Source organism: Oncorhynchus kisutch, linkage group LG14, assembly GCF_002021735.2.
Source record: "Oncorhynchus kisutch isolate 150728-3 linkage group LG14, Okis_V2, whole genome shotgun sequence".
In the NCBI taxonomy this organism is placed as follows: Eukaryota; Metazoa; Chordata; class Actinopteri; order Salmoniformes; family Salmonidae; genus Oncorhynchus; species Oncorhynchus kisutch.
In genome coordinates this window covers 30,615,343-30,752,126 of record NC_034187.2, presented here as the reverse complement: position 1 = coordinate 30,752,126, position 136,784 = coordinate 30,615,343, and the positions used below count along the sequence as shown (strand labels likewise).

The 136,784-nt window shown below is 42.4% G+C and overlaps 5 protein-coding genes across 11 annotated transcripts; 3 read left to right on the top strand and 2 right to left on the bottom strand.

Annotated features, from left to right (window-relative positions):
- The first annotated feature begins 6,633 nt into the window (after positions 1-6,633).
- Positions 6,634-17,717, top strand: LOC109903985 (kelch-like protein 28). 3 transcript variants are annotated; one of them, XM_020501032.2, is made up of 7 exons: positions 6,634-7,131; positions 7,962-8,045; positions 9,526-9,786; positions 9,905-10,542; positions 10,689-11,132; positions 12,827-13,035; positions 13,570-17,717. In XM_020501032.2, the coding sequence occupies exons 3-7, from the start codon at positions 9,526-9,528 to the stop codon at positions 13,731-13,733; spliced, it is 1,716 nt and encodes a 571-aa protein (XP_020356621.1). In that variant the 5' UTR covers positions 6,634-7,131; positions 7,962-8,045; the 3' UTR covers positions 13,734-17,717. The 3 variants fall into 3 exon arrangements, with proteins under 3 accessions (XP_020356621.1, XP_031644097.1, XP_020356622.1); XM_031788237.1 differs by lacking the exon at positions 6,634-7,131 and having other exon boundaries at positions 7,895-8,045; XM_020501033.2 differs by lacking the exons at positions 6,634-7,131; positions 7,962-8,045 and adding an exon at positions 8,056-9,351.
- LOC109903986 (uncharacterized protein C14orf28 homolog) lies at positions 17,278-23,799 on the bottom strand. Its single transcript, XM_020501034.2, has 6 exons — positions 23,582-23,799; positions 22,193-22,717; positions 20,203-20,292; positions 19,977-20,111; positions 19,542-19,736; positions 17,278-19,444 (listed from the first exon to the last, which is right to left on the bottom strand). Exons 1-5 carry the CDS (start codon positions 23,665-23,667, stop codon positions 19,553-19,555), a joined length of 1,020 nt encoding a protein of 339 aa, XP_020356623.1. The 5' UTR covers positions 23,668-23,799; the 3' UTR covers positions 17,278-19,444; positions 19,542-19,552.
- Positions 23,800-51,933: 28,134 nt separating this feature from the next.
- Positions 51,934-79,524, top strand: ccdc9b (coiled-coil domain containing 9B). Of its 5 annotated transcripts, XM_020499815.2 has the most exons (15): positions 51,934-52,185; positions 52,498-52,604; positions 61,109-61,213; positions 61,493-61,597; positions 62,280-62,435; positions 62,646-62,816; positions 68,316-68,387; positions 72,866-73,050; positions 76,258-76,307; positions 76,421-76,471; positions 76,599-76,695; positions 77,371-77,404; positions 78,093-78,606; positions 78,707-78,789; positions 79,170-79,403. In XM_020499815.2, the coding sequence occupies exons 1-15, from the start codon at positions 52,167-52,169 to the stop codon at positions 79,194-79,196; spliced, it is 1,776 nt and encodes a 591-aa protein (XP_020355404.2). In that variant the 5' UTR covers positions 51,934-52,166; the 3' UTR covers positions 79,197-79,403. The 5 variants fall into 5 exon arrangements, with proteins under 5 accessions (XP_020355404.2, XP_020355403.2, XP_020355405.2 ...); XM_020499814.2 differs by lacking the exon at positions 51,934-52,185 and having other exon boundaries at positions 52,450-52,604; positions 79,170-79,405; XM_020499816.2 differs by lacking the exons at positions 51,934-52,185; positions 52,498-52,604 and adding an exon at positions 57,104-57,467 and having other exon boundaries at positions 79,170-79,524.
- A 9,927-nt stretch (positions 79,525-89,451) lies between these two features.
- LOC109903172 (uncharacterized) lies at positions 89,452-91,349 on the bottom strand. Its single transcript, XM_020499817.2, has one exon. It carries the CDS (start codon positions 90,848-90,850, stop codon positions 90,188-90,190), a length of 663 nt encoding a protein of 220 aa, XP_020355406.1. The 5' UTR covers positions 90,851-91,349; the 3' UTR covers positions 89,452-90,187.
- A 10,356-nt stretch (positions 91,350-101,705) lies between these two features.
- plcb2 (phospholipase C, beta 2) lies at positions 101,706-125,809 on the top strand. The gene is made up of 32 exons (XM_031788233.1): positions 101,706-101,844; positions 102,136-102,213; positions 103,279-103,347; positions 104,161-104,301; positions 104,837-104,916; positions 105,001-105,054; positions 105,332-105,407; positions 105,543-105,643; positions 105,841-106,007; positions 106,215-106,361; positions 106,663-106,820; positions 107,575-107,657; positions 107,849-107,933; positions 110,616-110,817; positions 110,941-111,068; positions 111,154-111,250; positions 111,462-111,546; positions 111,646-111,770; positions 112,099-112,250; positions 113,064-113,228; positions 113,330-113,429; positions 113,697-113,801; positions 114,008-114,069; positions 114,265-114,352; positions 114,478-114,984; positions 116,304-116,487; positions 117,702-117,843; positions 119,971-120,035; positions 121,879-121,938; positions 123,309-123,374; positions 124,285-124,363; positions 125,293-125,809. Exons 1-32 carry the CDS (start codon positions 101,761-101,763, stop codon positions 125,461-125,463), a joined length of 3,906 nt encoding a protein of 1,301 aa, XP_031644093.1. The 5' UTR covers positions 101,706-101,760; the 3' UTR covers positions 125,464-125,809.
- The last annotated feature ends 10,975 nt before the right edge of the window (positions 125,810-136,784 follow it).

The window sequence follows — 136,784 nt, the reverse complement described above, 5'->3', positions numbered from 1 at the left end:
GAATGATAGATGACTCATTGTATCTATCCCATTTGTCCATACACAGAAGTGACGTTTTCAACAAAAATCACATAAGCGGGGTATGGAAGCAACTTTTCACCTTTGAAAGCAGTTAATCCATGCCTGATTTCAAGCAATAACGAAACACACACACATATAGTAAAATGTTTGGACACAGCTACTCATTCAAGGGTTTCTTTATTTTCTACATTGTAGAATAATAGAGAAGACATCAAAACGATGAAATAACATGTAAAATCATGTAGTTAGCAAATGTTAAACAAATCAAAATATATTTGATATACTTCAAAGTAGCCAAAAATTGCCTTGATGACAGCTTTGCACACTCTTGGCATTCTCTCAGCCAGCTTCACCTGGAATGCTTTTCCAAAAGTCTTGAAGGAGTTCCCACATATGCTGAGCACTTGTCTGCTTTTCCTTCACTCTGTGGTCCAACTCATCCCAAACCATCTCAATTGTGGAGGCCAGGTCATCTGATGCAGCTCTCCATCACTCTCCTTCTTGGTCAAGCAGCCCTTACATGGCCTGGAGGTGTGTTGGGTCATTGTCCTGTTGAAAAACAAATGAGAGTCCAACCAGATGGGATGGCGTATTACTGAAGAATGCTGTGGTAGCCATACTGGTTAAGTGTACCTTGAATTCTAAATAAATCACTGACAGTGTCACCAGCAAAGCACCCCCACACCATCACACCTCCTCCTCCATGCTTCACAGTGGGAACCACACATGCGGAGAACATCCTTTCACCCACTCGGCGTCTCACAAAGACACTATGGTTGAAACCAAAAAGCTCATATTTTGACTCTTCAGACAAAATTACAGATTTCCACCGGTCTAATGTCCTTAGCTTGTATTTCTTGGCCCAAGCAAGTCTCTTCTTATTGGTGTCCTTTAGTAGTGGCTTCTTTGCAGCAATTTGACCATGAAGGCCTGATTCACACTGATTCTGAACAGTTGATGTTGAGATGTGTCTGTTACTTGAACTTTGAAGCATTTATTTGGGATGCAATTTCTGAGGCTGGTAACTCTAATGAACTTATCCTCTGCAGCAGAGGTAACTCTGGGTCTTCCTTCCCTGTGGTGGTCCTCATGAGAGCCAGTTTCATCATAGCGCTTGATGGTTTTTGCAACTGCACTTGAAGAAACTATCAAAGTTCTTGAAATGTTCCGGATTGACTGACCTTCATGTCTTAAAGTAATGCTAGACTGCCGTTTCTCTTTGCTTATTTGCACCATTCTTGCCATCTTCTGTATACCAACCCTTTCCTTGGCTTAAGAAGAAAAGAAATTCCACAAATTAACTTAACAAGGCACACCTGTTAATTGAAATGTATTCCAGGTGACGACCTCATGAGGCTGATTGAGAGAATGCTAAGAGTGTGCAAAGCTGTCATCAAGAGAAAGGTTGGCTACTTTGAAGAATCTAAAATCTTAAATATTGTTTAACACTTTATTTTGATCGTTTTTTATAGTTTTGGTGTCTTCATATGGCTTTCGTCCAAATGTCTAAATTATATATTATATATATAATAGTCATCAGTCAACAATATTACACTCAGAAGTTACTTCAACTTCAACCAGTAAAGGCTAGTGATGGCTAGCTATGCTACTAGCTATGCTACTTGTTATCCTAGTCTGTCTTAATGAGTGTTAGCATGCTAATAGTACACCCTGAACAACTTTATTAAACCATTTTAGGGGTACGCAAGTTGATAACCATATCAAGTATGTTGTATTGTACATTTCAAACAACAGCTAATGAGAGAACAGTCATCAACTTAAAAGAATGAACAAAATTTAACATGGTTACCTTGGGGCTAATTAAATGGGTGTCAACAAAACAAACTTGTGTTAGAAATTGAAAATCAATTAATCCAATATCATTAACACAATGGAAAAATCAAATGATTTATTATTTAATTATTGAAATAGCATGGGTGACAGAGAAAAACGAATTGGTACAATTTAAGGCCATGTGGCAAACAATAATGCAGGCACTAGGAATGAACAGTTGAAGTCGGAAGTTTACATACACTTAGGTTGGAGTCATAAACTAGTTTTTCAACCACTATAGCAAACTATAGTTTTGGGAAGTCGGTTAGGACATCTACTTTGTGCATGACAAGTAATTTTTCCAACAATTGTTTACAGACAGATTATTTCACTTATAATTCACTATATCACAATTCCACTGGATCAGAATGGGAAATCAAAAGAAATTAGCCAAGACCTCAGGAAAAAAATGGTAGACCTCCACAAGTCTGGTTCATCCTTGGGAGCAATTTCCAAATGCCTGAAGCTACCACGTTCATTAGTACACATGTATTAAAACCTCTTGGGGTTAGGGGGCAGAATTTTCACTTTTGGATAAATAGCATGCCCAATTTCAACTTCCTGCTACTCATGCCAAGAATATAAGATATGCATATCATTCATAGATTTGGATAGAAGACACTCTGAAGTTTCTAAAACTGTTTGAATCATGTCTGTGAGTACAACAGAACTTATGTAGCAGGCAAAACCCGAGGACTAACTGTTCAGAATTTTTTGTTTTCCCTCTCTGTTCCCTGATTTGTCATTGCCAAGGGATATTTCTTAAGAACCTGTTTTCAGTTCCTACCGCTTCCACTGGATGTCACCAGTCTTTGGAATTTGGTTGAGGTTATTCCTTTGTGCAATAAAGAAGTAGGCCAACTAGGAACTGGGTAACACTTTTGTGAGTAGCGCAAGACATGAAAAGTAACGCTGGTTGGTTTTCTTCCTGTATTGAAAACAGATTGCCCCGTCTACAATTTGATCGATTATTAACGTTTAAAAATACATAAAGTTGTATTACAAAAGTAGTTTGAAATATTTTGGCAAAGTTTATACGCAACTATTGAAATATTTTGTAGTGATGTTGCGTTTTTGTAAGCTGTTTTTTTCTGGATCAAATGCGCTTTATAAATGGACATTTTGGATATATATGGACGGAATTAATCGAACAAAATGACCAATTGTGATGTTTATGGGACATATTGGAGTGCCAACAAAAGAAGCTCATCAAAGGTAATGCATGTTTTATATTTTATTTCTGCGTTTTGTGTAGCGCCTGCAGGGTTGAAATATGCTAACCCCTTTGTTTACTGCTGGTACTATCATCAGATAATAGCTTCTTATGCTTTCGCTGAAAAGCTTTTTTTAAATCTGACATGTTGGCTGGATTCACAATGAGTGTAGCTTTAATTGAGTATCTTACATGTGGGGTTTAATGAAAGTTAGAATTTTATAGTATTTTATTTGAATCTGGCGCTCTGCATTTTCCCTGACAATTGGCCAGTTGAGACATTTGCGTCCCGCCTATCCCAAAGAGGCACCATGGGACCACACAGCCGTCATACAGCTCAGGAAGGAGAGGCGTTCTGTCTCCTAGAGATGAATGTACTTTGGTGCGAAAAAAGGAAATAAATCCCAGAACAACATCAAAGGACCTTGTGAAGATGCTGGAGGAAACAGGTACAACATCATCAATATCCACAGTAAAACGAGTCCTATATCGACATAATCTGAAAGGCCACTCGGCAAGGAAGAAGCCACTGCTCCAAAACTGCCATAAAAAAGCCAGACTAAGGTTTGGAACTGCACATGGGGACAAAGATCATACTTTTTTGGAGAAATGTCCTCTGGTCTGATGAAACACAAAGAGAACTGTTTGGCCATAATGACCATTGTTATGTTTGGAGGAAAAATGGGGATGCTTGAAAGCCGAAGAATACCATCCCAACCGTGAAGCACGGGGGTGGCAGCATCATGATGTGGGCGTCCTTTGCTGCAGGAGGGACTGGTGTACTTCACAAAATAGATGACATCATGATGAAGGGAAATTATGCACCTATATTGAAGCGACATCTCAAGACCTCAGGAAGTTAAAGCTTGGTCGGAAATGGGTCTTCCAAATGGACAATGACCCCAAGCATACTTCCAAAGTTGTGGCAAAATGGCTTAAGGACAACAAAGTAAAGGTATTGGAGTGGCCATCACAAAGCCCTGATCTCAATCCCATAGAAAATGTGTGGGCAGAACTGAAAAAGCATGTGCGAGCAAGGAGGCCTACAAACCTGACTCAGTTACACCAGTTCTGTCAGGCGGAATGGGTCAAAATTCACCCAGCTTATTGTGGGAAGCTTGTGGAAGGCTACCCGAACAGTTTGACCCAAGTTAAACAATTTAAATGCAATGCTACCAAATACATTGAGTGTATGTAAACTTCTGACCCACTGGGAATGTGTTGAAAGAAATAAAAGCTGAAATAAATCATTCTCTCTATTATTCTGACATTTCCCATTCTTAAAATAAAGTGGTGATCCTAACACAGGGAATTTTTACTTGGATTAAATGTCAGGAATTGTGAAAAACTAAGTTTAAATGTATTTGGCTAAGGTGTATGTAAACATCCGACTTCAACTGTAGCTGTGAGCATGGAGTACTTTTATATTATGGAGTACTTTTATATTATGGGATATTGTGTGTAGATTGGTGAGAAAAAAAACTTTAACATTTATTTTGAGTTCAGGCTGTAACACAACAAAGTGTGGAATAAGTCAAGGGGTATACATACTTTCTGTTGGCACTGTATGTAGTTGTTGTTTGTGTGCGTTTGCACGTTGTAAATGTATGTTTGTTTTTGGTGTAAAAAATACAATATTATAAATGGTGCCAATGAAAAATTTACCGTAGGAAGCTAGGCTAGTGTAGGCTACGGATTAGCCTTGAATATTTTGGTTAGTAGATATTGTCAAACCGCTCAATCCACTAGTTTATTAGTGACTCATCACACTGACATTTCAGCTGTATCTAATGTTGGCTTGTTTTGGTCAGCCATCAACTGGATGAGTCTCCATTCAGTTTGGTGGAAAATATCCAACCATTATGTAGGGTGGTGGAAATCCCCATCGACTGAGGATGAGAGGTCTCCATTATGTAGATGTGTAAAAATGACATTGAATAATAAACTAAATTTATCAATCTGACTCCAGCATTATGTGAACGCTATAGACCCATAATCGTAATCAGTGGGTATAGCCAAGGTTGCGAGCCTTGCGTCACCACTCGGAATACTATAAAATGCTAGAGTCTATGTTTACCGTTATGCAATTATTAAGTGGCTGAGGAACAAGGAGTTAATATCTTGCAATCTATGTCTTAGCATTAAATTATTGACTTAACCTTAACTCAGAGATGCACAATTAGAGACCGAGTATATATGCTATGTATATTGTCAATAATATTAACCATTAGACATATCAAATAATCAGAAATGTGAGGACTACGGTTCATATCCATTTAAAAGTAATCAATGTATTACAGTTACGCAATAAGAATACAATTAACAAATGGTACATACCAAAAATCTTCACAATAAATATAATACAAAATATCCTAATTCTTAACAGCATATCAAATTAATCACTATGACATACAAAATTACGTCAGGAGATCGGTTTACCAATGACTCCATGATCTAGGTTTAAGCCCAGCTTTTTTTCTTCCAAGAGCGCCAAATATCTCCTATCGTCTAATTAATATAACCTTGCATGGCCCAAAACATTAAAACAAAATGCGTAAAACTTCACCAGCATTCTCTACGGGTATTCCCAAACTGCCATCGGGGGTACGCCAAATAAAAATGTGAAACACATTTTTTTTAAAGCCTTCACATTTTCAAACTGTTTATTTAAATTCTCCAACGGGGCTATATATTTTGGTGAGGTAGGCTCGTTTCACTGCCAAAAATAATGTTAAACTAGTGTTCAGAAAAATAACAACATAATGTTCAATACAGGTAGCCTAGTCAAATAATTAACATCCAATCACATTAACTGTTACTTTCTGGCAGGAGTTCCACTAACGGTCCACATGAGGGAGACATAGTGGAGTGGTAACGCGCTTGCAAGCAGTTGCTCCCGACTCCACTTGGGTACACTGCAGCATCCACCGAGGCTCTTGATGCCTAGAGAATGCCTGCAGAGCTTGAAAGACATTTTGGACACTACAGTGAAAACTGAAAACTTTGTTGATGGGCAGCGACCATGTAACGCTTATTCTTATGTTTAATAAATGTATCGTATAGCTTGTGTGTGGCAATTTGAGAGTGCGTTGACCCTGGTCTAGAGGGGGTACGCAGCTGGAGGTTGAATGTTTGAAGGAGTACGGGACTATAAAAAGTTTGGGAACCACTGCCATAATCTAATAATCACACCTCAATCAAATCAAATCAAATCTAATCTAATAATCACACCTCAACACTGTATGATAAGAGCACACCCATGTCGCTCTTTGAACTATCCGCCATCCGACAAAAATAATAATAGTTTCCCTGTAACAATAAATCCATAGCACTTACAGTTCAATGAAACATATCAGAATTCATAGCTCTTTATAAACTATTAAAACAATCCAAATATGATATTTTAATTCACACTAAGGTTCATTTCATCAATTCAAGTTTCATTAGTCGTCACACCTCTCCTGGCGTGACTTCCATGAGACTGCCAGTTGCTAGTTGCTAGTTGCGATTATCACCTTCTCTCATTCTTCCACTACAAGAGGGTTGACTCCAACAACTCTGATGGCAGGAGTTGGAGTCGTTCACCACTAGATTTACCGCCACCTGCAGTTATGGAACGTTTGCTCATGATTATAACTCATTGGCTGATCCCTCCTGATGACCTGGATGGAAATATGTGATCAAGCCTTAATCCATAGGAAGTCCTACGCAATGGTGCTGCCCATGCATTTTTTAAAACTATCAGTGTACAGTGAGGCCCTTCTCCCCCGATTGCTCAGTTTGGCCTGGAAGCGAGCTCTAGGAATAGACTTGGTGGTTCCAAACTTCTTCCATTTAAGCATGATGGAAGCCACTGTGTTCTTGGGGACCTTCAATGCTGCAGAAATGTTTGGTAACCTTCTCCAGATCTGTGCCTCGACACAATCCTGTCTCGGAGCTCTACGGACCATTCCTTCGATATCGTGGCTTGTTTTTTGCTCTGACATGCACAGTCAACTGTGGGACATTATATAGACAGGTGTATGCCTTTACAAATCCTGTTCAATCAAATTTGTTTACCACAGGTAAATTTGCTAATATTTCTAAAAACCTTTTTTTGCTTTGTCATTAAGGGGGATTGTGTGTAGATTGATGAGGATATTTTATTTATTTAATCCATAGAATAAGGCTCTAACGTGGGTTCCCGAGTGGTGTGGTGGTCTAAGGCACTGCATCTCAGTGCTAGAGGTGTCACTACAGACCCTGGTTTGATTCCACGTATCACAACCGGCCGTGATTGTGAGTCCCATAGGTTGGCGCACAATTGGCTCAGCGTCGTCTGGGTTAGGGTTTGGCCGGGGTAGACCATCTTTGTAAATAAGAATTTAACTGACTTGCCTGGTTAAGGGAGAAAAAAAATATATATGGAAAATGTCAAGGGGTCTGAATACTTTCCGATGGCACTGTATATCATAACTGTTCTTGTTCAAATAAGTTTATAAATGACAAATTGTGATATTGTAGCCCTTCTAATGACTATGTTGATACCAGCAGAGCCTCATATATTGATTTGCTGGGCACCTCTGCTGGGAAACAGAGGGAGTGCAACTTCTACCATAAAGCTACTGTACATTTGTCAATTTAGCGAATTGACAAAGTATTACACTATTTCATCATACCAAATTAAAATTGGGATTTTTTTATGTTGATATTTGTATTTTATTTTCATGACTCCTAGTTGGTTGTTGCCTTCTTTCCGTTCTAACTTGTATGATGTACTATGGTTGTGTATAAAAAAATATTATCAATGGCAATGTGTGCAAAATAGCTACAAATATACCATTCCTTTAGAAGTACCCTGCTTGCTCCTAAATGTTACGCAGCATAAAGTGTTTGGTTTTTGTTTTCCTGACAGACGCTGGGGTTCCTGCGGTTTCTGGATTATACTCCGCTGCTGCAATAAAACAGATCTTGTCGGCTCATCTGACGCTCAACACAGGTTTGTCTAGCTTGCATAGTGTTGAACATTTTTTGAAGATATTTAGCTAGTAGCTATCACACGTTACAATAGATAGCACTCAACAAGCTGGAGATCAATGTTTAGCTTGATTAGTACTGTTTTTATTTTAGCAGCAACACTGGCTTCGTGGTAATGCATTGGAAATAACACCCTTGTTGCTAGCTAAATTAATTTCTCACACGATGCCTCAAACCCCTCGTACATCCGATAGCCCGGTTATTGCAGGCTACGCATTATTACAAGCTATATTATAAAATGCAAGCAATATTCAGCAGCTAGTCTGAAAAATCAGAACAGTAATTTTGTGGCTTGCAAGGCTGTTGCTATTTATGCTAAATGGGCCGACGTCGCGAAGGCAGCTACTGATACTATCCAGATTAGCTAACTAAACGAGTAGGGTTCATTATACACCTTTGCTAGTCGCTAAACAGATGACGTTACCCTTGAGAAATGTAATGTTAATATTTTACATTGGTATTCATTACAGGTCCTCGACAAGTTTTGAAAGGATTGGAGCACCGATATTTGGCAAATAGATGCTGTTGTTGTGCTAAACTGTTAGCAAGCTTGCTCGCTCAGTTTAGTTATAGCTAAGCAATGGTAGACTAGCTAGTTTGCTGACAACATTTGACAGCTAGCTAACGGAGCCTTGCGGTTTGAGGCGTCGCTCAAGCTTTGTCGAAATATGCTTTGAAGATGCAAAGCTACTAGCATAGCCAAATATACTAACGTAGCTAGATGGCAATGTTTGACAGGTTTAAGAACTCTGCCATTGCTACATCTTACATTTGAATATTATTTAGTAACTGGGGTTGTTATTATTAGCTAGTTGGCCAGATAACTAGCTAGCTAGATGAAACTTGCTCAACTCTTGCGCTTTAAGGAAGCTAAACTGTACGCATTCAACTGTGAAAGAACACGTCTTTACTAAAGGATTATCAAGGCAAACTGAATTCTTGTTGATATACATATTTTTCACCGTTGTGTAAAAATAAATAAAAGGCTGCTTAGATTTTCAGTTGCAGTCATCTTTCATCAGGCCATTTTTTTATGCCATTCCCTACTAATCAGAATTCGCAAATTCGCATCCCTGATATGATACGATGAAACTTTTAGACACACACTCAGATATATTGTATGCTGTGCACTGCATATTGTATGTTGTACTTAACTATAGCATAAATCATATTGGCATGACTTAGGTGGCTCACGTGTTTACCTTGCTAGATACTGCAAGTCAATTCAGCCCTTCCCTTAGATTTGACCTGGAGAGGGAATTGTTGTCGTGAGTTTCCTCCTCCACTTGTCTATAGTTCTGTATTTTGGTTTCATGAAATTGATGCTGTTATCAGGCTGTTCTGCAACTTTACATGGAGATTATGCTGCAACAATGTCTTTTTAAACTGTACGTGTCCCTTACATTTGACAGCATGGTAATGTTGTGCGGTTTTTTTCAAAGATGGACCAGCAGGCCCAGTCCTATATGCTTGCCAGTCTGACGCGGCCCCACTCTGAGCAGCTGTTGCAAGGCCTCCAGCTGTTGCGGCAGGACCATGAGCTGTGTGACATTGTGCTGCGCGTGGGTGAATGCAAGATCCATGCCCACAAAGTGGTGCTGGCGAGCATCAGCCCCTACTTCAAGGCCATGTTCACGGGCAACCTGTCAGAGAAGGAGACCTCCGAGGTAGAGTTCCAGTGCATTGACGAGGCTGCGCTACAGGTAATCGTCATTTAAGCTCACTGTCATCATTTGGAAGATTTCACTGTGTTTCCTAAAAGCACACTTTGTCTGGCTCTTTAATAGCATGATTGTGTGTTTTTTATTTCTCCTCCTGTAGGCAATCGTTGAGTATGCCTACACTGGCACGGTATTCATCTCACAGGAAAGAGTGGAGTCCCTATTGCCAGCTGCTAACCTGCTCCAGGTCAAGCTGGTGCTGAAGGAGTGCTGCTCCTTCTTAGAGAGTCAGCTAGATGCTGGGAACTGTATAGGCATCTCACGCTTCGCTGAGACCTATGGCTGCCATGATCTCTGCCTGGCTGCCACTAAATTTATCTGTCAGAATTTTGAAGAGGTGTGCCTGACAGAGGAGTTCTTTGAGCTGACACGGGCTGAATTGGATGAAATAGTGTCAAATGACTGTCTGAAGGTGGTAACGGAAGAGACTGTGTTCTACGCCCTGGAGTCGTGGATCAAGTACGATGTGACTGAGCGGCAGCAGCACCTAGCTCAGCTACTGCACTGCGTCCGTTTGCCTTTCCTCAGCGTTAAGTTCCTCACCCGCCTCTACGAGGCCAACCACCTTATCCGGGATGACCACGCCTGCAAGCACCTCCTCAATGAGGCCCTCAAATACCATTTCATGCCTGAGCACCGGCTCTCCTACCAGACGGTGTTGTCCACAAGGCCACGCTGTGCTGCCAAAGTTCTTCTTGCTGTGGGAGGCAAGGCTGGACTCTTTGCCACCCTCGAGAGGTAATGCTGAGCCCCAAACAGAATCATTCAAAACTGTTTGTCAACCCCCCCACCCCTTTTTATTTTTTAAATATGTAGATTCTTAATTTGTTTCATGTGAATTAGAAAGAAATTGAACAAATGTAACTTATTTCTTTCTCTCATAGCATGGAAATGTACTTCCCTCAAACTGATTCATGGATTGGGCTTGCCCCTCTTAGTGTGCCCCGCTATGAGTTTGGAGTGGCAGTGTTGGACCAGAAGGTGTATGTGGTGGGTGGTATCGCCACACACATGCGACAGGGCATTAGCTACCGGAGACATGAGAGCACAGTGGAGAGCTGGGACCCTGACAGCAACACGTGGTCCACAGTGGAGCGCATGGCAGAGTGTCGCAGCACCCTGGGGGTGGTGGTCTTGGCTGGGGAGCTCTATGCCCTGGGGGGCTATGATGGCCAGTACTACCTACAGTCTGTAGAAAAATATGTCCCCAAGGTGAAGGAGTGGCAGCCTGTGGCACCTATGACCAAGTCACGCAGCTGCTTTGCCACGGCTGTGCTGGATGGCATGGTCTATGCCATTGGTGGCTATGGCCCCGCCCATATGAACAGGTACGTTTTCACTTCATCTAGTCAATCTGCGGTGGTATTATGGATTTTCACAGGCTTTGCTCATGAGGGTTCCAATAAGCTTTTGAAATACTAGGTCTACTTCAAAACCTGCCATCAACCTTTTTGTTCGTTGACCGTTTTCACATCAGAAAGGTTATTTATGGTCGACCCCACAACCTTTGAATGCTTTGATCCATCCATTCAAAGAGTTTCAGCCCCCTGCTCTGTTACTAGCCTGCGGTGCAACCCATATTCTGTAAAAACAGGATTTGTTTTCTTCTACTCAGATGGTTATACAGTGCCCTCTGTAATTATTGGAACAGTGAAGCATTTTTTCTTCTTTTGGCCGTATACTTTAAAAGATGGGATTTGAAATCAAGCAATGACTGATGTTGAAGTGCAGACCGTCAGCTTTTTTATTTGTGGGGATTTTCACCTTTTAGAAATTACAGCACTTTGTGTAGATAGCCCCCCTCCCATTTTAGGGGAGCAAAAGTATTGGGACAAATTCACTTGTGTATTAAAAAGGTTAGTATTTGGTCCTATATTTATAACACGCAATGACTATGTCAAGTCTGTGATGCTGCATTTGTTTATTTTGGTTGTTTCAGATTATTTTGTGCCCAATAGAAATGAATGGTAAATAATGTACTGTCATTTTGTAGTCACTTTTATTGTTTCTAAACACTTCTATATGAATGTGGATGCTACCATGACTACAGATAATTCTGAATGAATCCTGAATAATGATGAGTGACAAAGTTAGATGCAGAAATATCATACTACCATATTCTATTCTTATTTACAATAAAAGTGACTCCAAAATGACACACTATATTATTTACCATTAATTTCTATTGGGCACGAAATCTGAAACACAACCAAAAAAACAGCAAATGCATCCAACAAATTTGTAGAGTCACACGCTTGATGTAGTCATTGTGTGCTATGAATATGGGATCAAATACTTAACTTTTTACTACTTTAATACACAAGTGTCCCAATACTTTTGCTCCCCTAATATAGGGGGACTGCTGTAATTTCTAAATGGTTCACCTGATATGGATGAAAATACCCTCAAATGAAAGCTGACAGTCTGCACTTTAACCTCATAGTCATTGTTTGATTTCAAATCCCAACTTTTAAAGTATAGAACCAGAAGAAGGAATTGATCCAATAATTACAGCGGGCACTGGAGTTGCTTTCATAGAATAAGTGTTGGCTTGCTGGTTAGACCTCTGTTGTCGACTAGAGGGATGTGTTACAGTTTCCTTGACTCCCCAAACCCCTCAGGAGAATGTGTTTGGACAGGGAAGCTGTGGGGACTTATTTGTTCCAAGGTAATTCCCAAATTGACAGTTTTCCGACAACGTTGTTGAGGTTTTCATCGCTTTGATATTGCCAGAAAAATATAGGACTGAAATAGATGGCCTCGTTAAATGGGGCTGCATTGGTTTGAGATGACAATGGCACAGCTATATAATGTCTAAGAACAAAAAAAATATCAATAGTGAATTGTATTGGCTTTGATACAGGAAAAAGTGAGTCAGTCATTTTATGATGGCTATAATTCCTGCTACTGTACTAACCTGTTTAAAAAGACAGCAGTGATATTGTCAATGTACAATATGACTATAACTGTGCCACTTGAAGGACAGTGTTTAATTTATTAACTCTGTCTTTCTACTGTGTAGTGTGGAGCGGTACGACCCCAGCAAGGATGCCTGGGAAATGGTAGCCCCCATGGCAGACAAACGGATCAATTTTGCCGTGGGTGTCATGCTAGGGTTCATATTTGTGGTTGGGGGACACAATGGGGTATCTCATCTGTCCAGCATTGAGAGGTATGACCCACACCAGAACCAGTGGACAGCCTGTCGGCCCATGAATGAACCACGCACAGGTGAGTTGGGAAATTACTTTTATTTTTAAATTTTTTATTTCACCTTTATTTAACCAGGTAGGCGAGTTGAGAACAAGTTCTCATTTACAACTGCGACCTGCTCAAGATAAATCATAGCAGTGTGAACAGACAACAACACAGTTACACATGGAGTAAACAATAAACAAGTCAATAACACAGTAGAGAAAAAAAGGAGTCTATATACATTGTGTACAAAAGGCATGAGGAGGTAGGCGAATAATTACAATTTAGCAGATTAACACTGGAGTGATAAATGATCAGATGGTCATGTGCAGGTAGAGATACTGGTGTGCAAAAGAGCAGAAAAGTAAATAAATAAAAACAGTATGGGGATGAGGTAGGTAAATTGGGTGGGCTATTTACAGATGGACTATGTACAGCTGCAGTGATCGGTTAGCTGCTCAGATAGCAGATGTTTAAAGTTGGTGAGGGAGAGGTTTATGTTGATGCTGGGAAGTTGACCATTCATATTGCATGGCCAGGAATAACCATTTATAATATTTATCTTCCCAGGGGTTGGCTCCGCGATCGTGGACAACTATCTCTATGTGGTGGGGGGTCACTCGGGGTCATCCTACCTGAACACTGTCCAGCGATACGACCCCATCACAGACAGCTGGCTGGACTCAAGCGGCATGATGTACTGCCGCTGTAACTTTGGCATGACTGCTCTTTGACCCATGGCACCCCTGGGTAGGACTCCTTAAGAAGACTTAGACAAAAGGCTCTTTTTTTTTTTTCTTCTTCCCTCCATTCATAGCCAACAGGCTGAGGAGGCCTCCACACTGCTGTGGATCCCAGAGAGAGAGAGAGAGCTTGTTGCTGGATGAATGAGCCCGGCTGGCACCAGGAAACCACAGATGGCCAGAGTGAAAGGGTCTGGGTGGAGGAGAGGAGCAGATCACCATGGATCTTGTCACAGAGAAGAGATGACTGCTGCTGAACCACAATGACATTTCACAGGACTGTGGGTGAAAACTGTCACTTTTTTTAATTGTAGACTTTTTATTTTGTTCATTTAAAAAAAAAAAAATTCTGCTATGAGCAGAACATGTTCCAGTTGTTTTTTCCCCCCCCTAGATCTTTAAAGTATGTGTGTGGCGCAGAGTGTCTGTATGCTTGTGAGTAGACGCATGATTGTTCTTCTGTGTCTGTGTGCAGGACTAAAGCTCAGGCAAGGTGATCGGCTCACAGTTTGAAATGTCTGCATCTAAATCAGTGCTTCACAAAGAGAGATCTGAATATTTATATTCACTTAAAGGGCTGCCTTTTTTTCTCTGTAAATAGTTTAAATTAAAAGAAATGTATAGATATTAATATATCCTCTAGTGCATTGCCTGTAAATGTTTTTTTTGCACTGGGTTACTAGTTATGGTATGTGTGTGTATACATGTACTTGATTGAAGGGTTGAGGTTGTGAAGGATTAACAAACCCCACTGAATTCTCTTGAGTACTTGCCACCTGTCTTTCATCCTCGGAGCAATTGATAAATCCCCATCTCTAGGCTTCTGTTACATCTTCCTGAGGTAGGGTCACACTTCATCCCTCTTCATAAGTATTGAAGATATCCTGTCCTGCTTTTCACTGCTGGGTTTGTACACAATACTAACTGGTGCTATTAGGATTCAGCTGTTGTCTGTGTTGCCTCAATGTATCAGGTTTCTTTTATTTGTTCTTCTGTGTTGTTGTAGATGTTGGTTGTGCATCAAAATGCCCCCATGCTATAAAGCAGTGTCTTGCTAGAAGGCAAGCTTGTGACTGGAATACCTCAACCACCAGTCTTTACTTTGAGCCCTGTTTTTAAATTGGACTCGTTAGGTACCATCTATGGATCCATTTATGATCTGATGCTTTCCCTCTTGAGCCCCACTGCTGTCATTCGTTTAGCGATAGTTTGTCTGAAATATTGTCCCTGCATTATGAAGTAGTGGATCTGGCTGTAAAGCTCACTGCCAATTTCCTCACAAAGAAAGTCTGAGATTGTTGGTCTCTAATGGGTTAGGAAGAAGCCTAGCGGTTAAGAGTGTTGGGCCAGTAACCAAAAGGTCACTGGTTTGAATCCTTGAGCCGACTAGGGAAAAAATCTCTGTGCCCTTGAGTAAGGCACTTAACCCTAATTGCTCCTACAAGTCGTTCTGGATAAGAGTGTCTGCAAAATGCTTAAAATGTAATGACCCCTACACCCCCGCTCTCTGCTTGCTCTGATAAAGCATGTGTGAGAAGCCACATGTGGCCAAGGTCTTCCTGAGGAGCTCAGGCAAGAGTGCATATACATACACAGCCTTGTGAAGTGCCAAAAGATGACCTGCTTTCACAAGTCTGGTGTAACTTTCTCCTGTGTGCCAGAATCAAAAGGGTTATTTTCACTGCTAATGCATAGTACGTGTGACATTGTGTCATATGGATGGGGTGGATATGGAGCAGTAAGGGCTGTGTTCTATGTCAAGCAAAATTGTCACTGTCACAAACTATTTGGACCTTGGAGAGAGACATGGCAGACAGACAAGGGCATGGAGACATGACTGAGCTCAAAGTGCTCGCCTGGGTTAATGGCTGCAGGCTGAGTCTGGGTGTTGTAGCCTTGGGGCCACGCTGAAGGACAGGTAACATGAGACTATAGATCAAGAAACTCAGTCCCTGTTGTTGGTCCAGAGTGTAAGAGCAGTTTCCTTGTATTGTACATTTTATAGATGTTTGCACATGAGGAAAACTTAAAGGGAGCTCTGCATTGCACTTACCGGACTTATTGATGAGTAGTGCAATTTCAATTTGTACATAGGTCTCAATTTAGGTTCATGGAATTTAAACAATGCAATACATTTGTGGATACAATTATTTTTGCTTTGAATTTTGCCTCAAAAGTCAAGGCGTATCATATTGCTGTGACGTTATCACACGTTTTATATTGTCTGAAAGACCACCACCGTTCAAACCTTTTGTCTCTGTTTTCCCCATCCCACTTTGCATTGTTTGCTCTCATCTTTGAAGAGCCATTAACAATGTTGTGCAAGTCAATTCACATGTACTGAGGAAAGTTTGCAGACAATCAAATGGATTGTATTCCAGTAAAAATTCCAGTTTGCATGTAATGTAAGATTGGCACAAGACTGACTGTATGGGTCTTGCTCTAAGCCATCTGATCTAGTTTCTCACCAGAGAGCAGCCTTGCAGTTACAGTGCTGCAGTGTTGTGTTCCATTTACACACTTGTCAATTGTGATTACCTATACTCTTTAGCTCTTACCCTCTAAACGTTACCTTAGACGTAATAAATTAAGATCAAGGGAAGCCCCCCCCCCACCCAAACAAACATCTTAAGACTGTTTTTTTAACCTTTATTTTACTAGGCAAGTCAGTTAAGAACAAATTCTTATTTACAATGACGGCCTAGGAACAGTGGGTTAACTGCCTGTTCAGGGGCAGAACGACGTTTATTCTTGCTCTAGCAATAAGAGACCATTGTCAGCATCTCAGCAGTATGAGGGCTTGTCTGAACAAGCATGCAAGTTCTTCACTTGACTTCTCTTCTTTAAATGCTGATGGTTGAATCTTAGGTGATGTTAAATTTATTTCTAAAACAAGTTGTTTCATGGTTAGACCTGCTGCTGTTTTTTCCCCATCTTGGAATGGTGGGCTTTAACATTTCACAGTGGAAACATCTAAATGAATCTACGATTGCAAAAAAAGTTTACGCTGCCATGGGATGGAAGTAAATATGCCATTTCAACCTGCATGAATGTACAGCTCCTATTCACATAACCATGAATTGTTTTTCATTTTCTTCAATGTCCTTCGTATGAATAATCAATGCAAATCCAACATATTGCAATAGGTGAAATATGACATCCTTGGAACATCCTAAGATAACTTAGTGCACATAGTATAAAATGAACTAATACTGTATTACATTAACCATTTTAATTGAATAGTCTTTTCCCTTTTAGATTTTCTTGCAATTGGGTTTTTCTGCTTTAATTCTTGATGTTAGGCAAATTAGGCATTTGTCCATCCACAACATCTTTGGAGGCTGAACCAGAACATAGTGAAAATCACACAGGCATGATTGTCTGCAGCTGCCATCCATTGTCAAGCATTTGATACTACTACTACTACTACTACATTTTGAAAGATGTTATCCTTGGGGATATTGAAGACAACATACATTTTAGGGATGAATGTATACAGACAGTCTTTACTTTACTGTGGAGGGACATTTTTTGACCATACGTGGAATCTGAAAACGCGAAACTGCAAAATGAAGGGATGTATAGCAAAATGTGATTTTTTTTAAAGAAGATGTGTACTTTTATCATGCCCTAACCATGTCTTGTTTTGCCACCACTCACCAAAGTGCTTGTTTTACTTATGAATGCAGAGGGAATACTAAAATCAAGTCATTTGAAACTGATGTCAATGTTAGCCAAATTATCTCTGCTTCTTTTACATTTCCAATGAGTGTCTGAACTGGCTTAAGGTGAAAATGTTGAATTCTATATCCTGTGGATTATTACTGGAACTACAAGAACCTTGAAGTAGAAGCAGTATTTTTGTTTCTAAAATGTTATCATGCTTTGATTGAACATGCATTTTAGCCAGTTTGTGTGTGCCGTCGTACCGAGTTAAAATCAATAAATGCCTGCCTTAAAGGCACGCTGTTCTTTGGCTCTTGTTTCTTAGTTATGGTGCAAACAAGCAACGAAAACAGACACGTTCCATAAAAATAAAATAAAATATTGGTAAAAAAAAAAAAGACTTAACAATGAAAGCATAGATACAAGTATTTTTGCTCTAAGAGTTTCATTATGTAGTTCTGTCAAGAATGAAATTGTACACTGATAAATTGGCAAGAGGCACAATGTGATGGTTCAATGCTCTGGTAATTTCTAAATTATCAAATGAATTACAAAATCACATTTGTATACTAATATTTACTACAGGTTTGACATCTTTAGATTGGGATGTAGTAATTTACCTTATTGAATTGTGCAGGATATCATATGCTACTATGAAAGGCAAACAAGCGAGCACTCAAGAAGCACTTCTGTAATGTCACTGTGCTGGGGTACTTGTAAGTAATTACTGACATTACGACAGAACTGATGTTATACAATTATTGGAGCATGTATTCTAACAATCACTGACATCAAGTAGTCAGCAGCATACCACCACTGCTGGCTTGCTTCTGAAGCTAAGCAGGGTTGGTCCTGGTCAGTCCCTGGATGGAAGACCAGATGCTGCTGGAAGTGGTGTTGGAGGGCCAATAGGAGGCACTCTTTCCTCTGGTCTAAAAAATATCCCAATGCCCCAGGGCAGTGATTGGGGACACTGCCCTGTGTAGCGTGCCCTCTTTCGGATGGGACAATAAATGGGTGTCCTGACTGAGGTCATTAAAGACCCCATGGCACTAATTGTAAGAGTAGGGATGTTAACCCCGGTGTCCTGGCTAAAATTCCCAATCTGGCCTTCAAACCATCAGTCACCTAATAATCCCCAGTTTACAATTGGCTCATTCATCCCCCTCCTCTCCCCTGTAACTATTCCCCAGGTTGTTGCTGTAAATGAGAACGTGTTCTCAGTCAACTTACCTGGTAAAATAATGGATAAATAAAAAAGCTTAATGGACAATTTAAAACAAGCAAGTAAATCAAGGATAATGATTGAGTTTCCACAAAATACAAAGCAATACTTAAACAGTTTCTAATGTTTTCAAACTACAGTGGAAATAGTATTTTAAAAAGCACCAGTTTAATCTAAAGTCAGGGCTGGTATGCACAAATAGATTGTAGTATTGTACCAACTCTCACAGAAGCTTTGCTGGTCTAGCTTATATACCCTGTTGACAAGTCTACATCAAAGTTGAATTAGCTGAATTTGCTTCTCTGAATGCCATCCCACCCAAGAAAACACACTGCGAGCAAACTTTTCAACAAACATTTACGCAGTAAAACTATTTAAGTTTGAGTTCATTCTTCAATATGCATACCTGCCCAGAACTACTATAGTTCATACATAAATTCTTGGATTCCAAGCATGCCCAAAGAGAAGACGCACTTATCACTTTGCACACAGAGTTTCAGAGGCAACAGTAAGGCAAAATAGAGCACATCATTTCGAAAATAATCTTAAAAGTATAAAACAGAACAAGGAAGTTGTTGACATGTCATTAAAATATGATTTGGTGCTAAAAAAAAGTGATGGTATGTTCTCACTGAGGAATGGAAGACAAAACCATGATTAACTAAATGTAAGGTAAAGGGTAATTTTTCTGTGAATTAAGGGCAACAAAAAGACAGGAAGGTGTAAGTGTAGGGTGAGCAATTTTCTAAAGATTCCTTTCTATTAGTGCTGTCGAGTGTCTCCCTCCTTCCTTCAGTGTCCCGTCAGGACCCTGGTGACAAAGTTGGGGTTAATTCAATTCTATTCAGGAGAATTTTAATTCAAGTAAGTAATGAAAAATGGATCTGACCCCATCCCTGTTTGGTTACCTTTGTGCACCTCATTTGTCTGAGGCACGGATGTAGACGAGGGAAGAGAGCAGCAGGAGTTCAGGGGGCTTGTTTAACAGGATCAGATTGTCGCTCCTCAGCCCGTCATAGTGCATCCAGTAGCCGTCTATCTGGAAGGCTGCAGAGTAGTGATGCTCCTCCTTGTTGAAGAGTGTGGCGCCTTCCAGTGAGTATCTATTGAAAAGCAGAGACGGTTGTATTTTTTAGCATGTTAAAAACCAGCCTCGGTTACTAGAAAAAGCTTAATGAAATCAATGAAAATAGCAAGGTACAGGCAAGGAGGTTACTGTTCCAACAAAAACAAAAAAAACAGACGGGCGATATTGACATTAAATGAACAACCAGGGAGAAAAATAACAGCATCAGACAATGAGGCTGGGATCGGAGTCCTCCTGCTCTACATGGTTTCCTTACCTGTGTTGGGACAGAGCCAGATGGTAAGGAACGTAGGACAGCTCCTCAGACTTCCATAGCTGCATGTTGAGAATGACAAAAGGAGGTGGGCCATGGCAGAAGACCCTCTGAGAGAACTCCCTCAACCCATTACACCTGCAGAACAGACAGGAAATCAGTCAGCATCATAGAAAAGACCAGGAGAGATTATAGGATATGATGGTTCAACATTCACGTTATGTCTCACCCCAGTTCTTTGCAGAGAATGATTTTGGGACAGAAGAACTCCTCCACCGCTGACTGAATGGGATCTCTATGGGGCAGCTCATGAGGAGGACTGGGAAAGATGAACAAGGTTAAGAAGTTGAACTCTGAACACCATGTAGTTAGGGTTAACTCTAACCATCACCAGTATCAGGCTATATAGATGCATTTACACAAACCTAATGAATCATTTTAATCTCCACCAGAAAGAAAAACACCTATGAAAACAACTGAAATAGTTGGGATTTGGTAATAGGTATAGTCCACTGTCTAAATACAGCCAACTGTGGGTAAACATACCTTTATAAGGCTCTGGCAGAGATTGAACCAGAGCTGTTTAGAAACCAACTGCTCTCTTCATTATTTTCTACTATGAGCCAGGATTATGCTCAATTCTTTCCAATTCAATTCAAGTAGTAAACAGGATACAGAATTGCAATATAATTGAATTTCTTGAAATTCAAATGCCTCTTCTATTCAACACTGAGTGTATAAAACATTAGGAACACCTTCCTAATATAGAGTTGTACACCCTTTTGCCGCCAGAACAGAATTAATTTGTTGGGGCATGGACTCCACAAAGGTGTTGAAAACGTTCCACAGGGATGCTGGCCCATATTGACCCCAATGCTTCCCACAGTTGTGTCAAGTTGGCTGGATGTCCTTTAGGTGGTGGACCATTCTTTATACACACGGGAAACTGTTGAGTGAAAAACCCTTTGGAATTTTGGCAGATGTCGTTTATTTAATTCCCCAGAGTCAGACGAACTCGTGGATACCATTTTTGTGTCTCTGTGTCCAGTATGAAAGAAGTTAAGAGGTAGTTTTGCGAGCCAATGCTAACTAGCCTTAGCACAATGACTGGAAGTCTATGGGTATCTACTAGCCTAAAGGCATCTGCCAAAATCACGAAGAATACCTTTAACCTGTCTCCTTCCCTTCATTGAAGTGGATACAACAAGTGACATCAATAAGGGTTCATAGCTTTCACCTGGATTCACCTGGTCAGTCTAATGGAAAGAACAGGTGTTTCTAATGTTTTGTACACTCAGAGTATATGATGTGTAGTCTATACAAATATACATCTTGTATATAAAACATCAAGCTTGTCATTATATACATTCATATAAAATATTGATGAAACAATTGATTAAAAAAAATATTTAAAAAAATATTCCAAGGTCGCAGCTTCATACAACTCTTCAAACAGAGAACGGATACTGTAAACTGGCCTTTGACCAATTACTTGGATTCCTCACATTGTAATCATTGTTAAGAAGAGGTATTTGTGCAAATCGAACGTTAGGTACTATATTTATTGAATACTGTATAAATCCTATAAATTGAAATGGCCAATTTGGGTGCAATCAACAAAATGTTGCAGAAATGCTTATCTTATCTGTTTCTAACTACAAACAATTTCAGAACAATCGGAGATGGTAGGTGTCAAAATCTTTTATGTGCTTTTTGAAGTGGAACAACCCACCAGCCAGATTAAATTAAACTCTTATGTTCTATGACTGTGTGGAATTTCTTTGAACTGCACAGAATAAAAAAATTCTACTTCCTGCCACTCAAACTCAATTTCAACTCATGAGTTGAATGGGAGTCAATTCTGAATTGAGCACAACCCTGCTGTGAGCATTATAGACAGCTGGGCCTTATTTTAGTCAAGCAGCGAGTCAAGGGGGAGAAATAAAAGCTTCTTTAAGACAGAGGTGTAGACCAGCTGTCCAGAAGAATTAGCAAAGCCAGCAATAGAAACAGGGAAGGCCCTCCCATTTGGACATAGTCCAGTTCACCCCACTGAACTAATTGAGTTCATACTTTATTTGTAGTAACTAACTATTCATTTATATACTAACGGAGGATCACTGTTCTCTGATCAGAAACTCTGGGAGATACGGAACAAATAAAATCCTCCCACACTGACCAGCTATCAGACTTTGACTTACAGCCTCTGCCTCTCTTACTTGATGTTGATGGTTCTCTGTAAGAACTCCTGGAAGCGAGCAGGACAGCTCCAGTTGGTGCATAGGCTCTCCTGCATAGTGGACAGCATTGTCTCTAAGTTCTTGGTGAAGTTCTCATGTTCGTTACCAAACAGGTCGATCTCCAACGCTGCATGGTGGATCACTGAGCGGTACTGCCTTTTGGACATCCTGTCCCAGATCCACAGCATCTTAACGGTGGTGTAGTCATACGAGTCCATCAGGTAGAGGAAATGCTCTACAAACTGCCTGCCCAGAAAGATGCCCACCTCTCGGGGAAAGCTATGGTTGTCTCTCAGTATTATATAGAGGATCATGAGGAACCCGTCAATTGTGCAGGTGTTCTTTAGGCTTATCTTAACATACAGAGGCGTGCATGAGATGGCCCTCCTCCCCGCCCTGATGGTGTAGACACCCCCCCATGGGAGCACAGGCCTCCAAAAGGAACGGTCCTCTTCTTCATTGTTGTTGATGGATGCACGGATCTCCTCAAACAAAGTCTTTGTCCTAAGGAGACAACATGAAGGTATAAGTTATCATTCTCCTAGGCTAAGGGGTGAGTGAAGTTGATTTTAAACAGAGCTAGGCTCAGCTTATATCCTCGATCCTAAATCTTCCTTATGACTAATAAGGGTTTTCCTCTATGGTCTTGATGAAGGAATGTATTCATCATTTACTAAATGCCTAATTCATTAAAGTACAAATGAGTGTACTGCAAAACATCCCTCAAGCCAGAGCCCAGGGATCACCTTGTAAACGTTAGCAAGCAAACGGTCTGATGCACATTTGCAATGCAATCCCAGGTAAATTACATAAAATCTAATGCTACATGCTTCGTAAACAACAGGTGTAGACTAACAGTGAAATGCTTACAGTGCAGAGAATAAAAAAGACAAATAGAAAAATAACGAGGAATAAATACAGCCAGTTACATTAAAAAATATATATTATCAGTTTTTAGTCAGCATTGTTATTGTAGTCAACATAATTTGATAAATTGAATAGAAGATGAACATGGCAGCTAACGTTAGTTAGCTATAATTAATGCTCTTGCACGCAAACTGCAACACACACCATGGTATACGCCAGCTGACGTTAGTTTGCAGACCATTAAACTTGTTAATTAAGTACCTCCATTGTAACTAGCTGGTATTAACGCTAGCTAGCTATGAAAATAGCTAGTTAGATAGTTAGCTACCTAGCTAAGTGCAACCTTCTAAAACCTAGTGTTGATGCGTTTAGTTGTCGATGCAATATTGAATACTGTTGATATCGGTTAATCTACTGTTTGGCAAGATATTTAGTTATTGGTTTGCTAGCCTAGCAAGCTAGCCCCGCCAATGAGATTTAGCTAGCTAGCTAACGCGTTACCTTTCAATTTGCTGATTATTTTCGGTACTTGAAATTAGGGTTCTGAGGTCTTCTGTGTCGGTCAAAATGCAGAATTTGCTCTCCATCGTTCTCTGTATTTCTTCATGTCTTAATTCAGGCCAACAGCCACAAATCCTTATATGACCACTACTAGTATTTTCTGTAACCCTCGAGAAAGCTTCAAAACATCCTGAGCAAAGTCAAGTTACGCCCATTGCACCACATAGCCACGCCCACATTCATTGTTTTGATACACCCTTCAGCCCTTTTTTCAGAAGTGCAATGCTGCCACCTGCTGTCTAAAAGATCTTTGCTTTTCAATGAGATTTTCCACACATCTGCCTCCTCCTCAAGAGGAGGCGCGCAGTGGTGTACATTTTATTGCGTCCTCTGTGGTAGGGTTTTAGTATGATTTTAAGACGCATGTGATTGGCCAACAGTTCCTGCCCTCAACTCAGACTGTTCTCTGGTAGGTTGACCGCATTGACAGCAACACAAATGACTCCACCCACTAGTATCTTTGTCTTTAGTTACTTATGCCAATATTCTTAGACGTTTTTATGGCCATATCGAAAAATTGTACGAGCATTATTGATGTGGGCTACGCTAGCATCGTAGCTCATTAACAACATTACCACCATCAGTAATCAGAATCAAAAACCAGTCAGACTGAAGAGACAAGCTGAGAGAGAGACAGAGTTCATGACCAGATGAGCTCCTGCATTTTTCAGCATGTTCTTAAAAAGAGATCGATTTACTTAGGTAAACTTTTATTTTTTTGTCAGGAACATATACAGGATACTACCCTCTACAACATAACCTTCACTCCAAATCAAATCCTACAACCTGATTTTGGACGTAATAACGAAATCACCTGGAAGGTTTACAACTACCAAAGCTTATTATTCCAACACTGCAGCAAATGCTCTGGGAAAACAACAGAAACCTGAAAACACCATCCAACCTGGAACTGTGAGTGAGTAATGTTTAGTCTGAAGCTATATTTTATTTCCAAAAGCCAAGATGAAAAATACTTTACATTAACTTTATAAGGACTGCATGCAAATTAAGGCTGCCAAGCTTGATACAACTTCAAATCAAATCCAATTTAATTTGTCACATACACATGGTTAGCAGATGTTAATGCGAGTGTAGCGAAATGCTTGTGCTTCTAGTTCCGACAATGCAGTAATAACCAACAAGTAATCTAGCTAACAATTCCAAAACTACTACCTTATAGACACAAGTGTAAGGGGATAAAGAATATGTACATAAAGATATATGAATGAGTGATGGTACCGTGCGGCATAGGCAAGATACAGTAGATGGTATTGAGTGCAGTATATACACATGAGATGAGTATGTAAACAAAGTGGCATAGTTAAAGTGGCTAGTGATACATGTATTACATAAGGATGCAGTAGATTATATAGAGTACAGTATATACGTATACATATGAGATGAATAATGTAGGGTATGTAAACATTATATTAGGTAGCATTGTTTAAAGTGGCTAGTGATATATTTTACATCATTTCCCATCAATTCCCATTATTAAAGTGGCTGGAGTTGAGTCAGTGTGTTGGCAGCAGCCACTCAATGTTAGTGGTGGCTGTTTAACAGTCTGATGGCCTTGAGATAGAAGCTGTTTTTCAGTCTCTCGGTCCCAACTTTGATGCACCTGTACTGACCTCGCCTTCTGGATGATAGCGGGGTGAACAGGCAGTGGCTCGGGTGGTTGTTGTCCTTGATGATCTTTATGGCCTTCCTGTGACATCGGGTGGTGTAGGTGTCCTGGAGGGCAGGTAGTTTGCCCCCGGTGATGCGTTGTGCAGACCTCACTACCCTCTGGAGAGCCTTACGGTTGTGGGCGGAGCAGTTGCCGTACCTGGCGGTGATACAGCCCGACAGGATGCTCTCGATTGTGCATCTGTAGAAGTTTGTGAGTGCTTTTGGTGACAAGCCGAATTTCTTCAGCCTACTTCAATTAGTCCTGACGTGTCAAGTGAGAATGTCAAAGCCCTTTAGCCCAACAATGGCAGGAGAGTTGAACAGTCTACTCCAAACAAATGGAGAGGCCTTAGAAGCTGCCTCCTGCTGTTCAGAAGGAATTCAAATACAATAAAGAATGATAAGGCAAGAAAAGATCACAAAATGAAGCTCCTTATGGAAAATCAAGAGACACTTTTTGCTGACCATTATAAACATGGGAACATCAGCAACCTTCCACACCAACCATCCCCTGGCATGGCCCAGTGCTATATTAGCACACTACCCCTTTGTTAAGAGAGGGGTTGTTAACGAGGGGTACTAGACAACGAGGACTCCTGAGTCAGCTAATATAAATCTCTATAAGTCTGGAACAGTAATGGTACAGGGCAACCCCAAACAGTTTTAGCTGGACTTTCACCTAATCAAATACTTGGCCATGCAGGAGAAGCTCTCCCTTGAGAAAGATACCACCACCCCGAGCGGGTCAGACCAGACCTCTTCATTATATAACCCCACAGACGAGCAACCCCAAGTGGAAAGTCAACCTCCCAGCACAGAGTACTACTCACTCAATGAAATTAAGGATATATTTACCCAGCTGGAGGTAAGGCAGGTGGAGCTGGAACAGCAGGTGATTACATTCCAGTCAGCACAGACCCAGACAACAGTCCAGCACAACAACAACCCCTTAACCAGACCCAGAGAGCTGTAGGTGGAAAGAGATATCTGCACTCTGGACTGTGGTGAAACAACTTCAAAAATATAAAAAGCAAGAGCAGGAGAAGAACAGAGCACGAGAGGTGAGGATCAGACTGCTAGAGGAAAGATTGAGGGGGATGGCGTGTGACTGAGAACAACCCACTAGATTTGGCCACCCCTGCAGAGAAGCCAGCAGAACAGCCCACCTCAGCTCCCGACAAAAGTCTTGTCAGCAGAACAGTCCAAACCAGACCCTGACCATAGCGTCAACATCACAGCAGAACAGACAAATGAAGAACCCCAAGCCACCCTGATACCCCTCCTGACAAGCCCCCCACACCCACTGAGGGCATACACAAGACACAGAATGTACTCCTTATGGACTCAAATGGGAAATATATTCAAGAAAAAAACACTTTTCCCCAAACAAAGTGTGTCTAAACTCTGGTGTCCTCAAAACCAAATGTTTTCCTGGCCCACCACTCCACCCTGGTCTTGAACAGCCTCTATGACCAGGTCCACCTATACAAGGCAGCAGTTCCCACCTTCGCCCGGACTCTAAAGGACATCACTCTCAAATGTAGCCCCAGCACTTCACACAGGAGCAACAGATCAATAGACCCCCCCCCCCCCCCCCCCCACCCCCGGACCTACACATAGAGGACCCACGCCAAGAGGACCTATATCCAGGACACAACACCACCAGCCACAAACACACCCCCATCCCAACCAATCACCCCCCCCCCCCCCAAGTCAACCATGCCCACACCCCATTTAGGCCCCCTCAGATCAGACCTATGCCCCTCCTGCCCACCCCATACACCCCACCCCCGCAAAGAGGGCCTCAACATGGAAGTCACAGATACGCCCAGGCCATGAGCGGACAAACAGGCCCAACCCCCACTCTTACACTAGCCCAAGCCAATGGTATGTACCAGATGCTCAGTAGGCTCTGCTCACACTTACTGGCCTGAGGCCAAACCACACGACCAACAACATTGGACACTTTATGGGACACAAAGCCTTCACTATCTCATCCTGGAATATCCAAGACCTGAGGTCATCTGCCTTTGACCTAAAGAGCAGGAACCTGGACTTCATCAAAGAAATCAGAAATACAGGCATTGTCATCCTACAAGAAACCTGGTATAGAGGAGATGGACCCACTGATTGCCCTCTAGGTTACAGAGCGCTGGTAGTCCCATCTACCAAACTACCAGTGTGAAACAGGGAAGGGACTCAAGGGGTATGCTAATTTGGTATAGAGCAGACCTAACTCACTCCATTAAATTAACGAAAACAGGAACATTTTACATTTGGTTAGAAAATCAAAAGGAAATTATCTTAACAGAGAAAAATGTCCTCCTGTGTGCTACCTATAACCCCCACTAGAATTCCCATACTTTAATGAAGACAGCTTCTCCATCCTGGAGGGTGACATCAATCATTTCCAGGCCCAGGGACATGTACTAGTCTGTGGCGACCTAAATGCCAGAACCGGACAAGAACCTGACACCCTGAGCAAACAGGGGGACAAACACCTGCCTGGAGGTGACAGCATTCCTTCCCCCATATGCCCCCCTAGGCACAACTTTGACAACATAACCAACAAAAACGGGTCACAACTCCTGCAACTCTGTCGCATGCTGGGTATGTGCATAGTCAATGGTAGGCTTCAAGGGGACTCATATGGTAGGTACACCTACAGCTCATCTCTTGGCAGTAGTACTGTAGACTACTTTATCACTGACCTCAACCCAGAGTCTCTCAGAGTATATGTTCACAGTCAGCCCACTGACACCCCTATCAGACCACAGCAAAATCACAGTCTACTTGAACAGAGCAATACTCAAATCATGAGGCATCAAAGCCAAAGGAACTGAGTAATATTATGAAATGCTATAGATCGAAGGAATGTAGTTTGGAAACCTAACAAAAAACTATTAGGCAACAACAAATTCAATCCCTTTTAGACAACTTCCTGGATAAAACGTTCCACTGTAATAGTGAAGGTGTAAACTTGGCAGTAGAAAATCTTAACAGTATATTTGACCTCTCAGCTTCCCTATCAAATCTAAAAATCTCAACTAGAAAACCGAAGAAAATGAACAACAATGACAAATGGTTGATGAAGAATGCAAAAATCTAAGAAAGAAATTGAGAAACCTGTCCAACCAAAAACATAGATACCCGGAAAACCGGGAAGTCTACGCCTTCACTATGGTGAATCACTAAAACAATACAGAAATACACTATGGAAAAAGAATGAAGTCAGAACTTCTTATTTTCCACCATAATTTGCAAATAAATTCATAAAAAATCCTACAATGTGATTTTCTAGATTTTTTTTCTCATTTTGTCTGTCATAGTTGAAGTGTACCTATGATGAAAATTACAGGCCTCACATCTTAAGTGGGAGAACTTGCACAATTGGTGGCTGACTAAATACTTTTTTGCCCCACTGTAATGTTTCATTCTATTGTTAATGTCGGCGTGTTCCCAACCTTGATACAGTATTTTTTTAATTGAATGACATTTTTGTTAAATTTAACTAGGCAAGTCAGTTAAGAACAAATTGTTATTTACAATGACGGCCAAATCCGTCGACGCTGGGCCAATTGTGTGCCACCCTATGGGACTCCCAATCACAGGCGGATGTGATACAGCATGGATTTGAACCAGGGACTGTAGTGACTTCTCTTGCAATGAGATGCAGTGCCTTAGACCACCGCGTCACTCGAGAGCCAATTATTATGTAATAGAATGTGCCATTGATCCATTCCTTTTTCATGTGAGTACCGCCAAGCCAGGATGAGATGCTGACGACCCTAACATCTCTCGCTCTCTCTCTCTCTCTCTCTAATAACTGTTTAGTTGATAGAAAAGGGCCTAAGATAAGACATTTCTGAGATGCCCCTCTCTTAAGAGGCCTTCATTTGGCTGGGCTGGTGAATTTACATGGACATCACTTAGTGTAACAGTCTAATTCCTTAGCAAGACTTTCTCTGTCACATATCATATATTGCTGTCCTCTCCCATGCCAAAATAACCAGCTATTACACCCAAGGTTGCCTGTGGTCTGAGTCTCTTAGCGCTATAAGGGCTCCTTCCTAGCATTGCACTCCAGGGGTTGCTCTTTGCCATACTCCTGGAGTTGTCCCTCAGCTGGTAATCATGCTGCACCTCCTCCTCCAAAGATCTGAGTTGTGCTGTGGACAGTTGGAGGATGGAAGTCCATGGCTTCAGTGGTGTCTGGGAACACCACATCCCTGTAAGACCATCCAGGTTCTACCCCCGAGTAATGGTCCCCCTGCTTTCTCTTTGTGAGACTGTAGCTTGTCTTATGTCCACAGCCAGGTGAGGGAGAGGCTGAAGAAGAATGTGGAGCAGATGAAGTCTCAGGACCCTAACTTTCGACCAGGTCTGGTTGTGTTACAGGTAAGAGCAAGAGTTTGTGTATAGGGCTGCAGTTCAAATCTTGATTCTGTCCATGTAGCCTATTTTCCCATGGCCTGTTTCCTTAGATTGTCTATGGGTAGTATTTGTATCATTTGAGTGTACTTGAGATGGTAACGAATTTGTGTTGTGTGCTAAAAGGGATACAGAATAAAGCTTGGGGGTCATATCTTTCCTCAGGCAGATTCAGAACCACTCGCTCAGAGTGGAGAGGAGAATTTATTCCATTCTTATACTTATATAGTTGAATTATAAAACGTAATGTACATAATAACTGACATTGGTTATTCAATCATTATTGTAACAAATGAAGACTACCTATTTGCTCCAATGTGCTGTGTACTTTTCAGGTGGGGGACTGAGATGATTCAAGCCTCTACATCAGCATGAAGCTGAAGGTAGCAGCCGAGGTAAATAACAGTTTGACGTGATTATTTATGTTTGATACATGTTCCACGTTGTTCCCTGTTCACTTCATAAACTCTCTTTCTTGTGCCTATTGTAGATTGGAATAAATGCCATACACCTAAGGCTCCCGAGGACTGCCACAGAGGATGAGGTGAGGAGGGATCCTGAGGGGGTTGACTTCACAGCTTGCATAGCGTTTCTTCCTAGTGGTCCCTGCAGGCCACTTTCTGTCGCTCTCTTTGTCTCAGTCATTCCCTTTCTTTTGATTTCTTTCCCTTCCTCTCTCTTTTACACACCCCACATCTCTGTAGGTTCTGCACAGCATTACGGAGGTGAATGAGAACTCTGCTATCCATGTCCTCATCGTTCAGCTGCCTCTAGACTCCATCTACAAAATAGATACCGAGAAGGTGACTAACGCTGCGGCCCCAGAGAAGGATGTGGATGGGAAAGCACTAAGATGTTTCAACACGTTTGTCATGTTCTGTGTGACCAGTTTACTGTCAATCAAACTGTGATAACTCTCAAAAAAGGTTTTCATTTTATTTTGTGACACTCCGGCAAATCATGGAGATTTCACATTCACATCGAAGCGTTCCAGTTGAATTTGTGAAGTATAATGACGCCACAAGCTTGGCACACCTGTATTTGGGGAGTTTCTCCCATTATTCTCTGCAGATCGTCTCAAGCTCTGTCAGGTTGAATGGGGAGCGTCGCTGCACAGCTATTTTCAGGTCTCTCCAGAGATGTTCGATCGGGTTCAAGTCCGGGCTCTGGCTGGGCTGCTCAAGGACATTCAGAGACTTGTCCCGAAGCCACTCCTGCGTTGTCTTGGCTGTGTGCTAAGGGTCCTTGTCCTGTTGGAAGGTGAACCTTCACCCCAGTCTGAGAATCTGCTCCATGGCGCTCAGGATTTCATCAAGAATCTCTCTGTACTTTGCTCCATTCATCTTTCATTCAGTCCTGACTAGTCTCCCAGTCCCTTCCGCTGAAAAACATCCTCACAGCATGTTGCTGCCACCACCATGCTTCACTGAAGGGATGGTGCAAGGTTTCCTCCAGATGTGACACTTGGCATTCAGGCCAAAGAGTTCCATCTTGGTTTCATCAGATCAGAGAATCTTGTTTCTCATGTTCTGAGTCCTTTAGGTGCCTTTTGGTAAACAAGCGGGCTGTCCTGTGACTTTTACTGAGGAGTGGCTTCCGTCGGCTACTCTAGCATAAAGGCCTGATTGGTGGAGTGCTGCAGAGATGGTTGTCCTTCTGGAAGGATCTCCCATCTCCACAGAGGAACTCTGGAGCTCTGTCAGAGTGACCATCGGGTTCTTTGTCACCTCACTGACCAAGGCCCTTCTCCCCCGATTGCTCAGTCTTCCCAGCCTGTGGGCCAGCTCTAGGAAGGGTCTTGGTGGTTCCAAACTTCTTCCATTTAAGAATGACGGAGGCCACTGTGTTCTTGGGGACCTTCAATGCTGCAGAACATTTTTGGTACCCTTTCCCAGATTTATGCCCTCGACACAATCCTGTCTCGGAGCTCTATGGACAATTCCTTCAACCTCATGGCTTGGTTTTTGCTCTGACATGCACTGTCAACTTTGGGACCTTATATAGACAGGTGTGTGCCTTTCCAAATCATGTCCAATCAATTGAATTTACCACAGGTGGACTCCCAAGTTGTAGAAACATCTCAAGGATGATCAATGGAAACAGGATGCACCTGAGCTCAATTTCGAGTCTCATAGCAAAGGGTCTGAATACTTATGTAAATAAGGTATTTCTGTTTAATAAATTAGCTAAAATATCAACAACAAAAAAACAGCTGTTTTTGCTTTGTCATTATGGGGTATTGTGTGTAGATTGAGGAACTAAATAAATGTAATCAATTTCAGAATAAGGCTGTAACGTAATAAAATGTGGAAAGAGTTAAGGGCTCTAAATACTTTCCTAATGCACTGTAATAGAGAGAGATATTGTATGTCTGACCGTATACAAATGTAAGCTAGATTTAGTCAAATATTACTAAACCTTGAGCATCCGCTCAAGAACTAATCGGCGCGCGGCTGAATCTATACTGAACAAAAATATAAATGCAACATGTGTGTTGGTCCCATGTTTCATGAGCTGGTATAAAAGATCCCAGAAATGTTCCATACGCATGAAAAGCTTCTCTCAAAGTTTGTGCACAAATTTGTTTACATCTCTGTAAGTGAGCATTTCTCTTTTGCCAAGAAAGTCCATCCACCCGACAGATGTGGCATGATTAAACAGCATGATAATTACACAGGTGCATCTTGTGCTGGGGACAATAAGACCAATCTACAATCTCCGGTTTTGTCACACAACACAATGCCACAGATGACTCAAGTTTTGAGGGAGCATGCAATTGGCATGCTGACTGCAGGAATGTCACCAAAACTGTTGCCAGTGAATTTAATGTTAATTTCTCTACCATAAGCCGCCTCATGTTTTAGAGAATTTGGCAGTACATCCAACCGGCCTCACAACCGCAGACTACATGTAACCACACCAACCCAGGACCTCCACATCCAGGTTCTTTTCCTGTGGGATCATCTGAGACGAGGCACCTAGACAGCTGATGAAACAGAGTAATAAAGCCTTTTTGTGGGGAAAAACTCATTCTGATTTGCTGGCCCTGGCTCCCCAGTAGGTGGGCCTGGCGCCCAAGCGGGTGGGCCTATGTCCCCCCCAGACCCACCGATGGCTGAGCCCCTGCCCATTCATGTGAAATGAAGTCACTACAGTCCCTGGTTCAAATCCAGGCTGTATCACATCCGCCCGTGATCGGGAGTCCCATAGGGCGGCACACAATTGGCCCAGCGTCGTCCGGGTTTGGCCGTCATTGTAAATAACAATTTGTTCTTAACTGACTTGCCTAGTTAAATTTAACAAAAATTTCATTAAATTAAAAAAATACTGTATCAAGGTTGGGAATACGCCGACATTAACAATAGAATGAAACATTATTGTTCTGTAGTAGCAGCTTCACCCAGGATGTTTTCTCAATATTCCCTTAAAGCTGCAAAAAAATGGGGGAATTATATAATTTTATACTAACACAATTGCTCAGAGAAAGATTTTGTTTAATGTGAATAATGATGAGTACCCCCAAGATATGCTAACCTCTCACCATTACCAATAACGGGGGTATGATCTTTGACCTCTAACTTTCTCACTCATCATTATTCACGACTCATTCAGGATTATCCATGATCATGATAGGATCCACATTAATATAGTAGTGTTTAGAACCACTAGGCTACCCTGGGGTAGCAGGGGAGCCTAGTGGTTAGAGCGTTGGGCTAGTAACCGGAAGGTTGCAAGTTCAAATTCCCAAGCTGACAAGGTACAAATCTGTCATTCTGCCACTGAACAGGCAGTTAACCCACTGTTCCTAGGCCGTCATTGAAAATAAAAATTTGTTCTTAATTAACTGACTTGCCTAGTTAAATAAAGGTAAAATAAAAACATATTCTATTCTTATTTAGAATAAAAACGACTCCAAATGCATCCAACAAGTTTGTAGCATCAGAAGCATGTTGTGAATATGGGGCCAAATACTAAACTTTTGACTTTTTATTTCTAAGAATCTTTAAGGGTGTCAATAATTTCGAACCCCTACTTTGTTTTAGAAAAAATATGACTTATTAAACAAAAGCTCTTTCTCTGAGCAATTGTATTAGTATACAATTATATAATTTCCAGAATGTTTTTGAGCATATAATATAGCTTAGTATTTGAATAAACTATTAAAAAAAATATATATATTGCTCATCTTTATCAAAGGTGTCAATAATTTCGGACCCCACTGTATGTGTAAGTATGACTAACTCTTAGTGGTTAGAATTGTTGATCAGAAACCAGATGCTGATAATGAGTGTACTGTTTGTGTGTTCCCAGTCTGACTAGTATAAATGCAGGGAAATTGTCCCGTGGGGACCTGGGTGACTGTTTCATCCCCTGTACTCCTAACGGCTGCATGGAGCTCATCAGACAGACTGGTGGGTACAGTGGAGAAAATAGGACTAAATGCCAGTCAGCTGAATCACTTGACTTGAATGATAATGCAAAATATAGATTTCCGCCTAAATAGACAGCCAAAAGTTATAATTTTTCATGATGCCCATAAACAAAAACTAGTAATGCTGCCTAGTTCTAGAAAGGACGGGAACTCACCTTTCTGGTAGAAATAATTATAAATTGCTGAGTTGAACTCACTTTTGAGGTGAGCTCAAGTACAAGCTGAAGTACATCTTACAAATATTGTGAAAATATAACAAAAATCTTCAACAAAAGTGTGGAAATAGGACTTGAAATGACTGAAAAGCTTTTAAAATATAGTAACAATCAAATTATGAACGACTAAGATTTTACTTTTCTTAGAACGGGAAAATAAATATGATCATATTTAGTTAGTGTACAAATGTGGCCCCATTTCATATAACTGATGACAGAGCATTTTCTGTAAAGTCTCCTCTGAGTGATGCAGAGACACCATTCAAATTGCTGCAGACTAGTTAGAACTTCAGATTTATGCACAAAGTGACCAAGTGAAAGTGGTTATAATGAGATGAAACCACAACTGCTGGAATCGCTAGACTGTCCTCTTTCATATGCAGTCTCCAAGGTTGGGCTCCGGTCGTTTAGAGGGAGAGCAAATCTATTATTTGTCTGGATAGGCCAGAAAATGTGACACGTCATTCCCTATGCAAATGTAGAGTGTGAAACCTGACACTTCAAGTCTGCTCCGCTGACAGAGTGGTTGTGGAGAGCGGACAGCTGGGGCTTTCTGGTACTATAAGGCACTGGACCCTACGACTTTCAGATCGCTTTGTACACCAAAATGTCAGTCAGAACCAGTCCAGAACCGCTCAAAGTTCATAAGAGGTATGTAAAAGTGCTCAATTTAATGATTGTGTGTCGGTGGCTGGGAAGAAAACTGTAGTGATTGGCCGCAGTAAGATTGTGGGTGCGCCCATGCATGACCTGCTGCTGCGGAACCACGCTACCGTGACAACCTGCCATTCAAAAACTGCTGACCTCGCTGCTGAGGTAAACCCAAGCCCAGAACATGTCACACGCTCACTCAGAACATGAACACACTCACAACCTGTCATATACAGGCCATTACTACAATATGTCACATACAGATCCCATATACAGCAGCACTAATGTACATTAGATTGACAGACTCATTCCACGAAAGACACTAATATAGTATTTTGAGGAGATCCATCCAATCCCCTCTTTGCAGGTGGGCAGAGCTGACATCTTGGTGGTTGGGATCGGGAAAGTAGAGATGGTGAAGGGAGATTGGGTAAAGAAAGGAGCAGTGGTCATCGACTGTGGCATTAATCACATCCTAGGTTAGTATGGTCCCCTCCATTGGTTTCCCTTTTGACAAGTATTCTTTCTTTTTAGAGCAAATATGTGAGCTAACCATTAGTGTGTCATCAGTTCTCCATGGAGCTGGCAACTTTTATTTATGGGTAAAGTTTAGGGGCGCTTGTTTTGACCTTCTAAGATGGGACGAGGCCCAGTGGGAAGCGTGAGGTGGGGGATGTGCAATACTCCTCTGCTAAGGAGCAGGCTGGCTTCATCACTCTCGTACCACCAGGAGGAGTGGAGCCCATGACTGAACACGGGTTGTCTGTATGCCTCAAGAATACGGTAGCCCACCAAGCTAAAGCCTTGGAATACAAGTCCTCAGATCTCAGCCAAAGTTACTCATGACGTGAGTGTAGCTTACCGATCCACCTCTGCTTCGAAGGTAGTGTCACCCCTACTAGTAATTACACAAAACACTTCACCTCCAAAATTCATCCTGTGAGAATTCACATTTCAGGGGAAAAGTTGGTGGTCATTTTGTTTGTGATGGAGCAACTCCCTGTCCTGTGGCCTTATCAATGTTATTCACCTGTTTCCACAGCATGACATTATGGAAAAAAGACTGGAGCATTTTGTAGTAGATAAGGTGTTCCTTCAGAAGCTAATTTCCCTCTGTCTGGTAATCCTCTGAGCTGAGGCAATTGCATTCTAACGAAATGAATGAATGGAAGGCAATTTTTCTTTTTATTCACTTTTATGGCACTGTGCAGTCCACGGTTGCTCAGAGCACATTCCCTTAGAATTAATAGCTTTTGTCCATAAGGCAGAACCATAGCAAATTGCCTTCGAGTTATGTACAAATTCCAAGCTGAACGTGTAGTCAGAGCTTTTTATTGGCTGTGTGGTTTGCGACTTTTCTTCATCTCCAGAACACAGTGCCAAGCGATTCCTGGAGTCTCACCAGCCAGGCAAGTGGAGCATCACCTACATCAAGCACAACTTGCCTGTGCCAAGGTTGGTCCCCTCATCCTCTGCCTACCTTCTCTGATGTGGAATCACTCTATTTCGTAGTCACTTAGTCATACTTTTAATACTCCTCCATACTGTTGCTGAATAATTCAAGCATCCACTAACTGAGGAGGCTCTAGTCTTGAGTCTCTACCTTCATGGTGGAAAGCCCTAAACTTGGTCCTCGGAGACTTGCGGAACATTTTCTGTCTGCTGTTACTGCTGACTAAATGAGTGTGACCCCACTGTGGCCCTTAGTGACATCGTGAGCTCACGTTCCTGCGCACTCAAGCCCATCGACCGGATGGCCAGGGAGGTGGGGCTGCTGTTGGAAGAGGTGGAGCTCTATGGGAAGACCAAGGCCAAGGTGCAGCTGGACATCCTCAAACGCCTGCGGGCACAGCCTGATGGGAAATACGTGGTGGTTGCTGGGTACGCTCGGTCTGTCTGTCTCGCTAGTTATTTTGTACTGGGTACAATAACCTTTTGTTCTTGACTTGAATCTGTTATTTTTCTATCATGCTGTAGGTGTAATGTACAAATGTGCTCCTTGTCACTACAGTGGCCTGGTACAGAACTCTTGATTTATCAAGATTGATGATCTGTTATGCTCTCTGAAACTTTTCACACCAGTGTTAATGTTATCTGTATCTCTAGAATTAACCCCACCCCTCTTGGGGAGGGAAAAAGCACCACCACCATAGGACTGGTCCAGGCTCTGGGGGCACACATGAAGCTCACCGTCTTCGCCTGTGTCTGACCATATAGCTTAATTCTGATTCCAGTTCAACCTCCACCTCACTAGCGATATCCATGCCATCACAGCTGCCAACAACCTGGTGGCGGCAGCCATTGACGCCCGCGTGTTCCACGAATCCACCCAAATAGACAAGGTGAACTCTCTCTCTCGACCTCTGTTGTTGAGAAAGATTGCACTGCACAAGGTGGTATTTCATGTTTGATGAATGTGTGTCAGTCCATTTCTTATCTTTCTCTTTTATTACCTCTCCCACAGGCTTTATATAACCGTCTGGTCCCCCTTAGTGGAGGTCAGCGGATGTTCTTCCCCATCCAGATAAACAGACTGAAGGTAAAAACATCAGAACAAAGAACGGCTCATTGGATGACAATTGGATAATGCCGTTATCATCTTGGCTGTGCTAGTGAGATAATTTCTCTGCAAGTGTCTGTGTGTATGACTCCTATAGAGTGTGCATTGAAAAGACTGACCCCACCACTCTCACTGAGGAGATCAACCGCGTCGCCCACCTGGACATGGACCCAGACTCTCTTACCTGGCATGGAGGTGTCTGGCACTGTGTCTGGGAGACACAAGCAGCTGTTATTGTGCATACTGCATATTATCAAAAATCATGAGAAATAAAATGTTTTATGGGTCTTTGTCATTTTCAGTGTTGGACACCAATGATCGTTTCCTGAGGAAGATCACCGTTGGCCAATCACCGACTGAGAAGGGACACACTAGTTGACCATTAGTTAGTCACCCAATACTGACATGTTGACTCCTGTTCTGTCCCTCTCCCCCAGGCCCAGTTCAGCATCTCGGTGGCCAGTGCTGGCTCTCACCAGCAGCCTGGAGGACATGCGCCAGCGCCTGGCCAAGGTGGTGGCCACCAGCCGCAGCGGGCAGCCCATCACCACAGAGAATCTGGTCAGTGGCCCTAGTCTTTTTCCTTCACTGTTAACCAATACATAGGCCGTCAACACATTCAATTGCTCTGTTTTTGACAACATTTTACTGTGGTTGTGCAATGATCAGTGTTTGGATTGAGGTTTGTGATGAGTGCTTGTTGATTCTGGGCTTGAAAGTTTCTTCCTATGCTTTCACTCTGTACAGGGTGTGAGCGGAGCCCTGACTGTGCTGAAGATGGATGCCATCAAGCCCAACCTGATGCAGACTTTGGAGGTGGGTGGGGGCCACAGAGCCGGGGGGGCTGAACTGTACTGGCCCGGCGACTGGAGGAGAGGGAAGCAAAGCAGCGTGGGAAAATGGGTTTTAGATTATTTAATTGGTTAGGGTAGTGTGGATGTGAGGCTTCCTACATTATCCCGGAGCAGTGATAACGCAGTCTGGAATAGACAGAAGGCATCTGCTTGTGGCTGTTTTTTAGTTTAGTTACTAATCCCCTATATCTCTTTTGAGAAGTACAGAGGCAGGATTTGGTCTAATCAACAGATATTTCAAAGCCTAGAACTTGCTTAGCTAAACTTATGTTGACTGCAGATAAGGGATTCTGAGTCGGTATGGCTTTTGATGTGGTAGACTGACTGCTGTGAGTCTGAGTGGTGACATTGCCACAGTCTGTGTATGTTCTGCTGCTGTGTGACTGAGGCATTTCTCTCAACAGAAAACACCCGTGTTCGTCCATGCCGGACACTTCGCCAACATCGCCCATGGCAACTCCTCCATCTTGGCTGATAAGATAGCCTTGAAGCTGGTCGGCCAGGAGGGCTTTGTGGGTAAGTGGAGCTTAAACACACAGCCTTGGCAAGAAACAAAGCTATGAACGAGTCATGCAATGTGAGTGTTGGTTGTCTCTCTCATGGGATAGCGGGTGGCTGGGTTCGGTGCTTACATCGGCATGGAGACATTCTTCAACATCAAATGCCGCTACTCCGGCCACTGTCCGAACCCTGAAGATGTTTTATAAATTGTTTTTATTTTACCTTTATTTAACTAGGCAAGTCAGTTAAGAACAAATTCTTATTTTCAATGACGGCCTAGGAACGAACAGTGGGTTAACTGCCTTGTTCAGGGGCAGAACCACAGATTTTTTTACCTTGTCAGCTCGGGGATACGATCTTGCAACCTTTCGGTTACTAGTCCAATGCTCTAACCACTAGGCTACCTGCCGCCCCATGCACGGAGATGCATGGAGATGGGCCAATGGTGAGTGACTGCACAGTTTACCGGGGGTCTCCGAATATCTTTCCATCTCTGTCCTAACGGTGGTGCCAACGGGCAGCTTTCAGAAAGACTGCTTCAGAAAAAACTATCGAAGGACAGGTTTTTACCCTCAAAGGAAAAATAATGGTTGCTCACTGCAGTGAATTATAATCATCAGATCAGCCTAGAGAATGTTCACACGTTATTGTCACATATCTTCTCGTATGGAATGTTCTATCCCGCGTCAATGAATGCAGGTGCACTGCTGAGAATGTAATTACATTTCCTGCTGTTTGGCGGTCACACAGGAAGACCTCATTCATATTCACTCTGCTGCTGCTTTAGCTCTACCCCCACAAACACTACTAAGTTTCATGTCATTGGGTAGGGATTGATCCCATAATTGCTTATGCTAGTTTGGTGGCTTTTTGACTGGACTTCTCCCTTGCTGCAGGTTACTGCTGGCCTGCCCCTGCCCAAAGAATATGTGGAAGAGTTAAGACACTACTCCGCCCCTCACCCCCACTGTCTTAACTTCAGCCCCTCCCCCTTCACACCTCATCACATCAATGAAAGGGCATCCATCCTAAATGTGTCACTTCCCCTTTATGAAAATGTTTTGTTAATGACATATTACCCATCATCTGCACTAAAGACTCAATCATTCATTAGAAGGCATCAAGGGCATGAGCGTGGTATTTGCTCTGTCTTGTGACCTGGTTTAATTCTCATCTGATGCTATTAGTTGATCTGAATTACCCAGGCCCATCCATTATGGAGTGCAATTAGGTCCAGGTCACAAGCTCCCTTCATTTACATGGACCAGTGCATACTGATTACATGTGATCATTGATGCAAGTAGAAAATGGCTGCACTTAACTTGCTCATCAAGGTCACTGGGGTGTCCTACAAAGGCAGAGTATACACAATATGTTATGTAATGGCTATATATCAACAAGACCCATTGTGTGTTCTTGCGTAGAACCTTGAGCTTCTCGGGAAGGGCTGCAGTAACATGAGGAAACAGGTGGAAAATGCCACACACTTTGGAGTGCCAGTGGTGGTGGCCGTCAACGCTTTCAAGTAAGTCCTAGTCACGGTGAGCATCTGAAACTATTTTACCCCTATTGTCCTGTGTATTAGTGCTTTGACCTCTGACCTTTGTGACCCTGACTGCAGGACAGACACTGAAATCAGAGCTGGACCTGATCTGTAGCCTGGCCAAGGCAGTGGGAGCCTTTGATGCGGTGCGCTGCTCTCAATGGGCTGATGGGGTGCTGGTGCTGTGGCCCTGGGACAGGCTGTGCAGAGGGCTTCTGAGGCCCCCAGCGACTTCAAGTTTCTCTGATGTAGAGGTAAAGCGAGCGTTGGACCTTACTGAAAGACCTTGGTTTTCACTTTATGACATAGGTGCATTGATTTCCTCCTGCTCAGGTCGTAAATGTTTTTCTCATCTTGACTGTTCACTGGCTGGACTTCCATTCATACCATCTCACTATCAGTCTTGTGTCATGTCCGTAGATTAAATCACTGATTCACATCTTATGCTCCGATGACTGTTTGCATCACAGAGTATCCATACATCAACCCCATGTCACTCCATCAGTCAATGTGCGACTGACAGGTGAGGAGAGATGTGCCTGTGACCCCAGAGTCGAGGTTAGTCGAAATGTGAAATGGCTCTATTCTCCACTACAGTGGATCTGTCAGAGACAGGAGCAGGACTGCTGCTGTACGCCCCTCTGGTGACTGCCCATGCGACTGACTGAGAGCACAAGGGGAATCAGAGGAGCAGTGGAATATTGGTTGATTCCTGATATAGGCTATGCAATGGCTTCCCACTGGGCACAAATTGGTTGAATCAACGTTATTTCAACATAATTTGTCAATGTACTGTAAAGTGGAATCTATGTGGAAAATACATTGAATTTGAAAAAAGTAATCGACGTAAACTGTTGAGGGTGAAATTTAAACCAAAGGATTATGTCATGGTAACCAAATTTCAACATAAGAAAAACCTTGTATAAAATATGTTGAATTTGTACCTTTAAAACGTCAGATCTTCAACGTTATATCCACTATCAGAAAAAAAAGAGAACTATCCAAGCAAAAGATGCTGCCCTGCCTATCTGTGCCACTGCCTTAGTCTGGCTTTAATTCCAGTTTGTTTGCAAATGAATAATTGATATGTTGGATTTACGTCTCCATCTCAACTAAAAATCTAAGTTAAACAATAGGACTACATCAAATCAAACTTTAAATGCACTTTAAATAAAGTTTTATTTGCTTTAGTCCTATTCTTTAACTTAGAATTTTGGTTGAGATGGAAATGTGAATCCAACATATAAATGATTACTTTGTAGACAAACTGAAATTGAAGACTAGTCAGTGGCACAGATGGAATTAGCCAAGCACAATATAAAACTCCTTCAAATGTTGATATTTAGTTGCATTGACAACCAAACACTTCAATATCACTTTTGAAATACACTATATATACAAAAGTATGTGGACACCCCTTCAAATGAGAGGATTTGGCTATTTCAGCCATACCCAATGCTGACAGGTGTATCAAATTGAGCACACAGCCACGCAACCTCCATAGACAAACATTGGCAGTAGAATGGCCCGTACTGAAGAGCTCAGTATCTTTTAATTTGGCACCGTCATAGGATGCGATCTTTCCAACAAGTCAGTTTGTAAAATGTCTGCTTGTAAGTGCTGTTATTGTGAAGTCGAAACATCTAGGAGAATTTGCCGACTCAGCCTCGAAGTGGTGAGCCACACAAGCTCACAGAACGGGACCGCCGAGAGCTGAGGCGCGTAGCACGTGAAAGTCCTCGGTTGCAACACTCAATCCCAAGTTCCAAACTGCCCCTGGAAGCAATGTCAGCACAAGAACTGTTCGCTGGGAGCTTCATGAAATGGGTTTCCATGGCCGAGCAGCCGCACACAAGCCTAGGATAACCATGCGCAATGACAACCGTTGCGGCTGGGGTGATGTAAAGCTCGCCGCCATTGGACTCTGGAGCAATGCCTTCTCTGGAGTGATGAATCCCGCTTGACCATCTGGCAGTCCGATGGACAAATCTGGGTTTGGTGGATGCCAGGAAAACACTACCTGCCCGAATGCAGTGTCAACTGTAAAGTTTGATGGAGGAGGAATGATGGTCTGGGGCTAGGCCCCTTAGTTCCAGTGACGGGAAATCTTAATGCTACAGCATACAATGACATTCTAGACGATTCTGTGCTTCCAACTTTGTGGCAACAGTTTGGGGAAGGCCCTTTCCTGTTTCAGCATGACAATGCCCCCGTGCACAAAGCGAGGTCCATACAGAAATGGTTTGTCGAGATCTGTGTGGAAAAACTTGACTGGCCTGCACAGAGCCCTGACCTCAACCCCATCGACCATTTTTGGGATGAATTGGAATTCCGACTGAGCCAGGCCTAGTTACCCAACATCAGTGCCCGACCTCAATAATGCTCATGTGGCTGAATGGAAGCAAGTCCCCACAGCAATGTTCCAACATCTAGTGGAAAGCCTTCCCAGAAGAGTAGAGACTGTTATTGTAGCAAAGGGGGGACCAACTCCATATTAATGCCCATGATTTTGGAATGAGATGTTCGACGAGCAGCACACCTGCTTGTGTCGTGTAAAATATATAGCCTATTAACTTGTTAACAAATGATATGCTGGATTCACAGCTCCAACTCAACCAAAAATAAATTATAAAGAATGGGATTAAGCCAGTGGCTCAGATGGAACTATACAAGCAGTAGATGCATATCCTTTAAATGTTGATATTTGGTTGTGTTGTCAATATGACTTTTACATGAAATATAGTAAATAGCCTAATGTTAAGGCTATCTTACAAACTAATGTAACATTCAACCTTAAAATGAGTAACACATCCATGGCCACATTGAGGTTAATGTGACTATACATTTGTTCTTATGTAATCATATTAAGCGTGCATGTTCAAGATATCATGCATGGGTCGTCTCAGGTCTGTGGAGATCTTCACAATTGCTGTTGTACTGTGCAGAATCTGGAACAGCATGTGTGACAACTAAACCAAAAATTTGACTTTTTCGATTGGAATTTGGTTGTGCTTTTATATGGTTGAAAGCATAGTGATAACACACTGGAAATTCAACTTACTCATTGACCAACGTCTCAACCAAATATTACCCAATTGTCCACGTTAAAATGACGTGGTGTGTCCAGTGGGTTGGTACTGTTGCAAATGCACTAAATTGAAACATGTTGACGAATCCGTGTAGATGACCTGAACCAGTTTTATGGTACTCATATGTCATGCATATGTGTGTGTTTGTCTGTCTGAATCACTTTTAGCTGCCCATTGTGGAGAAGATCCGGATCATTGCTCAGAAGCTCTACGGGGCTGATAACATAGAGCTGCTGCCAGATGCCCAGCACAAGGTGGAGCTTGACACCAAATGGGTACAATGGCTATGAGACCAAGGATTTGAATCGAGATGGTTATTTGTTTACATGATATCTGGAGCTCATTCTACTCAAGGACATGGGCCTTTCGTTGTCAACTTCGTCCTTGAAGGTTCAAGAAAAAAAAGAGACTTAAGGCCAGACTCTTTTTGTTGGTGAAATTCTGTCAATAGACTTGCATTTCTATTTGAGGTTTTAATCTCCTTTCAATGAATGCCATTATTGTCTTGTCCAGGGCTTTGGGGAATCTGCCCATCTGCATGGCAAAGACCCATCTGTCCCTGTCCCACGAGGCGGATAAAAAGGGGGTGCCCACAGGGTTCGTCCTGCCCATCAGGGACATTCGTGCCAGTGTGGGTGCTGGGTTCCTCTACTCTCTGGTTGGCATGGTAAGAAAGCACTGGCCTCAGAGAATCAACTGAATCAATCTCTTGATCAGAGGACACAAATATACTGATATTGTTATTTTTTTCTGCCCCATCCTAGATGCCCACAAGGCCATGTTGCTACGACATTGACCTGGACCCTGAGACTGAGCAGGTCAACGGACTATTCTAATTGGTGCTCCACCCTGTGTACCTGAAGGAATCCGCTAACATTACAGCTATATGAACGACATCAATACAACAACCCATACTAGTTTACAGATATGCTTGATGTCTGTGATGATTCTGGATATTCTCTCTTTCGATCTCTCCCTGGTCTGTAGTCTGCAGCACCCACAATGAGCCCTAATGAAATGTGGTGGAGCAATAACTGGAAGCTCTTCCCTCCCCTGTCAATAATGTCCTTTATTTTTCACTCAGTCTCTGATGCCTGTCAATAATTCATTTTGCTCTGCCTGTGGCCACTGAAGGGTAAATGTAAAGAAACTTAAACTGTTTGTCCCTCGAGACTAACTCTGTATTAGTATTCTAGCAGGGAGAAATGACCTACTTAACATTCCTTCAATAATCACCTCTAAAAATAAACAAACCTTCCCAGAAGCTACTGTATCTTATCCCTCCAGAAGTACAGTGTTGTGTCTGATAATACTGTGCATGGCAAGGAGACCCTAGGGAGAGGGAAGTCTCAGATCATGAATCGAGTGGTTATTTGTGTGTAAATCAGACTCTGTCTACTGCTATGGACTGGTAAAGATTCAAAACAGAGTTGAAAATTAAGCAGAAGAAATTCGGACATTGCTGCATTATAAAAACTTCTGACATTGACCATCCTTGTTGTTTAAAGATTTGTCCTAATTGTGCCTCTCTTAATGTTTCCTTTTGTTTCTATTTTATATTGTAATATAGAATGACCATGTCAAATACTGTTAAAGTACTGTACAGAACCAATTGATTCTGAAATTTGAGCATGTTGCTTAAAATCAATATGACATATCAGAAAATAATGATTAAATGGAGAAAAAAAAAGTTAAAATGGAAAATGTCTCTGTTCATTGGATTTTTTTTGGGGTTTTAATAAATAGCACAGGTGCGACAATTTTTTCTAGAGTGGATTTCCCCACTGAGGAGGTTGGTGTGTGCATTAGTTTTGTGACTGGTGACCAGAGAAGCTACAATTATTATAGAGCTGAGTCTGACATGGACCACCTGCTGGGGCTGCCATCTGCCTAGCAGCACAACTACAGGCAGAATCAGAGCCAGGTAGCAGCTAATTTAGAGAAGAGCAAGAAAAACAAACAGTACTGTAATCTTAACTATTCACAAAACGTTATATTGTATTGGCTGCAACCTTTACCCTCTTTGTCCCTGTTATTGAGACAGGTATTCATCTGTCTACACTGATTGTAGTATCAATCAGAATTGAGGGGGGTGGCCTTGGTGCATAATTATATATTGGTGTCAATTGTGTCAATTGAAAACAGAAATTCACAAATACAGTGCCATCAGAACGTATTCATGTCCCTTGACTTATTCCACATATTGTGTTACATGCTGAATTCAAAATGGATTTTTCTCACCCATCTACACACAATCCATAATGGCAAAAGTGAAAACTTGCTTTTAGAAATGTTTGCAAATTTATTGAAAATGAAATATGTAAATGAGATATTTCTGTAAGTATTCACACCAGAGTCAACAATTTGTTGCACTTTAGGTGGTGATTACAGCTGTGTGTCTTTCTGGGTAAGTCTCTTAAGAGCTTTCTACACCTGGATTGTGCAACATTTGGCCATTATTATTTTCAAAATGATTCAAGCTCTGTCAAATTGATTGTTGATCATTGCTAGACAACCATTTTCTGGTATTTTGCATGTGCTTAGCTTCCTTTTATTTTTTTATCCTGATAAACTCCCTAGTCCATAAAGATTACAAGCATACCCATAATATTATGCAACCACTTGAAAATATGGAGAGTGGTACTCAGTAATGTTATGTAATGGATTTCTCCCAAACATAACACTTTGTAATCAGGAAAAAAAGTTAATTGCTTTGCCACATTTCTTGCAGTATTACTTTAGTGCCTTGTTGCAAACAGGATGCATGTTTTGTAATATTTTCACTCTGTCAATTAGGTTAGTATTGTGGAGTAACTACAACGTTGTTGATCCATCCTCAGTTTTCTCCTATCTCAGCCATTAAACTCTGTAACCGTTTTAAAGTCACCATTGGCCTTATGGTCAAATCCCTGAGTGGTTTCCTTCCTCTCCGGCAACTGAGTTAGGAAGGACACCTGTATCTTTGTAGTGACTGGGTGTATAGATACACCATCCAAAGTGTAATTAATAACTTCACCATGCTCAAAGGGATCATCAATATCTGCTTTGGTTGAATCTGTGTTTGAAATTCACTGCTTGACTGAGGGACCTTACCGGTAATTGTATGTGTGGGGTACAGAAATCAGGCAGTCATTAAAAGAGCATGTTAAACACTATTATTGCACACAGAGTGAGTCCATGCAACTTATGTTAAGCAAATGTTTACTCCTGAACTGATTTAGGTTTGCCATAACAAAGGAGTTGAGTACTTATTGACTCAAGACATTTCAGCTCTTCATTTTTAATAAATTTGTAAAAATGTCAACAACAAAAATATCCACTTTGACATTATGGGGTATTGCGTGTAGGCCAGATGGAAAAACATCTCAATTTAATACATTTTGAATTCAGGTTGTAAAAAAATTAATGTGAAAAAGTCAAAGTGTGTGAATACTTTGTGAAGGCACCGTACGTTGTAGTGATAGTGGGCAGGGCATCGTGCTACAATCCAATCAATGCGTCACTATGGAAACCGGGTAGGATGCTGCTGCTTTGAAACATGTAAATGAAACATACTGCTTGCTCTCTGAGAGAGCTCTGTCGGACACTTGCACGCGGACTGCGGCTTGTCAGGACGTCTACAGGTATTGTGCCACCATGTATCTAATGGCATTGGGAAATTAAGAAATATTTTCCTACATAGTTGTACAAATGGTAAGTAGAACATGATTATATACATATTATATATTTTTTCTGAATAATTGTATTTTAATTGCTACTTCACCATTTAAATAGATGCAGTTAAATTATTCATTCATTGAAATGAATTGTAATTTATTAGGTTAGGAACTATTTGAAGAGAGGAGTTATTTCTTCCAAAGGTATCATTTGAGAGAAAATCCTATTGTTGTTTTGCTCAATGCTTTTACCTGATTGTAACCTTCTTCTACCTTTCATCTCTTCTATATTAGCCTAATAAATGCAAATGTGATAACAACCTCAATATTCATTGAGTCATGGATGAGTCATGGGGTAAAAATAGACAACTAATGTTGGGTTGAAATGATCTAATTGGCATAATTAGTCTCAAAATTGTGACTCATTCATGACAATAAAGACCTTTAAAGTTAGAAGCTGTAATATTGATGAATATTGTGCTTCTGCAAATAAGAACAAAGCCATTTGTTGCATCTCCTTTGAGACTCCTGTATCTGATATGTATACCTCAAAAACAAGCTTACTACTTTTGCACCAGGAAAACGTTATTGATTGCGCAAATCTTCACACTTTCGAACAATTCATCAATGTGTGCATTTTATTCATAGGGCTGATATCCTGCCAGAGGGTCTTCAAGGATTTTCTACTCTGGTGTCATGGTTGAGTAATGTTTTGACACATCCAACTTCCTCTGGAAGATGAATAACTGAAGATCTGGTCTGATAATAAATCAACCATGTCAGTCAAAGAGGCTTCGATTGGACACGCTCAGGGAAGAGTGGGGCTGAGGAGAAAGCTGACAGGTCCTCCACGACGACTCCTTGGTAAATCAAAGACTAGCAGTGACATGGAGAGGAAGGGAAAGACTTGTGCTTGGGGACAGAGATCAGGGGATGGCAAAGGGACCAAGGAAGATTCCATGCCTGGCTGTCAGGACACAATCTTTGAAGAGGTTCCACTGGAATCTACCACAAAGAGCCCTCGGAAATCCACTGATTCCAAAGAGGAGGAAACACTAGAAAACACAATGGAAACCACAAAGTCACTCTCCACAGAACAAAGTGATGTAAAAGCTGACCATTCAAACCAAAAGCACAAGAGGGAAAAACAAAGCACAAGGAAGCGATGTTTCTCTCCATCACTCATCTGCATTAGAAGGTGGAGGAAGAGAGCTGGTGAAAAGGAAGACAAGGAAGGTCATGATATCACATTTTTCAACAAGCAAACCAGAGACTTTGCTGTTCAACCAACTGCAGTTTATGGGGTAACAACCAGTGAAAAGCAAGTTAACAATTGCTCTAGCATGGACACTCCTGCGATGAAAGGAAAGGATGAAAAGGTCAAAGTTAAAACCTGGAGAATCTTCAAAAGGCTCATGATCACTCCCAGCGACCATTCAAAAACAAAGCAAGAACAGCTAGGACCAGAGATTTCTCTACAAGATCATTCTCCTTGTGCTATTTCCTCCAAGAAAAAGACTGCGAATCTCTGGAGGCACAGAACCAAAAAGCCCTCTCCTTTCTTCCAGGAGCGTATTGGAGGCACACAGGAATACATTGAGGAGGAGACTATAGTCCTGGCTAACAGACATGCTGATGATATTACTGAGCTCATGAATCCTAATCCACATCCCCTAGATTTTGTCAGGGAGGTTAAGGGGCATTGCTCTGAGACACTAACAGTGAGTGTGGATGTGAGTGTTATGAAGTCAGAGGACACTGAGGTCAGAGACACCATAGAAACAAGTAAAGAAGAAACTAAGGCTTACGAAAACCCTGCCCCTACAACTGATCAAATGGAAGCTAAAAAATATCCTGAAAATAGACTGAAGCAGGCAGATGAGATGCTAGCAACCCCATATCCCATAGAGACCTATAGTTGTGCCGGCAATGACGGGGTGAATCTTGTTTCAGAGGTAGAGGAGGTGCAGAGACATTCAGGCTTTAGTGAAAGTGTTACCTCAAGCACAGTTGCCGCAGAGGATCCATCATTGGGGGGGGAATTCACATTAAACGCTTTTAACAAACACATTGACTTAAATGCAATTTGTGAGGATGCTTTTGTACATAATGGAATAAAAGCAATAGAGGAAACCACTCCAACGAGCATAATTGGAAATGAGAGTGTTAAAGAGGATTCACATTTAGAAAGTAACATGTGTGATGACGTGCATTTATACCCCATTGAACTGAACAACTCTTTGAAGACTGGTTGTGACACATTCCATGAAATCCTCAATGCTAAAAATAATGGTGATTCTAAGCAGAACTGTGATGTGCAGCAGAAAGAGGTCCACCTGCTGGAGACCGCATGCTCTGTGGTTCAGGTAGTCATAACCGCTGCCTTGGATCAGCTCAGAGTTGAGCTGGTGAACTCAGATACCACACTGACCCAAGAGGAAAAAGAGTGCTGAATGTTTACGTGCAAAGTCCAAAAACTCTCTCATTCAGAGGTACAATGACCTTTGCATCATCCTGCTTATGATAAATTATGAACCTGTATCACAACAGAAAGCTACGGTTTAATTGTTTGTATAAAAAAAATAAGAGAAAACATGCTGTCTAAAGGTATAGATAGTTGCTAATGTGTCATCTTGATCTTTGTGAATTTATGTCTTAGAAATATGATACTGTATCATGGATGGATAATATTTAAGCAGCTTCTTGCTTTTCTGTCATATTGTTTGTTTAGCAACTCATCGTGTGACATAACACCCCAGATTGTGGAAGACTTGTTTCCATAGCAATGAGATCCATATTATTATACTGTACTTTTACATGGACATGTGCAATAAACTTTTGTCATGCCTTTTCTTTTCAATTTATATTCAACCAAATTAAAAAACAAAAATGTAATCTGTGTACAAACATGCCATTGCTGTATAAATAACTGCATTTGAGAGACTATTTAGTAGCACAGACCCCGAATGTATTATCTTTAGAATATATTTCATAGAACATGTATGAGACAGCTAATTTGAGATGTGTATCCCTCTGGTGGTAAAGGTCACAACTGCAAGGACCATTGGGTGGCAGGTAGCCTAGCAGTTACAGAGTGTTGGACTTGAAACCGAAAGGTTGCAAGATCGAATCCCTGAGCTGACAAGGTAAAAATCTGTCGTTCTACCCCTGAACAAGGCAGTTATTTTCAATGATGGCAGTTCCTAGTTAAATAAAGGTCCAATTAAATTGGCCCTTTTACTGGGTCAATGCTGTTGGCTTTTTGTTGTACACAAATATTAGTCTTGGATTTTTTTTCTGAAATGTTGTGGAAAGGATTGATAACAAGGGCTTATTACTACCCCGTTGGTTTATGTTCTCTATGTGGGTAAAATCATAAGAATGACTTAATTGACTGTTTGATCTGGGCAGTCTGGCATACACAAGAATGGTAAGAATGGTGGTGCGTCTCACCGACTCTTGACATATAAGGTCCTGTTTAGATGTCATCGTATGAATATTTGCTTATGCATTAAGAAGTTAAACAATCATTTTGCTCAGTTTTATAAGTATGTTTTATTTGAGATTTGTCAACTTTACAAAGTTGCCCAAACTGTTTTCTTTGTAATAAGTGTTGACAACAGATGCATGATCATATCTTTAATGTCCGCCACAACCTCCTCTTGCTCCGTGATCACCTCCTCCATGTTCACCTCCTCTACCATCTCTTCTCCCTTACCCATGACCGTGTTCCCCTCCACCATTGCCCTTCCCCTGGAAATTACCAAAAACAAATGACATCCTAGACTCACCCTTCCGGCTCCCCTTTTTTTTTGCTTTCCCAAGTTAATGTTGATAGTTAATAAACATTGTTGCAACGTGTAAGCCTCCTACCTCTTATTTGCCCTCTCCTCCGGAGCCCTGTGAAACAGACAGTATTCTGTTTACATCCCGCAGGACAACACTGGCAGCTAAGATTTGCTAAAGTGATTTAAGACTGAGTTGACTGAAGTAAAGAAGCCTAGAGAGACAAATCTTTCCCAAAGCGCACAAGTCTGAAACCATTTTTTTATATTTCAAAAGTAAGTGAACTGACTTACCTCTGCCTTTTTGTGTCTTGGCCCACTCATCTTAATATTGTAAATGTAAAGGGCAGAGCTAAACATCTTTCTATCTCTGTCACATCACCCCACTGCTTCTGTGGGCAGTAATTGTGCCCTTCCCATTTAAAGGGGACATTGCCTGGCTGATAAAGTCCTCCTGACTTCAGCGATGTACACCCATCATTCATGCAAACCAAAGAGGAATGGTCGATACTTATTGGGTCTATTCTATACTATTTTACTATGTGCACACAAAGAATGGCACTACCAGACTGATTTTCACTGAATAGGCAGGCCTAACCCATCGTCCCATATGAGTGATAACGAAAGTCAGACAATGTCTATGGTGTCACAGTAGTGGTCTACGGGGGTCTACTATGGTCTCTCTAACCCCTCTTGGTTAAGATTAGTTGAATCTCTAGTTGATCATAGATATATAACGTTAATGGTCTTTCCTTCACCAACAATGACATGAGAGCATAAATTAACGCATGAGAGCCAACAAAGTTGATGCAAGCCTATGTATGTATGGCAGGTGAGGCTTTGGAATAAACCACCAACCAGAAGGATAAAGCAAGTAATCCACCTAGTGGTTAAAAGGGGTAATTATTCACCATTGCCGTCTAGTCCACATGTTTTTTCCAATTTGCAGAGGCTGCACAATTTCGATATAATGATACCTTAAATTTTTATAGGCATACACGTCAAAAAGTGTATGAATTTGTACATTTCCAAAAATACACACTGCTGCTTCCTATTTATCATATGTGTTAGCAGATTGTTAGCTTGATAAGTACCAACGTGTTCTACTTCGACGACCGTGGAAAATCACCATCCAACATGGCTTGCTACATCCCAGGTAGAGCTAGCAATCTAATATAATCTATCCCGTTTTTTCTTTAAATAAACTAGCTTGCCAAATTGCTATCCGTTGAGGATTTCATGGTCAGCAGTGGATTTTGTTTGTTCTTTTTTTTAGCGACAAATCTAAAAACTCACTTGTCAGTGTCATTCCAAGTAGCTAGTTTGCTAACGTTAGCCTAAACAAATATCTACATGTAAACATGTGTCAATTCATCATGCATGCAGGTTATGCATGAAAATCGAGTGTCATTGCAAATCACTTACTGTTAATGGAATGCAATTATAATGTATGTGGCCATCTCTTTAGTCAGGCAACTTTCAACAGTTGGACAGGTGGAGGTGGGCATCGAATACCAGCACCTGCACGATGAGAGTGGATACGTGGTAGAGGGTAGAGACCGCAGTGACTATGCGGTGAGTGTTATTGGTCTTCTTCGCCTGCTGCAACTGTTCCCTGTGTCATTGCTGTTAATTACAATGGGATCTCAGTGAGCCTATGCAGCCTGTACAAGGTCAGGGACATCCAAGGTCTTTTGAACATGTGAACGATGATGATGTTCCAAAAGTTAGTTTATAGCAAATAAGAATAGACTACTGTCCTTATCATGGATGGTACCCTGCAAGTGCCGGAGAACATTTTTATTTTAAGTTTAGCCAAAAATATTTATAAATAACCCAAGATGGTTCATCTGTGCCGTTTTCAATGGGAGCAAATGAAGCAAAGTGGGCAGAGCCAAGCACGAGCTAGCGAGATCCTATTGGGTTCTACCAGTGGTGGACCAAATACATTTTGCCATTCATTGTAGCTCTGTCGAGTTGCTATTTTCTCGTGGCATTATTGGATTACTCATTATTCTAATAAAGTCTTGATTTTAATCAACAAATACGAACGTCAGTTCAAAAAATGTTAAGGGTACAAAACTGTGTACATATCTCGCTGAATCGGGTTTGGCTGGGGTAGGCCGTCATTATAAATAATTTGTTTTTAACTGACTTGCCTAGTTAAATAAAGGTTAACAATTTAAATAGGCTAAATCATTACATATCCCATCAAGCCAAGTGGGGGAGGCTGCCTGTTGACACAGTTCCAAGAACCGTCAGAAACATTCCATCTAACTCTACGCCAATGACGACAGTGGATCTCAAAACTGAATTTGAGTCCGCGCTAAGTAGCAATGATATCCTTCGCCCCGTTGTTTACGACACGACACATGGCTCGAACCAGTCATGACTATTTAACAAAACAAATCATTTGATGGTGAAGTATTTATTAAGTTTGGCAATGAGGACAAAAACTAGCATAATTCAGCTAGTTTAGCCACGAAAAAAACGGAGAAAACAAGCTCGGGACAGGATATAGCTGGGCGCACATGCGCACCAGGCTAATTCAGGACACAAATTGTAGTTCTTATGCCCCGATATTTTATTTTATTTTTTTATTTTACCTTTATTTAACCAGGTAGGCAAGTTGAGAACAAGTTCTCATTTACAATTGCGACCTGGCCAAGATAAAGCAAAGCAGTTCGACAGATAGAACGACACAGAGTTACACATGGAGTAAAAACAAACATACAGTCAATAATGCAGTATAAACAAGTCTATATACAATGTGAGCAAATGAGGTGAGAAGGGAGGTAAAGGCAAAAAAGGCCAAGATGGCAAAGTAAATACAATATAGCAAGTAAAATACTGGAATGGTAGTTTTGCAATGGAAGAATGTGCAAAGTAGAAATAAAAGAAATAATGGGGTGCAAAGGAGCAAAATAAATAAATAAATTAAAATTAAATACAGTTGGGAAAGAGGTAGTTGTTTGGGCTAAATTATAGGTGGGCTATGTACAGGTGCAGTAATCTGTGAGCTGCTCTGACAGTTGGTGCTTAAAGCTAGTGAGGGAGATAAGTGTTTCCAGTTTCAGAGATTTTTGTAGTTCGTTCCAGTCATTGGCAGCAGAGAACTGGAAGGAGAGGCGGCCAAAGAAAGAATTGGTTTTGGGGGTGACTAGAGAGATATACCTGCTGGAGCGTGTGCTACAGGTGGGAGATGCTATGGTGACCAGCGAGCTGAGATAAGGGGGGACTTTACCTAGCAGGGTCTTGTAGATGACATGGAGCCAGTGGGTTTGGCGACGAGTATGAAGCGAGGGCCAGCCAACGAGAGCGTACAGGTCGCAATGGTGGGTAGTATATGGGGCTTTGGTGATAAAACGGATTGCACTGTGATAGACTGCATCCAATTTGTTGAGTAGGGTATTGGAGGCTATTTTGTAAATGACATCGCCAAAGTCGAGGATTGGTAGGATGGTCAGTTTTACAAGGGTATGTTTGGCAGCATGAGTGAAGGATGCTTTGTTGCGAAATAGGAAGCCAATTCTAGATTTAACTTTGGATTGGAGATGTTTGATATGGGTCTGGAAGGAGAGTTTACAATCTAACCAGACACCTAAGTATTTGTAGTTGTCCACGTATTCTAAGTCAGAGCCGTCCAGAGTAGTGATGTTGGACAGGCGGGTAGGTGCAGGCAGCGATCGGTTGAAGAGCATGCATTTAGTTTTACTTGCATTCAAGAGCAATTGGAGGCCACGGAAGGAGAGTTGTATGGCATTGAAGCTTGCCTGGAGGGTTGTTAACACAGTGTCCAGAGAAGGGCCGGAAGTATACAGAATGGTGTCGTCTGCGTAGAGGTGGATCAGGGACTCACCAGCAGCAAGAGCGACCTCATTGATGTATACAGAGAAGAGAGTCGGTCCAAGAATTGAACCCTGTGGCACCCCCATAGAGATATCAGGAGCTTGCGGCGAAAAGTTAGATGAAACAATTCAGGGACTGAATCAAATTACAAATATTAAAGGAGAGCAAATCGATCGGTATAGAATCCCGAAATCAGCTGCAACTTCGTAAAACAACGCTTAAAACGATGTTTGAGTGAGCCTGAATCCAGAAAAGTAATGGTGAAGTTGCTTCCGGACACAGTAGACCACTCTATAACTCAATTCGCACTTGCACTTGTAAACAATGCACTTTTTAAAAGCTTTGGGCAAGGGGTCACGTCTACAAAACGTAGTGCATTCTGTTCGTAACAGATTTTAGTTTGGGGAACAGAACTGTATTGAGGTCGGGGGTTTTCCTCGATGAGAAAATCTTGCAGAATGTCAGCCCAGTTCCATCTCGCTCCATACTCTCCCACTATCGGCCACTGGGCTTCCTCTCCTCGCCATATTTGGTAGGGAGTGGAACTTCCAACCGGATGCTTCAGATTTATACATCCGTTGAAACATCGGACTCCTTGTTCTGTCTGTGGTTTAGCTATGTCCTTGAAACATTTGGAACTCATGTATTGAAATTCATGCATGTTCCAGGCATATGTTTGATTACACTAAATGCAATTTGAACTAAAGGTGAGTTTACAGTAAAGGTAGATGAATTAAATTAATTAACTCATAATTATGTTAAGGAATTACCCCAAAATCTGTAAAGGAAATACTGCAACTGAACTGGCTACAATAGGAACTCCTAATGTTCACAAATTACAGTTGGGTCACCTGCTACTGTCCTCCCTTCCACTGGAATACTTTTATGTTCAGCTAATAGCTGTTTTCTTTGCATTCTGGCATCTGGTGGTCAAACCAAGAGTGTTAAAACAGTCTTCACTCTCGCTCTCTAATGTCAACTCTCCCAGCTCTTACCAAGAAAGCTCCCTTTCTTTCCATTTACTGTAACCAGCATCCTCAGCCACTGTGCACCAACTGACACCGGACGTCCATGGACTTTGACAAGTAGTTTAAATTTGTTCAGTCCACCCTGGCCTTGATTTCAACGTCCACAGATGGACTGGATTTATCATAGATGTATGTTTTACAAGTTTGGATATCACGGTACAGGACAGTTTAAAAAAGTAGGTAAATGTTCAGTACAATACTGTACAGTAGAGCACACTAGAGTACAGTATAATGTACTCTACTTTATTACTTTACTGCACTATACTGCTCTGAACTCCACTGTGGTGCACTGTGACGTCCAAACTTGTGAAACATGGAGAATGACATTCATACCCATAATTATGCATTTCTGTGTACTACAGATCAGGGAGCCATGATGTAATTCCATTTCTGTAATTCTGTTACCGGGTGTAAATCCACTTCACTTAACTGTAGTTCAATAACCAAAATAGATTCTTTTCAAGATGAAGATGTATTGTGACACTCCATTCTTTCTGCCGACATCTTTGAATTCGGAGCAGATATTTTTGAGGGGAAACGTGGTCACATAAAAAACTGAGTTAGATTTTACTGTAATTCTTTTACCAAAGTTTGCATCTGCACAGTTCTTCCACTTAATTGTGTTTTTGTAATTTTTTTCAGTGGAAATTGTTAAACTTAGTCATTGTGCATAGAGTTTGTTAAACTTTTAAATAAATGTGTTTTGTTTGGCATACATTTTAAATAGAAAAAAATGAGTCTCAGTGTAATTCCGTTACCGTGGAATTGCCCTACTCTATCAAAGAAGCTATCTGTGTGTCTGAAGCACTCTGGGAAAACTATGCGACTGACTGCAAGTCACAGCATTTTGATTTCCCTGCTGCTTCCTGAGCAGTCTGGCATTTGTCTGACTGCAGAAGGAGTCGTGGGAAATCCTGCAGGCAACCCCCCCCCCATCCAACCCCCAATGCATACCCTGTCTGGGCACTCGCACGCAAACCAGCTGTTAAAGAGATGGTAGGGGGAATTGTTCTAACAATCAAATACATGCATCTCATTACTGGCTGGGACATGTTTGGAATAACATTGACAGTGGCTGCAAATATAACACTGACTGGACTGCTGTTATTAGTATTTGAGGGGTTGTATCATGCTCAGGAAGACAGCATGTGTTTGGTAACACTAACTTAAAATAATCTCCCGTTTCCCTTTAAATTCAGAGAGGGTTGAGTGCATGTATTGGGAGGGGGGCAGTATTTAACCATTGTGTTTTGAGCAGAGGACAGAGGGAGGAGGGAAAAGGGTAATTTTAACTGAGAGCAAGTGCCCCAGAGAGCGAGAAATGGAAAGCGCAAGAGCATGTGTGTGAGAGTGCGAAGGATGGAGAGAGGGTGAGTGCGAGAGCAAGCGGGCAGGCGCTGTAAAATCCATTAACAGTGGCGCTCTGTGCATTTGTTAGATGTCTTGGCTGTCCGCCCAACTTGGTTCATTGTAATCAAGGCATGATCGCGGACTCTGCCGCTTCGGCTGCTGCTTCGCGTTTGGACCCAGCCCAGGTTTCAATGCTGACATGGAGAGACCTGTGAGTGCATTCTCTCTCTCTCGCTCTCGCTCTAGTTCTGGCATCTCTAGTTCTTTCTCTCCTTACTCTCGTTGTCTCCTGCTACAGGCTTGTCTCTACTTCCTCCCAGCTCTCTTCAGCTAGTGGTTGTAGCTGTAAGTAAATGCAGGGCTTCAGTCAGATGTGCTGGCTCTATTCTCCACCGTGGTCCTCCAGTAGATGCTGGGGTCGCTGGGTGGGTAGGGATTAAGGCGAAAGGCTCTGTCAGCCTCAGTTCCGCAGGCCTCCCTGCCTGGGCATGGGTGCCATTAGCTGACAGTCCCACAGCCTGTGTGTGTATGTTTACGTGTGTGGGTCTGAGCCAGCTACCGTATGCTAAGGACCCACCCCCTTCACAGGCGATCACAGTGAGAGGGACTCCGAGAGGGAGAAACGAGGTACCTCAAACCCTGAAGGGTAAATCCACGTCCCCCTCACGTTTTCAACTTGTGGTGTCTCTCTCGCTCACTTTGATACTTTAGCTGGCTATTCTCATGAGCTGCCACTTGCCTGCGTGAGAGCTGGTGGTGTTCTTTTCCCTCGCTGTCCTATTCCTGGTGTGTGATCATGGCCTGTTGTGTTTGGATACCCTGACAACTAGAAGCTCTAAAGCAGTTGGTACTTCCCATCGCCTCTCTGTGAGTCCCAACTTCTATCTCACTGTTTTCAAAAGCTTTAGATTGGATTTTATGCTCTCTTGTCCCGTTAAGCTGCAGTATGTCATTTTTTGGGGGCGGCCTGACCAAATTCACATCGCAATTTGATTTATAGATCTGTCATTCACATTGAAAGCAAGTCTAAGAAGTGGTAGATCTGTTCTATGTGGACTATTTCTATGCTTTCCGTTCTTAAGTTTAGTTTTTGCATATTGCACCTTTTTAAAGCTATTTTGCTAATGTTCCTATTGGGCTGTCTGTGAATCATTGCTATTGGCTATGCTGCACTGGAAGCAAACTGATTTAAAAATTGTCAGTATGTCCATTAAAAAATGAATGTGCCATATGTGAATGTGAATGTTGATCATTTTTAACATGGAGCTTCAAATAATACGATATTCTTTTCTTCAGTCAATTTTAAAAACAAGACGTCTGACCAACGCCCCTCCTCCAAAATCTCCTACCATCTGCGTTAGGAGTCTGGCAGCCATTATTTGCGGCCAGGGCAGTGACAGTGCAATTGCAGTGGAACGGCATGGAAGGATCCTGTACAAACGCTGTGTTGTGTAGGCTACGCTGTGACTCATTGTTCTGCACTGAGCGGAATGTCACATTGAGCAGCCAGGATTCTCTTTTGTCGTCACTGTGGCGACGGCGGGTAACTGGCAGGCAGGCAGCTTTGCAGTGAGTGCCACCTCCTGCCTTTCTCTGTCTTTGACAGTCAGGCTGTCTGCAAGGTATGCAGTAGCCCCTTTTTATAGGGGGAATTGTACAGCACAGGGTTGAAAGGTGTAAATGTTTGTTATGGTTTCGGGTTAGGATTGTTGTCATACTGCCTCTGATGTCAAGTAAGTGTATGAGTAGATTTGATTAAGGCCTGGGTCTAGTTTTGTTTTGTTATGGCCACTTCACTTGTTGGTTGTATTCTTTTTTTAGACTCACCATTAGCATTATTTGCTGTATACAGTGCTCCTAATGATAAACTCATTACACAGATGACAGGGGAATGACAAAGTGGAATTGCATTTATTTCATGCTGACAGGTTGAATTGTAAGCATCCTTAATTGACAGCACACATGGTGCTTGTTTGAGTGTGTGCATGTGCCTTTGTGTAGGTATTGTTGGAGCTCAAGGTTTAGTCACATCATGAGTGCTCGGCTTATATGAAAGGATCTAGTGAACGTTGGGAGTTGCATCTCACATTGCTGAGTACAGAGCCAATGCGATCTGACATTTTCCTCTGAGAACTGTGAAGGGCTGTTGAGTGGTGTGGGCGTTCACTACGCCTGGAGAGGAAACAAGTGTTATTCAATGCTCCATCACTAGCTCTGCTCAGGGCATCCATTTGCCTTTGAAAACGTGTTCCAAAGTCTAAGTTTTACTTATCATACACAGGTGTCAGTTCAGCACAGACACCGCTGGAGTTACATCTAAAGGACCCACGTGGAATGACCATGCTGTAATCTTAACAGATAAAATAATCATAAGATGAGATCAAATCGTCTGTTTTGTACAGTTGGCCGTAAGCACGTCTGCTTTCTGTTTGCGGCTCCCAAATGTTTTTTTTCATTGAGTGTAGTGATCGTAGGCTACTTTTCTTTCCATCGTATCATATATACAGTCAGAGTCTTTTCTGTATAGTGAAACAGAAAGAGTCCTGCATTACTTTACATGTACTCTGCTCCCTCTGGCCTGTCATACACGTGCCCTTTAGCCCACGCTGCAGCCATTTAAATTAACGCCATTAGAGACTGCTACAAGAATTCTTATGATCAGAAGGGGAAGAACCAAAGTTGAATCAGATTGTATTTTAGATTAGATTCCCCATCACTGGGTTGTGTACCCTGGATACATAAAAAAAAATGTGTTTGTCAACACACCAGCTGTTAGGCCTAGCTGCCTTCTGTAATGCAGGGGTCTCCAACATTTGCAAGTTTTTTTTTTGTTGCTTTAAAATAGGCACATTCTTGTCTTCTCCTCTACCCTGTAACACTTCACGGGGACTTTTTCTATTGTAAGAGATGTGTTTTCTGGTAATGGTTAATAAACAGCAATGGGCATGACAGGCCCCATAAAATTATATTTTGTATTTTCCAGAAATCTGTTTTCTCCGTTTTTCTTTTTCCTGAGTTGCAAGTTTTTTACTCTCAATATTACAATTATTCATAGAGAAACAACAAAAAAGTATGTTCTGAGTCCATGTCAATGGACAAATCTTGATTTATGAGTCTAATTCCCCTAATTGCGAACCTAGCAAGAGAGGAATGTGTCGGTTTAGCAATGTTTCTGCAGTAAGGCTTACTGCTGCAAAACAATGTCCAAATTAATCATGAAATAGTTCTGTCTGGAAAGCCAACTTTGCAGTTTTACATTTAATTAAGAAGGGGAAAGACCATCTACCCACAAGATGCCGGGTATCATTAACATCGCTAATTGGCTACATACTGACTGATGATGGACAACTGTACGCACCAAACAGACAGAAGGGCAATATTGCTGGAAATTAATTGGCAGATATTGTGTTACGTTGGACTTTTTAAGCCAATAGTGGCTAACCAGGGGTGGGATAATGTCAATATGGCTTTGATTGGATAGTAGCTGGGTGCTTTGTCTATGGACAGTTTGCGATGGAACACATGAAAAAATGAATGGGGGTGGCAGGTAGGCAACGCAAATATTCTGGGTAGCCATTTGATTAGGTGTTCAGGTGGCTTGGGGGTAGAAGCTGTTTAGAAGCCTCTTGGACTTAGACTTGGTGCTCCGGTACCGGTTTCCATGTGGTAGCAGAGAGAACAGTCTTAAGTTTTTGGCCTGCTTTTGCTGCGAGTTCATCATTCTGAATGCCCATCAAGCATAGCATGTCCAGGATAATGGACTGTTTACTGTAGGGACTGTAGCCACTGACAAGTAGCACAAGATTCTACAGATCTAATTAGATGAGTGTTGTGCATCTCTCTCCTCTCCAGACCTCCAGTGACGTCATGCTGAAGAAGGAGCAGAAGGATGTGGAGCTGGATAAAAAGATTGAGGCTCTCCGCAGGAAGAATGAAGCCCTCATGAAGAGGTACCAGGTGAGTTGGTATTCTACTGTTCTTACTCTGAAAACAGAAGGACACCATTGAGCTTGACAAAGACCTGGCATCTTTCTGGAATGGTTTAATCATCATATCCCTAACAAAATGGCAAGTGGCATTGGAAACCTTAGATAATGTAAGTCTCTCTCTAACAACTAGTATGGAGTGAAGACTGCATTTGAACAAATCTTTTAGGTCTTTTACAGGGTTCGCTGAGGACTAATATCAGGATCCTTTGGTTGTTCTGGGTTTCGTGTTCTGTTTCATTCCATACAGGAGGTAGAGGAGGACAAAAAGAGAGCGGAGGAGGAAGGAATGGCACTGCAGAGCCCCAAGGGCAACACAGGGGACTTGACCATCACCATCAACAAGTCTACCACTGTGAGTGACCCTATCGCCCTACAGAGATGTACACAGAGATGCTTTTACCTGTCAGAACAGTTCTGAAATATGAATATTCTTACCAATAGAATGACCTGTCCATCTTGATGAAAGACCCACCTTATCCATAAATATACACTGAGTGTACAAAACACATTGATCTTCCCATGACATGCACTGACCAGGTGAATCCAGGTGAAAGGTATGATTTGATATTGATGTCACTTGTTAAATCCACTTCAATCAGTGTAGATGATGGGGAGGAGACAGGTTTAATAAGGATTTTGAGACATGGATTGTGTATGTGTGCCATTCAGTGGGTGAATGGGTAAGACAAAAGATTGAAGTGCCTTTGAACGGGGTATGGTAGTAGGTGCCAGGCGCACGGGTTTGAGTGTGTCAAGAACTGCAACGCATGTATCAACATTGGTCCACCGCTTCAAGACCATCCAGCCGACATGACAAAACTGTGGTAAACAAAGACCAGAATCCCTGTGGAACGCTTCCGACACCTTGTAGAGTCCGATGAATTAAGGCTGTTCTGAAGGCAAAAGGGGGTGCAATTCAATAATAGGAAGGTGTTCCTAATGTTTAATACACTCAATGTATGTTTATCAGCACGAGAGATGTATTATCCCAATTCAGTGATTTACACTGTCATGTTCACTTTTCTATTGAGCAGGAGCCTCGTGTTGTGATGACCAAACCAGGCACGGGTGGTTCTCCCACCCCAAAGGGGGTCCAGGAGCTTGGGGAGAGGGAGGCGGAGGGGAATCTGTTGGGCTCAGGACGGGGCAGGAGGAAGCAGCTACTGGTCACCATGGCTGGCAACACAAAGGTAAACAACATGACAGGTGTCTATGAGAGACGGTAGGGGAATTATTAAGTTGTGTGGCAAACAGTGGTCAAATATTGCCATTGAACAATATGAAGGATGTTTAGGACCAGGAGTTCTTCCTGATCAAGTCATTTGGTCAGGAGAAACTCCTAACCCCATGTAAATGATCCATATTGATGTGAAGGATGAACCCTGTTTGTTTGATCCCAGGGTAAGAGGGTGGTGAGTGAGAGGCTGGAGAGAAGACCAGGTCCAGGTCTCCCCGGTCTGCTGAATGTGAAGAGCCTTACAGAGGATGGCTTGCACCAGTACCTTGTGGAATCAGCAGGCAGAGGAAAACACCAGCACACTAACGCAGCAAAGAAGGACACGGGACCACAGGTCAGCAGTGCATACACACGTTGGGCCGAATCATAACTTGAGACATTGTAGTATAAGTGTAGTGCTGCTGGAACACTCTAAACAGAGTCCTGGAGGAAACCAGCCTGCTTTTTATTAGAAAATATAGCAGTGACTATGTACTTTTTACACTATCAAGACTTTGGCTAGTTGATATTGCCTCCACATCCTCCCCTGCTCTTTACCTTGTTGTTAATTAAGCCACCTTCTCCTCTCTCGTGTGTGTTCTCTCATACAATGCTGTCTTGTTTTACAGTAAAAAAAAAAAAAAAACATTTATTTAACTAGGCAAGTCAGTTAAGAACAAATTCTTATTTTCAATGACGGCCTAGGAACAGTGGGTTAACTGCCTGTTCAGGGGCAGAACGACAGATTTGTACCTTGTCAGCTCGGGGATTCGAACTTGCAACCTTTCGGTTACTAAAGGTTGTCAGACATGTCAGCAGGCAACTCCCATCCTGTGAAGAAGCACAAAGGCTGTTGGACAGGGGGAGGGCCCCAGGGATGGTGATTGATTAGGGGGCGGGACTGGGAACTGTTCTGTCACACTGGTCTGGCCTGGAGCTAGTCAGGCCTGCTGGGGTGTAGCTAGTAAATCAAATCAAATTGTATTTGTCACACGTGCCAAATACAACAGGTGTAGACCTTACAGTGAAACGCTTACTTACAAGCCCTTAACCAACAATGCAGTTTTAAGTAAAAATATAAATTAAAATAAAATAAAAGTAACAAGTAATTAAAGAGCAGCAGTAAAATAACAATAGCGAGAATATATACAGCGGGTACCGGTACAGAGTCAATGTACGGGGGCACCAGTTAGTCGAGGTAACTGAGGTAATATGTACATGTAGGTAGAGTTATTAAAGTGACTATACAGAGATAATAACAGAGAGTAGCAGCGGTGTAAAAGAGGGTAGGGGGGCAATGCAAATGGTCTGGGTAGCCATTTGATTAGATGTTCAGGAGTCTTATGACTTGGGGGTAGAAGCTGTTTAGAAGCCTCTTGGACCTAGACTTGGCACTCCGGTACCCCTTGCCGTGCGGTAGCAGAGAGAACAGTCAATGACCAGGGTGGCTGGAGTAGCTAGTCACGTCTGAGAGCCCTCAGTTCACATACATGTGTTAAAATATGTAAATTTCCCATTCGATGGTAAATGGCGTCTTTTTTTCACAGAGGTCTGATCTGGAGGGCCGTAGCAGAGCCCCTCAAGCAGTCCTGGTGGGATGTAGCTGTTGTATTTAGACAGAGCTGAGAGCGCTCAGCAGACATACAGCTTGTTAGTCCCTCTGTCTTTACAGTGGCCTGGCTGTTATGGCCATAATGAGACTGTAGGGAGAATAATTTATCTAGCTGATCCAGGGCTTTCATTACGCTCACTCACACTGGTCTGGCCGTTGGGAATGACTGCAGTGAATAACTTGGAAAATGTGTGTGTATTTCCTCCAAGGTCTTTTCGTGTTTTTCTTTCTTTTGTTTAGCTTTTAGGAGCCATTGTTTAATCATAGCTTGCTTATTTCAAGGAAAATGTAAGGATAATTACGATGCTCTAACATCCTGCCTTGTAGTGCTGCCTTTAGCTTTACTAGTTAATGAGTTATGATGCAGTGATATGGGTGTTTATAAATACTTCTAGATGGAAGAGTTTTAATTAACTGCCTGATGCAGGTTGTTTCATAGAAGATGTGGGGACACTCACACACAGTACTCCGGCTGCTGCCATACGGTTTCTGATTTAGACCCTTGGGCACACAGAGTCTCTGGAACAGCTGCTAGTGCTCCGGCTGTGGTCTGGCACTCACATCAACACACACGCACATTGGACCAATCAACGCGCTGATACGCATCACAGACAGTTGATCCTCCAACACTAAAATGTGAAACTCAGTCAGACGGGCTCTGTGAACAGAGATCAGTGTTGCAGGAGGAGAGGATGGATGCACAACGTTGTAGCGTGGTGTGGGACAGGACAGACAGAGGCTCTAGAATGATCTAGAACCCTACCCTGTGTTTACAGGCTCCTGCTGCTACAGCCAGGTCCAGCAATTTAACGTGACACATTTACAGGGTGAACAGGATGTTTCCTGGCTGTGTTTCTGGCCTGTATCTATCTGGTCAGATGCTCCTAGTCATGTCAGGCTCACTGAATTAGCGTTTGAACTATGGCCAGTGTTTGAGCCACCTCAGCTGTGGAAAACAAGACCTTTCTCCCTGGTCCACTTGGACCCTACTTATATAATGTTGTTCACCTCTTGTTGTTCACCTCTTGAGCCTCTCCCCCATATGCTCTCCTCAGACAGCCAACACTCTTACTGCAGCAGCATAGCCCCTACTGATCCACAGCTGACTCTATGGTCCACTGTGCCCTGCCCTGCCCTGTCTTCCTCTGGTCTTCTGTGTGTGTCCAGACCAGGTAGTCTCTCCATTGTGGAGGGTGGGGTAGCTGCTGTATCCCAGAGACAGAACAGGAGGAGGGATGGGAGTGTCCCTGAGAAAGGGGGAAGATGGGAAGACAGGAAGCATTCCTGGTGGAGGGTGAGGAGGGCTGAGACTGGGAGTCTCTGGAAAGGATGACTGCTGGAGTATCAGTAGGAAAATATGAGGGTGATAGGTAGTGCCTCACGGTACTATCATTACAGGCCCTGGGAATACGAAGGGGTAAGGGGGAGAAGAGAACCTGCCATGCAGACATGCTGCTTCCAGTCTCTTTCTCCACTGAGCCACGGAGAGTCTGCTTTCCTCCTCCACATTGTTTCCTCATTCCCACCATCATGAAAGAATGATTTAATCTAATTAACATTTGGCTGCTCTTTGTTCTGAATGGGCTCATTATGCCGCTGACAGGACCGAGTGGGCAGCATGCCAAGGAAGGGTGAAGGAGAGAGGAGATGAAAGAGTATGAGAGAGGGATGACGAGGGTGAGATGGGGAGGAAAGAGAGAGAGTTGTAAGAGAGCGAGAGCGAGGGATCCTTTGTGTGTGTGCTCACAAGGGAACAAAATCCCAGGCTCAGTGGTGTGACTCTGAAGGTATTCTAAATCACTCCTCAGACAGTCTCCCTGACTCTTTCCAGAATTCCCAGTACCTCTATCACACAGTGTCTCTCACTGTTCTGGAGATGTTTGCTAGTAGAACCAGCAGTCTCGGGCAGGGTTCTCCAACTGGCAGTGTTTTTTATTGTTGGACGTAAGTCTGTAAAAACACCAGCAAATCAGCTCTAAGTGATTGTAATCTTGGAAACCTGTTCCAAAGTATTCCCATGCATAAAAGATAGAGATACAGTGCCTTGCAAAAGTATTCGGCCCCCTTGAACTTTGCGACCTTTTGCCACATTTCAGGCTTCAAACATAAAGATATAAAACTGTATTTTTTTGTGAAGAATCAACAACAAGTGGGACACAATCATGAAGTGGAACGACATTTATTGGATATTTCAAACTTTTTTTAACAAATCAAAAACTGACAAATTGGGCGTGCAAAATTATTCAGCCCCCTTAAGTTAATACTTTGTAGCGCCACCTTTTGCTGCGATTACAGCTGTAAGTCGCTTGGGGTATGTCTCTATCAGTTTTGCACATCGAGAGACTGACATTTTTTCCCATTCCTCCTTGCAAAACAGCTCGAGCTCAGTGAGGTTGGATAGAGAGCATTTGTGAAGTTTTCAGTTCTTTCCACAGATTCTCGATTGGATTCAGGTCTGGACTTTGACTTGGCCATTCTAACACCTGGATATGTTTATTTTTGAACCATTCCATTGTAGATTTTGCTTTATGTTTTGGATCATTGTCTTGTTGGAAGACAAATCTCCGTCCCAGTCTCAGGTCTTTTGCAGACTCCATCAGGTTTTCTTCCAGAATGGTCCTGTATTTGGCTCCATCCATCTTCCCATCAATTTTAACCATCTTCCCTGTCCCTGCTGAAGAAAAGCAGGCCCAAACCATGATGCTGCCACCACCATGTTTGACAGTGGGGATGGTGTGTTCAGGGTGATGAGCTGTGTTGCTTTTACGCCAAACATAACGTTTTGCATTTTTGCCAAAAAGTTCAATTTTGGTTTCATCTGACCAGAGCACCTTCTTCCACATGTTTGGTGTGTCTCCCAAGTGGCTTGTGGCAAACTTTAAACGACACTTTTTATGGATATCTTTAAGAAATGGCTTTCTTCTTGCCACTCTTCCATAAAGGCCAGATTTGTGCAATATACGACTGATTGTTGTCCTATGGACAGAGTCTCCCACCTCAGCTGTAGATCTCTGCAGTTCATCCAGAGTGATCATGGGCCTCTTGGCTGCATCTCTGATCAGTCTTCTCCTTGAATGAGCTGAAAGTTTAGAGGGACGGCCAGGTCTTGGTAGATTTGCAGTGGTCTGATACTCCTTCCATTTCAATATTATCGCTTGCACAGTGCTCTTTGGGATGTTTAAAGCTTGGGAAATCTTTTTGTATCCAAATCCGGCTTTAAACTTCTTCACAACAGTATCTCGGACCTGCCTGGTGTGTTCCTTGTTCTTCATGATGCTCTCTGCGCTTTTAACGGACTTCTGAGACTATCACAGTACAGGTGCATTTATACGGAGACTTGATTACACACAGGTGGATTGTATTTATCATCATTAGTCATTTAGGTCAACATTGGATCATTCAGAGATCCTCACTGAACTTCTGGAGAGAGTTTGCTGCACTGAAAGTAAAGGGGCTGAATAATTTTGCACGCCCAATTTTTCAGTTTTTGATTTGTTAAAAACGTTTGAAATCTCCAATAAATGTCGTTCCACTTCATGATTGTGTCCCACTCGTTGTTGATTCTTCACAAAAAAAATACAGTTTTATATCTTTATGTTTGAACCCTGAAATGTGGCAAAAGGTCGCAAAGTTCAAGGGGGCCGAATACTTTCGCAAGGCACTGTATGTGACTGTACAAATGTAAGCAAGGTTTGAAAAGATTAAGTTTTAGTCAGCTTTTATATCTGTTTGGGCTTCTTGCGGTCAATTTGCAGTCTACAAATGATTTGTAATTATGTTACGCTCCTTGACTTTCCGCTCAAGAAAAAATTGGCCCGAGGCTGAATTTAGTTGATGATCACTGGTCTAGGGCCTTAGTCAGTAGTGGAAGGTTGGCAATAGAAACGTTGTAGTGAATGGATACTGGGAAGAAAATGGTGCTGTGTCAAGACTATAAATAGCATTATATGAAAAGTCATAGAAAAAAGATTGGGTAAGATAGGTTTGAGGTATATGTACTGCTGTTGCTGTACTGCTGTTCCTGCTCAGGAGGGATCTGACTATTCATAGGGTGTTGGCTGTTAAAAATACTTTGATACTGTATGTCCACTTGGGGGCAGTGTAGCTCTCTGAAAGTCTGCATGAATTGTTGTCCTGCTGAGGACAGGAATACATCATTTGGTGTCATTTGATAACTTTCTTTCGCTCGTTCTCGTTCTCTTTCTCTCGTTCTCTTTTTCTTTCTCTCTCTTTCTCTCTCAGGATGAAGGGGGGCAGGGAAAGGGTGTGACAGAGGAGCGTCACTGGCTGTCAGAGTGTGAGCCTTACTACCAGGTAAGAGACCAGACCCCTTCCTATTCCTCTGTGACCACACTCCCTGTCTTCTGAGGTGACGAAAGACTGCCTCTTTTCCAAAACACAAGTACCCCCCCCCCCCCCCCCCACTCCCTCTGATAAGCTGTGCCTTCTGTGTGTTAGTGTTTCCAGTGAAATATAGGGCATAAACACTCTGAGACAGGCAGAGAGAGAGGGAGGTAGGCAAGGAGGGAGGGCACAGAGCCGCCAGAGCAGGAGGGAAGGAGTCACATGACAAGTGATGTTGTTCATGTCCACTCTGTTATACTACCTTGCTGTGTTCTCAGCCTGATTGTGGAGAATGCAATGAGTTAGTCAACCTCTTCCATCTGGACTGGTTTTTGGAAGCAAGTGTTTCATAAGAAGAACCAGATCAGAGACCCACCCCAGTAAAGCTTTGTTAGCGGCTTTGTTCTGTTAAAGCCTAGATATGAAGTTTGTCTGAGAGGGCCCTAAGAAAATGTGGGGCCTGATTCAGTTCAGTTTTCCCTAAATTCATTTTTTCCAGGTTTCTGTTTTTCCCAGTTTTAAAAAAATGGATGTTGTAAGTCCACAACAATGCTGAAACCAGATCAGGAGAACACTTTGAGGGCTGGGAAAAATATAAGAAATGTAGATTTTTGGGTGTAGGTACCCTTTAGTGCAAGTGTGCACCAGCAAGACTGTTGTTTGGTTAGTGATGTTTCTGTAACCCTCATATGATTGCAGAATTTGCTAAACAAATGGCCACTGGATTGATGCAAATAATCATGATATCATTCTGCTAGGTAGGCATGGGTTACTTTGTAGTTAACATTTAATTGAGAAGGTTTTTGGGAAAGCCTTTCCATCTACCAGAAGAAGGTTATCATTAGCATCATCAGATAAAGGCACACACATAGAGAGTGGCATTCCTTCAGAAAATTGCAGGAAAATACGAATCGCTGATGCCTTTAGTTCGTCTTATGAATAACTTTGGCAAATTAATGAATTTTCTAATATGTTCAATGCATTTAGTTGATTTCCTACTAAGTTAGTCTGGATTCCGTTATTCCGTCCTCGTTCTCTGCAACGCGGATTTTATAGGGCTCTATTCTGATATTTGGGAAGTATCCAACACCGCTTCAGAGTAAGTATGGTCATAGAGTTCAGGACAAGACAGCCCAGAGTTGTGTTCAATGGACACTAAATGGAGGAAAACAGATGAAACTTATTGTACTTGTCCAATAGGAAATGTATGTTTTTCATTTTCTGTTGCAAAATGTTTTGCCACATTTTGCTACGATGCCCTAATGAATATGACCCATGTCCTTTCTGTTGGCCAGTGTGCCGCTCCTCCAATGACTGTATATGAATGGAGAAAGCCATCGATGACATCACACAATGCATTCCTAAGAATCATTGGTGCGTTTGAAGCTCAGGAAGTTGGTTTTAGCTTGGTAAGATGGCCTCCCATGGGAGAGATTTATGTAGACTTAACCAGAGATACAGTGTACAATGTGAGTCGTACTAAAGGAGGGAAGGCAGATGGTCTGCTTATAAAGCAGACTGATAATCAGAATCTCTGTATTCCCGCATGGACAGATTTTGATGGGAGCGGACCCTCTCTCTTCGCTTCTTCCTCGCTGACAGCTCAGTGCTGCCCCCTCTCATTGAGTATCTCGTTGAAGGCCGACTGGGGTACTGCAGGCTGTCATTAGCAACTGAATTGTCCATAACTTATTTTGAAATAATTTTGAAATAACTGGTTCAGGGACATAAATCTGGTGTAATAGAAGCAATTATTGGTACCATGATTGTCTTTGATTATTTAAATGTTATTTACACGAATATTGACATTTTCTCATTCACAATAATGAGGGATCCTGTTTTCTGAAAACATTGACTGCAGTATTGTGGTCGGCCTTGACCTTTTGTGGCTTCAATCAGAGGGGCGGTCGTTCTCCCCTGGGCTCCTCCCTGGCCCCTGTAACCCTGGGAGTGAGCGCCTGCAGAGGCAGGAAATTGAAAGTGCTAATTAGTGGTGTGGCTGGTGGAGCCAGCGGGGGCCGGCCTGTTAGAACATGTGAGACGTGCTGTCCCCTGTGGACCCTGCGTCCTCCAGGACTGGTGGAGAAAAGACAGAGAGGAGAGGATGATCACGGATGCCACGTTCCCAATACCACCTGCAGGAGAGCCACATGTTTACCTGTCTCTGATTGGTCCATACCTTTTGAGGAAAACATCACCTCTGTCTGCCCCTATTTTATCCCTCTGTGCCCTGTCACTGCCTCTCCGTCTCGCTCTCCCTCCCTGCCTGTCTGTCTCTGCCTGTCTTCTGGTTCGGTCGTAAAAACTCTCCACAGACCACACATTGGTTTGTACAGTGGTAGCTCTGTTATTGTGTCTGTATCTTCACCGATCATCATGACGTCCTCTGTCCTGCACACACTCTTAGCAATGACAACTTCCAGCCCTGTTGTTCTCCCTTCTTTTGCCAAGCATCTAACCTCCCTTAAGGCAGAGTTCATTGACATTTGAGATGCATCTTTGGGGCCATGTGGATGATGTGAAGGGCATTTCTCAGAGCTTAATGTAATTCATTATTTTCCACTTCTGGAGCTCATATTAGTGGTAGTGGTGTGGGTAAAATCACTGGGGAAGCCAAGCCAAAAACAACTACGTATTCCAACCTCTGTGTTGTGATAATTGAGTTGTTTGCTCTATAACCTGTTAGTTCATACACCTCGCCACAGTGATCTATAGCCCCTAAGGCTGAGATGAAAATAAGAAAACAGTGGCAGAATAAATTCAACCACCTTTTTGTTTCATCACAAAACCGGAGCGCAACATCAGTCCGGTGAAGTCCACAAAGCATGTTGCATGTAAACAAACAGTCAAGCAAGTTAATATTTTCGGACCATTAAACAACTATTGATTTAGAACCACGGAGAGTTACTGCAAGTCGCAAAGAAAACAGAAGCTGCCTCCACTATTCCAGGCACCATTTCAACTTCAACATTTCAACATTATCAAATCACCTATGCTTACAGTGACAACTAAAAGATACCAAAAACTATTTAGTCCAATCAACGTAAGCTAAATATTATGTGGATGTCCATAGTTTTGTGTGTGTTTGTGCAAGTAGAAAAAACATGTTGACTCACCCTCACCCTAGAGAAATGCCATCCTCCTTTCTTTCATGTTGATGAAAGTCAATCACTCTGTCATATAGTACAGACTTTCATTTTTTGTTGTCTTAGGCTATCTAGTTAAAATGCTTGCTCGCCAGCGTAACTTTCTTACATGGGCAACATTAGCTAGTTAACATTAGCTAGTTAACATTAGCTAGTTAACATTAGCTAGTTAACATTAACCTTCTACATCTAGCTACATATTGAACTTCCATCCTCTCAGGCCAGGAGTATGTATGAATGAATGAATGGTTAGATCAGAATCGCCGTTATAATCATTGGCCAGTACGGAGAATTAAATAAAACCACAAGTCTAACTCCCTATCTCCATCCATGGCTAATTTAGGAAAGGGATAATTTTAGACAACCAGTTTCTGTCAATGATGCAATGCGATGTGGTTGGAGTGAAGCCAAATCGAAATGTGCTTCCCTTGACACTTTCTAAAATTATTATGTTTTTTTTTGGTGCACCAGGACCATTCACAGTTGAGCTCACTCAGTTTAGCTCAACGCTGATTGGCTATTATTATTATTTTTTTATCAAGGGAGGCCAAATGCTCACTGGCTTTCCTTGCATTCAATGCTAGGCGCGGCAACAATGTCATACTCTTTGAGCAGACCGCATCAGATAGATGGCCTACACATTCAGAGACAGAGGGGGGCTGTTTCGCTTGCTCGGATGCTTTCTCCAGGGAGATACATTCAGCCTCTTGCGAATGGAAGGAATATTATGAAACGCAGAGAGACGAAATATGGTTTTTATTTATGGGGAAGCCTGGCCTCCCTTGGCAACTATGAATACACACCACTGCATATTAGTAGCAGTCCAGTGGTTTGGTCATCCATGGAAACATTACCACTGTCATCACACTACAGAATTCCACTACCAACACTGGGCAGAGAGGATGAATCACAATGGAAAGGATAATGAGTGAAACAAGATAATAACTTGGATGAAAGCCTGCAGACAGTGTAGTTATCTGGGACCCCAGGTGACTAGTCCCAGTGATGCGATAAAAGCCTATCCAGTCTACAGACATGTTCTCTTTCATGTTAGAACCAGGAGCACTTGTTCAGTTCTACCCCATACCTCTGTTGTTCCTCTGATCTTCTGGACTGCACAGGGGCTTCACCAACCCAAGGCCAGCTGATTGTTGGCTGTTATATTGCTATTGTCTCCCATAGTTTGTTGAAAGCTACCTCTCACACCCAAAATACAGCTTTGATATCTGACTATGGTAAAAGCCTTTCACAGTTTTCACCACTGGCACTGAACTATGACTGGTACGTGTGTTCTCCTTGCAGAAGTCTGAGGGGCCAGGCCTGGCAGGTGACACAGACCTCACCATCCCCACGTCCAAAGAGGAGCAGCAGGAGTACCTGCGCTGGAAGAAGGAGCGTGAGCAGATCGACCGGGAGCGTGTGGCCCGCCACAGAAATGCCAATGGCCAGTGGAGGCGGGCATGGGACATGGACAAAACAGAGAATATGTAAGCCCACTGCTCCCATTCCTGGCTGCTTTGCACTTCGCTTTAGTTTGCATTGTCAATCATTTCAGTTTCTGCATGTTTGGCTGTTCCATTTGCTTGATGCATGTTTAAGTGCTCATTTTTCATTTCATTATAAAGTCATGTTACAATTAAAAATGAGTGTACTCTTCTGTATGTGCTCGTCTTCTGGTCTTTTTGTTTTCACATATCAACTTCAGCTTGCAGCTAACTACCACACATGTCGTGTCTTACCATGCAATATAGACCATGCTTTTGCCATTGTAACTAAACTAACACATTAACTCACTCACTCATCACGCAGATTACCTGCTCTGTTACCTCGTTGTTCAATAGAGGAAGTAGCCCGGTCTCTCTCTTTTCTCTACTTTTTATCTGCTTCTATACATTTCCGTAGAAAACAGTCAATGGCTGACAGAATGATGTCTGTGGAGAAGACAGTGGTAAAAACAGGGAAAGCAATACTGTGACGTTCTTATTCTCATGGCTATGGCCCTTTTTATCAAATTACTGGTAATGAACTAATAGGCTTGTTTCCTGTTGTGACTCTCTAAGCTACTTTCAGTATGTTGAATTAGGCTGACGGAAGATGTCAATTGTTTGTAGGTATTAACACAATTGGAGGCAGCCTCCAACCAAAAATAATTATATATTTTTGGTTGGGGGCCCCCCCCCCCCCAGACAGCATATGAACATGTTATAAGGTATGGCAAAATGTTTATAATTGCAGGAAATTTGCTTTAAAACTGCCACTTCCTCTCAGCCTCATGGCAGAATGTGTAGAATAGCAGTGAATCGGCTTTTAAACTGCAACATTTTCTCTCCGCCTCATGGAAATATTTTTTTAGAATACTGAACTGCATGAGATTACTATAAAACTAATCCTGGAGGTCGGTGCCCTGTGGCCCCAGATGTGGTGGTCTGGCCCTGCCCGTGCCTCATCCCATGATACTGATTTCACACTGTCACAAGACTTAATCCAAACAAGTCACAAGACCGTAAAACAATTCACAGCAAACTGGAGACTGGCATATAATGCTATTAGAGGGAAGACCTGGAAAAATGTGTTTTGTTTTCTGAGGTAACATCTTTATTGGATCACCTTAGTTTGTGAGCCATTCTTAGAAAAAGGCTCTGTTAGACCTTGAAAGGGGAAAGATGCCCTCTTAAGATATGTATCATGTAGTACTCAAACTACCTTCTCCCTAGTACTCTAACCTCCCATCTCCATTGGTTAGCTATTTTAGACATTGGGCGCTTCCACTAGAAGAAGTTGACCTGTGGTTTGTGATAAGCTGAAAGGCAACGTGATGGAACCAGGGAGAAGTAGAGTTGACCTTACTGACTCAACTTTGGTATGCATCTTGGTAAACCTAGGCCAGTTTAGGCTTACTTGGGAGTTTGTCCACCCTTTGCTGCTATAACAGCCTCCACTCTTCTGGAAAGGCTTTCCACTAGATGTTGGAACATTGCTGCGGGGACTTGCTTCCATTCAGCCACAAGCGCATTAGTGAGGTCGGGTACTGGGCGATTAGGCCTGGCTCTCAGTCGGTGTTCCAATTCATCCCAAAGGTGTTCGATGGGGTTGAGGTCAGGGCTCTGTGCAGGCTGGTCAAGTTCTTCCACACCGAACCCTACAAACCATTTCTGTATGGTCCTCGCTTTGTGCATGGGGACATGTTCATGCTGAAACAGGAAAGGGCGTTCCCCAAACTGTTGCCACGAAGTTGGAAGCACAGAATCATCTAGAATGTCATTGTATGCTGTAGCATTAAGATTTCCCTTCACTGGAACTAAGGGGCCTAGCCCAAACCAGTATTCCTCCTCCACCAAATGTTACAATTGGCACTATGGATTCGGTCAGGTAGCGTTCTCCTGGCATCCGCCAAACCCATATTTGTCTGTCGGACTGCCAGATGGTGAAGTGTGATTCAACACTCCAGAGAACATGTTTCCACTGCTCCAGAGTCCAATGGCGGCGAGCTTTACACCACTCCATCCGACGCTTGGCACTGCGCATGGTGATCTTAGTCTTGTGTGCTGCTGCTTGACCATGGAAACCCATTTCATGAAGCTCCCAACTAAGTTATTGTGCTGACGTTGCTTCCAGAGGCAGTTTGGAACTCGGTGGTGAGTGTTGCAACCCAGGACAGACGTTTTTTACGAGCTTCAGCACTCGGCGTCCCGTTCTGTGAGCTTGTGTGTCCTATCACTTTGCCGCTGAGCCTTTGTTGTTCTTAGACATTTCCACTTCACAATAACAGCACTTACAGTTGACCAGGGCAGCTCTAGCAGGGCAGAAATCTGACAAACTGACTTGTTAGAAAGGTGGCATCCTTTGAGAGTGCCACGTTGAAAGTCACTGAGCTCTTTAGTAAGGCCATTCTACGGCCAATGTTTGTCTATGGAGATTGCATGGCGGTGTGCTCAATTTTATACACCTGTCATGTGTGGCTGAAATAGCCTAATTGACTAATTTCAAGTGATGTCCACATACTTTTGTATATAGTGTATAACCTGCATTATTTGATTTTGAAACCCACTATTTGGCTATGTATTGAGGCACTATCCTTTCAGACAGTGTCATCCTTACTACCAGGAAAAGAAAAATGAACACCCCCTTCTTTTTCTGTTGTTTTTTTAGGTTTCAAACACAGCTGATGTGCTGTGAGTGGCCCAGTGGCTGGATAAATAAAAGTACTGTTTAGAAGAAAGAAGCATCTAACTTTAAAGAGAGGAGAGAACAGGAGACTATATTTAGCTGGGGTCGGGATGCCTTTCCTTTTTTGGCATGGTTTAAAAAAGGCCCCAGAGACTAAATAGAGCAAGAAAAGTGTTTTTTTTTATTCAGCAGCTTAATGTTCTCAATGAATGAGGAGTGTAGAAGCATGACTTCAAGATACCATACTCATCTTTGTACAATGTGTCATTCTATCTCTGATCACAGAACATAATGATACAGGGAAATGAATATGGCTGTAAATTGTTAGGTTAGTGGAACAATAGAGATATTTAAGAATGTCTAAATGCATGGGACCCTTCATGAACCCTGGCATGAAAGAATTTGCCTGTTTACTTTTTAACACCAAAACCATGGCTTCATTATCTGGTAGTTCTTCTGTTGATGGAACATCCTGGCTGTGTATTTGGTTTTAGTTCTTTCACTGTAAACGAAATGTCTCTATTTAGGTTTTCAGATAAATCTCCGGAGGAGAGAGTACAGGGGCCTCCAGATAGAGGTGAGAAATTCACTCTGTAATAAATTTGAAACATTCTTGTCAACTCGAACACAGGAATAGTCAGACCATAATCAAGTGATACCCAATAATTGTTGAACTTGTTTCATTTCAAGGAGGAAGAAATGCAAGAAGAGGTCACCCCAAATCAAATCCTGAGTCACGGGGTGAGTTGAAATGCTGTAAACTGTGCACCAGCAGCTGAATCAGTTCAACATCAGTGTTGAAGTTCTAAGTACATGCTACGTACTGATAGAGGAACTATTCTGATGTTTCTCTTGTTTGTATCGACAGTTCAGCAACCACGGGGCAGAGACAAGGGGGTTAAAAAAGTGCCCGTGGTCAGCAGTAAAGCCAAGGGCAAGGATCGGCTGACTGGGAGGGCCAGGAGGTGAGTAGCAGCAGATTTAAAATGTAGTAGCAGCCCATGTTGAGAGAAGGAAACCACACACATACAGTAGCCTGGCTGTATGCAAAACACACTGGGACTTACTCTAAAAGTGCACATTTGTCAAATGATTAAAAAAACAACATCATATTCACTTTTTCACACTGTTATTTTAAAAAGCCAACGGTTCTAGGGTTTTATACTGTAGCCATTTGTGAGGCTAGAATGCTTTTAGTCTGTTAGCAGTGCTTGAGAGGCAGGTGTTGGTGGCTGTGCAGTTCTCTGAGATTGAGCTAGCCATGGGAAAGAGCAGTCAGGTCTGTCCAGAGAGTGGTCCCTGGCCTCAGTTGCCTGTTATTAGGCTTTGTTGCTGGTGCAAATGGGAAAAGAGCAGCGCGTGAAGAGAACTGCTGAGACCAGCCTAGAGCATCTCTCAGGATGTGCAGAGATGATGATTAAACACAAGTGTGTAAGAGGACCTATCATCCTTCTCCATTTCCTTCTTGTGTCACTCACACGCTATATTTCTCTCTCTATCTGTGATACCATACAGAACAGAAATAGTGTTTTTTTCTGTGTATTTTTCTAAGCGCAAAAGCACTCTTTGTTACCAGGATACTGAAGTACATTGACCACTCGTTCTGAATGCTTCTAATCATAAACCTTTTAACATTTCAGATGGGATGCCAGCGAGGATGGGGATGATTTGCAGGTGGGGTTTAAACTGAATGCTTTGCTTAGATAATGTACACCTGAACAAAATATAAACGCAAAAAATACTGTAAAGTGTTGGTCCCAAGTTTCATGAGTGAAAATTAAAAAAATCACAGAAATGTTCGATATGCACAAAAATCTTATTTCTCTTAAATTTTGTGCACAAATTTGTTTCCATCCCTGTTGGTGAGCATTTTTCCTTCGCCAAGATAATCGCTCCACCTTACAGGTGTTGCATATCAAGAAGCTGATTAACACAACATGATCATTACACAGGTGCACTTTGTGCTGGGGACAATAAAAGGCCACTTTAAAAGTGCAGTATTGTCACACGACACAATGCCACAGATGTCTCAAGTTTTGAGGGTGTATGCAATTGGCATGTTGACTGCAGGGATGTCTACCAGAGCTGTTGCCAGAGAATTTAATGTTAATTTCTCTACCATAAGCTGCCTCCGACGTTGTTTTAGAGAATTTGGCAGTTCGTCCAACCTGCCTCACAACCGTAGACCACGTGTGCTGAGGAGTATTTCTGTCTGTAATAAAGCCATTTTGTGGCTCAGTAAAATCTTTATTGTTGTTGTATGTTGCGTTTTATATTTTTGTTCTGTATAGCTCTGTGCTTCGATGAAAGATGGCTGTGCTTGGGCTCATATTACCAATGGAATTTGTTTTTGGTTCTTTAGGCCTCCGAGACAAGTTTGGAGGAATTCTTAGAAGAGCTTGATGCTTTGGGTGGACCTGACGTAGACGACTCCACTGCAGAAACTCCAGAGGTCAAAGATGTTTACCTCAAAATTGAGTCTTTCCTGACCCCGGATGTGGTGAAGACTGAGGAGGTGAGTGGACCCGTCAATCCTGCCCTGGACCAAGCCGACTGGCTTCAAGCCCCAGCCGACACCTCAGAGGAGGGTACACCCAGACAGGAGAAGGCTAAGGAATCGTCCCCTCGAGCTGCAGAGAAGAAGGTCCGCTTCTCGGTGGAGCTCAATGGGCCCGGGGCCTACGAGCAGACACCGGGGCAGGAGGGCTCTGAGCTTCCCGATTCCTCCAAAACAGAGTGTGCTGAAAGCGGCCATGACAGTGTGCTCACCCCTGTTTTTCCCACTTCACACAGCAATGTCGAAGATGCTGCCCCTCCACAGGAGAATGCTGTCCAGTCTTTAGAACACGCTAAGAGCAATAGCAACAGAAATACAGGTAGGCAATGGTTTTGTTCATGGATGCTCCCTGTCAAATAGGTACAGTGAATAGCTATCACTAAGATGTAATGTTTTTAAAAAATGGGTTCCCTTCACAGAGGAACTGATTGACTCTAGTCTGTCTGTTCTGAGGCTGGAGTCAGGAGAGACTCACCCAACCCACACCACCAGCACTGACAAGGTCAGTACAGACTGAGAGGATGAAACTGTGATGGATGGATGGATGGCTCATCTGCATTGTAGTCTGGACTGAGAGATGGAGCGAATGAGAGACTGGATGGTTAGAGAGATAAGTGTGTATGATTCATCAGGGCTGCAAAATGTGGATATTTGATTGCTGTATTCACTATGCTCTTCTGTAGTGTTCAAGTGGATTTAAAATAGCTGAGAGACAATGCATATTCAGATTCCAGCTCTTCACCACTGTAGCATGGTGCATTACCAACCACTTGTGCAAAAATAAGTACTGTATGCCTTACCATTGAGTAAAAACAATAATGTACTTACACTTGTTTAACAATTCACATTGTTTAACCCCTTTTTCATTGTTTTGTTTCATAGGCAAGAGAAAATGGGAAGATTGTTTGAAGGACTTTCAACGTTTATATGAATTGGTCAATATGTAAAACCAAAACATGCTTAAGTAGAGAATTTACCATAAGCCTTTTAGTTTAAAGTGGAAATCACAGCACTTTAACTATTTTGCAGATATGAAACAGACAATCATAATATCAGTCAAAAATATCACATTTCCAGTTCATGCTACAAAACCAACTTTAGAAGAGGTTTTAAAAATAGGTTCTATTTGACAAAAAAAATAATGACGTAGAGTAAGGCATTGTTGGCAGAATAGATGGATGCAGTTCAATGCATGATTCATATAATTCACCAATACATTTCTTGGTAGTCCAAAAAATATTGCTATCAGCTTGTAAATCACAGCTGGCCTGGTACATTGTTTGCTGCCTCCATTCGGGATGCACTGTTTCAGTTTCAATGACTCAATATTTTGTCCAAAATATTGACATATATAGTTTAGGCTCGGAATGTCAATACAATAGTGATGGACATTCAGAGTATTTTCTGTGAGTTGGCTAATTTGGCTCCGTTCACAAAGAGCTGGCTAATTTGGCTCTGAAACAGCTCTTTGTTCCAACTGCTTAAAAACGGACTTTGAACCATGATTTTTAGAACCAATCTCCCAATGTCAAGCCCAAAAAGTAGGCTACCATTATATCAGATCGGGAAATTCGGATTCAAATATATTTTTACCTGGCCAAATTTATTAGATTAATATTGGTTTAAGCACTGCAAAAAATGAGTGTGGGCCTGAATGTATGCATAGTTTTGGTATAGTAGCAGTATGCAAATCAGGAAGCCAAACGTCTCAATGCAATTCGGTTCCCGATATTCACCAAAAAGTTAACGACCCATCACTACAATCAAACTAGTAAGGGCAATGATCACAAGTCAGCCATAACATGGCTAATAGGCTAGCGTATCTATTTATGTAACTATTTATTTAGCTAACTAAAAACACTGAGCCAAATGAGCTAGCTGCTGGGAGGATGTCATGTCATTGGATGAGTTTCCCCTCATATCGTTTTTCGTTTGCAACAGCTAGAGATGAATTTGGTTAGTTAGCAGGAGACGTGAATCGCTTGGCTAGCTAGCTGAACTTGAACGACCGTTACACAGTTAGCATGCAGATCTCTTTAGTTGTCAATCAAATGCATTTGGCATCAATCAAATGGGCGGGCAGGCAGTTCCCATTCAGTTGTCAAAACGTAGGTTGGGACAAGCATGCATTGGCAGGCAAGCTGCAGAAAGGTTAGCAGGCTACTTATTCTCCATCGTTTCAGTGCAATTTTGAGGGCAAACTACAAGCTGAAAAAGTTTGAGAGGGTTTATCTATTCTTTGAAATAATCTAGCTATGGCTAACATTAGTTGTTGATTTTAGGGAGGGATAATCTACCTGTTCTTGGTTGTTTGATCAATAGGACTGTACATTTCCCAAATGTAAGACGACTCCCGTGGTGTTTGCATATTTGCAGAAATCCATTTTCAGGTGTATTTTTTTGGCTAATGGTTTAAAGTCACGCTGTTGCTACTGCCTGTAAACACAGTCCAGTTCAAAGTGAAAGATGGCAGGCCCATGTGGCAAATGGCTTATTTGCATATATGCCTACTGTGTAGAGTCTGGTCTGTGTAGAATCCGGTTTAGGACAGGACTGACCCTTTTTTTTAATGAGGTTTTATTTACTGCGGTGTCTATTGTACAAATGCAGGGCCGCTTTCCCCACTATATATTGCTATAGAATTTTCACAAATGACTTGCTCTACATCATTTCCAAACATTCTATGAAAGTGTGAAAGTAGGAAAATAACCATATTTTAGTCAGAAAATGCTGTCAGTTCCACTTTAATAGCACATTTGCTTCCAATAGTTCTTTGAAGATGTCCTGTGCCTAGTTGGTCAAGGTGAGACTAGCATCCACAATGTTCTTTCATTTGAAATGATGCTAGTTGCTCACAGTGGGAAAAGGAAACGATAAATGTTCAAAGTAAGTCATTTTGAGAATTTTGTCTGCTTGAAAATACTTACAAGCACTTTATTCTTTGAGGTATGAGTATTGACACGTCATACATTAGGTAAGTGTGCTATTTGAATGGCTGTCTTTGTTTACATTTGAAGTATTATTTCAAGATACCAGTCCTAATGCTTGTATTAGTTCAGTTCCAATGGATGACTAACCTACATGACCTGAACAGGCCCTGCGTTTAAACTTCACTGCCGTAAGTGATTGTCAATCAAATTACCTGGTGTTGTTGTGTCAATCTTTGCCTTAGCAGTAGGCCTAATTTGAATGATGAAATATAGTTAGCATTATATGCTTATAGTTATACTGTACACTGGCTGTATTTATAGTGCTGTGAAAAAAGTATTTGTCCCCTTGTACTCAGTAACTGGTTGTGCCACCTTTAGTTGCAATGAGCTGCACATATTTTTGTGTCTGAATTTATCAGATCTTCAACCAAAACCTAATATTAAAGGGAACCTGCGTTTACAAATCACAAAAAATATGCAGTATATACTTATCTTATTTATTTAATTAACAAAGTTATGCAACACCCAATGCCCCTGTATGAAAAAATAATTGCCCCCTTATACTCAATAACTGGTTGTGCCACCTTTAGCTGCAATGACTCCAACCAAACGCTTCCTGTAGTTGATCAGTCTCTCACGTCACTGTGGAGGAATTTTGTCCCAGTCTTGCATGCAGAACTGCTTTAACTCCGTGACATTTGTGGGTTTTTAAGCATCAACTGCTTGTTTCAAGTCCTGCCACAACATCTCAAATTGGGATTAGGTCTGGACTTTAACTAGGCCATTCCAGAACTACAAATGTGTTGCTTTCTAGCCAATTTCATGTCAACTTGATTGTGTGTTTTGGATCATTGTTTTGCTGCATGACCCAGCTGCGCTTCAGCTTCAGCTCACAGACGGCTGGCCTGACATTCTCCTGTGGAATATTCTGATACAGAGCAGAATTCATGGTTCCTTCTATTAAGGCAATTCGTGCAGGTCCTGAGGCAGCAAAGCATCCTCAAACCATCACACTACCACCACCATGCTTGACCGTTGGTATGAGGTTCTTACTGTGGAATGCAGTGTTTGGTTTTCACCAGATATAATGGGACCCATGTCATCCAAAAAGTTTACTCAAGTTTGCCAAAAAGCACCTGAAAACACCTGGATGACAATCAAGACTTTTGGAAGTATGTTCTATGGACAGATTATTCAAAAGTATAACTTTTTGCACACTGAGTTACAGCAGTTTTGCATTGAGTGTGCCAAAATTCCTTCACAGCGACGTGAGAGACTGATCAACTACAGGAAACGTTTGGTTGGAGTCATTGCAGCTAAAGGTGGCACAACCAGTTATTGACTATAAGGGGGCAATTACTTTTTCAGACAGGGGCATTGGGTGTTGCATAACTTTGTTTATAAAATAAATAAAATGAGTATGTAATTGTTGTGTTATTTGTTCACTCAGGTTCCATTTATCTAATATTAGGTTTTGGTTGAAGATCTGATAACATTCAGTATCAAAAATGTACAAAAGTAGAGAACATTAAAAAGGGGGCAAATACTTTTCATGGCGCTGTATGTAACTTTTCTTATGATCAGTTAAGTAGAACGTTCAACCATTGCACTTATCTGTTGATATGATCGCTCATTCATTCATACAGTAGTTTACGGCTTGGTTTGGTGAAACCAGTTACATTAAGTAAAAGTCCATTCAAGTGCATTATTTAAGTGTGGGATTACTATGTAATATAAAGTTCAGTATACATTTTCTGCTATTTTCAAATAAAAATCATATTGGCAGAAAAGTTAAAAATATAGCTAAAATGCTAGAAGGTTCCTCATTCGATGATGGTTGTTAATTGTTGCATTGTTTTTCTTTTTTTTTAAATGTAGGAACTATTTCACGTTTAGTTTTGAGTGATGTGGTATTAACGAACGGTCCATGTTGATTTTATTTATTTCTCTCAATTGGATTGTGAAGTACTATTTGCTGGAGTGTAAACTCTTACTTGACGACATTAGCGGATGGAGTGCTTTATTTAAAGTAGGGAAAGGGTCATTAAGTTGCCTTTGTTGTTTTATCATACTTTGATAGACTGACAACAAAATATGACTGAGCGCCTTACCATGTAATAAATAGTAAGTGTGTTAATGAAACACTTTCATTCTTCATTTTAGAGTACATCTTTATGCAATTCAGTGTACAGCACATGTTGGGGAACATGGTATTAAAAGCACATTGCCATAACCAAGTGACAATTTACAGGAGCAAGTTGAGGTTCTTTCGATTGTTATTAAAAGGAGCTGTGGAGGTGAAAAATAAAGAGTGAAATTGAAAGCTAACAGAATGGAATTTTGTTGGGAGAAAACAGAAGTGAACGAATTGATCCTGGGAAAGGGAGAGTTTTTTTGTGCGAAGTAGTGGAATTGACTTCAACCATGTGACTGTAGTGCAAAACGTACTTCTCCTGTTCAGTGCCTGTTCGATTTTAGATAAGGGTTACTGTTTGTTTGTTTGGTAAGTCTATTTATTGCTTGACATTTACGTCATCACCAAGCCTTGCCTAATGACACTTGAACATTTTAGAAATGATTGTCTGCCATATTACTGCTCCTTTCAACATTAATGTGCATCACTGTGAGCCCTGTGCTCCATGGACTCACACAGGATGTTTGAATAATTCAAAAAAATGTGTGTCCATTGAGTTTTTTACAGTCAAAATGTCTTCTTTGTTTGTATTAACCTGAGTGCAAATTCTATGATTGTCAAACAGTTGTAAGTTAGCATACAGCACAATTAAAAAAAGTACCCCCTGTTTCAGATTCTGTCTTTCTGTTTCTGTCATGCTTTACACAGAGGTGCACAACTGACTGCACAAAAAAGATGATCTCTTGTCCCCTAACCCTGACCTATAGAAACATCATGAAAACAGAGTGAATGTGAAAAGTATTTTTCCTATGTAATATACAAAACATTAAGAAAACCTTCCCTTTCCATGACATAGACTGTCCTGGTGAAAGCTATGATCCCTTATTGATGTCACTTGTTAAATCCACTTCAATCATTGTAGATGAAAGGATAGCAGACAGGTTAAAGAACGATTTTTTTTAAGCCTTGGGACAATTGAGACATTGATAGTGTATGTGTGCCATTGTGGGTGAAATGGGCAAGAACATATTTAAGTGCCTTTAAACGGGGGTATGATAGTCGGTGCCAGGCGCATTGGTTTGTGTCAAGAACTGCATCGCTGCTGAGTTTTTCACACTCAACAGTTTCCCGTGTGTCTCAAGAATGGTCCACCAGCCAAAGGACATCCAGCCATCTTGACACAACTGTGGGAAGAATTGGAGTCAACATGGGCCTGCATCCATGTGGAATGCTTTCTAAGGGGTGCAACTCAACATTAGGAAGGTGTTCCTAATGTTTGGTATACTCAGTGTACACTACAATATGTCATGTTTTTATATACACATCTAATTCACTTCTTATATTCATTTTGAGCACTGATAAGCAACACCAGTACATTTCCCAAGAGAGGTTTCTGATGATTCACATACATGCATGGGAAAGTTGGCTGCTAATATGTATCTATGTAAAATACTTAACCACCACTGATAGCATGCCAACTTTAGAAAAATGATGATTCTGTGTCCCATAAGAGATTGAATAATGTAATATGACACGATAGCAGCACATGCATACCCTTTATTTTGATTACATTTGACTGAACTTACAGTAAAAAACAAATGGTGTTTCAGAATGGGAGACTGTGACAGTATGGTGTTTCAGAATGGGAGACTGTGACAGTATGGTGTTTCAGCATGGGAGACTGTGACAGTATGGTGTTTCAGAATGGGAGACTGTGACAGTATGGTGTTTCAGAATGGGAGACTGTGACAGTATGGTGTTTCAGAATGGGAGACTGTGACAGTATGGTGTTTCAGAATGGGAGACTGTGACAGTATGGTGTTTCAGAATGGGAGACTGTGACAGTATGGTGTTTCAGAATGGGAGACTGTGACAGTATGGTGTTTCAGAATGGGAGACTGTGACAGTATGGTGTTTCAGAATGGGAGACTGTGACAGTATGGTGTTTCAGCATGGGAGACTGTGACAGTATGGTGTTTCAGAATGGGAGACTGTGACAGTATGGTGTTTCAGAATGGGAGACTGTGACAGTATGGTGTTGCCTGTGTTAAGCTGCCTCCATGTGGGAGTCATTTTTGATTAATTTCAAATGAGCTCTCCATGGGACTGTTGTGTTGGAGACCATTCCCTCCATCTCCTCGGGTGAGAATCCTCCAAGGTGTTACTCTTTTAATTACCTTCTCCACAGGCGTTCTCTAGGGCCACCTTCTACCATTAAACCCCTGGGTCCTGTGACCTCGGCATAGTGCTTTGTTGCTCCTTGTTTTTCAGTTGAGTCTGCATCAGCCCTTACATTCATGTTTCATTGCCTGTTGTTTTCTTGCAGGTAGTAATAGGCTCTCCTCTGTCCCTTTTTAAAACACATCTGGTTCTCATTTCATGGCCATGGGGGAACAGTCTCTAGGCTTTCATTACATTACTTACATTTTGTTTATCTCACTGAACCACCAGATGTAACTATTCATCTGCAGTTTGATTACATTTAGCATGATCTCCCTCCCCAGTTCTCCCAGTGGTGACTAATAGATGTTGAGGGGTGTGATGCAACTCAATGCTTTAACAGTGGGAGTACAGGTAGCTCTGGAAATTGAAGAGGGCTGTGGGATTATGTCACCAGTATTCATACACAGTGGGATAAGATTTGAAATGCAGAAGGTATTCTGTCATAAAGGAGGTGACAGCAGCTCAGCTGTAAGTCTAAAGCACTGTAACGTTTGGAGGCAGAAAGGCTCTGAGCGGGAAACCAAGCCTGTCACCAAGGGCATTCACATGTTTCAGTCCTGACTCCTGCATTCTCACCCGGGGCTGGTATTAAAGCCTCACAAGGTGTCTCCTTCAGACATGCTCTGTCAAAGCCAATTCCTTATCGGAACCAGGCTCAGAGACGCTTGCAGCCCTCAGTGTCGGGGTGAGGAAAGTAAGCTCCTAATGCTACGCTCTGGATATGCAACCCTCTTTCTCTCAAGTGCGTGAGAGTGTCTCTGAGGCGCCATGACATTTTACATATATGGCTGCGTTTGGACAGGTGGTCTTTGGCAGGTCTCTTCCCCAACTGAGCGTGTGTGTCATCCCTCTGCCTCTATATGGCCCAGGCTGTACCAACCAACCACGCCTCAGCAGCTGGAGTTATCTGAGCGTGTTCTGCTCTTCTTTTCCTCACACCTCGCAAACAAGGCTGTCAATGTACAGCTTGCCTTATTGATTTTAACCATGGGGTCATGTCTCCACTGTTGGTGTCATAAAACAGCTCCAGCAGACAGCCTGGCAGACCACTATATGGATTGTTACTGTGATGTGTTGTATGAAATAGATCTATTGCTCTCACTGAAGTCGTACCGATTCCACGGGTTAAAGAGGTCAGTCAATCTGAAGGTCCAGGCAGCCCCCAGTAGCCTTCTATGTAACACAAAATGGTGGGTGTCAGTAACAAACATTTTTTTTCCCTGTCCACTGTTGTTCTGAACAGAATATGGATGAGCCAAGATGAATCTTTCCTATTGGGAACCGCAGCTAAACTGGCTGGAGACCAGCACTTCCGTTGTTCCCTATAATGCATTTTCTTTTGAAAAAGCAGCATAGGGTCTTGGCAGGTGTCGTTTGAGATGTTCAATAGACAGCCTGGTTCTGCAAAGCATAGGGTGAGAACTCAGCATTTAGGTCACCATCTGCTTATTGCATTATGTCATGACTCTGCACCTGTGCCCCATGTTGTCATGGTGAAATCATGCACACCTTCATGGTAAAAGGGCCCTGAGAACAGAGGGCTTAATTCAGTTGAACTTACATTTACACAGTAGCTATTTTTCTTAGGGTCAAATAAATCCCAGCATGGTTTGGGACACTGTATAAACCTCTTGCACTGCACCATATGTTATCTTACGTTAGAGTGACTGCTACACCATGGGTCTATCAATAGTTTGAGTAATAATGCACGGGCCCATAATTCTTCCCTGACGTTAATTGAAGAGCCTATTATGATCTTGCTTTATATTGCTCTCCTGTGTTGCAAACCCTCATTAATTATTCACAAGTATTGTGATAGTGTCTTGTTCAGACAATGCGGTTCTAAAATGCCTTTGTTTTAAAGGTTTCTCCTGGGTGGCATTTTGGCACATTGAAATAATGCTTGGTGTCACTGCAGTACATGCTGAGACTGATAAACAGAAGAAGTTCTGCGAAATCCAAAGTTAGGCTGTGCTATTGCTCTGATAACAAACACTGTCATCAGTATCAACAGTAATTCATCCTCTATAGCTGGCATTAAGCTGTGTAGCCTAACAACCAATGGTAACTCTCAACACCCCGGGACCCAAGACGTTTCCTGCTCAGCATTGCATTGCCCCGGTAGTGGTAGCTGTGACTGAGCTCAATATACTGTAACATCTAATCGTGCTGCAGCTGTAAGATTGAGAAAAACATTGTTTTTTTAACACATACCTTAAAAAAGAGGACAACAGGACAGCTTTTATATTCTGCTAGATTGTCTGACTCAGGTGTGATTTTTTTTGAGAGGTGTGGTGATGACTAGGGCCAGGTCACATGGTCAGGAAAAACAGAGCAGTGATGAAAGAGCAGCAACCAAAGAATTTGTCATTTAATAGGATCTTTGTTGCAGCAACCGCCATCTCCTACGGAGTACTCCATCCTGTAAACATTCTCCCGGGTGACTGGGAGGTCAAAAGTTAACTAGCCCCTCCCCGTCCTTGTCACGGACATATTGTAGGGCCTATAGGGAAACTACTGTAGGGATATCCAGTGTGTTCTGTGCACAATTCTGTTCAAAGTACCCTGATACTGCCTGCTCTTTTACAATAGGTGTCGTCATGACAGGGTTGCAGTGCAGCACTACTCAACTGAGGCTTACATTTCACTGTGATGCTCGCCACCAGCAACAAAACCTCTCCACCACTCAGTGAAAAAAAGAAGCCTTTCAAAGAGCGGTAGCTGGAAATAGTACCGGCCAGTATTGTGTAATGCATTCCTTCTTCCTTTCTGCACCGTAACTACCGAGCGCTCAATCGATACACCTCCCTCACATGCCGTTCAGTGTGTTCAGTTCAAGTAGATACATACAGGCTTGTTGTTTTTCCCCTCTCCAGAGTTCACCAGAAGTGAGTCAGAAGCAGGAAGGAGAGAGAGAGAGATCTGACTATAAGATGTGGCAGACTGATAAACAATGGGCCATTATTTTGTATTTTTATACCTCTGTTCACGTACTGTGGCATGCCTGCTGCAAAACTCAGATTTAATGACAGGCTCACATGAAGACATTGACAGTAAACTGACTGTCCTTTGAGCTGTCGGACTAATAATTGGCCGGAATATTACTGCTTCTCTGTTCAACTGGGTAGCTGATAAAGAGTGAACTATGTCAACAATAATCCCGTAGACTGGATAGAGATATAATATACCTGATAATCGAATGTATCATATTTTACCAGAGGATAATTAGACTAGGCGATTTGAAAACAGCTTCTATCAAACTCCAAAACATCAACACTTGACATTATTTTCCATGTACGATTTCAGATCACTCAAAATAATAGAATGTTTAATGTTAAATGGGTTATTATTAAGTTGCTTTGCATCTGCGTTGCATGTAAAAAAACAACAACATCTAATCGAAGAAACATTTTATAGGACGTTTATTTTCCTTGTGATTTAGACCTAAGTGACATAGTCTCAATAAAAAGTATCTAATTAGACTAGAAGTTAGATCAAGGCCAAAGGATGTACACTATCTGCCCTATATACATGACCAAATACACAATACATTTACATGGTTATATGCACATATACCTGAGCTTAACTCAATAATACAGATTCCTATATACCAGGAATCCAGATGTATCCGTGAAAGGAAATATAGAGGACACAATGCTTTTTAAATGCATTCCTGTTGTTCAATAGCTCGGCCAATCAATGGCAATAATAAATGGCTATGCTATTGAATAAAATTGGAGGCCCATAGTTTATGCGTAATTTACATATCCTACAAACCACAGGCATATCTCCTGTACCAGTTAATAAAGCTAGAATCGTTAGGTGCTAAATTGTTTGACTTATTAAGGATATATAACCATTGATTCTCGAAGAACTGAACTTCTAAATGCCTCAGGAGCTTAGAGTTCAACTGTCGTACCCCATCAGAACCCAACATATAAGCTTGTTTTACCCCAATGTTTGTAAACAATGTAAATAGTAACAAACACTGTATAGCCTCAAAACATGGTTAAACTAGATTTTTTTTAAATATAATGAATGGCCAGTCCTTGCACCCATGCCTCTGTCTATAACTTTGAGAATAGTTACATTTCTCCAGGCCCATCCCTTAGCGTTTTACCAAAACAGAGGTGGGATGCCGCTTTGTTATTGTTTCAAGTAAGGATTCTAGCTTTAAATACAGGTGTATGTCTTGTCCTTGTCCATAATATGGATATAAATAAATGACCTTGGTGGAAATGTCCAAAGGAAAGATGACGTAGGCCTACATCAATTAATGCATAGCCTAAAGTAGCCTAACAGAAAACGCATAGTGTTTTAGGGAAAAACAATATTCCTTTGAAGCAGTTTGTCTATAATTGTCAGTCATACTCATTCAGATTATTGGTATATCACATATCAATAAAATACGTGCATGAAGCCTGTGCAATTCTCGCAGCATCCCCTGTTCTTCGACATCTGTTCCACGAAGACGCCTGTCTGCAGGCAATTGTATCCGACCGCAGCATAAGTCTGTCAAACACTGGTTAGATCACTGTTTAAAGGCCTGGCCAGTCTCCTTTGTGCAATCCCTGTTGGCTCGTGGCGGAGGTGCGCAGCTGAGCCTTTGAGGTTTAAGGAGCAGCATCTGCAGCTGCTTGATCCGCACTGCCAGTAGCTGGTCGGTCCGCATCCTTCTCCCCTCTCTCATGCATGGGGTTGTGTGCTCCAGTGCGCAACGGACCCCGATTGTCCCCAGTGAGCTGAGACGGTTGACTGTCTCTCCCCACAGTGTTTGGTCTATCCGCAGTTTGTGCGGCTGTGTGTCTTTGAGTAGACTCGTAGAGCCGTTTCGGTTGCGAGTGAGCACTTTCTGATGAAATACCGTCGGAGATGATGGCCGGGCTCTTGCTTCTGCCCTCCCAGTTAAATGCCTTGGTCTGAGGCTTTGCGCTTAACCTGGTGTCATTGACAGATAAAAGCTCTGTCTGTGTAGAGTTAGTGTCTAAGACGTTGATGTTTGTGGAGCTGTTTGTTGAGATGTTAGAGGAGGCTGTGACCTCCTCTGGCACCACCGGCTTTCCCGCTGGAGAGGATGCGCTCGTTGGCTTCCATATCAAGCTGTAGTAAATGGCTAGAATGATGGCTGCTAAGGACACAGACAATACATATGCGAAGACAGTGGCTAGTCTCACCCACTTTTTGTTCGTCTTCGCAGCCATCTTAGCCTTTTTGTCCCCCGTATAGGTGGCAGGTTTGCCCCTCTCCGTGTTGGGCATAAAGTCCCGCTCTCTCATATTGCCCCGATTTTTCCCTCGATGCTCTACCACCCCGTCCGTCTTGAAGGTTTATTGTTATCCACAATACAAAAGAACACAGGAACCTATCCGGTCGAGAGAAGACGTAGAACCACAGCCTTACTGTGGACCGTCCGCGCTCTTTGACTGTCTATTTTATTTCTAAATATATTTGGGGTTCATTCATTTCATCCTAGAAGGCACTGCGGTTTGTCTCAGAAACCCAGTGCAGCATTGCGTTTCATCATGGACATCACGGATGAGGCAAGCAGCTCAGGGGCTCTTGTGATTTACAGCATCCGCCAGCAGAATCCCAGACAACCAATGTTTATTCCAACAATATTTCCTAAGGAATCAGCAATATAGCGAATCAGCAGTAAAGGATTCGATGTAATTTATTAAAACGATTAAGTGAGACCAAACGGCAGGCCTACACAACTGTCTGTACGGTTGCCTACAACAAACGAAGTGAATGGCTCAGCTAAAAATACTTAAGGGTGTGTGTGGGGGGGGGGGGGGGGGGGGGTGAAGGTTCTTAAAGTGCCAGCAGCTATGCAGCGGGCTGGATTAACTAATGAAACGTCACCAAACGCACAGCTCATCCCAAAACTACTTGAGTAAATACATATATTTATGCGCATGGTTTAACTGTCCAGAGCGAGTGCCTATGTTTACATATTGACATCAACGTGGAACTGATGACTAGGAATTTATAGTTTGTGATGATCTAGAGACCACTACTGAAGGCTCAAATTGACACATTTAGCAGTCCCAACGCTTGCTGCAGGATTTCAACCCATTATGATTTCAGTACCTTGGACAGTGGCCAGTAGCTGATAATTACGCGACAGTCCTACAAGTGCATATGGCAACAATTGATCCTAAATTGGCAGAGCAGTCGGACATTGCGTGAAAAGTATTTCATATAGCATATGTGAATTAAATACAAACCTTTTATTTAAACATCATTGATTTACGGATTGAGTCAATAGCTTGAAAGGTCAGCTGTTTAAACAAATATGTTAGCTTCTGCGAATCATGGCAGCTCATGGGATCATCTGGGATTATTTGACTCATACTTACTGTATATGTTCTTAGATTAACAAACAGGTTCACATATCTTCTGAGAATGCCATTTCTAAATAATGTCTTAAGAGTAAGAATGTAGGTTCATCTCAGACCTCTGGGAGCCCATCAAATCATTGAGTGCACACGAGCGTGTGTGCCGTTTGCGTGCGCGTGTTCATATGGGATAGCCAGTGGTATTCAAACTTTTTCAGCGAGGACCCCATTTTTTCCTCCAGAACTTCTGGCGACCCCATTTCCCCCCCAAGAATTTCATGCTGACCCCACCCTTCCCCAAATCTAATGACACAACCATAAAATCGTAAAATTTGGATTTTTACATGAACAAATAACCACAATGAAAAGAAACCAATATATACATTTACTCAATACATTTTTATTTGTCAAATGATCTGTTTCAAAAACGTTGTGTGTTGTCCCATACAATAATCTGTACTGGTAATTTAATAATGATTTTTATTGCTATTTTGGGGGGGCTACCCCACTACAGTTCCCCCGCAACCCCACTATGGGTCGCGACCCTGACTGTCAATACCACTGCTCTTCTTGGCTGTAGTTCATCTGTGCCCAGCGTGTGGTCAGGAAACACATTACACACGTTCTCACCCAGCTAGCACAGTGGATCTTGGCCGATTCCGGCTGAGAGTCGGGGCACTCCGCTGAGAGTCAGACTTGACCGACGTCATGTGGCCCGAGTCTGGGCCGTATTAGGCAGTATTACTTTTGGCTAGGATGCAGGTATTGAGTTCGGGACGATTCCGGTGACAGTTATCTGGCCCAAATGTATTACTTGGGTCTCGGGCCGATTGGGGATACTCTCTGGCAGATGATTACACTGGCTGCTTAATATAATTCACTTTTCATTTTTATTTATTTTTCCATATTTTCTCATTGTTTCTGTGATCAAAAAATACAATTAACATTTCAATGACATTCTTTACGAGTCATTAAAGACTTTGTGAATGGAGCCTCCGGAGTGGCACAGCGGCGCAGCTGACACGATCACCAGGTGTAGAGTGTTTCCTCCGACAAAACATTTTTTTTGTTGGTAGATGCGTATAATTTGTATGCATAAAATGTATTATATTAATATTTACAATGACTAAACCGGGTAATTGTGTATACATGTATTTACATTTGCATCAGGCCGATTCTGGAAACCGATTCTGTCCCGATTCAATCAGTTCCAGCCCCCGGAAGAGGGCCGCTTCTGGGCCGATTCCTCATTGCTAGCTGGGCAGGTGACTGGGGGCTTGACTGACTTATTTGCCTGCCAGATTTAGATGAAGAGTGAGAAATATGAGTGATCAAAAACAGTTTTTCCATTTGATCCTGTTCCATCCATTGATAGGCTACATTACATTTGTATTTTGAATTTATTATGGATCCCCAGTAGCAGCTACTCTTTCTGTGGTCTGGCAAAATTAAGGCAGACATTACAATACATTCATAACAGATTTCACAACACACTAAATGTATGCCCTCAGGCCCCTACTCCACTACCACATATCTGCAAAACAAAATCCATGTGTACGTGTGTGTATAGTGTGTATGTTATCATGGTTGTATCCGTCTGCGCTTATGTTTGTGTTGCTTCACAGTCCTCGCTGTTCCATAAGGTATTTGTATCAGTTGTTTTTATCTGATTCTACTGCTTGCATCAGTTAGTCATTTGGTATTTGGTATTTTATTAGGATCCCCATTAGCTGTTGCAAAAAGCAGCAGGTACTCTTCCAGGGGTCCACACAAAACATGAAACATGACATAATACAGAACATCAATAGACAAGAACAGCTCAAGGACAGAACTACATACATTTTTTTTAAAGGCACATGTAGCCTACATATCAATGCATACACACAAACTATCTAGGTCAAATAGGGGAGAGGCGTTGTGCCGTGAGGTGTTGCTTTATCTGTTTTTTGAAACCAGGTTTGCTGTTTATTTGAGCAATATGAGATGGAAGGAAGTGCAATAAGGGCTCTATATAATACTGTATGCTTTCTTGAATTTGTTCTGGATTTGGGGACTGTGAAAAGACCCCTGGTGGCATGTCTTTTGGGGTATGTGTGTGTGTCAGAGCTGTGTGTAAGTTGACTATGCAAACAATTTGGAATTTCCAACACAATGTTTCTTATAAAAATAAGTGATGCAGTCAGTCTCTCCTCAACTCTTAGCCAAAATGTGCCACTCTGTTCTGGGCCAGCTGCATCTTAATTAGGTCTTTCCTTGCAGCACTGGACCACACAACTGGACAATAATAAATATTAGACTAAACTAGATTCTACAGAACTTGCTTTATTACGGACAGACCTCTCTTTATTACGGACAGACCTCTCCCCATCTTTACTTCCATTGAATCTATATGTTTTGGCCATGACAGTTTATAATCTAAGGTAACGACAAGTAATTTATTCTCCTCAATTTGTTCAACAGCCACACCATTCATTATCTGATTCACCTGAGGTCTAGAACTTAAGGAATGATTTGTACCAAATACAATGCTCTTAGTTTCAGAGATGTTCTGAACCTGTTTATTACTGGCCACCCATTCCAAAACAGACTGCAACTCTTTGTTAAGGATTTCAGTGACATCATTAGCTGTGGTTGCTGATGGGTATATGGTTGAATTATTAGCATACATGGACACACATGCTTTGTTTAATGCCAGCAGCAGGTCATTGGTAAAAATAGAAAGAGAGGGCCTAGAGAGCTGCCCTGCGGTACACCACACTTGACATGTTTGACATTAGAGAAGCTTCCATTAAAGAAAACCATTTGAGTTATATTAGTTCTATTAGATTGATAGCTCTGAAAAGCTATAACACATGTTTTTTCAACAACAGGTTATGTTCAGTCATGGCTCTACGTAGTACTGTGCACCTACCATATTCTGTTCTGGACTTGGGGACTGTTAAGAGACCTCTGATGGCATGTGTTGTGGGGTATGCATGGGTGTCTGAGCTGTGTGCTAGTCATTTAAACAGACAGCTCGGTGCTTTCAACATGTCGTTACCTCTCACAACTACAAGTAGTGATGAAGTCAATCTCTCCTCAACTTTGAGCCAGGAGAGATTGACATGCATATTATTAATGTTTACTCTCTGTGTGCATCCAAGGGCCAGCCGTGCTGCCCTCTTCTGAGCAAATTGTAACGCTCGTCGGAAGAAGTGGACCAAGGTGCAGCGTGGTAAGTGTTCATACTTTATTTCAACTGAACACGAAACAAAAAGAACGTCACGTTCTGAAGGCTACACAGAGCTAACAAAAACCAACATCCCACAACCTCAGGTGGCAAAACAGGTTGCCTAAGTATGATTCCCAATCAGAGACAACGATAGACAGCTGTACCTGATTGAGAACCATACCCGGCCAAAACATAGAAACACAAAACCTAGAAATAAAGAACATAGAATGCCCACCCAAATCACACCCTGACCAAACCAAAATAGAGACATAAAAAGCTCTGAGGTCAGGGCGTGACACAAATTGCAAAATATTTTCCCCTCTTTGTGGCACCTGACCACACGACTGAACGGTAGTCCAGGTGCAACAAAACTATAGGCTGTAGGACCTGCCTTGTTGATAGTGCTGTTAAGAAGGTAGAGCAGCGCTTCATTATGGACAGACTTCTCCCCATCTTAGCTAATGTTGTATCAATATGTGTTGACCATGACAGTTTACAATCCAGGGTTACTCCAAGCAGTTTAGTCACCTCAAGTTGCTCAATTTCCACATTATGTATTACAACATTTGGTTGAGGTTTAGGGTTTAGTGAATGATTTGTCCCAATCACAATGCTTTTAGTTTTTTTTATATTTAGAACTGATTTATTCCTTGACACCCATTCTGAAACTAACTGCAGCTCTCTGTTTCAGTCGCTGTAGTAGCTGATGTGTATAGGGGCGGCCTGTAACCTAGTGGGCAGCAGGTAGCTTAGTGGTTAGAGCGTTGGACCAGTAACCGAAAGGTTGCTAGATCGAATCCCTGAGCTAACAAGGTAAAAATCTGTTGTTCTGCCCCTGAACAAGGCAGTTAACACACTGTAAATAAGAATTTGTTATTATCTGACTTGCCTAGTTAAATAAAGGTAAAAATAGTGTTGAGTCATCCGCATGCATAGACACACTAACTTTACTCAAAGCCAGTGGCTTGTCGTTAGTAAAGAAAAGAGTAAGGGACAGCTGTCCTGGGGAATTCCTGATTCTACCTGGATTATGTTGGAGAAGCTTCCATTAAAAGAACACCCTCTGTGTTCTATTAGACAGGTAACTCTTTGTCCGTAATATAGCAGGAGGTGTAAAGCCGTAACACATATCACATTTTTCCAGCAGCAGACTATCGATCGATAATGTCAAAAGCAGCACTTAAGTCTAAAAAAACAGCCTCCACAATCTTTTTATCATCAATTTCTCTCTCAATCCTTAGTCATTTGTGTAAGTGCTGTGCTTGTTGAATGTCCTTCCATATGAGTGTGCTGAAAGTGTGTTGTCAATTTGTTTACTGTAAAAAAGCATTGTATCTGGTCAAACACAATTTTTTCCAAAACTTTACTAAAGGTTGGTAACAGGCTGATTGATCGGCTATTTGAGCCAGTAAAGATTTGGCTTTAATATTCCTAGATAGTGGAATGACTTTTGATTCCCTCCAGGCCTGAGGGCACACACTTTCTAGTAGGCTTACATTTAAGATATGGCAAATAGGAATGGCGATATCGTCTGCTATTATCCTCTGTAATTTTCCATCTGTCACGCCCTGACCTTAGAGAGCGGTTTTATTTCTCTATTTGGTAATGTCAGGGTGTGATGTGGGGTGGGCATTCTATGTTTTGTTTTCTATGTTTCTTTATTTCTATGTTTTGGCCGGGTATGGTTCTCAATCAGGGATAGCTGTCTATCGTGATCTCTGATTGGGAATCATACTTAGGTTTCCCTTTTTCCCTCCTTTCAGTGTGGGTAGTTATCTTTGTTAGTGGCACTATAGCCCTGTAAGCTTCACGGTTGTTTCTTCGGTTCTTGTTTTGTTGGCAACATTCTAAATAAAAAGGAAAATGTACGCTCACCACGCTGCACCTTGGTCCACTACCTTCGACAGCCGTTACAGAACTACCCACCACCAAAGGACCAACCAGCGTGGCCAGGAGGAGCACGGATCCTGGGCCCGGGAGAAGAGAGAATGGAGGACATATTGGACATGGGAGGAGGTTATGGCAGGGGACATGACCCTGGCATGGAAACAGGCTGAAGTAGCGAGGGAGGAATGACTTCGCTACCAGGAGTCACGGCAACAGAGCAGGCACGAGAGGCAGCCCCCACATTATTTTTTTGGGGGTGGCACATGGGGAGTCTGGCTGAGTCAGGTTGGAGACCTGAGCCAATTCCCCGTGCTTACCGTGGCGAGCGTCGTACTGGTCAGGCACCGTGTTATGCAGTGGAGTGCACGGTGTCTCCAGTGCGCGTTCATAGCCCGGTGCGCTACCTTCTCTACGGCCCAGGATATCCTGCGCCGGCTCTGTGCACTGTGTCTCCGGTGCATCTGCACAGTCTAGTGCGTCCTATGCCTGCGTCCCGCACGTGCCGGGCTAAAGTAACCATCCAGCCAGGACTGGTTGTGCAGGCTCTACACTCGAGACCTCCAGTGCGCCTCCACAGCCTACTGTATCCTGTGCCCACCCCCAGAACCGGGCCTCCTGTATGTCTTCCCAGCCTGGTGAACCTGGTGAGTCCTGAAGTGATGATCCATGGCATGAAGCCTCCAGTGATGATCCATGGCAAGAAGCCTCCTGTAATGATCCATGGCACGAAGCCTCCAGTGATGATCCATGGCAAGACGCCTCCAGTGATGATCCATGGCACGAAGCCTCCAGTGATGATCCATGGCAAGAAGCCTCCAGTGATGATCCATGGCATGAAGCTTCCAGTGATGATCCATGGCACAAAGCCTCCAGTGATGATCCATGGCACGAAGCCTCCAGTGATGATCCATGGCACGAAGCCTCCAGTGATGATCCATGGCAAGAAGCCTCCAGTGATGATCCATGGCATGAAGCTTCCAGTGATGATCCATGGCACAAAGCCTCCAGTGATGATCCATGGCACGAAGCCTCCAGTGATGATCCATCCATTGCATGAAGCCTCCAGTGATGATCCATGGCACGAAGCCTCCAGTGATGATCCATGGCACGAAGCCTCCAGTGATGATCCATGGCACGAAGCCTCCAGTGAGGAGTCATGGCACGAAGCCTCCAACGACGGCCTCCAGTTCGGAGCCCCCAGCGACGGCGCCCAGTCCGGGGCCCCCAGCGACGGCGCCCAGTCTGGGGCCCGCTGCGAGGGTCCCCACACCAGAGGCGCCACCAAAGTGGGGTGAGCCAGAGGAGGAGCGGGGTCTACGTCCCACACCAGAGCCGCCACCACGGATAGTTGCTCACCCGGACCCTCCCTTATAGGTTCAGGTTTTGCGTCCGGAGTCCGCACCTTTGGATGGAGGGGTTACTGTCACGCCCTGACCTTAGAGACCCGTTTTATTTCTCTATTTGGTTAGGTGTGATGTGGGGTGGGCATTCTGTTTGGTTTTCCCTCCTTTCAGTGTGGGTAGTTATCTTTGTTAGTGACACTATAGCCCTGTAAACTTCATGGTTGTTTCTTCGTTTCTTGTTTTGTTGGCGACATTTTAAATAAAAAATAAAATTTAAGCTCACCACAATGCACCATGGTCCACTTCTATCGACGGCGGTGACACCATTCAAATTGTCAGATCCCTGTGGCTCGTCATTGTTGATAGACAACAATACTTTTTTCACCTCTAAAGTACAATTCTTGTCTTTCAAAATTTGGTCAGCTATACTTGGATGTTTTGTGTCAGTGTTTGTGGCTGGCATGTCATGCCTAAGTTTGCTAATTTGCCAATGAAAAAATCATTAAAGTAGTTGGCAATATCAGTCGGTTTTGTAATGAATGAGCCATCTGATTCAATAAATGATGGCACAGAGTTGGCCTTTTTTCCCAAAATGTAATTTAAGGTGCTCCAAAGCTTTCTTTATGTAATTTATCTTTGTTTCATAGTATTGTTTCTTCTTTTTATTCATTTTAGTCACATCATTTCTCAATTTGCAGTATGTTTGCCAATCGGTTGTGCAGCCAGACTTATTTGCCATTCCTTTTGCCTCATCCCTCTCAACCATACAATTTTGAAATTCCTCATCAATCCACAGGGATTTAACAGTTTTCAGTTATTTTCTTAATGGGTGCATGCTTGTTAGTAACTGGGATAAGCAATTTCCTAAATGTGTGAAGTGCAGTGTCTGGTTGCGCCTCATTACACACCACAAATATTCTTTACATCATCAACATATGAATCACTATAAAACTTATTCTATGACTTCTTAAACACTATATTAGGCCCAGCCTTAGGAACTTTCCTAGATATGGCTACTATATTATGATCACTACATCCTGTGGATTTGGATAATGCTTTACAGCAGATTTCTGCAGCATTAGTAAAGATGTGGTCAATAAATGTTGATGATTTAATTCCTGTGCTCTTTGTAAATACCCTGGTAGGTTGACTGATAACCTGAACCAGGTTGCAGGCACTGGTTACAGTTTGTAGCTTTTTCTTGAGTGGGCAGCTTGATGAAAGCCAGTCAATATTTAAATCACCCAGAAAATATACCTCTCTGTTGATATCACATACATTATCAAGCATTTCACACATGTTATCTAGATACTGACTGTTAACACTTGGTGGTCTGTAGCAGCTTCCCACAAGAACGGGTGTTTAGGTGAGGCATATGAACCTGTAGTCATATTACATCAACAGTATTTAACATGAGATCCTCTCTAATCTTGACAGGAATGTGGTTCTGAATATAAACAGCAACACCTCCACCACTAGCATTTGTGTCTTTTCTGTAAATGTTATAACCTTGTATTGCTACCACTGTATCATCAAATGTATTGTCTAAGTGAGTTTCAGAGATAGTCAGAATATGAATGTCCTTTGTTACTGGCAAGTTATTAATTGCATGAACCTTCTTTGTTAAGCTACATATGTTAACGTAGACTATTTTGAGCACTTTTCTGGTATGCTTGTTTGTTTTCATTGCTTTACTGGGAAGCTTAGCAGAAGTAGATATTCTCATGTCGTTTATGCTAGTGCAGGGTGAGTTGCATCCAGTGGTCTTCCTACTAGAGCACACCTCCTCAGAGCTCACAGCATAAATCTGGTTCATAGGCACATGCTTGCTGCATACAATAGCTGTAGGATCAGCAGAGGCATTCAGGGCAGTTAGAGGGACATACATTAGATTAATTACATGGCGTCTACCAATGCCCCTGCTATAATGTACATTTGCCAAAGCATTATGATGACTCTGTGACACAATGGTAGGGGGTAACTGAGCTGGGCTTGGGTCATGAATCACATACAGGTACTTTTGACTTTACAGTGTAAATGCTGGATACTGTATGTTGTACATACTGTATGTTGTACATACTGTATGCTTTTATTGCTGCCTTGGAAATATTGCCATACATCAAGTTTCCCCTTGAAAAGTGTGAATGATGTGGTATTTAATCTAATATAATGTTCTATTTGATCTAATATAATGTTCTATTTGATCTAATATAATGTTCTATTTGTTCTAATATAATGTTCTATTTGATCTAATATAATGTTCTATTTGTTCTAATATAATGTTCTATTTGTTCTAATATAATGTTCTATTTGATCTAATATAATGTTCTATTTGTTCTAATATAATGTTCTATTTGTTCTAATATAATGTTCTATTTGTTCTAATATAATGTTCTATTTGATCTAATATAATGTTCTATTTGTTCTAATATAATGTTCTATTTGATCTAATATAATGTTCTATTTGATCTAATATAATGTTCTATTTGTTCTAATATAATGTTCTATTTGTTCTAATATAATGTTCTATTTGATCTAATATAATGTTCTATTTGTTCTAATATAATGTTCTTTTTGATCTAATGTAGGACATTATTATTAGGCCTACCACAAACACTCCTGTCCTTATGTAACTTGGGTCCTCCTATCCCTATGCAATTGTCCTAAAGTATTGCTCTCAAGTGGATATTTGCATATTACACAAATGACAGGGAACAGTCAGAAGCAGAAGCAATGAATCAGCATTAATCAGTGCCCTCTCTGCCACCTCTGGCCATCTAACATGATACAGTACATTTCATTTCTCTACACCACATTATTAAAAGCAAATTAAAATCAATATACCATTAGATCATTAATCCATCACAGATAGAACAAGCATCCTGGCAATTGTCTCTCAATATTGTACAGTATGCAGTCTACATTTGGGAACTGATTGTTATGTCCAGCAGCATGCTGTGATTGTGTTGTAAAATATGTGTCTGGAGAAGAGGAAAAACATTAACAGACTAAATTAAAGCTCAGGTCCATGGAAGTTCAGTCATTATTTGCCAGTGGCAAGGGGATGATCAAAATAAATTAGATTTGTAAACAAAATACTAATTCATATCATCATCTAACATTTTGTGCATTCAGTGTCACACTATTTAAGTTAGATTTTCTGACAACCCTTTCACCAAGTCAAATAATGTCATTTTTATTGCTGGGCTCATTTGCAATGCATATTTGTTGGGGTGCCTCCTCCCTTGTCATCCCTACCTGTGTCTGACTCTAGCTACAGTACATCTCTCCAAGGGCACAGTGAGAGTACAGGTAGGGTTGATCAGTCACTGGTCAGCTCCATGGTGTAGAGGGGTCACCTCCACCAGTCACACAACAGGAGAGGAGACAATAGAGGGACCAACACAATGGACAAGAGACGGTATACCCTGGAGCCACCAGAGGTCAAACTCTACTTGGTCAAAGGAGACAGGTTTACCAAATGGTCAGAGGTGAGTTGGCTACTCTTGAAAGTGCAGTAAATTCCTGGAGAAAATCTTCTAATCTTCTATTAGTTCACTTTGAATGAGAATCATAGAAAGAGCTCTCCAAAATACATTGCATTTACAAAGACTCCATTGATGTAAAACATCCATTACAATTTCCAGTGTTGCCTCTATAAATAATACAAGCTGTCTGTCCTCAAGACCCTGAGCTATTAATCTGTCACAAAACTAGCTGGGCCAAGTATAAATTCTGTGATAAGGTTTGCAATAACTCAAAATGTATTTCTCCTCAATCAGGAGTCAACCAAGACTGTGCCTGTCACCATGAAAATGGACCCTAAGGGCTACTACCTCTACTGGACTAACCAAAGCAAGGTAAGGTAACAGAAGTGACATTGCACAATGAGATAATTACTGCCAAGTAATTGGGTTACAGTGAGTAAATATTGCCCCCTTATATAATCTGCCTGGTTGCTTAGTTGAGCAGTTTAGGTCCTTATGTGTTAAATCCAGGCCATATGAAATGTGTTCTGGCTGCCTCAGGCTCCACAGCTCTAGAATGGGGTCCGTCAGGCTGTGGGATGACTTAGAGCCTCAACCGCTGTAACCACAATGTACTGTATGTTAACAGTGAATTACATTTAGCTGAGGAATGGTTCAGAGCATTGCATTGCACCTCACAGTCCCAGCAGCCTTGTGGATTGTATTGATTGAAGCTGAATGTGGGTTTTACCAGCCTGCTGCGCTGCAAAGATGAATTCAGAACAATGTTCATTGGGCTTCTCTTCTCTCTCTCTCTTTTGCTCTTTCTTTCTTTCCCTCTCTCTCTCTCCTCTCTCTCGGCACCTTCTGGTCTGCAGTATATTCTGATGCCCACCGAGGCTTAAATACACACGTGTGCTTACAGTGTGGGAGCTTCCATACAGAGTATTCATGCAAGTAATAGAAAAGCCTATTACAGTTGAATATGGGTGAAGCCTTTCTCTTGATGCAATCATAAAATAATAACTATTTTTATCATAGTCAGAAAGATATCATTTGTTTTCTCAGTATGCAGTGGGTTCTACTTCACACTGAGTGTACAAAACATTAGGAACACCTGCTCTTTAAACGATAGACTGACCAGGCGAATCCAGGTGAAAGCTTTGATCCTTATTGATGTCACTTGTTAAATCCACTTAGTGTAGATTTTTAAGCTTTGAGAGAATTGAGACATGGAGTGTGTATTGTGTGCCATTCAGAAGGGTGAATGGGCAAGACAAAAGATTTAAGAGCCTTTGAACGGGGTATGGTAGTAGGTGCGAGGTGTATGGTAGTAGTGGCGAGGTGCACCGGTTTGTGTCAAGAACTGCAACACTGCTGGGTTTTTAATGTTCAACAGTTTCCCGTGTGTATCAAGAATGGTCCACCACCTTTAATTTTATAATTCCCCATTCCTAGGAGACAGAGTTCCTGGATGTTGCAAACATCAGAGATACCAGATCAGGAAAATATGCTAAACTTCCTAAAGTGAGTACCATTATGTAAGAGCTATAATGCTTTCACTGCTGTGGGATCCACTCAATACAACCATTCTCTATCTGTTTGTCTGTAAAAACCTCTGCATGCATTCTGAAGTGTGTTGTATAATTGAGGGGGAATTTGCATTGCAAAATCAGCAATAAACACAATGCCAGTGCACACACACACCCAGACACACATAGTGTTAGTGATGTGATTGCAGCCAAAGCGAGAGCCCAGCTGTGTGATTTCTGTGCTGCAGATCAAGCTGTAGAGATATGATTGAGTTTGACAGTTTGAATTTCTCCCACTGCTTTCTCCCACACTGAGCTGTCTCCATAGAGAGTTTCAGTATGCAGCCATTACTCCCTACTACTGGGGTAGGTCACAGCTATTCCCTGGGGGATAAACAACATCATCCCCATAGCTGGTGTGCCATCTATCTATGCAGTCTGTCTTATGTGTTGCCGTCAAGGAGAGCAGTTGCTCTTCTATAAGCCATGGATACTGTATCAAAACAAATGCCGTAGCATCATTGATCTGTTGGTACTGTAGTAGTTGAGGACATAGTAACTCCCCAGTTCCTCTGCTGAGCTGCTGCTCTCATGTTTCTCAGCTCTGGTCGGGAGTTTGCATGCACTGATTTGCCTGGTCCAGCTTGAGCTCCCAGGCGTCCTGTGTATGGAAAACAGACACTAGGGTGCAGCAGGGCTCATTTCCCTCTCTCCAAACAGACATTGCGATAACATAGGTACAAAGGAACAATTACTTGTGGTCACTGGAATTGAGGTTTTTACAAATGTCTGTCCTTCTCATCAACAGCACCCTAAAGTCAGGAATGTGTTCAACCTGGATTTTCCAAACAGCGACCATCTAGTCAAAACCCTGACTGTTGTCACAGGCCCTGACATGGTGAATTTGACTTACCACAACTTCTTTGCTTACAAGGAGAAAGTGACACAGGTAATACACATTAATAATCCTTACATCGTTCCATCTTCTTTACAGCAACATGACATAACCAGAGCTCATACTGCCCATACTGCATGTAAAATAACTTCAAATGATTAAGTGTCATACATACATATATATATATATATATATAAATTAAACATAATGAGATAGGCAAATTTACTCTCGATGTTTACATACCTATCAGCATCACCTTACCACCAACATTTGTTTAAGTGATATTCGTTGCCTGATTCCATACTGGCTCTGCAGCTCTATCCTCAGGTCAACCACTAATATATAAGCCTTCATTTCCACCACAAAGCAGCCTCTCTCCTAGGCCTCTTTTTGAGTTTACGACTACAATATCCGGTTTTAATAAACTCTAATGAAAATACCAATTGATAGACAGTCAACATGCGTGACTCTCTCTTCCTGAAGCACAGATCAGTTCCGTGCCTCCTAGTGGTCACAAATAAAACAATGTTATCAGGACATGTCGTAAATCCAGACAGCTATTTCATGCAGCTATGGTGTGATGTTGTAGAACTGGGCTGCTGATATCCTGTCCATTGCTTACAACCCATCGAGGAACAACGCATGCAGACAAGTCTTCATGGAGAAAATGTGAGTGGACATGGACCGGTCTCTTTCTATGTTGTTAGCCAGTAAATTAGATTACATTTTTTTTTATAAACCTCTCCATCCTAGGTATGTCCGCATCTCCCTTCAGACCAATAAGGATGGCAAGATCCCTGTCAAAAAGTGAGTCACAGACAATGTCATGTCGAATTGGTTTAACACCGGCACTCTTAGAAAAAAAAGGTGCTATTTAGAACCTGAAAGGGTTCTTTGGCTGTCCCCATAGGAGGGTTCTACATGGAGGGTTCTACCTGGAACCAAAAAGTGTTCTCCTATGGGGACAGCTGAAGAACTCTTTTAGAACCCTTTTTTCTACGAGTGTACAACAACAGTTGAACAGATTCAGTCAATTTAAACTACATTCAAGCCTCTCATTAGCTGTCTTTATTTCCATCCTCAGTATTTACAAGATGTTTCCAGCTGATAAGAAGAGGGTGGAGGGAGCTCTAGCTTCAGCACACCTCCCCAAAGGAAAGGTCAGAGAGAAACCCCGGTGTTTTTCAACAGTCACAATTCTGGGGTCTGCACCCATGTAGTCCTTTTTAAAGGTGTATCATGAATTATTTTCAGTAAAGTGTCATAATGTGACAGGCTATTGTGTGTTCTCTCAGGGTGACACTATGAAGCCGGACGTCTTCACTGAAGCTGCTTTCAAGCTCTTCCTGATGAGTCTTTGTCCCCGGCCTGAGATCTATGAGATCTTCACATCCTAGTAAGTAACATTCATACTTACCAATTGGAGAATACAGGCATGGGGTGATGCCAGGTGTAATTGTCATCATGTTCTCCTCAATGGTTGGTCGGTCGAGTGTCCAGCTCATGCATTAGTTCCCTGGCTCAGGGTTTGTCTGGGCCCTGGCTGATGTAAGATGCTGTTGATGGGATTGTCACGGCTGATTGTCCCTCCAGCTCTGCCAAGGCTAAGCCCTACATGACCAAGGAGAGCCTGGCCAAGTTCGTCAACGAAAAGCAGCGTGACTCCCGCCTCAATGAGGAGCTATTCCCCCGCTTCAGACCTGACCAGGTGAAGGCCCTTATCGAGAAGTACGAACCCTGCTCCTCCAACTCCAACAGAGGTAAGAGACACATATATACAGTTTGATTACTAAAGGTCAGGACAGGAGAACTAACATAGAAGTCTAAATCATCACATTACTACTGCATTAGCCAATCTTCATCATTGACTACACTCTATTCCCAATCGTTACTGTATTCTAAATCCAGTGTTTTATAGAAGAGAGATGTGTAACACTGTTATAATGCACAGGTATCTTATTCTACAGGTCAGATTTCTCCGGAAGGTCTGCTGTTCTACTTGATGGGGCCTGAGACATCTGTGGTCATACTGGACAAGCTGGCCAAGTGTCAGGACATGAGCCAACCTTTGCCCCACTACCTCATCAAGTCTTCCCATAACACATACCTGACGGGTGAGACGGGAACAGTCTTTAAACTATCACACATTTCAACAAAGCTATGGTACACAAGGTTGTAAAAGGCTACTCCGAGCAATGCAAATGGGAATGCCTATTTTTCTTATCAGAAACTGTGAGCCCAGAGCTAGTAGTAGAAGCAATAGAAAGACAATGGCTGAATGATCTTTGACAAATCCTTTCTGGTTATTTCCTTAATTGAAATGACCGGAAATCTTATAGAATGTGGTTTTAATGCGTCTTTGAGTGTCTCTAAAGTGTAAAATGACCCCCCAAAAATGTTGTGATCCCTCCACAGCTGGTCAGTTTTCCGGCGTGTCGTCTCCAGAGATGTACCGCCAGTGTCTGCTGGCCGGCTGCCGCTGCCTGGAGCTGGATTGCTGGAAGGGAAAACCACCGGATGAGGAGCCTATTATCACCCACGGCTTCACCATGACAACTGAGATTCTGTTCAAGGTCAGGTGTCAGTCAGCCCTCGTCTCTCAGTGCTGGACAGTGCAATAGTGCTGTAAAACCAAATATTCATACAGTTTGAAAGGAATATACAACCTATTTTTGGGGGATTCTAGCCTTAGCCTCAATCCTACTGATCCAATATGGTGCGTGCCAACCAAAGACAAAGCATCTAACTAAATGTACACCATTGACCCATTGTGACCACTGTTGCAGTCCCCATTTACACAGCCCTGATTCATTAAGACTCACAGACAACAGAGATAGTGTCACTAATGCCGGGCCCTGACTGTTACTGTTACGCAACGGTAGTCCAGACCCAAGCACCTACAGTAGCAGTGCCCCAGGAAGTGGCCCCTGCTTTACGTCTCACAGTGACAGCTTTCTTTGTGGCTCTGCCAGCAGGTGTCAATAGAGACACAGCGCAGAGTGTCATGTTGGGCCTGGGCACTGGAGCCCGCGTGCAGCACGGCAGGCTTAGCACACCACACCATACGTCCCCTGGGCCCCTCACTCAACACTGCCATTTAAGGGCACCCAGAGCTCCACTCTAACTGGCACACAGACCAAACCAAACGCCTCAGCATAGTTTACTGTCAAACACGGATTTCCTCCAGCCTTGATGATGTTTGGCCTGCCTCCAGCTCGTTTAGCTGGGTCTGATAGAGTTGTGTTGATACTGCCAGTCATGCTGTGTGTCTACTTAGTATGTCCCAGAGTCCAGATTGGTCTGTCTGTCTGTTTGTCTGTGTGACAGGATGTGATTGAGGCCATCGCGGAAAGCGCCTTCAAGACGTCACAGTACCCCGTCATCCTCTCCTTTGAGAACCATGTGGACTCGTAAGACAATGCATTTCACTCCTCTTTTCAAATTAAAAACATGCAAGTTAAGCATTAAGTTAAGCCCCTACCATCACAAACATTTCTTTGGGTTCTTAATATCATGTGCCTATTTATATCATATGATTGAGCCTGTAACCTGCATGTAGACAATAATGGATTATCATTGAAGCTGTATTATGTTTTTCCAGGGTGAAGCAGCAGGAGAAAATGGCTAACTACTGTAAGACCATATTTGGAGATATGCTGCTAATGGATCCTCTGGACAAGTACCCTGTGAGTGGGACTGTCTATTAGGAACAAACAAGTCCATTTGTCTCAGTCATATCCATTCATGGACAAGCCATATTCGTTTTCATCTGTTAAACATAAGAAGTTCACATGGTGTGTTGAGGCGCCACTATAACCTGCCGTTCGATCCGGGAGCCCTATAGGACAGCGCACAATTGGCCCAGCGCTGTTCAGAGTAAGGGAGAGTTTGGCCGGTGGGGCTTTCCTTGGCTCATCGTGCTCTAGCGACTACTTTTGACAGGACTGGTCGCCTGCAAGCTGACTCCAGTCGTCAATCGATCAGTGTTTCCTCTGGCACATTGGTGCGGCTGACATCCGGATTAAGCGAGCAGTGTTTCCTCTGACACATTGGTGCGGCTGACATCCGGATTAAGCGAGCAGTGTTTCCTCTGACACATTGGTGCGGCTGACATCCGGATTAAGCGAGCAGTGTTTCCTCTGGCACATTGGTGCGGCTGACATCCAGATTAAGCGAGCAGTGTTTCCTCTGACACATTGGTGCGGCTGACATCCAGATTAAGCGAGCAGTGTTTCCTCTGGCACATTGGTGCGGCTGACATCCAGATTAAGCGAGCAGTGTTTCCTCTGACACATTGGTGCGGCTGACATCCAGATTAAGCGAGCAGTGTTTCCTCTGACACATTGGTGCGGCTGATATCCGGATTAAGTGAGCAGTGTTTCCTCTGGCACATTGGTGCGGCTGACATCCGGATTAAGCGAGCAGTGTTTCCTCTGACACATTGGTGCGGCTGACATCCAAATTAAGCGAGCAGTGTTTCCTCTGACACATTGGTGCTGCTGACATCCAGGTTAAGCGAGCCATGTTTCCTCTGACACATTGGTGCGGCTGACATCCGGGTTAAGCGAGCAGTGTGATAAGAAGTAGGCAGCCAGGCGGGCCATGTTTCAGAGGATGCATGACTCGAACTCTTGCAGAGAAGAGCCAAGAGACCTAACGCGAGGAGAAAATGGTGTAAAAAATACACTTGTGACCATAATAGTGAAGACATAGATAACACATATGGAATCATGTAGTAAGAAAAAAGTGTTAAACAAATCTAAAAATATTTTATAATTGAGATTCTTCAAAGTAGCCACCCTTTGCCTTTATGACAGCTTTGCACACTATTGGCATTCTCTCAACCAGCTTCACCTGGAATGCTTTTCTAACAGTCTTGTTGGAGTTCCCACATATGCTGAGCCCTTTTTGGCTGCTCTTCCTTCACTCTGCGTTCCAACTCATCTCAAACCATCTCAACTGGGTTGAGGTCGGGTGATTGTGGAGGCCAGGTCATCTGATGCAGCATTCCATCACTCTCCTTCTTGGTCAATTAGCCTTTACACAGCCTGGAGGTGTGTTAGGTCATTGTCCTGTTGAAAAACAAATGATAGCCCCACTATGGGCAAACCAGATGGGATGGTGTATCGCTTCAGAATGCTGTGGTAGCCATGCTGGTTAAGTGTGCCTTGAATTCTAAATAAACCATTGACAGTGTCACCAGCAAAGCACCCCCACACCATCACACCTCCTCCTCCATGCTTCACGGTGGGAAGCACACATGCGGAGATCATCCGTTCACCTACACTCACAAAGACAAAGTGGTTGAAACCAAAGTCTCTTCTTATTGGTGTTCTTTATTAGTGGCTTCTTTGCAATTTGACCATGATGGCCTGATTCTCACAGTCTCCTCTGAACAGTTGATGTTGAGAAGTGTCTGTTACTTGAACTTTGTGAAGCATTTATTTGGGCTTCAATTTCTGAGGCTGGTAGCTCTAATGAACTTATCCTCTTCAGTAGAGGTAATTCTGGGTCATCCTTTCCTGTGGAGGTCCTCATGAGAGCCAGTTTCATCATAGCGCTTGATGGTTTTTGCGACTGCACTTGAAGAAACGTTCAAAGTTCTTGACATTGACTGACCTTCATGTCTTAAAGTAATGATGGACTGTTGTTTCTCTTTGCTTATTTGAGCTGTTCTTGCCATAATATGGACTTGATCTTTTACCAAATAGGGCTCTCTTCTGTATACCACCCCTACCTTGTCACAACACAACTGATTGGCTCAAAGGCATTAAGAAGGAAAGAAATTCCACAAATTAACTTTTAACAAGGCACATCTGTTATTTCAAATGCATTCCAGGTGACAAATTCTTGAAGCTGGTTGAGAAATTGCCAAGAGTGTGCAAACCTGTCATCAAGGCAATGGTTGGCTACTTTGAAGAATCCCAAATATAAAATATATTTTGATTTGTTTAATACTTTTTTGGTTACTACTTGATTCCATATGTATTATTTCATAGTTTTGATGTTTTTTTTCTCACTATTATTCTATTATTAGAAAATAGTACAAACAAAGAAAAACCCTTGAATGAGTAGGTTTGTCCAAACTTTTAACTGGTACTGTATATATACGGTCTATATCCTCAGTTTAAACGTACATGAATTTAAAGACCGAACCTTCACCCTCACCACCTTTTCCTGTTCCACATTACTACTACAGTTGACTCTTATCAGCCTCTGTAGCCTTCTAAACTGATTTATGTGTTAAGCTAACCAATATTGACCTTCCCTGAACAGAGCACAAGTACACTGTATGTGTGTTGCCACCTGAGTGTGTGTGCATGTGTGCCTGGCCTCCTTCCCTGAAGTGTGTTTTCTCCCATGAGCAGATGAAGCCAGGTCTGCAGATCCCCAGCCCAGCAGAGCTCATGGGGAAGATCCTGATCAAGAACAAGAAGGGCAGCCATGGGAAGCCCAGCCAGGCCTGCCCCAAGAAGACAGAAGAGTCAGAGCAGCTCATAGTCACAGCTAGCGCTGGCCAGGAGCCCAACCAGACAGGCCCTACTAACCCTGAGGACCAGTGTGTGACTGGTGTGTAATACAGGAAACAAACCAAATGACATTGTATGGTGGTTGTACTGTATTAATCCTCCAGATAATGCTGCAGCCACATTGTTGTAGTAAATATTGAGGCTGTATGTGTCTTATGTCCAGAAGGGGAGATGACCATGACCGGGGAGGAGGTGACCATGACCGGGGAGGAGGTGACCATGACTGATGACCATGAAGAACAGCAGGAGGATGAAGACCAGGATGAGGAGAAGATGAAGAACTCGGATGAGGTATGGCAAGATGGTGTTTCTAAGCCTCTTTCTATGTCAGTAGATGTTTCAGACAGGAGCTAACTTCCTGTCTATCCTCCTATAGGGTACAGCGGGACAGGAAGTGACAGCGTATGAGGAGATGTCTGCCATTGTCAACTACATCCAACCCACCAAATTCATCTCCTTTGATAACTCCCGAAGTAAGTTGTGATTTGTTGATGCTAATTTGGGACAGGGGTTAGATGAGGGTAACTTGTCCCTCTATAAAAATAAGAAGGAGCAGTTTTAAAATAATAACGTTATATGATATAAAACTTTACACAAAGTATATGTCATATTACTGTTTATCTAGTTGTTGTTGCTGATGGAAACTAATATTCTGCTTGATCACTCTCATTCTCCTGTGGACAGAGAAAAACAAGAGCTACCTCATCTCATCTTTTGTAGAGACCAAAGGGGAAAGTATGATCTCCAAGACTGCAGTGGAGTTTGTGGAGTATCCTTTGACAACTGTTTATTTAGCTCTGATTGAATTACTCTCAAATCATTTTCTGTCACATTTGTGAATGCAAACTTCCTTAGTATGACAACCCAGATACAACAAGAGGCAGATGAGTAGGATTTACCCTAAAGGAACCAGAATGGACTCTTCCAACTACAGCCCTCAGCCCTTCTGGAACGCTGGCTGCCAGATGGTGGCGCTCAACTACCAAACTATGGGTTAAGCTATATCAGCTGTCTGGGATTGGTATTAGTTTATGGCTGAAAAACTGGTGTGACAACTTCTGATTGTTCCCATTATTGTTGTTAGTCATGATAAGGCACACTTGCAGTTTGTTTCCTGAAATTGTACTCTTGAGTCGGAGAGTGAGTAGCGTTTCTTATATCCACCGCTGGAGGTCAGTGTTGTACTGTTTTGAGTTGCACAATGGTCTACTGCACATGCCATAAAAAGACAGATCCATCTCACATTTGTGTTATAATGCAGTAATGAATTAACATGTTTTGAAATTGTGAAATGTTCTGAAAATGTCGTTTTTCCCCCCAGATTTCCCAATGCAGCACAACATGTCTCTATTTGAATTCAACGGGAGGACAGGCTACCTCCTCAAGCATGACCTCCTCCGCCGTAGTGACAAGAAGTTTGACCCCTATTGTGAAAGGATCGACACCATTGTGGCCAACACACTGACCATCAAGGCACGTTTACGCCAACCTCACAGAGAGAGCAGCAGACCTCAGCACTATTCACTATTCTTGCTTTAGGTTTTGGTTGCAGGCATTTAGACAGTTAATTTTAAAATGATAGGACTAAAATGTGTGAGTTATAATGTAATTATACGACTGTTATGGTCATTATCAAACTGCATTCTGGATCATTATTCATGGATTAACTTTGGGAGAACTGCTTCAGCTGGTTGTTTGCAGCTCGGGGCTACTTTCCTCCCACTTGTTTTGATGTCCTTAGGCTCTTGCTCCCTCTCTCTCTCTCTCTCTGTCTCTCTCTCTCTCTCTCTCTCTCTCTCTCTGTGTCTCTGTGTCCCTCTCTCTCTCTCTGTGTCTCTGTGTCTCTCTCTCTCTCTCTCTCTGTGTCTCTCTCTCTCTCTCTGTGTCTCTCTCTCTCTGTGTCTCTCTCTCTCTCTCTCTCTCTCTCTCTCTGTGTCTCTCTCTCTGTGTCTCTGTGTCTCTCTCTCTCTCTCTCTGTGTGTCTCTCTCTCTCTCTCTCTCTGTCTCTCTCTCTCTCTCTCTCTCTCTCTCTCTGTCTCTCTCTCTCTGTGTCTCTGTCTCTCTCTCTCTCTCTCTCTCTCTCTCTCTCTCTCTCTCTGTCTCTCTCTCTCTCTCTCTGTGTCTCTCTCTCTCTGTGTCTTGGCTCAATATGCCTGTCTGTTTTGTGATATGTGTACAGGCCTGCTGTCAGCTGTATTTTCTTCCTTATTTACTCTTGGCCTACATGTGTTTCTAAAGGTTATAGTGTACAGTACACTGTATATCCATTATCATAATTCCCTTCAGATATACTCAGGCCAGTTCCTGTCAGAAAAGAGTGTGAAGACAGGCGTAGAGGTGGAGATCATTGGGTTGCCAGGAGACCCCAAGAAGAAGTACCGGACCAGGTGGTCAACCACACCGAACGCCATTAACCCAGTTTGGAATGAAGAACCCTTTGTTTTTGAGAAGGTATATTCATTCAATTCGTTCAGTTATTATTTTTTATAAGCAAACAAATGTGCCTTGTCGAATGCATGTCAGAAGGGTCAAGCTTGTTGTTGTGTGGACAGATCCTGCTGCCTGACATGGCCTCTCTCAGGGTCGTGGTTCACGAGGAGGGAGGGAAGTTTCTGGGCCACAGGATCATCCCCATCGAGGCCCTTCAGTCAGGTCTGTTTGATAACATGTTACATAACCTTTCTCCTATGTGTAGTAACACTGTCATTACTCGAGTGAAAACACAGTATGAACATGGTGTTCATTCAGATTTACTACACAGATATAAGAGCAATTTCATGTAAATAGTTACCTATTTCTACCTGGGTTTAACATTTCACTTCTACCCAGAATTCCAGAGCATGAGGCTGATTGAAGTAGACCTTGCACCAGAAGGCTTCTGCGTTTGTCTGATTGATTCATGGGGTTTGTGCTCTGCAGGCTTCCAGCACATCTGTCTGCGCAGTGAGAGCAACATGCCGCTCACTCTGCCAGCTCTCTTTGTGTACATCGAGGTCAAGGACTACATCCCTGCTGCTTTTGCAGGTACAGTACAGTTACTTTCAGTTCCTATTTCCAGAAAACGCACAAAATCATTTTAATTTGCATGCTTATGCCTAATTTGGGCAGGTCAGATTTAAGCCTATAGATGGTGTTTTAAGAGTAAATTATTATTTTGCACTGAGTGACTGATTATGAAACAGGACTATAACGTGGTGTAATTTGTTCAGTATTGTCTTGTTCTGTCCCAGATTTCACAGATGCCTTATTCAACCCAACAAAAAATTCTGAGAAGACAACAAAGACGACAGAGGTAAATCAATTCCAAGACAGAACTCATTGATCCACGTGAAAATGACATGTTTCACTCGCAAGGTCCTCGTCCTTTTACAACAAAATATGTCCATAGTGAGATGCTTACTGAAAATGGCTTAAGCACTGAAAAGGGATTTGTGGTTTTATAAAGTCTTTCTTATGAGATTGATGCTCTTGTGCTCTGTTCCCGCAGTCATCAGCAGACTACATCTCCCCATACGAGATGCCCCTTGTTAACGTAATACCAACTGTTGGAGAGAAGGCTACATATACAAAAAGAGGTAAAGGAGGCTGTTTCCTGTTGGTAGGGCCAAGTTATCTATTCACTAGAGTTTGAGTGCAAAGTGTGTGAAAAGTAATGTTGTTTTGTAGTTCACTGAGCTCTTTGCCAATGCTGTTTCGCTAGAGCCTGAGACTAAAGCTCCCTCTCCAGTGGAGGAAGCTGATACTACCACTGGTACCCAGGATACTCCGCCTACTCCTGAAGAGGCCCCTCCAGAGCCTGAACCCAACATGGACTCACCGTCTCCCGCAAACACCATCAGTGTGGAGGCTGAACCTGTTCCAATCATTCAGCCATCTGTTGTTGGCCCCATCCAGAGTGTAGAGCACATTACAGAGCCTGAGGCCCTCCCTAACACCCCTGATGTGGACCCAGAGGCTGCCCTAGCCACAGAGTTGACCCCTGACCCTAAGGTTGACTCTACTACCTGTACAGACCCCAACAGTAACGTCGACCCCACCCCAAATGTTGACTCCACTCTAGATGTTAACTCCAATGTCGTCCCTACCCCTGATCCAGATGTTGAGTCCACTCCTGTTGCCGACCCTGTTATAGCTCCTGTCCCTCCATCTGAGCCCAGCTCATCCGATCCTGCACCTGAGGACTCCATTCCTCCAGATGACAATGAAGGTAACACCAGTGACTCTTCTATGTCCAGAATATACTTTAAAAAATTAAATGCATACAGTACCAGTCAAAAGTTTGGACACACCTACACATTCAAGGGTTTTTCTTTATTTTGACTATTTTCTACCTTGTAGAATAATAGTTAAGACATCAAAACTATGAAAGAACACATATGGAATCATGTAGTAAGCAAAATAGTGTTAAACAAATCTAAATATATTTTAGATTTTAGATTCCTCAAACTAGCCACCCTTTGCCTTAATGACAGCTTTGCACACTCTTGGCATTCTCTCAAACAGCTTCACCTTGAATGCTTTTCCAATAGTCTTGAAGGAGTTCCCACATATGCTGAGCACTTGTTGGCTGCTTTTCCTTCACTCTGTCTAATGTCCATTGCTTGCGTTTCTTGGCCCAAGCAAGTCTCTTCTTCTTATTGCTGTCCTTTAGTAGTGGTTTCTTTGCAGCAATTCGACCATGAAGACTTGATTCTCGCAGTCTCCTCTGAACAGTTGATGTTGAGATGTGTCTGTTACTTGAACTCTGTGAAACATTTATTTGGGCTCCAATTTCTGAGGCTGGTAACTAATGAACTCATCCTCTGCATAAGAATAAACAAGAACTTGTTCTTAACTGACATGCATAGTTAAAGGTTAAATAAAAAATAAAAGCAGAGATAACTCTGGGTCTTCCTTTCCTGTGGCGGTCCTCATCCTCGCGCTTGATGGTTTTTGCGATTGCACTTGAAGAAACTTAAAGAATTCTTGAAATGTTCCGCATTGACTGACCTTCATGTCTTAAAGTAATGATGGACTGTCGTTTCTCTTTGCTTATTTAAGCTGTTTTTGCCATAATATGGACTTTGTCTTTTGCCAAATAGGGCTATGTTCTGTATACCACCCGTACCTTGTTACAACACAACTGATTGGCTCAAACGCATTAAGAAGGAAAGAAATTCCACAAATGAACTTTTAACAATGCACGCCTGTTAATTGAAATGCATTCCAGGTGACTACCTCATGAAGCTGGTTGAGAGAATGCCAAAAGTGTGCAAGCCTGTCATCAAGTCAAAGCGTGGCTACTTTGAAGAATCTCAAATGTAAAATGTATTTTTTGGTTACTACACGATACTTCCATATGTGTTATTTCATAGTTTTGATGTCTTCAGCATTATTCTACAAAGTAGAAAATTGTAACAATAAAGAAAAACCCTGAGTAGGTGAGTCCAAACTTTTGACTGGTGCTGTATATCAGAAAAAATAGGAGCAGTGTAAAATCTGACAACCTCCAACCATATTGTCCCCTTTCCTCTTCTCCTCTTTTAGAGCCATCCACAGTTCCATGTGAGGAGCTACTACAGCACAAGAGTTTCCTGAAGGTCACCAAGAGACAGGAGAAAGACATGAAGGAGCTGGAGAAGAAGTTCCAGAAGAAAGGGGAGGAGTTGATCCAGAAATACAGCGACACCTTCAAAGCCCTCAAGAAGAAGAACTCCATGAAGAAAAAAGAGTAATGGAATACAGTCTTTTTTATATTTTCTTTTAGCCTTGTGTTCATCTTATTCCCCTCTGAGCCACTAGGTGGTGGTGGCAGACTCACCAAATGTAATCAAGTTGCTTTTCTGTTGGCCAGCTTAATTAACAATAATTATATTTAGACCAATAATAATTCGTTTTAGAATATTCTTTATTTAATGTTTTTTTGGTAGAGCAATTAATGGAGGCATAATGATATCCTCTATGAAGGTATGTTTTTAACTTGCAAAGACATAAAAACATGTTTTATTCAACTAGGCAAGTCAGTTAAGAACAAATTATTATTTACAATGACGGCCTACCCCGGCCAAACCCGGACGACCCTGGGCCGGTTGTGATACAGCCTGGATTTGAACCAGGGACTGTAGTGACACCTCTTACATTGAGATGCAGTGCCTTAGACCGCTGTGCCACTCGGGAGACTTACCCAGTAACCTTTCTTGGAAAAGCCATGATTATGCACTGTCAAAGTGCCAACCACATTATTGAAACTAGGGACAGCAGTGTTTCCTATCCTCGTATCCTGACCAGTTAAACTTGGGGCCCTGTCAGGTCACATTATCAGGAAAAAAAAAACCTGGCCCTACAATCGTACTTTATTAATGATTTTATTATGAACCTTTATTTTAACATGGTGTCATATTGAGACCAAGTCGCTTTTTCGAATGATCCTTGCACAATACAAACACAAACATCAGTACAAAACACAATAAAATACTACATGACAAAGCATGATAATAAAAAACAGCGATTAGCCATACTGCTGGGATGAAGTAACAGACCTCCATGTGAGGCAGTGATGTGCAGAGGCCCCTGGTAGAGCTCCTTGGTAGAGCCCCCTGGTAGAGCTCCTTGGTAGAGCCCCCTGGTAGAGCTCCTTGGTAAAGCCCCTGGTAGAGCTCCTTGGTAGAGCCCCTGGTAGAGCTCCTTGGTAGAGCCCCTGGTAGAGCTCCTTGGTAGAGCCCCTGGTAGAGCTCCTTGGTAGAGCCCCTGGTAGAGCCCCCTGGTAGAGCTCCTTGGTAGAGCCCCTGGTCGAGCTCCTTGGTAGAGCCCCCTGGTAGAGCTCCTTGGTAGAGCCCCTGGTAGACCCCTGGGTATTACAGGGGTCAGCAGACAGACTCTATTGTAGCGTCTAGTGTCATTTCATGTCCAGTGCCTGGTCCCTGACTTTTTGACTGTGTCCCCCAGGGTAGGGGGTGAAACGGCAGAGCCCGGCCCCAGGGTGGAGAGGGTGATGGAGCAGAAGGAGAGGCTGCAGGTGGAGCTCAAAGCTCTGTGGGTGGAGCAGTGTGATCAGCTGAAGAAGAGGAAGGAGCAGCATGCCACCGAGGTACAGTAAAGTACAGACCAACTCTACCTGCCAGAGTCGGTTTGATATTAAGGATATTATTGATAGTTATTTGCATAAACATACTGTATACTCTTATTCAAGGATGTCTTTCTTTTGACATTTAATCTATGTACTGGATAAGTAGTTGAGGTAAGATTATGTTTAATCCCCACCACCATGCACCTAACTAACCTCAGAGTGAATCTCACTTCCTGACTTCAGCTGATGGCTGGGAGCCAGGCATGTAAGCACAGTATTGATTATCCATCACAGCCAGGTGCTCTTGGGTGCTCTTAGCATAAGCTCTGGATCTGCATCAGATAGAGGTCAATCAGGTTGTGACCTCACCACTCAGGGAATAGACTCCCCTGGCCCGGAAGGCCAATCGAGTGTGTGACAGTAGCATCTCGTAGTCAGGTCTCAGCCAGAGTCACAGTCAGAATCACATTCAGCCAAAGTCACAGTCAGAATCACATTCAGCCAGAGTCACAGTCAGAATCACATTCAGCCAGAGTCACAGTCAGAATCACATTCAGCCAAAGTCACAGTCAGAATCACATTCAGCCAGAGACACAGTCAGAATCACATTCAGCCAGAGTCACAGTCAGAATCACATTCAGCCAGAGTCACAGTCAGAATCACATTCAGCCAGAGTCACAGTCAGAATCACATTCAGCCGGAGTCACAGTCAGAATCACATTCAGCCGGAGTCACAGTCAGAATCACATTCAGCCGGAGGCACAGTCAGAATCACATTCAGCCAGAGTCACAGTCAGAATCACATTCAGCCGGAGTCACAGTCAGAATCACATTCAGCCGGAGTCACAGTCAGAATCACATTCAGCCAGAGTCACAGTCAGAATCACATTCAGCCGGAGGCACAGTCAGAATCACATTCAGCCAGAGTCACAGTCAGAATCACATTCAGCCAGAGTCACAGTCAGAATCACATTCAGCCAAAGTCACAGTCAGAATCACATTCAGCCAGAGACACAGTCAGAATCACATTCAGCCAGAGTCACAGTCAGAATCACATTCAGCCAGAGTCACAGTCAGAATCACATTCAGCCAGAGTCACAGTCAGAATCACATTCAGCCGGAGTCACAGTCAGAATCACATTCAGCCGGAGTCACAGTCAGAATCACATTCAGCCGGAGGCACAGTCAGAATCACATTCAGCCAGAGTCACAGTCAGAATCACATTCAGCCGGAGTCACAGTCAGAATCACATTCAGCCGGAGTCACAGTCAGAATCACATTCAGCCAGAGTCACAGTCAGAATCACATTCAGCCGGAGGCACAGTCAGAATCACATTCAGCCAGAGTCACAGTCAGAATCACATTCAGCCGGAGTCACAGTCAGAATCACATTCAACCGGAGTCACAGTCAGAATCACATTCAGCCGGAGTCACAGTCAGAATCACATTCAGCCGGAGTCACAGTCAGAATCACATTCGGCCGGAGTCACAGTCAAAATCACATTCAGCCGGAGTCACAGTCAAAATCACATTCAGCCGGAGTCACAGTCAGAATCACATTCAGCCGGAGTCACAGTCAGAATCACATTCGGCCGGAGTCACAGTCAAAATCACATTCAGCCGGAGTCACAGTCAGAATCACATTCAGCCGGAGTCACAGTCAGAATCACATTCAGCCGGAGTCACAGTCAGAATCACATTGAGCCGTAGTCACAGTCAAAATCACATTCAGCCGGAGTCACAGTCAGAATCACATTCAGCCGGAGTCACAGTCAGAATCACATTCACCCAGAGTCACAGTCAGAATCACATTCAGCCGGAGTCAAAGTCAGAATCACATTCAGCCGGAGTCACAGTCAAAAATCACATTCAGCCGGAGTCACAGTCAGAATCACATTCAGCCGGAGTCACAGTCAGAATCACATTCAGCCGGAGTCACAGTCAGAATCACATTCATTCAGAGTGCATGGAAATGCATGGCAAAAGTTCTGTTACAGTAGTTTATTAATGTCTGAAGTTTAGCAGCATATACTGCATGCTGTTTATCAGATCTCTAACACATTTCAGGGGTAACTTCCACTAGGTCTGTTTTGCTGTTGGTAGAGCTGCCACATTGTTACTGACGCATCCTGTTTCCTGTGTGACAGCGATTAGCCAAACTGTTGGAGATGGCCACAGAGAGACACATCAGTGAACTCAACACTCTGGCGAGGTGGGCCAACAGACACATCACAGTAGCCTTCTGCCTTCCTAAATTCAGGATCTCTAGATATATAGCAAATACAGTATAAGGAACTTATACAGCTAACTGGCAAAATAAAGGAAACACTTGAGTAAATTAGGAATACAACATATATTGAAAGCAGGTGCTTCCACACAGGTGTGGTTCCTGAGTTAATTAAGCAATGAACATCCCATCATGCTTCGGGTCATGTATAACAATGCCCAGTTCCCCATTATTTTGGCCTCCATGGCTAGAAGTCATCTCAGTGACTATGAAAGAGGGGTCTCAAGGAGCATAGGGGGTTTAAAGGGTGTGTGTGTGTTTCTCAGTCACCAGATCTCAACCCAATTGAACACTTATGGGAGATTCTGGAGCGGTATCTGAGACAGCATTTTCTACCCCCATCAACAAAACACCAAATTATGGAATTTCTTGTGGAAGAATGGTGTCACATCCCTCCAATAGAGTTCCAGACACTTGTAGAATCTATGCCAAGACAAATTGAAGCTGTCCTGGAGGTTCATGGTGGCCCAATGCCCTATTAAGACACTTGATGTTGGTGTTTCCTTTATTTAGGCAGTTACTTGTATGTGCGCCTGTGTGTGTGTGTGTGTGTGTGTGTGTGTGTGTGTGTGTGTGTGTGTGTGTGTGTGTGCCTGTGTAAAGCATGTGCTTGCATGTGTGTGTTAGACAGGGAAAGTATTTGACCTTTTGCAAAGAAAACAACTGAAGTAATAAATGATTCAGCCATCCTTGCAGGTTATTCAGGGACCTCAGGGACCAGGCTATTCAGGGACCTCGGGGACCAGGTTATTCAGGGACCTCAGGGACCAGGTTATTCAGGGACCTTAGGGACCAGGTTATTCAGGGACCTCAGGGACCAGGTTATTCAGGGACCAGGTTATTCAGGGACCTCAGGGACCAGGCTATTCAGGGACCTCAGGGACCAGGTTATTCAGGGACCTCAGGGACCAGGCCATTCAGGGACCTCGGGGACCAGGTTATTCAGGGACCTCAGGGACCAGGTTATTCAGGGACCTCAGGGACCAGGTTATTCAGGGACCTCAGGGACCAGGTTATTCAGGGACCTCAGGGACCAGGTTATTCAGGGACCTTGGGGACCAGGTTATTCAGGGACCTTGGGGACCAGGTTATTCAGGGACCTTGGGGACCAGGTTATTCAGGGACCAGGTTATTCAGGGACCTCAGGGACCAGGCTATTCAGGGACCAGGTTATTTGGGGACCTCAGGGACCAGGCTATTCAGGGACCTCGGGGACCAGGTTATTCAGGGACCTCAGGCGGTTTATGCTGGTCTGAAGTGTGTGGGTTTTTGTGTACAGTATGTGTGTATGAGAGAGAGAGAGAGACTGTGCCTATATCTATGTGTGTGTATGTGTGTGTGTGTGTGTGTGTGTGTGTGTGTGTGTGTGTGTGTGTGTGTGTGTGTGTGTGTGTGTGTGTGTGTGTGTGTGTGTGTGTGTGTGTGTGTGTGTGTGTGTGTGTGTGTGTGAGAAAAGAGAGTGTGTGTGAGTGTTATCCAGTTTCCCCAGCTGGCAGATGGTTATCTAATGCCTACCATTAGCCACCAGGTGATCAAACAGCAGTATGAGGGATAAGAAAGCCTCTGTTTTAACTCATCAAACATACACTGGACTACTTTATTGACCCTTTTTCACTTAGAAAATATGAACTGGAACATGGTCACACAGCCCGGCTGCATAAGACGCTTTATTGAGTGGGAGTTTTCATGTAATGGGCTGAGTGAGGCTTTCACTTGAATGGCCTTAAAATCACACCCAGTGATGTGCGCTCTCTGTTTCCTCCCCAAGTGAATCGAAGGAGGCAAAGAAGAAAGGGATGTCAAAGCGCTCAGGTTCAGACAAGGCAAGGTGAGCTGAATGTGTGCTAATGGAATCACATTAAAGGGCGCTCATTTTACTCATTGATTCTGTCATTGTTCGATGTACTGGTACAGTACAAACAGTACAGGGTTCAAGGTTCAAGTGTTAATGTCACGTGCACAAGTACAGTGAAATGCCTTTCTTGCTAACTCAAAACCCAACAATGGAGTAATCCATGACATAAAAATAACATAAGGTAAAACAAAAACGCACAATAATTAAAAAATAAGAAATAAGAAGAACACAAGAAAGTAAGAAGCTATTTACAGGGTCAGTTCCAGTACCATATTTACAATGTGCAGGGATAGATGGTGCTAGGGTAATATATGTATAGGGGTAAGGTGACTAGGCATCAGGATATATGATAAACAGAGGTAGCAGCAGGGTAAATTATGATTGTATGTGAGTGTGTGCATGTGTGTAGAGCACAGGGGGTTGGTAGCACCTTAATTGGGGAGGACGGGCTTGTGGTAGTGGCTGGAGCGGAATCAGTGGAATGTTATCAAATACATCAAACACATGGTTTCCAGGTATTTGATGCCATTCCATTTCCTCTGTTCCAGACATTATTATGAGACTTCCTGTCCTCAGCAGCCCCCTGTGGTATAGAGTCAGTATAAATGTCTGCATGATATGTGTGTGTTGGAGTGCCATTGTGAGTGAGTGTGTAGAGTCCTTTAGAGACAGTGCAAAAATGTAAATAAAATACAAGGGTCAACTCAGATAATCCGTGTAGCGATTCTGTAAGCTACTTAGCAGTGTTTTGGATTTGGGATAGAAGCTGATCAGGAGCCTGTTGGTGTCAGACTTGATACAACGCTACCGCTTGCCATGTGGAAGCAGAGAGAGCAGTCAATGGCTTTGGTGGCTGGAGTCTTTAATGATTTTCCGTTGCCTTCCTTTCACACCGTCTGGTATAGAGGTCCTGAATTGCAGGGTGCTCAGACCCAGTGATGTGCTGGGCTGTCCGCACCATTCTCTGTAGCGTCATGCGATTGAGGAAGGTGCTGTTGCCATACCAAGCAGTGATGCAGCCAGTCAAGATGCTCTCAAGGGTGCAGCTGTATAACTATTTGTGGATTTGAGGGCCCATGCCAAACCTTTTCATATCAAATCAAATCAAATGTATTTATATAGCCCTTCGTACATCAGCTGATATCTCAAACAAATGGCCCATGCATTGGAACCTAGGTCCTAGGAGTATTTGAAATATGCAGAGTATACAGAGCTTTAAATGTAGGTCGGAAAGCTAAATTGCTTCCACGTGCTGCTGTGTTCTGAGTTGGAACAACTCTGTCATAGACATAGACTACATAGTTTAATGGTAACATAATATATATATATTTCTCTATACTTAGGCTGAAAAGGGCAATGAGCGTGGACCTGGCTGAGGAGTCTGCAAAGACTGATACAGTGGCAAGTATATTCCTTTTGAAATAAAATAGAACCGGCTATTATAGATGTCTCAGGTCTATGCTTTAATGGCAACACCTGGATGTACACGTGTCTCTGTAATTGATGCAGTACTTTCCACATCCATCTAGAGAAATTCACATGGTTTTCATTCTCATTTGTCCATCTACTGTGGTAGACTGGGAGAGTAACTATGGTTACACTGAGCTAAAGAGCTTTTACAGAAGTGTACCGTACACAAAAGTGTCTGATTCATTAACATGACCACCCTCTCTGTTTACACACACTCCCACGTGCATGTGCTCTCTCGCTCTCTCACACAAAAAAAGAACACACACACACGCATTGAGTTGAGTGAGGAGCAGAGCACTCACTCACCTCAGAGAGAGGACGGAGCACATGTAGAGTGGAGAGATGACTCACTGAGAGAGAGGTGGTGTTGCTCTCCTCAGCTGTTTACCATGTTGGCTCATCAGGAGTCATTCCAACTGTCCACAAGCACATCACTTCTACTCTGCTCCTTTCACACCAGTTCAACCAGGTTGATCTGAACACCTCAACGAAGGAGGGTTTAAAAGCATATTTTTTGTCTCTTTCATGAGTCTCTGAGAGGGGTTATGATGTGATAACGTCTTTGGTCAACCCAGCTTGTAGCTAATGTTTCACAGCGTAAAGAGCACTTGATGGAATTGGTCCAATCTGTTGTGACCCAACAGTATTGATCTCCTCTCAGGTTGGATCCTCCTGGGTTTACTGTACAAGATACCTCACACTGTCTCTCTCTCCTCATCTCTCTCTCTGTGTCTCTCTCTCATACTCTTCCTGTCCTTCAAGCATTTACGCTTTCTCGGCGCACACACACACAGCCATACAAAGCCTCTGCTCTCATTGACATGTTGGTACTGTACTCTTCTAGTCCACAGACAGCAGTCCTCAGCAGGATGCTCTCGTGAAGAGACAAACGGCCACACTGGATGAGATCAAAGGCATGGCCAATCTGGTACTGTAAACAAATAAACACACACACCTGACCTGGGTTCAAATACTATTTCAATGACTTAAATGACTTTCACATATATTTTGAAGTAAGAATTGATATTTTTGGGGTTGAAAATACAAGCAGTTGAATATTGGAATGTACTTGGAAATACACTTTGAAAGCATTGGCATCTTTTTGAAAATACTCAATTATACACAAAGTATTTTCAAATACAAACAAATGGTCCCATGCATTGGAACCTAGGTCCTAGGAGTATTTGAAATAATATATTAACCAAGTATTTGAAAACATTTTCAAATAGTAGGCTATTTATAGGAAATGATTTGAAAAATACTTCCAATATAAGTAATTGATTTGGGACACATATTTAGAAAATACAAAAATACACAGAAAGTAAGTATTTAAATAACAAATAATCAAATACACATGTATTTGAACCCAGGTCTGGCACACACACATGCAAATGCACATGTACATGCACATACACACCTGTCCACACGTATCCGTATGCATACATGGGTATAAAGTGGCGGTTGTCATAAATGTTATTTTAAGAGAATGTCCATCCAGGCCAATCAACATCCAATATGTAAATGACGTAACACATGTAATGATGCATGATGTATACTGTCTTCAGCAAGCACAGAACAGGTCCTATAAGCCTACTGGTAGACTAATCTCACATTTGATTAAATCTAACTTGTGTCAGATACAGTATAGTTCAGATATTGATGTTTGATGAACGTATAGATTACACAGTAGATTTTCCAGTTGACCATGTGTCCAAAATGAAAGACATGGATGAATCCACCTTGCCCTGTGGATAACATCTATAAAGGATAATTATACAGTGCAAATAGAGGCATTTTCAACTCTCACCTCTTCCTCTCTCCTGCTCTCTCTGACCTCTCACCTCCACCTATCTGCAGCTCAATCAGGAGGCCCTGGCGGAGTATGAGAAGAAGATTAGGTCACTTCCTGTTGATCTGCGGGAGGCTGTGAACGTGTGTGTGGGGGCCCACTTCCCTGAGCAGATAGACCAGGCTGGGGAGAAGCAGCAGGATGGGGTGTGCTTCTATGGAAATGTCTTCCTGGGGTAGACATGCTCCTGGACCTTTCTCCTTTCCTCTGTATGTGGTCGATATCTGAGAACATCATGTGTGACATGTTAGAGGTGTTGATACTACAGTATGGGATACAAATTGGAAAGTTATCAATGAGTTGTAATGATAATGATTTATCAATGAGTCAATATAGAGATCAGTACACATTTGGGATATTAGGAACACATGCCTCTACCTCTTACGTAAGTCATATGGTCACAACCTCAAGTGGTTCTCTTTCTGGCTTAACCTTTTACTGCAGTGGGCTAAATTAGGGTCACAGTGTTTCTTGGTTCTCTTCAACAAATCTACTTTGAAACTTAAGTATACACCACCTCACACACATGGTTATGGGCTTTAAAAAAAGAAGACACCTGTACCATGTCAGAGATGTATTACATTTTGAGTTTGCATCCGAATATTACACTTTATATACATCACAGAAGACTGAAATATAACAAAACCGTTTGACATAGAAACTGTTTTTTTCTGCGTTGAAATTATGTTCATGTTTATTAATGATGAAATTATGAAAAATATGAATAACATTCCACCCATGAGGTCACTAGAGGGGGATTTCGTCATTTGACTACAGGAAAGAGACAATTAGATTGATGAATTAGGTATAATGTGGAGAGAAGTGACTTTCTCTCAGTCTACTTGAATCGAGTGGATAAGTCAATCTGTCACAGTTCAATTGGACTGGGCTTTATTAATTTGATACTCCCCCACACATTTCAGAGATTGGCTTTATGTACATGGGAGCACAAAATCCATTTTGTGATTGTAATTTGCTGAGAAACTTTAAATAAAGGAAAGGTAGAAGTTTAAACTGTTATCAGAACAGAGGAGTAGGCCATGATGCTGGCTTTGTTATATTCTGATGAACTTAGATAGACTTACTCTCACTATGGGAGACTATCTTTACCAGCGTCTGTGTGGTTAGTAGCAGTGATGTTATCTATTTATGTGTTTATTAAATTACAATTTCGTACTTAATTATGTCACTAAAGGAACTTTATCTGCATTATGGATTACAGTGCCTTCGGGAAGTATTCAGACCCCTTGACTTTTTCCACATTTTGTTAGGTTACAGCCTTTTTCTAAAATTGTTTAAATTGTTTTTGCCCCTCACCAATCTACACATATTGGCAAAGCAAAAACTGTTTTTTATACATTTTTGCTCATTTATTAAAAATATGATATTTATTATTTATATTTATATGTATTGTATTGTATGCAGACCCTTTACTCAGTACTTTGATGAAGCACCTTTGGCAGCGGTTACAGCCTTGAGTCTTCTTGGGTATGATGCTACGAGCTTGGCACACCTGTTTTGGGGAGTTTCTCACATTCTTCTCTGCAGATCCTCTCAAGTTCTGTCAGGTTGGATGGAGAGCGTCGCTGCGCAGCTATTTTCAGGTCTCTCAAGAAATGTTCGATCAGGTTCAAGTCCTGGCTCTGGCTGGGCCTCTCAAGGACATTCAGAGACTTGTCCCGAAGCCACTCCTGCGTTGTCTTGGCTGTGTGATTACAGTAGGTCGTTGTCCTGTTGGTAGGTGAACCTTCACCCCAGTCTGAGGTCCTGAGAACTCTGGAGCAGGTTTTCATCAAGGATCTCTGTACTTTTTTCTGTTAATCTTTGCCTCGATCTTGACTAGTCTCCCAGTCCCTGCCGCTGAAAAACATCTCTACAGCATGATTCTGCCAGCACCATGCTTCACTGTAGGGATGGTGCGAGGTTTCCTCCAGACTTGATACTTAGCATTCAGGCCAAAGAGTTCAACCTTAGTTTCATCAGACCAGAGAATCTTGTTTCTCTTGGTCTGAGAGTCTGTAGGTGCCTTTTGGCAAACTCCAAGCGGGCTGTCATGGCCTTTTATTTAGGAGTGGCTTCCATCTGGCCACTCTACCATAAAGGCCTCATTGGTGGAGTGCTGCAGAGATGGTTGTCCTTCTGGAAGGTTCTCCCATCTCCACAGAGGAACTCTGGAGCTCTGTCAGGGTGACCATCGGGTTCTTGGTCACCTCCCTGACCAAGGCACTTCTCCCCCGATTGCTTAGTTTGGCCAGGTGGCCAGCTCTAGGAAGAGTCTCGGTGGTTCCAAACTTCTTCCATTTAAGAATGACTGAGGCCACTGTGTTCTTGGGGACTTTCAATGCTGCAGAAATCTTTTGGTACCCTTCCCCTGATCTGTGCCTCGACACAATCCTGTCTCGGCGCACTACGCACAATTCCTTTGACCTCATGGCTTGGTTTTTGCTCTGACATGCACTGTCAACGGTGGGACCTTATATAGACAGGTGTGTGATTTTCATGTCCAATAAATTGAATTTACCACAGGTGGACTCCAATCAAGTTGTAGAAACATCTCAAAGATGATCAATGGAAACAGGATGCACCTGAGCTCAGTTTCAAGTCTCATAGCAAAGGGTCTGAATACTTATGTAAATAAGGTATTTCTGTTTTTAAGGTTTAATATACTTCACTTTTTCATTATGGGATATTGTGTGAAGGATTTTTTCCCATTTAATCCATGTTAGAATAAGGCTGTAACGTACCAAAATGTGTAAAAAGTCAAGGGGTCTGAATACTTTCCAAAGGCACTGTATTTACTGTATGTTTATTGTTATAAGACAGTTGTTTTCATAGTTTATGGTTATATATATACCTTCTGATAATAAACTTTCAGTCACACTGCTTGTTTGTTTCATTGTGTTTGTGTGTGTGTGTGTGTGTGTGTGTGTGTGTGTGTGTGTGTGTGTGTGTGTGTGTGTGTGTGTGTGTGTGTGTGTGTGTGTGTGTGTATGAGTGTGTGTGTGTGTCCGCGTTTGTGTGTGTGTCCGCGTGTGAGTGTATATGAGCTTGTAGATCTATGTGAGTGTGCTTGTTTGTATACTGGAATATATTTGTACCCTAATGACAAGCATATACAGGGTGAATCATCAGCAGCATGTCCACTGAGTGAACTGAGTGCATCTGAATGATAGACACAGTGAAGACAAGGGAGAAGCAATTTAGTAAAGCATGCAAAGGCACTAGGCTATTTGAGCTCACTGGCTCTTTTGTTTTGAAGCAGATCCAATGCTGTTTGATGGTGGTGGGCACGTGAGTGAAGGCAATGACACATGTGAAGCCTGGTTCCTATTACCAGAGTGCCTCCGTCTCTCGCTCTACTTTCAATACAAGGAAACCCGACATTCAGGCGCTGGCAGATCTTTTGCTGTAACTCTGTCTGCCCATGATGGCCATCAATCTGGCAGACAATGGTCTTACTCATTCATAATTACACACAATTGCAATGCTCTTTGTATCTGTCTGTTATGATTTCAAAGCCCTAAATCGCTGATTCATTCCCACAAAAGCGAGGGGATGACAGAGGCATGTGGAAAGTGCGAGTGTCACACGAGACATTTGGGAATACGTTGTCAGGAGCTGAGGAGTTGAGACATTCATCCACAGTGGTAGTTAGATGAGGGAGAGAGCTTTAAGACAATGTTACATAAAAAATCTACCTTAAGATGAATGCACTAACTGTAAGTCACTCTGGATAAGAGAATCTGCGTAATGACTAAAAGGTTTTAAAAAATGCACGGGGACTCGTTTATCAGACCTTCACATAGAGTCTGTGGCCTAATGCTGTTCTACATAACTACAGAAAGTAATGTATTAATGTTTAATTACAGAAAGTAATGCTATGTAAACCATAGCTTAAACAAGCAAGTTGACGTCGACAGATAAGGCAGCTTTGCTTCTAGCTCCTACTGTAAGCAACTTTGCAATGTTTTCTTTTTGTGTGCTATTTCTGACATTATTAGCCCAAGAAATGTTTTGTGTTATTACATACAGCCAGAAATAACTTTTGGACATTAGAGCGACGGTAACTCACCAGCATTACAACCGGGAATACAACTTTCCCGAATTGGATCCTTTGCTCATACCCCCCAGGGCAATTGAACTAATTCCAGAGGCTGATCCAAAACACCACCGGTAGAGAAGAGGTATTTGGAGTGGACATCTAGTCCGACTCAGGAGGCACACACACCATCCACTGCTTCCGAGTATATTACTCGCTAATGTTCCGTCTCTGGATAATGAAGTGGACAAGCTCAAGGCGAGAATCTCCTTCCAGAGAGACATCAGGGATTGTAACATACTCTGTTTCACTGAAACATGGCTCTCTCGGGATATACTGTCTTTGTCCATACAGCCAGCTGGGTTCTCAGTACATCGTGCCGACAGGAATAAAGAATTCCCTGGGAAGAAGAAAGGCCGGGGTGTATGTTTCATTATTCACCACTCATGGTGTGATTGTGATAACATACAGAAACTCGAGTCCTTTTGTTCAACCGACCTAGAATACCTCACAATCAAATGCCGACCGTATTACCTCCCAAGATAATTCTCTTCGGTTATAGTCAAAGCTGTGTATATTCCCCCTCAATCCATTACCACGACGGCCCTCAAAGAACTTCACTGGACTTTATGCAAACTGGGAACCACAGTTTATCCTGAGGCCGCATTTGTTGTAGCTGAGGATTTTAACAAATCAAATTTGAGGAAAACGCTACTGAAGTTCTACCAACACATTGACTGTAGCACTCGCTCTGAGAAAATATTAGACCACTGCTACTCAGCTCCTCCCCCACCCTCCCTTTGGCAAATCTGATCATGACTCCATTTTGCTCCTCCCTTCAAATAGGCAGAAACTCAAACAGGAAGTACCCGTGCTAAGGACTATTCAACACTGTTCTGACCAATCAGAATCCCACGCTTCAAGATTGTTTTGATCACGCGGACTGGGATATGTTCTGGGTAGTCTCTGAGAATAACATTGACGAACACACGGATATGGTGACTGAGTTTATCAGGAAGTGTATAGGAGATGTTGTACCCACTGTGACTATTAAAACCTACCCTAACCAGAAACCATGGATAGATGGCAGCATTAGCGAAAAACTGAAAGCGCGAACCACTGCATTTAACCATAGCAAGGTGACTGGGAATATGCTGAATAAAATTAGTGTAGTCAATCAAACAGGCAAAATATCAGTATAGAGACAAAGTTGATTCGCAATTCAACAGCTCAGGCACAAGACATCGTCTTGCTTCTGGACAAGCTAAACATCTTCTTTGCCTGCTTTGAGGAAAACACAGTGCGGCCCACTACCAAGGACTGCGTGTTAACCCTTGCAAGGCTGCCGGCCCAGACAGCATCCCTTGCCGCGTCCTCAGAAGATGCGCAGACCAGCTGGCTGGAGTGTTTACAGAAATATTCAATCTCTCCCTATCCCAGTCTGCTGCCCCCACTTGCTTCACGATGGCCACCATTGTTCCTGTTCCCAAGAAAGCAAAGCTAACTGAACTAAATGACTATCGCCCCGTGGCACTCACTTCTGTCATCATGAAGTGCTTTGAGAGGCTAGTTAAGGATCATATCACCTCCACCTTACCTGACACCCTAGACCCCCTTCAATTTGCTTACCGCACCGATACATCCACAGAAGATGCAATTGCCATTGCACTACTCACTGCCCTATCCCATCTGGACAAGAGGAATACCTATGTAAGAATGTTGTTCATTGACTATAGCTCGGCATTCAACACCATAGTACCCGTCAAGCTCATCATTAAGCTTGAGGCCCTGAGTCTCAACCCCACCCTTTGCAATTGGGTCCTGGACTTCCTGACGGACCACCCCCAGTGGTGAAGGTAGGAAACAACACCTCCAGTTCGCTGAACCTCAACACAGGGGCCCCACCAGGGTGCGTGCTCAGCCTCCTCCTGTACTTCCTGTTCACCCATGACTGGTGGCCATGTACGCTTCCAACTCAATCATCAAGTTTGCAGACGACACAACAATAGTAGACCTGATTACCAACAATGTACAGGTGTATCAAAGCTGGACCGAGAGACTGAAAAACAGCTTCTATCTCAAGGCCATCAGAATGTTAAATAGCCATCACTAGGCGTTACCCTGCACCTTAGTGGCTGCTGCCCCATATACATAGACTTGAAATCACTGACCACTATAATAATGGAACTATATTCACTTTTATAATGTTTACATATTTTTGCTTTACTCATCTCATATGTATATACTGTATTCTGTTCTACTGTATTTTAGTCTATGCCACATCTGACATTGCTCATCCTAATATTTATATATTCCTTAATTCCATTATTTTACTTTTAGGCTGTGTGTATTGTGTCTATTGTTGTAAATTGTTAGATATTACTGCACTGTTGGAGCTAAAACCACAAGCATTTTGCTACACCCACAATAATATCTGCTAAACACGTGTATGTGACAAATAACATTTGATTTGATTTGACATTATGGGGGCCGAATCTGACCCGAGTTACAGTAGGTGTGCGTAAATGGAACACTATTCTCCTTTTATGCACTTTTCTCTCTACACATATTCTGACCTTGAACTTCAGCCTGAGAATAGCGTGCTATTCACCAGCTATTCGTTTGGGGTGGAGATGAAATAGATGAATGTGTGGTGGAGGTGTGTCTACAGACATGCCATATTCTGACCTTGACTTAATTGCCTCATAATTCCACCACCTGTACAGGAAACCATGAATAAGGTCGAGCGAACCAAGTGGAAAAAAACATCTCCTTTCTTTTTCAGATAGAAATAACAGCATTTTTCATGCACTGTAATTTACACATGTATTGATAAGAGCTAGGTAAATGAGTAATCTGTTTGGAGAAGGGGATTGTAAATTCACATAACTATTGTTTTAGATGATTTTTCCTTATGATCCCTGGAGACGAATGTAAAACCAGTCATATGGAGGCAAACTGAAAATCATATTAACATGACATGTACTTCGGCCCTGTAACGGTTTTCATGTGGTGAAGGAGAGTCGGACCAAAATGCAGCGTGTAGATTGCGATCCATGTTTAATGAACAAACGTAAAACACGAATCAATATTAAACACTACAAAAACAAAGAACGTAACGAAAACAGCCTATACTAGTGTAAACTAACACAGCGACAGGAACAAGGACACTAAGGACAATCACCCACAAAACCCAACACAAAACAGGCTACCTAAATATGGTTCCCAATCAGAGACAATGACTAACACCTGCCTCTGATTGAGAACCATATCAGGCCAAACATAGAAATAGACAAACCAGACACACAACATAGAATGCCCACCCAGCTCACGTCCTGACCAACACTAAAACAAGGAAAACACATACGAACGATGGTCAGACCGTGACAGAACCCCCCCCCCCCAAGGTATTTTATGATTCATGCATACGTTCCAAATCCAAAAATGTGCCTAAATAATCTACAAAATCAGAATATTTCTTTATCTACCAGTTGGTGCTGAAACGGAGACGAATATGTACATCATTGATCCCTATATTCTGAACCTGTTCTCGATGTATTCTGTTCTCAAAATTCTAATTTAAGGTATATCATATTTAAAGAGATGGCTTAAGATAAATGTACTGAAAACCCTATTGAATGAAAACTCCACAAGAAAATCTGTTGGCCACCAAGTGGGAGGGTTTTCAGCAGTTGAATTAAATGTATTCAGCATGCGCAAGGGAACCACACCTGCAAAGCCCATTACGCACCCGCATAATGTAAGTCTGAGTTCCATCTAATGAGAAGTGCTAGGAAAGACATACATTTCTTAAGTCAGAATCTGCACCTATGAGCACTTCCAAGGGACTGTAGCTAATGTGCTTACTGGGTCTCCAGAGTGGCAAAGCGGTCTAAGCCACTGCATCTCAGTGCTGGAGACATCACTACAGACCCTGGTTCGATTCCAGGGTGTATCACAACTGGCTGTGATTGTGAGTCCCATAGGGCAGTGCACAATTGGCCCAGCGTCGTTCGGGTTTGGACGGGGTAGGCCGTCATTATAAATAAGAATTTGTTCTTAACTGACTTGCCTCGTTAAATAAAAGTTCAATGAACTTCAGGTTCAGAAGGTTGGAAGTTTCATTCTCCAGTTGGATTGCTCCCATCTTCTAATGCTTTGAAATGTAAAAAATGAGGATATCAGTGTCCACAGGCCATTTGCTCAGGACAGCTTGTGCCTGAGATTACTGTCCCCTCACACACTGCTGAACATGTGATACCACTCAGTCTTGAGTCACTACTATCATAATGTTATATAAGGGCCAGCAGCTTCTCACCCACCAGCTAGGGAGGGAAGGCCCCATGCAGGGAGCATGCTCTCCGGTCATCACTGCGGACAGCTCACTGTCCAGGGAACACAGCACTCCGCTTAGATTAGAAAAAACACAGGCGTAACAATCAATCCCTTTTGTGATCAACAACTACGGGACAAATACATTCCTTTGCTGGAAATGCACCTCCCTTTTAAGAATCAATCAGAATCAAATCATCTGTGGTGCTTGTGATTATGATTAGATTATATTGCTCTGTACGTGATGAGAGAGTGTGAAATTGACCAGGAGAGAACGAGAAAAGAGAGTGACGAGAGGAAAAGTAGGCAGGGAAAATAAGAATGAAAAAAAGAGTCAGCTATGACATGGTCATTTCAGTTGACTGAAATTATAAAGAATAGATGGGTAGTATGAGGAATAAATAAAGCAGATAGGAAATGAGTCTGAATGAGAGAGCGAGAGAGCTCAAAAGAAAGATCAAAAGAGAGATGGAAAGAGTAAAGGACAAGACAGAAGGTGGAAGTCTCCTCTCTCCTGTTCCCTAAGATACTCAGCTAGCCTGTGTGGGCTGAGAAGGGGTGGGTTATGAACAACACTATGTGTGGGCTGGAGAGGGATATGAGCATCCTAAACCATCCTACACAAAAGGGTAGACATTCATAGCCCAAGGATACCACAGGTTTTCAAGAGTCCAATCAAATTTACAACCCAAGGTGTATTGAAAAAGTGGATTCAACAGGTCCATCTCCTCTAGTTATAACAAATTAATGCTAAGGGTCCATAAGAGGGTCTATGTTGGCGGACTGTGAAGGGCGAACTGACTCATTCATTATCCCGCCAAACCTTCCACTAACACGTGTGGTTTGACAAAGCCAGTTTCCCTCAATCTTTCTCCTCCTCCTCCTCCTCTATTCCCTCCTTACCCAGGCTCCATCAGAGAAGCTCCGTGAATCAGAGATGTGGACATGAGTCATGTGACTTGAGACTGTACTTGGTTGTACAGAGGTAGGATCTTAATTTGAGCCAATTTGCTACAGCAGGAAAATAATCATCGAGCAACAGGAAATGTGAATTATTATGTGGATTATAATTAACTGACATTTTTTGTTGAGCCTGATAATTTTTTCGTTAAGGCAAATCAAGTCTCTAATTTTAAAGTGGAAAATACAAACTTTACTTGTGACTCAAAAAAGAGTGACTTGGTCCCACCTCTGGCTTGAACCCTAATGCCCTCCCTCTTGTTTGCCAGGCAACTCCTTCCCCTGTAATATTTCCCTTCAGACCTGCCCAGGTGATTCATTCTGCCCTACCTCTGCCTCGCTGCACCATCTGAAAAAACACTGTTGCCTAGTAATACCACCATAATGGCTCCAAGATTCTTCTTAAATGGGTCCATGACTCACAGTGAGCTGAATAGCTATCGCTGCATGAGTTTAGAGAGAGCAAGAGCATGGCAAAACAACAACAGTTACACAAAGGCAGAGTCAAGACCTAGACCGGGAGGGGACGACAGGTCCGAGACCGAGTCAAGACTGAGACCAGAAAAATTAGATTCCAATTCATTACTATGATTGTAATTTTGTCAAATCATCAGCATAATTACAGTTCAAAATGTCCAGTATTTCTGTGTTCATATTTCAGAACAACATATGGATTCTTTAGACATTCAGAATAGTGAAGAAATGCATGCTGGGGGAAAATAGAGCCACACATTATTATCAACCCAAACACAGTGGTGAACAATGAGGGCCTTCTACACCTTCAGAGAAGAAATAATATAAATAATAATAATGATATTAATAAATTCAATGATGTTCTGATTTAATCTCTTCAGTTTTTGTTAGAAAGGAAAAAGTTAACACAAGTGAAAAAAAGATCCAATCAGGATTTTTCTTTGGTGGTCTCTGGGAAGATAAATCTACCTAGCTAAGTCAGCCATTGGCTAGGTCATCAGAAGCTTGACAGAAGGCTGCCATTCAACTGCATTAGGGCAACATTTTGGAGTGACAGTGGAATCAACCATTCACATTGACCAACAGCTCGAAGGCTAACAGGTCACTGTGCAATAGCGAGCAGTAGTTTTCCCACGGTCTAGCTAGCTAGCTTTTGTTGTAGGCTAGTTTGCAGCGGCTGTAGCAGCAGGTGTTATTGAAGAGGATGTTGTTGCTAATTTGTTAGCTTCTCCCTTTTGAAGACTAACTTTCAACAAGAAGTTACGTTTAAAATTATCATCATCTGGTGAGTGGAGTGTTTTTTTTTGCAGCTCGCATGCTGTTGTTAGCCATCTCTTTGAAAATAACTTCTGTGTGAAACATTGTTGCATTTAAACTTTAGATCAGTGGTTACTTTGTGTGCTAAACGTGAAATGTTTTTTTGAAATTGGAAGTAATAGTTGTACATTTTGTGCTTAGCCTAATGGTTGTGTTTTTGTATTCTTGTGATTGGGACCTACTGGTTTATTATGTGAATGGATTACTGTCTTTCCATCAGCCCTATGCAGTGGTGTAGCCGGGCCTGGAGAAGTGGGTCCTGTGTGAATGAAAGGCGTCCTGTGTGAAAAAACACTATGTTTTCCTAGAGATTTTTTAGATTTTAAATATTTTTTATTTAAAAAAATGACAACAATGCTAAACCACATCAGTAGCCATTTTTTGGGGGGGGGGGGGGGGGGGTTGTAGTGCCCTCCCCATTGATACAAATCAGCATTATATCATTCTGTCAGGTAGGCCTACATTGCAGTCAACATTTAATCAGAAGTTGTTTTTGGGAAAGCCTTTAGAAGTGTTCATGCAAACAGCGCATGATGACTGAATTGCACATTGCAAAAAGCCAACTAACCAAGACTAAGGACCACACTTTTTCAATACCTGGCTTGCATACTAATTTTTGCCTTAGTATTTACTGGTAGATATCATCTATTGAAACGTCTTTCCTACTTACCGGCTACCTACGTCATTCGTCTGAGCTGCTTCTTGTGACAACCAGTTGAGAGCTGAGCGCTGTCATGACGTTGGCCTGGGGGATAGGTTTATGACAGTCATAAATACCTCTTCCCCCCTTTTTCCTCTCTCTACCCTACTGAGGTTACATTTGCAAAACCCTTGGTTAACATAGAGATTCTGGGAACGTCAGAAGGTGGGGGGAAATGA

What these genes read in the sequence shown, in the direction of transcription:
- LOC109903985 (XM_020501032.2), top strand. Translation starts at nt 9,526, where the DNA reads ATGGACCAGCAGGCCCAGTCCTATATGCTTGCCAGTCTGACGCGGCCC. An exon ending in TTGACGAGGCTGCGCTACAG is followed by an intron (nt 9,787 to 9,904) that starts GTAATCGTCATT and finishes CTCCTCCTGTAG; the next exon opens with GCAATCGTTGAGTATGCCTA. An exon ending in CATGAATGAACCACGCACAG is followed by an intron (nt 13,036 to 13,569) that starts GTGAGTTGGGAA and finishes TTATCTTCCCAG; the next exon opens with GGGTTGGCTCCGCGATCGTG.
- LOC109903986 (XM_020501034.2), bottom strand. Translation starts at nt 23,667, where the DNA reads ATGGAGAGCAAATTCTGCATTTTGACCGACACAGAAGACCTCAGAACC. An exon ending in AATAATCAGCAAATTGAAAG is followed by an intron (nt 22,718 to 23,581) that starts GTAACGCGTTAG and finishes TTGTCTCCTTAG; the next exon opens with GACAAAGACTTTGTTTGAGG. An exon ending in CTGGCTCTGTCCCAACACAG is followed by an intron (nt 19,737 to 19,976) that starts GTAAGGAAACCA and finishes GCTTTTCAATAG; the next exon opens with ATACTCACTGGAAGGCGCCA.
- ccdc9b (XM_020499814.2), top strand. Translation starts at nt 52,476, where the DNA reads ATGTATGTGGCCATCTCTTTAGTCAGGCAACTTTCAACAGTTGGACAG. An exon ending in ACAGGGGCCTCCAGATAGAG is followed by an intron (nt 76,308 to 76,420) that starts GTGAGAAATTCA and finishes TTTCATTTCAAG; the next exon opens with GAGGAAGAAATGCAAGAAGA. An exon ending in AGGATGGGGATGATTTGCAG is followed by an intron (nt 77,405 to 78,092) that starts GTGGGGTTTAAA and finishes TTGGTTCTTTAG; the next exon opens with GCCTCCGAGACAAGTTTGGA.
- LOC109903172 (XM_020499817.2), bottom strand. Translation starts at nt 90,850, where the DNA reads ATGAGAGAGCGGGACTTTATGCCCAACACGGAGAGGGGCAAACCTGCC.
- plcb2 (XM_031788233.1), top strand. Translation starts at nt 101,761, where the DNA reads ATGGACAAGAGACGGTATACCCTGGAGCCACCAGAGGTCAAACTCTAC. An exon ending in AGATGAAGAACTCGGATGAG is followed by an intron (nt 111,069 to 111,153) that starts GTATGGCAAGAT and finishes ATCCTCCTATAG; the next exon opens with GGTACAGCGGGACAGGAAGT. An exon ending in CATCGAGGCCCTTCAGTCAG is followed by an intron (nt 113,430 to 113,696) that starts GTCTGTTTGATA and finishes TGTGCTCTGCAG; the next exon opens with GCTTCCAGCACATCTGTCTG.